Genomic DNA, 144,179 nt, shown 5'->3' on the forward strand with positions numbered 1-144,179 from the left:
TTGAAATCTATGCATGGGCTCTTTTATAATATGAATTTTTCTTGGGAGTTTTTGAAAAAAACACATGTGTAGATTTCAAAAATTGTTTCACAGCAAAATAAATATCACAGACCCAGCACCTACCACACAGGCTTGCTATGGACTCGGGCCAGGTGACCAGGGCACTGCCAGATCCTTGACCTCCAGGGCTCATGGACCAGGCACCCACCATACAGACAGGCCAAGAACCCAGGCCAGGCAACCTGGGCCCCACTAAGCCAACCACCCTGAGGCTCATGGACCCAGTACCCACCATGCAGATTGGCCATGGACCTGGGCCAAGTGACCCGGGTCCTACTGAACCTCCCACCCCTGGGGCTTACAGACCTGGAACCCATTTCATAGGTGGGCTAAGGACCTGGGCCAGGCAACCCCAGTCCCGCTGAACCCCGCACCCATAGAGTTCACAGGCCCAGCAGCCACCACCCCCTGTCACCTCACCTCAGCATCTACAAGTGGGTGCTACAGTCTGGCTTGGTCCTGCCTGCCCCGAGTTCCAGCTCATGCTGGTGGGTTCTGCAACCCAGCCCAGCCCGGGCAGCCCCCATCCCAGCCCTGATGTGAACTGGCTAGTGTTGTGGCCTGACTCAGCCCCTCCTGCATCTCGTCTTATTTTCAGATCTACCAGTGGGCATTATGAATTAGCCCAGCCTGGCCTGATCCCAGACCTGACCCACAAGTATGCCAGTGGGTATTGTAACCTGGCCTGGTCTGGGCTGCTTCTTGTCTTGGTTCTTTCACTCATCTGCAATGACTGAGTTCTGACAAAGAATTTTTCCAAGTTCCTCTATCAGGTCTCCTCCCAATGGTAGATGTTGCACACACCAGTGGGTCTTGGGCCCAGATAGACTTTGTCTGCCTCTTGTCTTGATGGGAACAATGGCCTTGCCCAACCAGCCCACAACCGTTCCATTTCTCACTGTTGGGTGCTACAGCCCAACCATACCTGGTCCATATCCAGGCACAACTTTCACATAGTTCAGTGGGAGCCAAGACCTAGCCCAGCCTGTTCTGGTTCTCATGCATACCAGTGGGTGCTGGAGTCTAGCCCAGTCTGGCACTCCCCAGATACAGTCCATATCTGTGCCGAGGGAGATTACAGCCATGTCCAGCCTAGACCATTACCCCCCATTCTGGCTCTTGTGCTCACCAGAGCTCTGGGAGCTCCAACCCAGCTAGGGCATTCCCTTAGCACTCCAACCAGGCCTGTTCCCAGGCACAGCTCTTTCGCACGCCAATGTTGTTCCACAGGAGTGAGCACCTATACACCCCCACAAATTCTGCCTCCGGTCCTGATTCACTCACATGCTATTCAGTGTCATGGGCCAGCCACGCATTACACATTCCCTGTTCTGACTCACTGGTGGGTACCTTGATTCAGCCCTACCAGGAGGGCCCCCATCCCAGCCTCAGTGTGTGTTTGTGATTGGTATTTGGTGATGGTCTATGTTAAGTGCTCCAGCTCAGGCCCCCTAGGTGAACTGGTACTTCAGTCTGACCCTTAAAGGTCCTCCTGTTTCCCACTCCAAAGAACTCAGTCCCAGCACCCTTGCTTACCTGCTAGAACAGTGGCAATGTCCATGGAAGTCCCTCAGAAGTCATTCATCACCTGGGCATGAACTCTGAGGTTCCTACACACTCCCACCTGTGCCAACAATAAGGCCCCCTTAGCCACACCCCCAAGTCCCCAGAGCTTGTTACCAGAGGAGTTTGGGCGGTGCCCCTGGAACCCTGCACAATTTGACCCAAGATGGTGCCAGCTGCATTTAAGCACCAGGTGGGATGAATTTCTGAAACTACGTGCAGCTGGTGGGGTGGAAGCTCTTGTTCGTGCGTCCAACCCAACCCACAATGGCACCAGCCACATTTAAGCAGCTGCCAGTGTGAAATTCCTGGGTCAGGAGCCTAGGCTGTGTTCCCTCCCATCAAATGAAACTGTGCTGCTGATGGGGTGGAAGCTTTCATTTGCACGCCCCCAGCCTAACCCCTATTGTTTTAAATTAAGTAATATTATTAAAGTACTTTTTTCTTTTAGATATCTCCCCAAATTTCCTGCCTGTTTATGATTTAGTAAACAAATTCTAGAGAAATGATGACTCTGCCAAAACCAGCATAAAAGTGATTGTTGCAAGCTTTCTCTTGCAAGCCCCACTCCTGCTATAGCAGAAGTTTTGCATCTTTAATATCTTTAATAAATTTTACTTTGCGTGACTGGCACAATGGCTCAATTGGCTAGTCCTCCACTTGCAAATGCTGACATCCCAAATGGGTGCTAACTCATGTCCCAGCTGCTCTGCTTCCCATCCAGCTCTCTGCTTGTGGCCTGGGAAAGCAATGGAGCCCAAAGCCTTGGGATGCTACACCTACTTGGGAGACGTGGAAGAGGGTTTCTGGCTCCTGGCTTTGGATTAACTTAGCTCCAGCCTTGTGACCATTTGGGGAATGAACCAGTGAAATGAAGATCTTCCTCTTTGTTTCTATTTTTCTCTGAAAATCTGTCTTTCCAATAAAAATAAATCTTAAAAAAAAAAAGTCCTTTTGCACACCGGAAAAAAAAAAAATGGTTGTCTCTGAGTCACACTATTCATCTGTGTTTTTTACTTGCTAACCATTATCTATCCCTGAACTCACTTTTTAAAATTGATGAATATGTTATAGCAAATGGAAGGTTATGATTTTAATGTTTATTTTAGAGAATCAACGAACATGCCTTTGTTTCATCATATATCATATATTTAACAGAAGCTGAATTAGAAACCAAACATATTCCAATTGTGACAATCCAAAGTACATATACTATTTTCCTTTCTTATTTTCAGCTGCTTACTTTGAGATAGGTGTTAATACCAACCATAGGAATTACACATTAATATACAATTTTGTACATTTTAAGTTGTGAATCCAGCTTGGGTTTCCTCTTTGTTCTTCAGACATCAGGAGAAAAAGGTTCCACCTCAATGGAAAATTGTATTCATCTTATCCTAGGGTGAAAACCAAATGTAAACAGATAAGTGAGAGTTCCACTTTGGGAAAATGATCTTTAATCCCGACTCTGTTTCCACTACATTGGACTTTGCGTTCCCAACAACACTTCATTTGGAAAATCAAAATGTAAAAGCCATTCCCATTTGATCCCATTAACTGGAAAAACCCCAGCTCTGTCTTAGACATTCCCGAAAACGGGCATGAGCATTACCTGGGAGCTGGTTAGTTGCGTGGAGTCTCGGGCTCTAGCCCTGTGGGATCAGAATCTGAATTTTACCAAGATACTTATGTGATTTGGAATCACAGGGAAGCTCAGCACTGGGCTGGAAGTGTTTAGGGGTGGAGTGGCGGTGGGGCTTTGTAAAGCATAGGACAGACATGTGAGCGCAGAGGAATAAACCTTGTTAGTATGTTGAAAACAGATGCAGCATCATGTCTAAATGAAACATAGTTTTGAAAATCATAGCTCTACATTTGAAACTCTAAATGATGTGCAGAGCTACCACTACCACGGTCATGTTTCTCATTAGCAAGGAATCAAACCACAAGGCAACAGGAAAAAAGATAGCTATGAAGTTTGACTGAATTGGGCCCAGCACAGTAGCCTGGTGGCTGAAATCCTCACCCTGCATGCTCCAGGATCCCATAAGAGCACGAATTCGTATCCTGGCTGCTCCACTTTCCCTCCAGCTCCCTGCTTATGGCCTATGAAGGTAGTCGAGGATGACCCAAAGCCTTGGGACCCTGCACCTGCATGGGAAACCTGGAAGAGGCTCCTGGCTTCGGATTGACTCAGTTCTGGCTGTTGCGGCCAACTGGGGAGTGAACCAGTGAATGGAAAATCTTTCTCTCTGTCTCTCCTTCTCTCTGTAAATCTGACTTTCCAATTATGAAACAAATTAATAAGTAAATCTTTTTCCTTTTAAAAAAGTTTGGATTGTCTAACTAAAACAGATTTTATTGGATAATTTCCTGGAAATATTGTAATCCACAGAAAACTTTGAAAACAAAAGTTTAAAAAAGGGAAGAAAGAAAAAAGTTGTAGCTTCAAGTTGTGTATAGAACATATACAACTTTTCGTGATCTACTCCTGTAAACAACCGTTTCCTTTGTGTTTCCCTCTGTTCTCCATGTCCTGTTTAGCCTCACACGCTCAATTAAGAAAAACCATACACTTTTGTCTGGGGTGAGGGAATAAATACCTGAGGGTAGTTCCAAAAGTTTGTGACAGAGTGGAATTAAAAGTTTTTTTTTTCTGGTAGAAAAAAAAATTAAATCCATGCATAATTTTCCTGCACTATACATTTTCCATGAACTTTTGGAAACCCCATTGTATGGTGTTAGCAGGAAGAAATTCTGAACATAAAATAAGAAATTAATATATCCTCTCTGGTTCATTTTTTCACTGATGATTTTCGTGACAGATGCTAAGTGCCAGATACACAATGGTGAGTGAGACAGATACGGCTTCTGCCTCCAACGAGCTTTAGACAGTGAGTGCGTCACTATTGCCAAATTTTAAAAATGATCATAGACTTCGTTCTGTGTCTAGCACTTTCCTTTTTTCAATGACAACGTGAAATACTAATTCTTTATCATCAGCCCTATGCACGGATTAGTTGACGTGATCTAGAAGGTGGCAAAGTTCATAGCAGCTGGCAAAAATGCAGCTGTAACCAACAGAGATGAAACAGAGATAGCACTTGGTTGGGCCTGGGTTGAGGATAGAGGATGAGGGCAAGCTACGAAGGCAGTGTGTGTAAATCACAATGAGGAGGAAAAGTCTTTTCTCACCAGTATACATGAAAGATATATAATTATGGGCAAAAATAAAACACATTTGTTATCAAGACTCTAAGTGATGGGCGATTTATCGGTCTTGGATGACTTCCAGCAAACCTTCTCCTTCAATCAGTCCTAGTGATTTTCATTTAGAAAACCATTTGTCTTTAACATAAATTGCTTTTTGAGTTTTCTTGAAATGATAGATTGATCCATGCTAAATGAGATCTAAGAAGCTGAGTGGAAATTTGAGGTAAACAATCCCAAATAGGCAAGTGGCCCAGTTTTGGGTTGAGTCAGCTATTACTCCCAGACACGGATACCTTTGTGAAGTACGCGTGTAGGAGCCTCCTAAATTCCTAACCCTGTGGTCCCATTGCCCTGGCCTTTGGTCCTCCTTAGCCACACCCTGCAGCAGCTGTGTCCTTGTTGCCCAGAAGTTACATTCTCTGCCACAATGATCCATAGTATTCCTAGACATAATCTCAGAAGCCTAATGGACACAAGTTAGCCATTCTGGCTTCATTATTTCCTCAACATGGAATTTCAAGTAATGTCATGTCTCTATGCCTCTATTTTATTTTTTTACCTGTAACATGGCAATTAAAATCCTTATTTCATGGTCATGTGAGTTACATGACTACATAAGATAATGCCAGACCTGGCATCGATTGATGGTGGCTACTACTTTATAATTAAATCTAGGTTTCCGTAAAGGTTCCTGTTTCCTACATGAATCTCAGAATACAGTTCTTGTTTTTGTTTTGAATGTTGTGTATCAGTTTCTTTTCGTGGCTGTATTTCCTCCTTCTGAATGTCTCTCCCAGGGGCTGCATCTCTAGCCTGGGGTCCCTTCTCCTTTGTGATGTCTTTATTCTCAACTGTGTTCAGCAAATGCCCTTGCTTGCAGCACTGTTTTGACTTTTCGAACTGGTGTCTTATCCTTTGTAGTGTTTCAAACTGGATCTTCCGAAGACATGTTGCAGTAAGTTAGTATGAGTGTATTTTGGTGCAAAAAATTCTCCAAAGCATAGTTTTTTTCATAATATGGATTTTTCCGTAAACATTTTTGAAGATCTCTTGTGTTACTAAACATTTAAAAAGCTTTGAAGAAACACTACTATATAGCATTTGATATATATGTTATATATATGTATATATATATATTTGCTCGCTCTATCTAACTATCTTTATATCTATCTATCTATCTATCTATCTATCTATCTATCTATCTATCTATCTATCTATCTATCGGTTTGAAGTACCCAAGCTTGGGCCCAGTGCAATAGCCTACTGGCTAAAGTCCTCACTATGCATCTGGCTAGATCCCATGTGAGCACTGGATCTAATCCTGGTGGCCCTGTTTTCCATCCAGCTCCCTGCTTGTGGCCTGGGAAAGCAGTTGAGTATGGCCCAAAGCCTTGGGACCCTGAGCCCATGTAGGAGACATGAGACAAGCTCCTGGCTCCTGGCTTCAGATCGACTTGGCTCCAACTGTTGCAGCCACTTGGGGAGTGAATCAAAGGACAGAAAATTTTGTCTCTCCTTCTTTCTGTATGTATGTTTGCCTTTCTAATAAAAATAAATAAATCTTTTTAAAAGCAAAATACCCAAGCTTGGCTTTCAGCTCAACCCATCCCCAGTTGCAGATGGCTTTCAGTCATGTGCCCCCAACTTGCATATCCCTAGATTATGTGAAGGCTGTTTCCATGTGGAGACTTCTGGCTTTGCACACACATTGGTGTCATGTTCCTAGCAGGCACTGGCTGTGGCAGTGAAGAAAGTTCTCAAGTTGACATCTGCTGAGGAGCAGTATACTGTGCCCATCTTAATGGCCTCTTGAAAAGGAGCCAAGAACAAGAATTGCTTTCTTCCTTTCTCAATTCTTTCATCTCCTCACTTTCCTCATTTTTCACTGGGCAACAGTTACACAGAAGCAAACATGGATTCCTGTCCCTACGCACTGACAATGTGCTGGTACATCCTACATGGATAAAGTCAAGAAGAAAAAATCGAGAGTGCAGCTCTGGGCTATGCAGTCGGTTGGTTATTGAGCTGTGACTGATTCCATAATGATGTAATAAGGCTAAAATCAAAGTAACTGGAGGGAAACAAGCTAGAGGAAGGTTGAATGCTATGACAATGTGTGTACCACTGTGCAAGTACCCTGATGGGCTCTGGTGGGAGTGGGCAGTATGGCCAGCTTACTTCTCAGCCCTCCGTGCCTGGAATAGTACTTGGTCTGTGGCAGTAAATTGTTCCTGCTGGGCAGTCCTGGCTTCGTGCCTCCCATGGGGAGGTTCCTTTGAATGCTCCAAATCCTCTCCAGAGCCGCTGTCAATGTTTTCAAAAGAAAGAGTATGATCAAGAAATATTCTTACTTAGTAAACTGTGTTTTTTAAATTTTACTTATTTTTATTATTATTATCATTTTATGATATAGTTCCATTGGCCCTGGGATTTCTCTTATCCCCTCCCCAAACCCTTTCTCTCTCACTGAGTTCCCCTATATCATTACTATAGTATAGTTCTTTGTAAACAGTCATATGTCCATCATTGTGGGCATGGACAATGGCAGAGAGTCCAGCATTCTATTGTCAAGATATAGTAAACAGTTTCATTGGGAGTCCATCTTTGGTCTGGAAGTAGAGATGCATACTGCATTGTATCCCCATATCTGGATATGATGGTCTTCATTACACAATTACTATACATCCCCTTAAGTGAAAAGCCACAATATAAAATCAACAACAGGAAGAATAATAGAAATTTACAATTCCATGAAGTTAAAGAACGTGCTACTAGCTATGATGGTCATTATTCAGTTACTATACATCCCCTTAAATGAAAAGCCACGAAACAAAATCAGCAACAGAAAGAAAAAGGGAAAATTTCAGTGCCATGAAGTGAAATAATATGCCACTGAATGACTGATTTGTCGTTGAAAGAATTAAAATCAAGAACCTTCTTAAAGAAAATGATACTGCTGTGTGATGTATGAGTCATTGAAGAATTTAGTGAGAAAGTGTTTTGAAGAGATGAAACTAAAAAAAATTAAAATCCATGCGATATATTTTCTGCTGATCTTTGTTGGTGAGATGTGTTTTTAACGTATCTATTTGATACTTATCTGTCTCATGGTGTGAGTGGAAGTTTATTGGGTTTAATTGAACAAATCATCCTTGGTCTTTATCATTCATTGAAGCTTTTATTCCATTTCATTCACCCAATGATTTCCTACGAAGTTAAACTTCTACAGTGTTCTTTGCTAGTTTAACTTAAACAATTAGATGAAAAGTGAGTGTAGAAACATACATGCAAAGCACAGAAGGATTAGAAACAAATGCTTTTAAAACTTTTTCAATTAATCTTATCTGATTCTTATTTAACTCATGTAGTTTGTGGAAATAAACCCAGAGGCGGGGAACACAACTCAGAGTAGGTATCTAAGAATCTTCTAAAGTTCACACACTAATGTTTAATCTCTCCTTGCAACACAACACCTACTGGATCCTACATTAAAACAACATAGCAAAATATTTGGAAAGTGATATCTACATATGGGTATGTGGGAAAGTATAGGTCCTCAGACCTGAAACCATTTAATAGAGTTCATTCATGATTTGCATTGGGCTATCCTCCATATCTGAACACCATTAATTTGGGTGATGCGAGCTGGTCAATAAACCTTTGATGAGCACGTACTGTGTAGAAGATCATACCCCTACTTAAGTGGTGAAATTTGGTTAGTTTCCGTAAGTTATTTTTCTCATTTTTGAGATTGCAAATTTAATGGTTAGTATTCTCCCTAAATCCAAGACTACTCATTGATATCACTGACATTTGTTTCCTGGCCCCCATAGGGGCTCCATACAAAGTAAGGAAAGGGGGCACAGTCTTATGGTTCAGAGGAAAGCTGGATTCCAGTCTTACTTCCCCCACCTAGCAGGTGCATGTCTCTGGATAACTTGTTTAACCATGTATATCTGTTATCTTGTTATCTAATATCTATTTTGCAGATTATGATAGGATTTATTATGAAGTGCACATGAGGTGCTTGCTACTCAATAAATAGTAGCTGCTGTTTTCACAGAGACAGCGACTTTGCTGTCCAAGCAAAGGTTCTGATTCCATTTCTTGAGGTACAGTCATTGCTCTGACTCACCAAGCTGCATGCTAGTGCTCACCTCACCCTTTCTGCTCATGAGCAGAGTAACTGAAACTATCCGTCAAGATTCCTTCCTTCCTCAAAGAACTTGAGGCAAGACTCCACACTCTCCTCCTGTCAAGAAACTTACAGAGTTTAAGCTATTCCTTCTATTTAATCTAAATCTGCTTCTGCTATTCTAGTGATTTCCTCTTCTACCCTATCTAGAGATAAAGCATTTTTCTCCAACTCCTGAATAGTAGACTCAAATTCAGGAGAGCTCGTAAGCACTTGGGAAACACCTCCTAGGTGCCACACCTTGTAAGAGACAAGGAAATAGATTCAGCTTTGCGTCACGTACAGGGACAAGCTGGCAAATATAAAGCACTTTGAAATGAGGAACTGTGAGAACAGGTGTATGGCTTGGCAGTTAAGGCAGCTGGCACCAGAGGGCCTGGGGTTGATACCAACCTTGCTCCAAACTCCAGCCTTCTGCTAGTGCACAGTGCAGCAGGCGGCTGTTTAGATCAAGGATTTAAGTCCTGCCGCTATGTGGAAGACTTGGATACGCTTCCAAGGCTCTAGGCCATTAATGACACTCGGGGAGTTAACAAGTGGATGGGAATGGGGACTTTCTTTCCCCCATCTCCACCTCCTCTCAAATAAACTAAAAATGAAGAAAAAACCAATGTTGTACTACCTAAATTTAGAAGTTTACAGCTTAATAGGGAAATTACCTGAAATATAAATACAGATCATCAGAAAGGCTTTTTAGAAAAGTCAATGCAAAATAGAACATAGGTACCTGTTTAGTGTATTCAGAGGTAGAGTTTGCTGGGAGGTGGGAAGCAGAAACAGAGGTTTCTGGGGAGAAAAACACCTCCATTTGATGTAATGCTTCAGTAAAGACGTTGTAGAGGTGAAATAGTCAACTGGAGGAAAAGAGGTCTTGAAAAAAAGAGCAAAGGCCTTACGAGCACTCTGTGCGTGACTGTTCCAGGAGGAGGAAGTGCAACCACAATGACCTGTTTGGTGGCAGTCTAGACCAGCAAGGAAAAGGGCAGCAGGTGCAGCAGACAAGCAATGAGGAAGGAATCAGATCTTTTCTCAGTTTCTTCTTCTCTCTTCCCTTCTTAAGCCCCGGAGACTTTCTTTCTATCCTGAATGTTAAAGTCACTATGCCTTGTTCAAGTCACTATGCCTTGACACCAAACACTGCAACCAGAATTCATAGCTGGCCGCATCGCACAGGGAGCATAACCTCCCCCTTTTAAAACACACTTGTTTCTTTCTGCTGTGTCTGCACTGTTCAAGAATGAACCTTAAAGTTTGAAAAGCCAGTTTAGAGCCACATTATCAAATATCTTCCTGTGTAAACATGGTTAAGGATGTAACTAGAGAAAAAGTTCACTAACTTTAATGACCATCTGGTGACTCCTAGCCCATGCGATGATCTTGGCTTGCCTTTGATGCCTAGTAAATTCCCGTGCATTGTGAACAGGCAAAAACATTTTTTGGTAAATGACCAACATGTTCATACTTCCTTCACAACATTTTATACTTTCTAAAATCGCACTAAACATAACCAAGATAGCAGACTCTGAATTAAATTCATCTAGTAAGGTGTATACAGGCACAGATTAATGAATTTGGCAAGAAACTTTTTAGTTCATTGGAAAAGGAAATGTTGAGAATGAGATAAACTAGTAAGCTTCATTAACTAAATTTTCACAACTACTTTGACCTCTGCAGATATAAGCCAGAAAAACACAAAGCATGAAAGCAGTAAACAAACATGTTACTTTTGTCATTAAAGAAAATATTATATTACTTGCCGCTAAATCTATTCCAAATGTTCTCATATGATTATGTTATAAAAGGAGACAGAATTGGGCCCAGTGCCGTAGCCTAGTGGCTAAAGTCCTCGCCTTGTGTGCACCAGGATCCCATATGGATGTCAGTTCTTGTCCCAGCTGTTCCACTTTCCTTCCAGTTCTCTGATTGTGGCTTGGGAAAGCAGTTGAATACAGCCCAGAGCCTTGGGACCCAGAAGAGGCTCCAGGCTCCTGCTTCAGATCAGCTCAGCTCTGCCTGTTGTGACCACTTGAGGAGTTAACCACTGGATGGAAGATCTATCTCTCTTTCTTTTGTATATCTGACTTTCCAATTTATTCAAATAATCTAATGGCCAAGGTTATTGCCTTCTGCCAAGCCTGTGTTCATGCATCAGCTGTCCATTTGCTAGTTGCATGCCGCCTGGACAAGCCATTGTACTTCCTAAGCCTCGATTTCTACACTGATGAAATGTAAGCAAAAAGAACATGTATCCCATAGGGCTGGTGCAATAACCAAAAGAAGTCATGTTGAAAGAACACCTGCTATATGCAGGAGAACGTCTGTAAATGGTAGCTGTTTATTATCATTCCCATCATCACCACAACCATCACTGTCACCAACATAATTGTATAGAGCAACGCCCCTCCCTTTCGCAATAGCGTCCAGTGCTTCTCACTGAACCACATATCTCTGCAGCAGAAACTTGCAAGGAATAGAAAGCTTGGAGAAGGGAGGACTTAGAGGGTGAGCAGCCTGCTATTGCCACTGGTGCCATTCCCTAGACCCAAGCATATAACAACCATCCGAGAACCCTTGGCCACTGGGCAGCTCTTAGGAGCTGCTGTATAATGTGCCCACAGGAACATGGAGCAGCTCATTCAGCTAGGAGCCCCAGGCCCAACAGCTGATTATCCTAAGTTCCCTGTGGCTACAGCATATGACAGCATCCCGAAAGAAGTAAAATCTTTCACCAGTCTGGTTCAACCAAAGGAGGAGAAAAACAAAATCACGGAAATAACTTGATAGCTTCCAAAGTGTCATATTAGCTAAGTCACTAGTAAAACATGGTATAATTCAAGTAGCTTAACTTCAGGACAAATGCCCCAATAATGGAAGCTATCAGCGGCTGGGTAGGTTCTCCGGTGGCATGTTATTCTGGCCCAGCGTTACAGTGCTTCTCTCCGGTGGTGGGGAAATCAGTCTGAACGCTCATCTTCACCAGTGAACTCACTGGATGGTTGCATGAGTATGGGCAGTTGATTAAAATTTCAGACAGAGACCAGCACTGTGGCACAGTGGCTTAAACCACCACTCGATATGCCCACATCCCAGTTGTTGCATGCATTTGAGGAATACGCCAGCAAATGGAAGATCAGACAATCTGTTTTTTTTTTTCATTATGCCTTTCAAATACATAACAGTAGTTAAAAATTCAAACTAACTCAACCATTGCATATAGATTTGTGCATGGTCTTTGAGATCCCTAGAATTTACATAGACTTGGGTATATCAGTGAAATGTGATATGGGGTTTATCTAAAGTCATGAATTCAAATATATGTAGAGAGAAAACAAATAAGATAAATAGCTAAAGTAGGCCAGAGGTTAGAAACAATTGACTCTCCCTGCAGATTTCTTTATTTTCTCACTTTAACAAAATATTTTTACTTTTTTGAGGGGCAAATGAACACGCGAAATAGGGAGCACTTTCTCACCTACCAGTTCACTACTCGAGTGCACTTAACAGCTGGCTCTGGGCCAGCCCAGACACAGAGGCTGGCAACCCAGGGTGGGCCTGCCTGGTGGCAGCAACACAAATGCCGCCCCCCCACAGTACTCTCCAGTGGTATGCAGGCATGCCCAGCAGCTTAACCTCTAAGCCAAACAATTATTCAGCGACACAAATGCTGCCTCCCAGAGTACACATTAGCAGAAATTTAGGATTAGGAATGCAGTCAGGAGTTGCACGCAGGTACTCTGTATGCAGGCATACCCAGCAGCCTAACCTCTAAGCTAAATAATTATCACTCTCTTTCCCCCACTTGTGATAGGACTATGGGTACCGGAGAAATACCTTTTTCCTATTTCTAAATAACAGGAGGAAACCTGCAGTGCATATGTGAACATAAATAACCTGTGATACCTCCCATTTGACTAGGGGTTTGGTGTGTAATTTTGAAGAGTGATATGGGAGAATTAGCAAGATCGTAACCCATGACCAGCCACTACTGCCTGCTGGGTGGAATGTCAACTCAATGTTGTCACATCTTCTCTTATGCTCCTCCTCCTCTCCACATCCAAGATCATTCAGAAACCTCATTTTATATATAAAAGTTTCTGCTTTAAAAAAAATGTTCACAACTGGTTCAGATATTTAAATAAATAACAAATGGCAAAGGAAATCACTACAGATGGGTCAACAGTTTGGGATGTTGGGTCAAGCCAAACCTGATTAAGAGGGAGACACAGTGGCCTGCAGTGGGAATAACGAGAGCTCTCTGATCTTGGACTTGGACCTTGGCCATGTCTTTCATTTGGATGGATGAAATAAAGGAAGGAACAAGCAGAGGACAGCTAAGAGCTTCAGTTTGGACATGATGATCCTGAGAATTTATGTGATATCCAGATAGAAAGCTTGGCCTAAGAACACAGATTTCAGAGTCGTCCCAAGGGGTCACAGTGAAAACTAGGGAATAGCTGAGACAATCCAGGGAGAGCTAATGGAACAGTATTAGAAGGGTAGATAACACCTTGGAAAGGCTCAGTGTTTAGAGTGAGGGCTGAGTAAACAGAGTTCCTTAAGGAGGATGAGAAGGGCTGTGTGAGGAGGCAAGGGGAGAATCAGGACAGTTTGGCATTCCAAGAAATTTCAGGAAAGAACCTGTTACAACAACTGAACCATCAATTATGTCAAAGGTCTTAGAAATCACAAGCCATCTAAAGGCATGGTTTTAACCATGAGCTATCACCAGAGGCACCACTGTGAGTAGAAAGTTGATGAGATATCCAGTCAGACCTGAATTGCAAATCTGGTTCTACCACTTAAGGCAAAACTTGAACAAGTTAAAGACTTCTCCAAATCTCAGCTTACTCATCCTAAAATGGCATTCATCTTAACACCCGCATCACATAGTTTCGGTAAGGATTTGTGGCTAAGCAAATTAAATCGATGTTCTCAGGTAGTATATGTTCTAGTGGGAGATATAGCTAACAAGAAAGTATACAAATATGTATGTGTATGTGTATTTATATGTGTGCACATTATATGTTTATATTTAATATATATAAATTATATACAAGTTTATATATATAAATTTGTTTTAATATAAATGCACATATATATGTATATAAATTTTCAGGTAGTGATTTTTTGCAAATGGGAGGCAAGTCCTTGGTGCTTAATTAAGATGGCCACATGCCATATATAGGAATGCCTAGGTTCAAAGTCTCAATCTATTTCCAAGTTTTGCTTCCTGTTACTCTATACCCTCAGAGGCGGCAGGGGATAATTAAAGTACTTGGGTCCCTGCGACCTACGACCTATGACCTACTGGGAGACCTGGATTAAGCTAGCAGCTCCTGACTGCAACCTGACCCAGCATTTGGAGAACGACCCAATAAATGGAAAATCCGAGGGGAGAGGAAGATGGCCGACGTAGGAGGAAGACTGTGAGGGAGCAGCTAGTGAGAGAGGGATAGAACGCTACAAAAGCAGCAAAGAGGAACAGCAGGGAACCGCAGGGAGAGGTCCGTGAAGCTCCCTGGGACAGTGTGGAGCCAAAAAGATCCACACAACTCGGAAGAACAACGAGAACGGAGCAGGGCAAAGGCAGAGAAACCGACATCCCACTCCAGACCTGCTGAGTCACTCTTGAAAACGGCCTGACGGGAGACGCGGCCAGCTCGGAGGCGGGGAGATCAGGGGGATCGTCACCGGCGGGAGGCCTTCGGCAGCGGTGGAGGCAGACTGCAGCGGCCGGACGTTTGGTGAGCTGGGGGTTGACGTGGCAGCCTCCGCATTTCTTGCCCCCTGCTGAGGCTACAGCCTCAGAACGCGGAGCAGACGGCCGAAACTGTTGGGTCTGTGTGGAACTACGTACAGTGGTGTTGTGTTGGTGGCTGAGGGGGCCCCGGGAAGGCGCATCGGATGTTCTTGCGCTGAGGGGACCAGTGCGGCTCGGTGCGCAGAGGTAGCTGGCGAGGGTCTGGAGTCCCCCACATCCTGCCTGGTGAGTGCTTGAAACCACCAGGACTCTGAACGCCGCACCGAGCGGGCTGGGCGCCCCGCCTACAGCAGCAGCACCTCCGTAGCGCAGGTGTCAGGTGACAGAACTCCTGCACCAAACTGACACGGTGCGAACCTGCCGCCGTGAAGTCATTATAACAGGGCGCCTGGGCCACTCCTCCGCTAAGGGCCTGTGTGGGGGAGCCACACGGGAGCAGGGGCTCTGAACACCCACACACCACGAGTGGTGGATTCACTGCATAAGAGCCACGCCTGGAAAGTGCCTCACCCACAGTCCCGTGTGTGGGAGACGCACCAGGTGGGCTCTGAAAAACCCTGCAGTCCCTGACACGGAGAACGCAGGGAGAAAGCACATAAAACCTTCTACGCCCTGCGGATTCCCGTGAAGGGAGCACACCCAGAGAGCGCCTCCATCCCGCCACGCCCTGGGGTGTCACACCTGTAGAAGAGGTGCCCAGAGTGTGCCTGGAATCCACTGGGCCCCCAAGGTGGTGCTCTACAGCCCCGGGCCCTGAGAACGCACCAACGGTGCCTTGAAAATTACCACGCCCGGCAACACCACGCCTACAGGCTCCAATCTCTACAGGAAAGCACCTGACAGCCCCTCAACACACGGGCCCATTTGCCTCACCAGAATACACCAACGCAATGGGAAAAACCACCAGAAAGAGTTGTGCTCCAGATGAAAGAGCCAGCACCCCACCAAACAAGGGCCAAAAGCCATTATCAATATCGACGATACGAGATGAAGACATGGAAGTGTTACCAACAAAGGAATTGATGAAAATAATGCTAAAATCTCTCAGAGACGTGGACATAAAGCTGGAAGACCTCCAGAACCGCATAATCACCGAAATACAACAAATCAAAACCAAACTGGATGCCCAAGATAATAAGATTGAAAGCCTCATCAACAGAATAAATGCGGCAGAGGAAAGGATCTCTGAAACAGAAGACACACAAAATGAAAGTGCCCAGCGAATTAAACAGCTGGAGACAAACCTCAGCAAAACTAATAAAATGATGCAAGAGATGAAGGATTACCTTAGAAAATTGAATATTCGGATCATCGGCCTCCCCGAGGGAGTAGAAAGAGAATCTGGGATGCAAGCAGTGCTCGATGAAATTATACAGGAAAACTTCCAAAACACTTGGAACGCGAACCCACCCCGCATACAGGATGGACAGAGAACTCCCAACAGACATGATCCAAAGAGATCTTCACCCAGACACACGGTGCTCAAGTTCTACTCCAATGAAGACAAAGAAGGAATCCTGAGACAAGTACGAAGTAGAGAAAAGATCACATACAGGGGAAAACCCATCAGAATCACTGCTGACTTCTCCGAAGAGACCCTACAAGCAAGGAGAGAATGGACAAAGATCTTCCAAGTCCTGAAACAAAACAACTGTCAACCAAAAATAATCTACCCAGCAAAGATCTCATTTGTATATGAGAACGAAATCAGATACTTCAATAGCAAAGAAAAACTAGAAGAATATGTCTACACAAAACCAGCTCTGCAAAGTCTCCTTAGAAATGCGCTAGTCCCGGACAAAAAGGAGGCAAATCACAAACAAAGTTGGCAAATAAGAAGGTCTCCAAACTAAAGGCCGCACCAACAAGACAATTACATAGGCAACAACACACACACAACACAATCACATGGCAGGGCAAAATTGCAACCTCTCAATTTTAACTCTCAACACAAATGGTCTAAATTCACCAATCAAAAGACAGAGATTAATAGAATGGATCATCAAACAAGACCCAACCATCTGTTGCCTACAAGAAACGCATCTAACCAGAAAGGATGCAAAGAAACTGAAAGTGAAGGGATGGAAAAAGATATTTCACGCCAATAGACGAGAAAAAAAAGCTGGGGTAGCTATCCTAATTTCAGACGAGATAGATTTCATTCTAACTAACATCAAAAGAGACAGGGAAGGCCATTTTATACTGGTGAAAGGAATGATCCATCAAGAAGCAATCACCATCATTAATGTTTATGCACCGAATCTTAATGCACCTACTTACGTAAAGCAATTACTTACAGACTTAAGGGAAGACATAGACACCCGCACAATTCTTGTAGGCGATCTCAACACACCTCTAACAACAATGGACCGGTCTACGAAACAAAAACTCAACAAAGAAACAACAGAGCTCACACAAACAATAGAACAACTGGACTTAGTAGACATATATAGAACTTTTTATCCTAAGGCCACAGACTATACCTTCTTCTCAGCGGTGCATGGCACCTTCTCCAGAATCGACCACATGATAGGACATAAAGCGAATCTAAACAACTTCCAAAACATTAGTATCATACCATGTACCCTCTCAGACCACCATGGGATGAAACTGGAAATCAACAACTCAAAACTCCCCAGGAAGTATAGGCACTCTTGGAAATTGAACAATATGCTATTAAACGAACAATGGGTCAGAGAAGAAATTAAAGATGAGATCAAAAAATTTATGGAAACCAATGAAAACTCTGATACAACATTCCAAAACTTGTGGGACACCGCCAAAGCAGTGCTACGAGGTAGATTCATCGCAATCGGAGCCCATGTCAAGGCCCAAGAAAGACGCCAAATACAGGAACTAACCTCACACCTCCAGGATCTGGAAAAACAGCAGCAGAAGAGTCCCACACACAATAAGAAACAAGAAATCATCAAAACAAGGGAGGAGATAAACCAAATAGAAATCAAAAAAACTATACATAAAATCAACAAATCAAAAAGTTGGTTTTTTGAGAAAATAAACAAAATAGACACTCCACTGGCCCGATTGACCAAAAAAAAACAAGAGAAAGTGAGAATCAATAGCATTAAAGATGAAAAAGGCAACATAACAACAGACACTGCAATCATTAAGAAAATAATTAGAAATTACTACAAAGAACTGTACTCCCACAAATTTGAGGACCACCAAGAAATAGAAAAGTTCTTGGACTCCCACCACTTACCAAAACTCAGTCCGGAGGCAACTGCAGAATTAAATAAACCCATAACCGAGGTAGAGATTGAAACAGTCATCAAAGATCTCCCAACGAAAAAAAGCCCAGGCCCAGACGGCTTCACTACAGAATTCTACAAAACATTCCGAACAGAACTAACCCCAATCCTCTACAAGCTCTTCAAAACAATAGAGGAGGAAGCAACCCTCCCAAACTCATTCTATGAAGCTAACATCACCTTAATCCCAAAACCGGACAGAGAACCATCAGAGAAGGAAAACTACAGACCTATTTCTCTGATGAACATTGATGCTAAAATTCTCAACAAAATCCTAGCCAATAGAATTCAAAAAATCATCAGACAGATCATTCATCCGGATCAAGTAGGATTCATCCCTGGAATGCAGGGATGGTTCAACATTCGGAAATCCATAAATGTTATAAACCACATCCAAAAACTGCAAAACAAGAACCACATAATAGTTTCAATAGATGCAGAAAAAGCTTTCGACAAAATCCAACACCTCTTCATGCTAAAAACTCTAGCCAAAGTAGGCATAGATGGGAAAATCCACAACATAATCAAAGCAATTTATGAAAAACCCAATGCCAGTATCATACTGAATGGAGAAAAGCTAGAACCCTTCCCACTGCGATCTGGAACAAGACAAGGGTGCCCGCTATCACCACTGCTATTCAACATAGTCCTAGAGGTACTTGCAGAGGCCATAAGACAAGAAAAAGAAATCAAAGGCATACGTATAGGAAACGAAGAAGTCAAGCTTTCACTATATGCAGATGACATAATCCTGTACATAGAAAAACCAGGAGACTCAATACAGAAACTGCTAGAACTTATACGAGAGTTTGGCAGAGTGGCGGGGTACAAAATTAATGAACGAAAATCAACAGCCATAGTGTACGCAAATAACACCAAGATGGAAGAAGATCTAACCAACAGGATACCATTCAAAATAGCAGAGAGAAGTATGAAGTATTTGGGAATAAATTTAACCAAAAGCGTAGGAGACCTATTCGAAGAAAACTACAAACTATTTAAAAAGGAAATTGAACAAAACCTCAAAAGATGGAATAACATCCCGTGCTCCTGGATAGGCAAAATCAATATCATTAAAATGTCTATACTACCACAAGCAATATACATTTTCAACGCAATTCCAATCAAATTGCCCAAAACATTCTTCACGGAACTGGATACAATGATTCAAGAGTTCATCTGGAAACACAAAAAACCACGAATAGCTAGAACCATCCTGAAAAATAAGAAGTTAGCAGGGGGAATCACAATCCCGGACCTCTGGACATACTATAGAGCAGTGGTTATCAAAACAGCCTGGTACTGGCACAAAGACAGAAAGGAAGATCAATGGAATAGAATAGAAGCACCAAAAGGGAACCCACACAAATACAGCCAATTAATCTTTGACAAAAAGACCAATGACAACTCAAGCAAGTGGGAAGGACTCTTTAGTAAATGTTGTTGGGACAACTGGCTGATAGCCTGTAGAAACAAAAAGATAGACCCACATCTATCACCATACACTAAGATCCAATCTACATGGATAAAAGACTTAAACCTACATCCAGAAACCTTCAAACTCTTGCAGGAAAATGTAGGAAATACCCTGCAAGACCTAGGAGTAGGTTCCGACTTTCTAAGAAGGACACCAAAAGCAATAGCAGTTGAGAACAGAATAAACAAATGGGACCTCATCAAACTAAGAAGCTTCTGTACAGCAAGGGAAACAATCAACAAAGTAAAAAAGCAACCCACAGAGTGGGAGAAGATCTTTGCACACGATATAGGCGATAGGGGGCTAATTTCCAGGATATACAAAGAACTTCAAAACAACCAAAAAACCAAAACAAACAAACCACTCAAGAAATGGGCACGGGAAATGGGCAAACATTTCACAAAGGAACAAGTCCAAATGGCAAACAAACATATGAAAAAATGTTCCAGCTCCCTAGCAATAAGGGAAATACAAATTAAAACATCGATGAGGTACCACCTAACACCAGTAAGATTGGCCCACATAAACAAGAACACCAACGACGCTTGCTGGCGAGGATGCGGGGAAAAGGGAACCTTACTCCACTGCTGGTGGAGCTGCAAATTGGTACAGCCTTTATGGAAATCAGTCTGGAGAACACTCAAACAACTCAAAATCTGCATACCATATGACCCAGCAATAGCACTCCTAGGAATATATCCAAAACACCTGTTTTACGACAAACCAACATGCATCCCTATGTTCATTGCAGCACAATCAGTAATTGCAAAAACATGGAAGCAACCGAAATGCCCATCAGCAGAAGATTGGATAAGAAAGCTTTGGTTCATCTACTCCATGGAATACTACTCAGCTATTAAAAAAAACAAAATGCAGTTCTTTGTGGCTAAATGGGCACAACTGGAAACTATAATGCTAAGGGAAATGAGTGAATCCCAAAAGATTAGATACCACATGTTTGCCTTGATTTAACCTGTAATTTTTTGTTTGATTGTTGGTTATTTTTTGAACCTGTCATTGATACTGTCTCAACCCAGATGTTTCGAAGAATGGAACTTGCATTATTTTTAACATATTGTCTACCCATTACTATGTCAATTAATTCCATAATGTTGTATATTGATACTGAGGCCTTGTTGGGGCTTTTAACTGACCGGATCTTTACTCTGTTAGACCTATCTTCAGACCATAGAAGGTCTCCCCAAGAGGCCACTGAACTTATCTGGACAATAAGACGCTGAACTTTATGCTAGGCATGTGTTTGCAAGCAATGAATCTCAACTGAACTTGAACTATGGTTATGCAACAAGGTGGAGGAATCCACCATGGGGGGAGGGGTATGGGAGGGGTGGGGGGGATCCCCAGCGCCTATAAAACTGTACTACATAATACAATGTAAGGAACAATAAAAAAAAAAAAAAAAAAAAAAAAAATAAATGGAAAATCCTCTCTCTCTCTCTCTCTCTCTCTCCCTCCCTCCCTCCCTCCCTCTCCCTCTCTTTTCCTCCCTCCCTCCCTCTCTCTCTTTCTCTCTCTGTGTATGTGTGTGTGTGTGGTATGCTTTTGAAGTTCATATACAATAAAAATAACTTCTTTCACAAATAGTAGAAGAGAGAATGACTGGTGGAGGTGGGGGTGAAGCAGTTTCTGTTCTAGCCTGATGGAAAGTAAGGGCCTCTTTGAGAAGGTGGCCTTTGAGTTCTAACCTGAATGAAGATAAAAGAAGACATTGTAATGGTCTGAAGTGGAAATGGGTTTGACATATTCTAGAACATCCAGGGAGTTTGTGTGGCCAACATGGACTGAGAAAGTATAGGAAATAAATTCAGAAAGTAAAAAGGCCTGGTAAGAAAAAATAAAATTGACTTTTAAAAGAGTTTTCATTTACTTATTTTCATTTTTATTTGCAAGACAGGCAGACATAAGGAATGAAATAATTCTGCTAATTTACTCCCCACATGTCTGCAACAGCCAGGACTAGGTCAAGATGAAACTCAAAATGAAATTCAGGTTTCACACATGAGTGGCAGAAACTCAAGTTGTTATTGCATCACCTGCTACCTCCTCAGGTGCACATCAGTGGAAAGCTGAATTAGCAGTGTAGGAACCTGGACTCAAAGCAAACATTCTGATATGGGATGTAGGTGTCCCAAGCAGTGGTTAAAACATGATGCCCAATGCTGTTATAGGAGAAAAAATTTAGTATAAGAAGGCTTGGAGAGTTTACAGCATGGCAATGCTTTAAGGGTTTCTGTGTAAAACATAGACTGTTGGGATAATAGTAAAAGTCATTCTAGGAGGTTATTACTGCAAGAGATAGTAGGGACTTTGGAAGGAAGGCATGTCTGGTAATATTACAGATGTGCTTGGGCGGTAAACTCAACAGGAGTCGCTGATAGCCTTGATAAAGAGTTTAAAGATTTGACTTCCAGGGGCTTAGCCCATTCTAGTGAGTGAATGGTAGAACTGTTTCTTCATGTGAGGAAGACCTACTAAACAGTGGATTTTTACGTTTGCTGTATGGAGAGAGAGTTCTGTTCTAATCAGGATATCCAAGAGTCAAGTAGACATTTCAGAGTTGAGGGGGAAATGGACACATTTTGGTATCATTGCTACAATACGGCTAGAAGTGTCCACCCAAGGACCTGTAACCAAGTTCTGCAAATTCTAGAGGCAGAAGGAAGGAGTGGATTAGAATAAAACCAGAAGACAAAAGATGGTGACCCACAGGCCAGGTTAAGACTGTTTCCATTGGGATGAAAAAAGAGCTCCTGTCAGTTTGCAGCATAGACACTGCATACGAATGAGCGACCATTGGGTCTGACCTTTGAGGAAGGGCTTTTCCATGACCTGAAAAGGAACAGTTAATCTCGGACGTTGTGGACAGAAAAAGCACCGGAGCAAAGGACCAGTAACGAGAGGAAAACAAATCAGCATGCGTATCCTTTGGACATCTTGGATGATGTGCTGTAGGAACCGCACAAGCCCTTAAACGTTTCATGTGGGATTCTGATTCTATGCGACAGTTTGTCAGCTAGGAAGGGAAGCCACTGCTCACATCAGCTATTGAAAGGAACATGTAAATGTAAACTGGGAATTAGAAGATCACAGTTGACCTACAATTGTCAACACTCTGGCTGCTAACCCCCTGTTTTGGCTAAATGGGGCTTCTAGTTACTAAAAAAAAAAAAAAGAAAAAATCAAGTAGCTTTTCCACAAGTAGAGCCCTTAAATAGCTAACCTATAGAAACTTACAGCTTTGAAAGATTTTCTAGGTTAAAATAATATCTTTGTACAACTTCTAGTAAATGTTACTAAAATACAACTCAGATGATCTCCATTTTGTGTGATGGATATCTGAAAAGATTGTGTAGAATGAATTATCACAAACCAAATATCCCTGGATAATATGACTTATGTAAGTGACTAAGAATGACTGGCATATGCCCAGTGGGTAAGATGCTGGCATCCATATTGGAGTGCCTACATGTGAGTTCCACCTGTGCTTGGATTTCACCTTCCTGCTAAGGTACACTCTAGAAGGAAGCAGATGATGACCTAAGTACGTGTGTCCCTGGCATCCACATGGGAGACCCAGACTGAGTTTCAGATTCCTAGCTTCAGGCTGGCCAAGAAATAGCAGGCATTTGAAGAATAAACCAGCAAATGGAAGAGCCACTCTGTGTTTCTTTCTCTCTGCCCCTTCTGTCTCTGAGCACTCTCTCCCTCCTTACCTTCTAAGTAAAATAAAAATGAAACTTAAAAAACACATTCCACCCCTAAAAAACTGAAGATAAGTGACAAAAATTCTGGCTCAATGCTTTGGGGGGGGGGGTCCATGGACCAGCAGCCTCACCACCACCTGGGAGTCCAGTAGAAATGCAAATTCTTGGGCTCAATTCCATACCTTCTGATATTCTGATATTCTAGATTTAGGCGCGTAGCAGTCTGCTTCCAAGTAATTCTGATGCAATTTGAAGTCTGGGAACTACTGTTACAATCATACCTACAAAATTTACTTGTCATTACACAGAAATGACCATCAAAAAAAGTAGCCACAACAAAGCAATTTTTTATATCTAGCCAAGTTTTTCCTAAATATAAAGGTTCACTTGGACATATGCAAAAACCAACTCAAAAATCTCCCAAGAATCCATTTCTCTTTTGATAGTTATGGTGTTATAATGAATAAAATAATCACTCTGCCATCAATTGGCCATTTCATAAATATACTTCATTTGTATATTACCTGCAGGTGAATTATTAATGTGGCATTCATCTCTCTTAATATAAAGTTCTTCTTCCAGTACTTCCTTAATTCTCTTATGTGGCTCACAATATAAAAACTTCTTCCCTACAAAGGCATTAAGGAAATCAGTTATTTATCATAAAATCTGTCCCATCTTCCATCCATTATACCTACATGAATAACTGTTTTTGTTTAAAAAGTATACCATCCACACAAAACAAGATAGTTTGCTCTGCAAATTCTTTATCTTGCATTGTAACTTTTGGTCCTTTTGAACATGTTAGTTTCAGTTACCTTCTTTAGGTATTAGGAAGAATATAGGACGCGTTTTTTTTCTTACCTTCAAGAATACATTCATCATTTATTCAAGAAATTCTTTGCCAGGCATTTGACTAGGGACAGAGAATAGAGCAATGGAAAGATAGTGGTATGAATGGCGCATGCAGTCCCAGTACAGAACATAGAACAACCTCAGCATTTTAACCAATTTTTTAAGGATTAAACCTGAATTGTGGTATTGAACTGTGTATGGACATGACTTTTTCCTGTCTTCTAAATCTAGCCCCATATGACATTACTACAGTTATTAATGACTCCATTGTTAGTTCTAAGTATCTTAGCTACATCTCTCTCTCTCTCTCTCTCTCTCTCTCTCTCTCTCTCTCTCTAAGATTTATTTGTTTACTTGAAAGGCAGAGTTACAGAGAGGAATAGACAGAGAGCTCCTCTGTCCACTGATTCACTTCCCAAATTGCTGCAACAACAAGGATTGGGCATGGCTGAATAAAGCCAGCAGTCAGGAGCTTCATCTGGATGTCTTACATGAGTGGTAGGGGCCTAAGCACTTGGACCATCTTCCTCTGTCTTTTCAAGCCATTAGCAGGAAGCTGGGTTGGATGTGAATCGACCAGAACTTGAAATGGCACTCAGATGGGATGTTGGCACCACAGGCAGTAGCTATAATTCTTTTGCTCATGTGGCCCCACCTATCTCTCTATTCTCTCCTGTTGGCCTTTCTTGCACGTAGAGCTCCAGCCACACACCACTCTGTCCCCTCACACCTCTGCACATGTTGTTTTTTTCTGCTTGAACTTCCTTCTAGATTATTCCCTGCATGATTTCTGCTCAATTTTAGTTCTCAACTTAAATAGCAGGTCTTTGGGGAAATGTTCCCTGATCCAACAATCCACAGATAACTTGTTCTCATAGCTCCCTTCTTTCTTTCCTTTCACCCTATTTGCTGCAGTCTACATGAAGCTACATCTCATTTCTATACAATTATTTGTGTAGCTGTTAGCTTGCTATCTGTCCTTTCTACCAAACCATTGACACCATAGGGTAGGAACACAATTCAACAGAATTCTAGAACAGAGCTTGGCATAACAATATATGCTCACAAATGACTGCGAAGTAGAGGTCTAAATGAAACCTGTTTTGTGTATATATCTGTCCATGCAGCCTTGTGACAGTCAGGGAACCAATGGTTGAGGCTTGGAATCCAAAAGCTTAATTTGAGAAGCTTTGAGATTCCTAAACAAACAAATGTCTTAGTGATTTGAATGCAGATTGGCCCAAATGGGACCAGAGACCAGCTGCTTCTGGCAGGGCCCTGAATTATTCCTGGTCATGAAGATCCCAACCCTACCCTCAGGCACAGGCAAGGTGGGATTAGATGTTCTTGGGGTCCCATTCATGTATTTAGAAGTAAGGAGTCGTATGAGTGAGAAATAGGGCCAGCATTACTCAAGCCCAATTTTAGTTTGATTCCTTTCCATTAAAGCCTGATTTTGAGGCAGATGGGAAGTCTCCAAACTTGGCCAGGTGGGAAGCAAAAACTGACAGAGGATATCAGACAGGAAGAGCTCATCTGCTTTAAGTTTAGGTCTCCTGACAAATTTCAGGCATGCTGCTAAGAAAATTTAGCGGATACCATTAAAGTGCTTTGAGGAGCTGTAAAATGAACTAGTGTGGGCAGAAATTCTCTGGAGAGATGAAGAGAATTTACTCTATAACATAGCAGTTCAATGTTGATTTTCACCAAAATTTTTAGAAAATTGATCAGCACATGGTGTGTATATGTGTGTGAAATAGTTACAAGCAAAGATAAATAAGTGTTTAGAAGAACCACTAAGAATATTATTCCAGGAACTGGAATAGTGGGTAAAGCCTTTACCTTCAATGTTGCTTGGCATCCTATATGGGCACTGATTGAGTCCTAGCTGCTCCGCTTCGGATTCAGCTCCCTGGATGCTGGGCCCCTATTTTGCCAAGGGGCTGGGCTTCTGCTACCCATATTGAAGACTCAGAAGAAATTCCTGGCTCCCAGCTTCAGAGCAGTCCAGCTCTAGCTGTTGTAATCATTTTAGTACGTGTGCTCTCTCTGTCTCTCTCTGTTTATCTTTCCCCCTCCTCTATAAACTCTGCCTTTCAAATAAGTAAATAAATCTTTTCTTTAAAAAAAAAAAGGATAGTCAATCTTTCTTTGCAGACAATTCTATTTCAGACATTCTTTTAATGAGAGCTAACAATTACTACAATTTATTAAAATGTTATTATGCGCCAGACAGCTCACATATTATCACTTGTCTTTCTCACAGTTATTTATAGGTAAATATAGTTATTACTATTTTTATTTAGGAAATTTCTGGACCGGTATGACAGCCTGGTGGCTAAAACCTCACTTTGCATGCACCAGGATTCCATAGGGGGTGCTGGTCATGTCTGGCTGCTCCACTTCCCTTCCAGCTCCCCGAATGTGGCCTGAGAAAGCAGTGGAGCATGGCTCAAAACCATGCGACCCTGCACCTGCATGGGAGACCCGTAGGAGGCCGCAGGCTCTTGGTTTCTAGCTTTGAATTGCCTCAGCTTCGGCCATTGTGGCCACTTGGGAAATGAACCTGTGGAGGGAGGACCTTTCTGTTTGTATCTCCACTCTGTAACTCTGGCTCTGCAATAAAAATAAAAAAAAAAATATTTCTTAAAAAAAAAACTTCTTCATAACATCATAAAAACAAAGCCATAAAAACTGGATGCCACACCTCTCTGACATTTCCAAGCCTGCAAGATTACTAAATCTAGATTAAGGAGGTCATAGTATGTCTAAACTTCAACAAGACATTTGATAAAATGGATATGTAGGAGATAGAATACCCATCTTAAAGTTGCTGATCAATGGATCAAGGGCTGTTGGAGACCTTACTTGGTTCTGTCTCCATCTACTCGGCTAATTTTGATCAAGGAACTTCCAGCAAACTCACCAGATGTGAGAATGGCATAAACGTGGGTGAATGGTTAACTTGCAGAGTGATATAATCAGGGCTCAAAAGGCTGCTATTACACCTTGAAGGAAGTGTTGAAATCCACAGGATAGCATTGATGTAGATACATGTGTCTTACTTAGAAAGAAACAAATCAGATGTGTAAGTATACGTCTAAAAAGGTCTGGATAAAGCCCTTCTATTAGAGAATGGGGGAAAGAAATTAAAGATGTTACAGACAGCTTTGTTGTAAGTGTTAATGCATTTGTAAAAATATATCATGGGTCAATTTAATAGAAATAAAGTATTTGGCTAAATGAAGTTCTAACCTGGTACCACTTGGAGTTCTGGGTTGGATGAATTAATTAACTAGAGACTCATAAACAGGTCATCCAGCAGAGGGAATAGCATAACAAATGAGTTTAAAGGTGACGTTGAAAAGTGAGTCTATGAAGATCTGTTGAGAGCTCCAATAGCCACCTTTATATAAGTCAAGGATGTTTATATAGATAGGAACCACACTTCATTTCTGTATATTTGAGAACACAACTGTAAATAGTGAATAGAAGCTATAGAAGGATTCATGATCTTTCCAATACTACAAGCTATTTGGAAATTGAATTGGTTCTTTGTTCCATTGTGAACTGCCTGTCTCAATTTGAACTGTAACCCTAACAGCAAATTCTCAGGGAGGCTGAGTCAGAAACCCTTTTGTGTAGCTCCACTTTGCTTTTTGAGTTCATGAAAGTTTGGACATGGGATTGGCACTGCAGTATGGCAGATTAAGCCATCACCTGTGATGCTGGCATCCCAGCAGGGTGCCAGTTTGAGTCCTGGTTGCTTCACCTTCAATCCAGCTCCTGGCTAAGGAGTCTGAGAAAGTGGTGGAAGATGGCCCAGGTGTTTGGATCTCTGCTACCTGTGTATGAGACTCAGAAGACTCTCTTGGCTTCAGCCTGGATGTTGTGGCTTTTTAGGGAGTGAATCAGCAGGTAAAAGACTGACTCTCTGTCTGACCTTTCCCTCCCTTTAACTCTCCCTTTCAAATAAATAAAAACAAATTTAAAAAAATTTTAGACATCTGTGTTAATTTGTTCCTCCTCTCCCTGCAACTTGCATGGTACATGACATTCAATAAAGACTTAATATATGTTGAACTGATGAGTAAACAATTAATTCTACAGCCACAAGACTACAGAACATTTAGATACAAATGTCATTAACGGGAATGTTTCCAGACAGAATTCTAGGAAGGAGCAAATGTACACAAAGTTGCTGCACTAAATAAGGTTTCAACATCACAGTTACCATGGGTTGCTGGCGAGGGAAAAGGCTCCTTTCCCTGGGAGGCTCAGCAGCTGATTCTTTGAAGAGGTCGCTGGGGAGGAGAGTATGGCAGCTGGAGGATAAGGACTGAGCTGCCGCAGCCCAGCCTCCCTCCTGGGGCCCAGCAGGGCAAGAGGAGCTGCAAGAACCCCAGGCTACTACTCTCCAGAGGCCATCAGGCAGATGTGGCAGGTGTGGCATGAGTGCTGGAAACTGCCAGCATTGCCCTTGGCCCATTACCTTCACCTTTCCTTAGCACCTACTGAAACCCCTGTGGTACAAGAGGCTGTGAAACATGTGTCAAGTTCATGAAACAACCGAGGTGAGTGTGTAGGCTGGCTAGGACTCAAGTCCTCGCCCCATCAGCTGTGGCTGTTGAGTGAGTTGTAACTGTGGTTGTGGACCATCTGTGCTTACATAAATATTGTTTATGTGTTTGGCAGGGCAGGGAAGAGACCGCAGTGTGCTTCAGTGTGGCTGAACGAACAGATCGGGCAATAATTTACTGAGCGTCTAAGAGATGGGAGTTGAAATGCCCTAAATATTTTTCCAGCACTGATTGGCTCTGATAAACCATTTCCTTCCCTCTGATTTAGACCTCAATCTCCTGATCCTTAACATGAAGGAATTACCAAAATGACTTACATGTTTCCAACTGTATGTGCATATACATACTACAAACATACATCTACAAATGTCCGTTGTGTACGTACTGTTACTAAAAAACTTCACAGAAATGGAATTAAAACTTCATTTTGGTGTCAGAAAATCTGAAATCTGTGTACGATGTTTCATAACGCAGTTTCCATGTAGTTTTGTAAGATCTCTTGAATGCATGGAGTTTGAATTTGGGGTGGTGGGGTATCAAAGAAGACTTTTTAAAAAAATGTTTAAAAGTCAGAGCTACAGGGGAGTCTGGGACAGAGACAGAGATGGGGCAGACAGCAGAGGTTTCCCATCTGCTGGCTAACTTCCCAGATGGTCAGCGCTGAGCCAGGCAAGCCAGGAACTTTATCCTGTTCTCTCATGTGGGTGACAGGGGCCCAAGCACTTGGCAAACTAAACTTTTAATTCCATTTCCACGAACTAGCATACTCTACTAGGGTCTATCCGACTCTAGCCACTTTGTAGTGAGTGAGGATCAAGATATCAAGAGACAGCTCCACCTGCAGAGTAACATCAGGACCCAGGAAGTTGGAAGGGATGCCCAGGTCATGGGCCAGAAACCTCTGTGAAGCATGGCTCAGGAGAAGCTTTCGGGGACCCTGCTTGGCCAAAGCAACTGCCCTCCCCAGACTCTGTCTCTCCTGACGTCCCTCTGCCCAGCTTTCGGTTCTCCCCGCCCATCCTCCCCACACTATCCGCGGCCTGAGCCGGACTCACATTGCTTGCCTTGCTCATGGATGCTGCCGCGGCTGGCCTCCTCACAGGCTCCGCACTTCACCCCTGCAGGCTGCCAAGGCTGTGCAGCGTCGCCTTCCGCTTCGGGTGCCGCCGTGGCGGCCAGCATCACCGCCTCCTTCGCCTCACGCACCACCACACACCTTTCTCAGCAAAACCTCAGCTCAGCCACCTACAGCCAGGAACTAGAGGCGGCGTCTCCGGTTACTATAGTAACCCTGGAACCTCCTCGCCCCAGCTGCTCTTAGGAGCCCTAAAGAGAAGGCACTGAGGAGTTGCAATTGGTGACCCAAACAAAAGACAGTTCAGTAGCTTCTGTGCTTCACCACACCAGCTCTTCAACACAGAACCTTTACAGTTTTCACAGAAGGGACACGTAGATCTGCAAAAGCTAAGGAAATAGTGGGACAATTGCAATATGAACTCAAAACTGTCTGGCCCTAAAGCAGGTGGATCCCGGCTTGGATTACATACGGTCAGGGTCGGGTAAGTTTCTGGGTAGGTGAATCCAAGGGAGCTATTCCGTGGGGGCATTATGCCAGGGGCGGCCTGCTTCCTGCTAGGCACAAGCAGTAGCCAACTAAATCATCCTGGGAGTTGCATCTTTTGGATTGTAAATAATTGGGATTAGGAGCACAATTATTGTTAAGCAGTGGTTGTAATTTCCGGTTTTGTATCCACAGTGTATTTCAGTCTATACAATAACCAGTTTTATAGATGGTGACAACAAAGTCAGCGAGGACTGATTTAATTAGCAAATGGGGAAAATCAGTCTCCTGTATCTGGAAACTGTGGTTGCCTTATTTTGTATCATTTTGCAGTCATTAAAAACTGAAGCATGCTTATGCTGTTGATTTCATCAAAGCCAAATAAATGTGTGTTGTTTTGTGAGGTGAAATAGCTTTTAAGGCTTGTACGTACAGCAGACTTCATCTCTCTCCACTACACCACCCGGAGGAACCACTTTCACTCCTATAGCTGAGAATTTAATATTTGCAATTTGCGACCCTAGAAGCAAAAATGCTTGTGTTGTTGCTATCTATATTTATTTCAAGTGTCATGATGACTTCCCACCATAAAAGCAAGCCTTTGCTTTCATCTATGTTCTCTACTTCTCATGTTTTTCCACTTCCGCCATAATCTCACTATAGGTAAATTGAAATCTTAGCTATGGCAATACTTACTGTTTACATGGCAGTTTATATCACAGATGAGCTGCGTCACATCCTATGCTCACTTTTTCTTTATGCACAACCTTTTTATTGCCTGGAACAAAGGCTTGTATTCATTTAAAAAAAAACATTTATTTTTATTGGAAAAGAATTTACAGAGAGAAGGACAGGCAGAGAGAAAGATTTTCCACCCACTGATTCACTCCTCAACGGCTGGAGCTAATCCAAAGCCAAAAGGCAGGAGCTTCTTCAAGTCTCCCACGCAGGTGCAGGGTCCCAAGGCTTTGGGCCATTCTCTGTTGCCATCCCAGGTACAAGCAGGGAACTGGATAGAAAGTGGAGCAGCCAGGACATGAACTGGCACCCCGATGGATATCAGCGCTTGCAAGGTGGGGATTTAGCCACTGAACTGAGGAAGGATTTTTTTTTTCTCTTTCTCTTCAAAATGGCCAAAAGCTAAGGAAGGCTTGATTCATGTTGAATTTGCTTTGTTTTTAGTGTTCTTACTGCTAATCAATTCACAAATTCTTTGTCCTCTTATAAAACTCACTCCTGGTGGGACTTCTGACCCAGCTGATGTACTAACTGCTCTGCAAACCTGGAGAGTCTTTCTCTGTCTCCCATATGTTGTCATAGTGTAGGATTCCTTGTTTTATGAATCCTCTCTCATTTTTTTCCTCCCTTGGCTCAAAAATTTATTTGGGGAGAAATGGCATAAGAGAACTAGAATGCTACCATTGCACAATTGTCTCCTGGCATTCAATGTTACCATAGGGAGCTCTGCTGCCATTCTAGTCCAGAACTTGGTTTTTGTTTCTAGAAACGTAGTGGATCTTCCCTTGGTCCTTATTACTCTGAAATTTAATGATGGTTTGTGCTGATGAGGGTTAATTTTCATCCACTGTTCACTCAGGAAATTACTTCAATCTAGAAGCCTACATTTCCATAGAGAAATTTTCTTGAATTATCTTATTACAATTTTCTTGTTTTCTCCCTGGAATGCCTGTTATTTATATGTTACATGTACTTTTCTTCTTTCTCTAATTCCTAACTTATTTTTTCTTTTCCATATCTCTGTATTTTTTAATCCATTTTTTGGTGATTGCCTCAACATAGTTTTTCACACATTTTGCTTTTTACTTCAGCTACCATGTTTTAATTTTCAGAGTCCTGTGAGTATTTCTTATTACATAACATGTTGACCTTATATCATGGAAACAATGTCTTATTCTCTGGTAAGATTATTTATTGGAGAGTAAGAGAAAGCAGACCGAGAGATGGGACTCCAATGCACTTATTCACCTCCACCCACCCCAACCAAAATGCCCCAAGCAGCACCCAACCAGAATGGAAGCTGTGTACCAGAAACTTAGTACAGGTCTGCCACATGGGTCAGAGAAGCCCAGTCACTTCAACCATCACCGCTTCCCTCCCAGGATCTGCATTGACTGAAAGCTGGAGTAAGGAGCAGAGCTAAGTATCCAGCGCTGGCGCTCTGATATGGGATGCAAGCATCTTAACCACTAAGCAAACAGCCTGTCTCCTCTCTGAGGATATTAATGCTATAGTTCCTTCAAACATTGTTTTCCTTTTTAAAGATATTTATTTTCATTTATTTGAAAGGCAGAGTTACAAGGAGAGAGGAGGATGCTTTTCTGGTCTCTGTGCTGAAGAGTGTAGCTCTGGCTGCCCACACTCTAGAAAGTGAGTGGGAGAAGGAAACTGAGGGATCAGTGTGGAATAAGTAACTATGCATGACATTTTCCTGTTTCATTGCCTCAATTGTGCTTTGTGTTTTATACTCCCTCAGGGCCCGTGTTTTACTTCTTCCAAAAAGCTGCCTTCAATTTTCTGCTGGATTGGAGGTCAGAACCAATCTAGCAGCTCAGAACCAAGAACCGGAGAGTATTGTTCTGTTTATGTGCTGAAATAGATACCACATGAAATTACTCTCTTAGGTGTTTTCACTGCTACAGTTTAGTAGCATTAAGTATATATACTTATACACAACGTCATATAACTGTACTGTCAGTTTCCAGAACATTTCCTCCTTCATGTACTGGAAACTCACTCCCCAGTGCAACAGCGTTAAGCAGTGGGTCCTTTTGGGAGGTTTCTAGGCCATGAGGACTCTGCTCTTATGAATGGGATTACTGTTGTTATGAAAGGAGCTGTGAGTCTGGGTTTTCTCTCTCTTGTCCTTACTCCACCTTGAATCGTGTGAGGATGCAACGGAAAAGCCCTTGTCAGATGCTAGTGCCTTGCTGTTGGGCTCCGACCTCTTGAACTGAGGAAGAAATTTACCCTTTTTAAAAATAAATTATCTAGTCAATGTTATTCTGTTATAGCAACATCTTGTTTGTAGTCAAGAGTTGGAATTTCTTCTTTTTGAGATGTATTTTTTAACTTTAAAAGTCAGAGAGAGAGGGAAAGAAAGAGAGAGAGAGAGAGAGAGAAAGGAAAGACACAGAGAGATCTTCCATCCACTGATATCTGATTGGAGCTAGATCAGGCTAAAGTCAGGAGCCAGGAACTGGAAGCAAGGCACCACTTCCAGGTCTCCCATGTGGATAACAGTAGCCCAAACACTGATTGTTTTCCACAGATTTTCCCGTGCCATTAGCAAGAAGCTGCATTGGAAGTACAGAAGCTAGGACACAAGCAGGCACCCATTAGGGCTCCCGATATTGCAAGCAGCAGGTTTATCTGCCATACCAATATACTGGCCCCAAGAGATTTAATTTCTACACATTCTCATTAATACTTGCTGTTATATATATGTATATATATACACATGCATATATACATGTATATATGTGTGTGTTGTGTGTGTCATACCACACTGTTTTGATTACTATGGTTGTATAGTAAGTTTTGAAATCAAGGTATGGAGTTTTGTTCTTCTTTTCAAGATTGTTTAATTCCTTTGGTGTCCCTTGAGATAGGAATTTTTGGAAAAAATGAGCTTTTTAATCATGATTACATTGAGTCTTTAATTCACTTTGGGTAGTATTCATTATTTAACAGTATTAGGTCTCCAATAGGTGAAGTTTTTTGTTTGTTTCTTTGTTTTGTTTTTGTTTTTGTTTGTTTAATATATAAAGCTTTTAAAAAGTTTTTAAAGAGTTAATTTAAAGATGTTTTGTTTTTAAGTTTATTTTCTTTGGAAAGGTAGATTTTAGAGAGAAGGAGAGACAGAGACAAAGATCTTCCTTCCACTGGTTCACTTCCTAAATGGAAGCAATGGCCAGAGCTGAACTAGTCCAAAGACGGAACCCTGTAGTCCCCTCCACGTGCCCCAAGTGGATTCAGGGTCCCTAGACTTTCAGCCATCCTCCACTGCTTTCCCAGACCACAAGCAGGGAGCTGGATGGAAAGTGGAGCAGCCAGGATATGAACTGGCGTCCATATGGAATCCCTGCACTTGCAGGAAGAGGATTAGCTAATTGAGCCATCACACTGGGGCCTCGGATGTGTTCCTATTTGCATATATTTTTCTTAATATTTTTCCTACAATGTTTTGTAGTTTGCACTGTGTAAGTCACTTTTTTCCTCAGTTAATCCTTAGGCACTTGGACCTTTTTAATGCTGCTATAAATGGAATTACTTCAGGGATTCTCTTCAGCATATCCATTTTGTTACTGTTGCACAGAACATTGTTCTTGCTATCTTTCACTTTCATTCTGTTTGTATCTCTGGGTCTGAAATGAATCTCTTGGGGACAAATGTTATGGTGCAGTATAGTTAAAATGTGCCAAAAATACTGGCATCTCATAAAGGTGATGTTTCAGGTCTAGGCTGTTCCGCTTCTGATTCAGTTAATGGATCATGTGTTAATGGGTCTTCAGTGAATGACGCTGTGTCTGGGAAAGCAGAGGAACATGGCTCTAGTGCTTGGGTCCCTGCTGCCATCTATGTGAAAAACCTGAGTAAGGTTTCAGGCTTCTGGCTTTTGCTAGGCTCAGTCCTAGCTGTTGCAACCATTTTGGGAGTGAGCCATCAGATTGAAGTTCTCTCTCTGTCACATGCTCCCTTTCTGTAACTCTGCCTTTAAATACGTGAAATTAAATCTTTGAAAAATTGAATCTATTGTACTGAGCATATATTTGGATCATATGACCTGTTCCATAGTGCTAATCTCTTTTGATTGTTTTACTCCATTTATATTTATTTAAACTAATAACTGACACTGTTTTGTCATTTTGCTATTTTTCCATCTGTCATAACTTTTTTGTAATTCATCTTTTGCATTACTCTCTTCTTTTATGCATAGTTGTTTTTGTTGTAGTAAAATGTTTAAATTTCTTTCTCATTTCCTTTTAGATACATTTTATTGCCATTATCTTTGTACTGACCCTGGGATTACCTTTGATATTTTAAGTCATAGTGGTTTATTTTAATTTATACTAGCTCAACTTCACTAACATATACAAAGTCTGCTCCTTTAGAACTTCACCACAAACTTTCAATTGCTCTTATCATGCAAATTTCATCTTTATTCATTATGTGTCCAAAACTTTAATAACTCTTTATAAAAATTTTAATTAATTAGTTAATTTTATTATTCCATGATACAGTTCCAAAGGCTCTGGGATTTTACTTTCTCCCTCCCCAAATGCCCCCTCCTCCCACACTGATATCCTCCCTGTCATTACAGTAGTGCAGTCCTTCACAGTCACAGGCTCATCGTTCTGCTCTCTAAGTGTATCCTGACATCGTAGGCATTGACAATGGCAGAGTCCAGTATCTCATCGTCAAGACACATTCAGCAGTTTCATTGGAAGTCCATCTTTGATGTGAAGTTGGAAATGCACACTGCGTTGTGCCCATCAATGAAAATCCATAAAACAAAATCAACAACAGAGAGAAAACACGAAGCTAAATAACATGCTGCTGAATGACCAGGGTTTCATTGCCTGATGTCAGAGAGAACATACGATATTTGTCCTTTTGGGATTGACTCGTTTCACTGAGCATAATGGTCTGTAGTTGGAATCATTTGGTTTTAAATTATAGAATTTCATTCTTTTTAATGGCTGAGTAGTATTCCAAGGAGTAGATGTACCACAGTTTTTTGTGGGGTTTTTTTTTTTAATATTAATTACATTGTATTATGTGACACAGTTTCATAGGCTCTGGGATTCCCCCAACTCCTCCCCGTACCTTCCCCCCATGTGAATTCCTCCACCTTGTTGCACCTTGTTTAAATTCAGCCAAGATTCTTTCATTGCAAGCATATACCAAGCATAGAGTCCAGCATCTTATTGTCCAGATAAATTCAACGGTTTCTTGGTGAGACCATCTCTGGTCTGAAGGCAGACCTGGCAGAATATCATCCCGATCAATTAAAAGCCACAACATAATATCAACAACAATTTACAACATTATGGAATTATTTGACATGGTATTGAGTAACAAATATATTTTAAAATGCAAGTTCTTAACCACATCCTGTGACAACTTCATTGAAATTTCAACTTTAGTTTATATACAACGGGCTTCTATACACCTTAAAATGGCTATAGGGTACTATTCAGCTGTCTCGTGTCTATTTTCATTTTAGTATTTAGCAGTTTATAGTGTTGAAGCATAATTTTGATGAACTTGGCAGATTTTAGGATGGTCTAAACTAGCTTATAACTCTAACAAGACATATATCAACAGTTGAGATGTAGAGCAGTTTTAGGAGGGCTGTGCAAAGAAATCTTCAATACCTTAGTGAGGAGTAACTAATCTTTGTGTCCTGCCTAGTAAGGTATGTGTGAGTCCATGCTGACTGTTTCCTCCTGGTTCTAAGCTTTCCTTGTTGTTCTCTGTCTATCTATTCTAATTTTGTTGTTGTTGTTGTTTTTTTGGGGGGGGGTGGCCTTCTGAATCGACCCTGATGGTCAATGCAAGAGAAGGTGGGGATCCAAAGTTGGAACTAAGTAAGGACCAGAGAAAGCTCCTCTGCCTAGTCCTGAAGGAAGTTTACTTTTCTGTTTCTGCGGACCACTCAGGGCTCCTGGCTGTTGTTCTGATGACCTTGGATCCTGCAAGGAAGGATTTGGGCTTCTTCCATCCCATGTGGTAGATCCAAACGGGGGTGGATGACCTCAGAGTTCTTGGCATACAAAGGCACTCCAATTCCCCGTGGTCTCCTTGGCAGTTGGGATGTAGTCCTTGGTGCCCGTACTGATAGTCCTTGGTGAGGATCTGGGAGTCTCCAGGGTTGGGATACAAGCCTCCTCCTGTCCACACGCTTCACTCTGGGCCCCCCCTGCTCACCACAGTTTCTTTATCCAATCCTCTTTCAGTCGGCATCTGGGTTGTTTCCATGGCTTCACTGCTGCAGATTGTGCTGCGGTAACTACAGGAATGCAGATCCCTTTCTCATATGCAGATTTCATCTCCTTTTGAATATATTCATAGAAATGGGCTAGCTGGGTCATTCGGCAGGTCAATTTTCAGTTCTCTTTGAGCTCTCCATACTGACTTCCACAAACTATGTAGAAAGCAGAAGTCTATAGTTACAAACCAGAGTTTAATAAAGTAGCTGTTGCAAGAGTTCATCTATTTACCTCACTGAAATCTTTACTGTCCCCATGACTTTCTGTTACTGTCTATTGTTCTTTCATCTAACTTTGCAAAAACTCTCAAGCAATTCTTATGAGGCAAGTCCAATGATAGTAAGCTCTTTTGGCTTTTGTTCTTAGGAGATTGTCATAATTTCTTCCTCACTTTTGAAGAACCATTTTGCCAGATATAGGATTGTTGAGGTTTTGTTCTTTCAGTACTTTGAACATGTCAACCCTTGGCCCTCTGAGCTCCAAGCCTGCTGCTGAGGAATGTGCCGATAATCTTGTTCAACAGCCTTTGTCTGTAACAAATTATTTCTCTTTTCCTATGAGAATTTCCCTTTGTCTTTGGATTTCAAGTTCTAACACATCTCAAGATGGGTCTCTTTGGGTTTGTTTTGCTTGGAATCTGTTGGACGTTTGGATGCTTCTGTATCAGCAGATTTCATCACATTTGAAGCAGTTCATCAAATAGTTTCTCTGTTCTTTTCTCATTTGCTCATCTCCTTCCAGGAGTCCCACAGTGCACATGTTGGTCTGCATCCTTTTCAGGGACATTTTCTGTCTGTCTGTCTGTTTGTTCTCTTTTAAAACTTTATAAGTTTTGTTATTTTTTTTTTTACTGCTGTGTTGAAACAGCATTTTAAAATCATAACCTGGTACTCTGGACATGAAATTTCTGCTTCTTGGCCAGGACCTGGTGGGTTTTGTTACAACTTTAGTTTTTGTTATTGTTGGTGTTTCATTTCCTTTTTAAAGTTATTATTATACATTGTTTCTGTGCCGTTGATCAGCCTGAGGTATACCAGGAGGACATATTAAGCTGTCTACAGTGTGTCTGGAGGTGGAGGATGGATGAGCCTTGGTGTTCTGTGCAGCCACGGGTTCTTGCCCAGCCCCCATCCTACGGTGAAAAGTCAGCCAAGCCAAAACAATTTGCTGTTGACACCAGCTCATTTCAGCACACATTTTTCAGAAGTATTTTCAAAGTATTCTTTGTTGCTCTGCTTTTCACTTTTGCCCCAGGAGGTTTTTGTTTTTCAAAGAACTTTGCCCATAACAGTTTAGGTTCGTAAATGTCGACTCTTCAGATTCTACACCCATAGGTCTTACTTGCTTCTGAAGGAATCTGTGATGACCCTTCCATCTCTCTGTGCTTTTTCTCTTCCACTTTAAAGTTCTCTGGCAGTCTGTTATCTATCATCAGGACTTGGATTTTTTTTCTTCTCTTATTCTTCTACTGATTGTTTCTTTTCTGTTCAGAAACACACAGATTTCTTTCCTTGACCATGTAAAAAAAAACTCAAACTAATATCATTCTACTTCTTCTCCTTTCTGGCAAGTGTCCTTGATGATAATTCACAGTTTGAATCTCTAGTTTTTCATATCTTGCTCACCCAAACTTCTCCAGATATTGTTTCTATATTTACTTATTGAATCTGGTCCCTTGCAAGTCACCAATAACTGCAGCTCTAAGACAAGTTGCACTTTCCAGGTCTCTTGACCTCTCTGACAGCGTTTGTCAATTAAGTATAACCTATGGCCAGCTTCAACGGAAGCTGAATACCAGCATACCCTATTAGTGCCAATACTAGCTGTGTGCCGAAATACACAGCATCGACATCAACATCATTTTCTAGAATGTTCATGGATGCACCATTCATAAAAATCCCCCAAACAGATACAATACAATGGCTCATCACAAACAAAAGTCTATGCATAACTGTGTGTTCGTATTACAGAAGTAATGAATAAACGAACTCTTTCTCTGTGTGGAGACACAGAAATCTCACAAACACTGAATGAAGGTAATCAAACCCAAAATGCGTGCCAGAAATGGTCCCTTACATAGACAACATTCAGTGAGGCTGCTGGAAGGCAGGACAGATGGCGGTTAGCTCTGAAGGCGCACCACAGCTTTACAATGATGCTGGCGGCTTTCTGTGTCTCAGTGTGGGTGATGGTCATGTCAATGGTTTTATTCACTTTGTAGGATTCATCAAAATTTCTGGTTTTGAATGTCTATATGCTACCTCTTCACAAAATGATTCAGTAGTAAGCCTGTGTAGTTAGCAAAAATTAAACAGGATGTCTTTTTGTGTGTCAAAGTGTGACAATTTATTTGGCCAAATAATCACAAATTGTGTGACAATTGTTTTCCCCCATTATCTCCAATGATTAAAAAAAGTTGGATATCATTTGTTAACTGGAATCACAATATCAATTTAGTTGCCTTACTTACTTTATCTTTGATTTTTGGTCAACAATTATGTGTGTGTGTTCAGTTGCACACATCCATAAATTCTTTTAGGAATAAATTCTTAATTAGGAAGCACTCTTTCAGCTATGAATTCTAGTCTTTTTTATTTGACAAACTAAGAATGAACAAAAATAGGTGTATAGTTTTGCTTCAATTAAAGGCAAAACACCCATATGTCCACTAGATGGAGCCAAAACCCAATATAAAATTTTCTTGTTACCATGCTTACAGAAGTATATATAAAAAAAAAATAGGTTAACAGTATCAGATTTCACATATAACTTCATATTTAATCGTATAGTGGTAAAAATATATGTGGATAAAGGTTTAAATTATGCTTAATGTTATAGATTAGAACATGTGTCAAGAAATTCTCTGGCTAGTAATAGGTCAATTAAGTAAACCATGAGATGTTTTATGCTACCCTACAATTTTTCAGAGAAGTACATGCTGCATACAGTTTTGTTTCCTATTCTAAGTTCTAACAATCCTGATATGAATTATTTGAAAAGTTGACAAATTCATATATAGACACTGTCTTCTCAAATTACTGACTGCTATGAAATGGATTAATTACTTTAGACAATCTTTTTTATCTTCTATTGATTAATGCAGAAATTGCTCCTTTTAGTTACATAAGGCTTGTTGTTGGGATTGTAGCACTCTGGTGAGCTGGTGGCACGCATTTGGGGGCTAAGTTACAGAACTTTGCAGGTCCCGCTAGGACACACCTCTTGAATGTGGGGCAGAAGTCCCACCGTATCCCTGCTTGCTCTGGGAAAGAGTGAGAGGACAAAAACAGGCAACTCTGAAGACTTACTTACCACCCCACTGCAGTATGACTTCTACACAAAGAAGCTAAATTCCACTTTACTATAGAATTCAGTGATATCTGTTCATTATGTTTACCTGTACAGCCACCACTACACACACACACACACACACACACACACTTAGGAGAATCAAAGAATGTTTCCATCACCTCCGAAGCCTCTCCACGCCCTCCTGCTGTCTAACCTCTATTCTTCTCACCAACCACTGATCTGCTTCCTGTTCATGAATGAATTGATTTTTACCCCAAATGGATATTCAGTCATTCTAGTACCACTTGTTTTAAAGACTCTCCATGCATGCCTTAGCACCTTTGACAAAATCAATGGATCACCTCTATCTAGATTTCTAAATGCTGTTCTATTCTGTTGATCTACAGGTTCGCAGCTAATTAGAAACTAGGTTCTATAAAGTTCTATCATTTTTCATTTAAAAAATTGCTCTGGATTTTATGATTTGCCACTAGTGGTACCCTTACTAATTTGGGTTTTCATGCCATAAGGTGTAATTTTTTCTCCTGCATGGTTCCAGCCACAGGGGTTATCTGAAACAGGGAGGGTCATAGCAGCAGAGAGAGGTGCAGTGGTTGCCCGGCCCGGGTCCTAATTTTTTTTTTTTTGGTGGAACTACGTTTGCCCTGAAGCACCTGATTCTTATGATCATGTTTTCAAATAGGATTCTTTTCCTTTTTAAAAATGTATTTTCTGGCCCGTCGCGGTGGCGCAGTGGTTAAGGTCCTCGCCTTGCACGCCCGGGATCCCATATGGGCGCCGGTTCTAATCCCAGCAGCCCCGCTTCCCATCCAGCTCCCTGCCTGTGGCCCGGGAAAGCAGTCCAGGACAGCCCAAAGCTTTGGGACCCTGCACCCGCGTGGGAGACCCGGAAGAGGCTCCTGGCTTCGGATCGGCATAGCATCGGCCGTTGTGCTCACTTGTGGAGTGAATCATCGGATGGAAGATCTTCCTCTCTGTCTCTCCTCTCTGTATATCCGCCTTTCCAATTAAAAAAAATAATAATAATAAATAAATCTTTAAAAATGTATTTTCATTGTATTTGAAAGGCAGGAAAGGAAGAGAACCAGAGACACAGATGAGGCCTTCCATTCACTGGTTCACTCCCCCAAATGCTTATAGCAGCCAGGGCTGGGCCAGGCTGAATCCAGGGCCTCGCACGCGGGCTGCAGGGACCCTGAGCCTGCCTTGCAGGCTGTGCATTAGCAGGTCACTGCAGCAGAAGCAGAGTGGCTGGGAAAGAACCAGGCACTTTGACAGTCATGGGATGCCAACATCTGAGGCCACTTCTTGCTGAGGAGAGAGGCTGTGGAGAGGGAGATGAAGAGGGACGTGGCATGCAACTAGAAAAGGAAATAGAGACACGAAATACAGATCTATGAAAGTGGTGGGTGAGTCAGAGGTTTCCCCTGCAATAAGGGAGAGGAAACCCCTTGAGCTCTTTCCAGCACTTTTTATTTTCTTAGAGTATAAATTTCTTTATTGACCAGGCAATATTTTAAGGTCACATCCCCATTCCCACTGCTGACTAGCCCTTGAGACTGATGGGAACTCCTCATCCCTGTGCCAGAGAGAAGAGAGCCAGGGGTCCTCGCTGAGCTCCCAAGCTCCATGAGCTCGGTGTCCTGGAACGGCACCTGCAGCTGGCCCCCGGCCTCACGCGGACTGCACGTTTGTATCCGTAGCGCTAACCTGAGCACAGCGCCTGGGCTGCTCAATTCAGACCTGTCTCCTTCTCAGACTGCTGAGGCCTACCTTCCCTGAGCTGTCACTGACCTCTTCCCCTTTTTTCTAGAGGACTAAGGGAGAAGGGTTCTAGCTGATAAGCCACCTGAGTCATAGACGAGCAAGAAAAGAAAAATAAGTCCCCCGAAGAAGGTAACGCAAGTCATAGGAAAGTGACTATTAAACCATCTATAAAGGATCATCCAGTGAAAAGGTTTATGCTATTCCATCTTTCTGCAGCTGAAAGCTCTACATGAGTATTTTGAGGATATAACATTTCTTTTTGTGAGTATCTGTGGCAGCAGTATGAGCATGCCACACTGCTTCCAGGAGAACCCTAATTTGTTCCCAGGAATGAGCTGAATTATTCTGTAAAACATTGATAAACAGTAGAAAAAGGATAAAGACAGCAAAGCTGTATTTTTTAAACCTAAAGCATGAACTTGAACTAACCACATACCAGTATCTTTTAAAGCTTCTCATTCAATAATAAAACTTTTATCCATTGTTTGCTGACCTTTTAATGCTTCGATGATATCATATTGAAGAGGATTTACAAAACCAGAAGTCTGAATAGTTTGAGTTGTAGAGAATGTGGCGGTGAACCTGGATGCTGCCACGCTGAGCAGGGTCACCAAGCCTGCTTTCAGTAAGGCCTGAACTGTTTGTGGTGGGGTCAAAAAAACCTCAGCAAATTCCTTTTTTTATTTCATAAACTTCTTGAGATTTCCAGGGCTCTGTAAGAGTAGCAGGCAGCTAAACATGCCTTGGAGTTCAAAGCATCATAATCTGAGCTTAAGGGTTAGAATCTTTAGAAATATATTATGTAAATTTACATTTTAAGCAGGAGATTGTGAATGTTTGGAGATTTGAATTAAAGGTTATACTTACATTGTGCACTAGGTGTCATTTCCGTGGCCTGTGTGGGTAGCTGCAGTGCTGGTTTTAGAACAGTCCGTAGAGGAGCTGCAGGCCCACTGATGAAGGTCAGATGGGACTGGCAGATGGATCTGTGAAGTTTATATGCTTCGAGTCACTCATTCTTGGTCCTGTTATTTCTAGTGGGGATCCACCGAGGCTTCTGGGCATATTCTTGGACAAACGTGCAAAACCTTGGCCCAACATTAATATTGGATCAGGGCTATGCCATCGTCAGGGGCCTCCCAAAGCATCTGTCCATGATTTGTTACCCCAGGGTCTTTCCAAGGAGCCACCATAGGTGTAACACCCTTACCGCTACAAGTGAAAACAATTTAGGGTGCAGCCACAGCCAGCTGCTGTGCAGGAAATGGGTATCTCCCCCTGTTTGTTTTTCTCGTAGTTGCTTTCAGTGTTGGTGTGGCATCCTATAATGACTGTCCTTGAGTTATAAGGAAAGCCTGTAATGTGTTGTGTATTTCACTGAGTATAAAAAGAACTAAACAAGTGACTGGGACAATTAGGGCCAATGTCTGTTTTAAATTATTCAGGAATGCCCAGAACTGCAAAAGCAGCAAGGCAATGTTGAATGGCATTAGATCCATTTTCTCCTGTTGTCATAGTAGCCGGTACAGCATGTAAGCATCTACAGTAACATGAATAGCTCCTGATGACCCAAAAGGAGCAGAAGCAGCAACATTCATTTGCCAAACTGGATTGTGTGCGAGTCCCCTGACATTGGCATGTGTTTGTGGACCAGAGGGTTGTAGTAAAACACACTGAGAGTGTAAAGAAACAACATGTCTAGTTTGTGCATGGGAAAGATTAAAGTGCCACTTGAACATGGAAGAGGGTGAATATCACAACTGATGAGGCGGGATGGCCTCAGTTACAAATGTTACTGAACTGTCACAGCGACAGTGCTGTCTATGGCTGAGGGCCCAGCCTGATTTGTATGTGCTTTAATGAAGGACCAGGAAAAGGCTGACTCCAGTTAACATAACACACTCCCAAATAGCTTTCTGTTCAGTTTTGAAAAGAAGAGATAATTCTTGATCAGCAAGGTATTGTATTATCTTATTTTAGCAGCTTTTGATTGACATGCAGTACCAGGGAACTACTGGGAGTTGAGCATTTTATTAAGAGGACCAGGAAAGTTAGCATCAACAGTTCTGCTTTTTGAACAGAGCAACAAGAGGTTTTAACTTTTAGGAAGATGTGGGCTTGGACATAGCCTGCCAGTTCAGATAGAATTATCAGTAAAAGCTAAGAATTTGGGGCTTCCACCTTTGGAGCTGGCACAACAAATAGGTACTGATTTGTGTCCTTAGTGCTTTAGTTCCAATCCAGCTCCCTACCTGTGGTCTGGGAAGGCAATGGAGGATGGATTAAGTCCTTGGGCCCCTGCACCCATGTAGAGACCCTAAAGAAGTTCCTGATGTTTGGCTTCAGCTCAGCTCAGCTCTGACCATTATGGCCATTTAGGGAGTGAACCAGTGGATGCAAGGGTTCTATCTCCCCTTTTCTCTATAACCCCGCCTCTCAAAAAAAGAAAGAAAAGAAAGAAAAAGAAAAAAAAGAAAAGAAATCTGAATCTTGAAAAAAAGTAAGAATTTGTTTTGTAGGCTGATGTTTAGTAATCTTAGGCAATTATTTGGAACTGATTTGGCAAATTGTAGTAGTTTATTAAATAGTAGAGCTGAAGAGAACTGGCCTGAAACACCTTAAAGAGCGTCATGAAAGAGGCATAATGAGTGGGAAGCTGTTTCTGTGGAAGATGAACATAGATATTTTGGGTTCAATTGTACGTGATTGTAAACATCTCTTTTTCATAAGGGTAATGAGATAGCTCATTTGTTCTTTGTCCTTAGCCAGAGTTTCAAGGCTCCAATGACTCATAGGAATCCACTCGATAATTTTAACTTGCTTTGGGTCCTGAACTATTATCCCAGTAAGAGTGCCTGGCAGAGGGTTAACTTGTGCAAGAAATGGTGGATGTGACTGAGCTGGGCCAACCACAGTGCTCTTCCTACCTGTTGTGAATCTGCAAGAACCTGAGGAGCACACCCAGTGCAAGTTGGAGTCTCTCTTCAGTGAGATCAAGCTATCAGGTTAATTTTAAGAAAGGCTGAATCCAGTTAACATACCTAACAATTTTTTTGCCAGCCATCTAACCTTTTAAAATTATTTTGCTTAATTTGAATTTTTGTGGTCTAATTGCATGTTCATCCATCAATGTTCCTAGATATTGGAAAGGTGGACAGAGTTGAATTTTTTCTGAGGCAATTTTTAAAAAAGTTTCATTCATTTTTATAGCAAAGTCAGATATACAGAGAGGAGGGGAGACAGGAAGATCTTCCGTCCGATGTTTCACTCCCCAAGTGGCTGCAAGAGCTGGAGCCAGGAACCAATCCGAAGCCAGGAGCCAGGAGCCAGGAGCTTCCTCCGGGTCTCCCATGCAGGTGCAGTGTCCCAAGGCTTTTGGCCATCCTCAACTGCTTTCCCAGGCCACAAGCATGGAGCTGGATGGGAAGCAGGGCCACCAGGATTAGAACCGGTGCACATATGGGATCCCAGCGTGTTCACGGTGAGGACTTCAGCTGCTAGGCTACTGTGCCCAGGCCCTCTGAGGCAATTTTTAACCCTGCAGCTCAAGTAAGCCAAGGAGAGAATTATAACCTGTTTAACCTCTCTGGCTGAGGAGTGTAATATAAAGATATCATCCATGCAATGGATAAGATAAGCCTTAGGAAAACAATATCTCACTTTGGTGGTCACACTTTGCATTGGTAGTGTTGCGTGGGTACAATGTAATCATTCAGTATGGATAATCTCCTTGGAAAGAGGCCACAGATCCATGCAAATAGGATCATTGGATTTCTTTTTTGAAAAGATTTTAAAAAATGTATTTGGAAGATAGGTTTACAGAGAGAGAGAAAGAGAGAGAAAGAGAGATCTGTTGGTTCACTTCCCAAAAGGCTGCAATGGTAGGAAGAGCTGAGCTGGTCTGAAGCAGCAGCTCCCTCTTGGTCTCCCATGTGGACACAGGGCCCTAAGGACTTGGCTCTTCCTTCATTGCTTTCTCATATCACTAGCAGGGTGAAGGATTGGAAGCAGAGCAGTCAGGACACAAATTGGTGCCCATATGAAATGCTGGCACTGCAGGTGGAGTATTCACCTGCAATGTCCCGGTGTTGGTCCCCAGGATTATGGAATTCCGAAATAATAGAATCTACAAATGGGTGGGGGGAGTAATCATCCTTTCTGAGTTGAATCATAATCTTTTTACAGCCTGTGTTGGTATTTTCATATGCAAGCTGTTTTAATAGTATCTCCTTTACTGAAGAGCCTGGATGATCTTTGCCGGGCAAGGACGTTACGTGTGGCAGGTGCGCTCTTGGATCTGATCATCAGCAGTGGCAGCATCAACACGTTGCGAGTCACAGCAGCTGTATGATCCCATCCTGTAAGCATGCCGTGCGTTATGTTCATCTGATCACTCCAGTTTTGCCTGTCCTGCTTCTGCACTTGCCCTTGAGACTCTTCCACAGTAAATAGTCTTCCCATGTGAACAAGCTGCATGCAGTCAGCTGGAATCAGCCAAGCCGGAACCAGTGCTTCCATTCAGGAGATACTCAAAGGAGAGCTAGCCACGCTTGAGCATGATTTGTCCGAGGGATTTTACAGTCTTTGAATCCAACACGGTCTCTGCTGAGTTGATTAGGATCGGTAGCGTGGGATCTCTGAGTTAAGGGAAATGCCAGTCCATCTTCCAGATACAGATTCCTCACCGTCCCACAGAGGGCTCAGGAGAGTGGAGTTTCACACAGTGCAGGAGAGGCTGATAGGGGACCAGTGGGAGAGGAGAAAGTGGCCCCTTCTCTGTCAGTTCCTCTCTCCTCCAGCTGTGATGGCTTCCGGACCTGCTTTATCAGAGTGCACAGAGAGAATGCACTTGAAGGCGAGCTCTCTCCCTGATGCTGAACCTTTAACATTCTGTGTGCTTTATGCAATCAGCTAAATTGAAGGTCCTATGTTTGGGAAACCAAGGGTTACATTCAACAATGATAGACAAAAATTCTACCAAGTCTTTCTGGGATATCAACCCAACTTCTGTTAAGTAACTGTTTAAGTGCCCTACGTTAGTGTCTACTGTCTATACTAGAAGTCTGACAGAATTAATCATTGACAAAACTGACCATCGCGACCCTGGGGATGTTTTGTGCTGATCATGCTTATTTATATATTCCGCTCAGAGTGAATCTCCCCCTGATGGTCCCTGTTCAGGTGCCACTTAGTGCAACCTACACAGCATGAACCATGGTGAAGAGGAAAGTGATGCACAACTAGAAAAAGGAGACACAAAGTACTGATTTATAAAGCAGGGGGGGGCAGTAGCTTCCCCTCCACAGGGGGAGAGGAACCTCACTGGGCTCTTCCCCACAGTTTTTATTTTCTGAATATCAGATGTCTCTGCTGACCTGGCAATAGTCTAAGGTCACATCCCCATTGGCAGCTAGCCACGGAGACTGCCAGAGAGAGAACAAGTCCTCAGTGAGCCAAGCTCTGGGAGCTGCTGTGTGCAGGCCAAACACCCTTCAGAGCTTCTTCTAGACTGGTTCAGGCCTTCCTCACTCTGTTGATGTCTGCCCTGACTGGTCTCCAGCACTTCTTAACCACTTCATCCAACTCCTTCCCTAGATTTTATTTCCCTTGTAGAGTTGGTCTGTATAATCAAGACACTCTTCTTCATGAGTCTTTAAGTTGGGATTTGGAAAATGATAGGCACCTCTGTGTGTGATGAAAAGCTCACTTCATTATTTGATTTTTTTTTCTATTGCTAAAATTGCTGCTGTATCTAATAATGGAACTCCAATGGTACCTAAGAAAATAGCGTCCTTTCTGAATTCAAAGTAATTTTCTGCTGATGTTGCTCTAATTTTGAATTATTCTACATGCAGTAGAGACCAAATGCTGAACATATTGTAATAGCAAGGGAAGAAAGAAAACAAATTAGAGAGGTTTGCTTTTAGATTGTATGAGCTGTTTCTTCCATTAGGCTGAATTTCTGGCCTTCAGACTCTGCTGCAGTGAGATTCACTGGATGATGCAGACACGACATTAAATTTAGAGGAAGGACTATTAGATGTACCTGCACTTTCAATGGCAATTAAAGTGATGATGAAAACATGAGTGTTTGGGTATTTTGTTCCTTAAGCCCCCTTCTTGAGAAGGAAAAAAAAAAGGACATGAATTTGAAGAGTTACTCAGTTGATAGGCATTGAGAAGCAGCATAGAAATGGAACAACAATCCCTTCTGAGTGTCAAGGCTCTGGATTCACTCAGGAAATACATTTTCTCTCCAAATCTCATTTCCTTGCAGTGTTTGTAATTATTTGCTGAAATTCTTTATTTGTCATGTTCCCTGAGTTTTTCTTCTTTTGGAGTGACAGCTTTAACAGGATTGCTAGTGGCTTTGAAGTTGTTTTTTTTTTTTTTTCCTGAAAATGGAGTTGTGTGGATTTTTGAAGCTCAGCACTGCAAATTACTGAAAGGTCATGAGAGAGAAATACAGGGAGGTCAAAGGAAACCTATGTGGGATTTTCAAGGGTCAAAATACTTAAAGCAGGAAGAGTACATCTACTTGACGTTCTGGGGCAAGAAAGCACTCTATGTCATTTAAAGAAACCTACCCTACAATAGCACATCAACCATCTATTTCACTGTTCCTTTCAGCATAGCAGCTAGATATACCTTCCCATTTTATGTGGACAAAAATGGAGATGATTTGCCCAAAGTCACACAAAAGAGGCTGGCAGGACTTGAAACCAGTTTTGGCTGGCTCCGTGTCAGCATCCTGCTGTGGATGTCTCTAGTCACTCTCAGACACACCAGACCTGCACTGTTCAAATAAAGTAGCTACTTAGCAAATGTGACTATTGAAAACTTAAAATGTGGCTAATCTGCCTTAAATAGTGTTGCAAACTAATGTATGTTGAAGATGTTCTACAAAAAAGGTAAAAATCTTAATATCTATTTCATATTGAATTAACCAACTGGCTTAAATACATATTCTTAAAATTAATTTTGCCCCTTGGGTAAACTGATGCCACTGTGAGATCCATGAGCCAGTGATGAATCTGACAAGAGAAAAAACATTTAGAAGAAATGAAAATAAAATCAAAAACATCAGAGCACATGGGATGCAGCATTATCATATGCAAAGGGTTATTGAACACAGTTTGCATGACGGCTTCCTTACATAAGATCTCTCACCTATGGTATTTCTCCTTTTGGAATTGATTTATTTCACTGAGCATAATGGTCTCTAGTTGGGACCATCTAGTTGCAATTTCATTCTTTTTAATGGCTGAGCATTATTCCATGGAATACATGTACTATGGTTTGTTTAATCACTGCTCTTTGGACAGGCATCTAGATTGTTTCCATGTCTGCTATTGTAGATTGTGCTGCTGTAAATACAGGATTACAAATTCCCTTCTCATATGTAGGGCTGACACAGGCCAAAGCCAGGAGCATCCTCCGGGTTTCCCACGCGGGAGGCAGGGACCTAGCAGCCAGGCCATCTCCTCTGCTTCTTCCATGCCATTGGCAGGGAGCTGAATTGAGATGAACAGCTGGGACACAAACCAGTGCCATGTCAGATACTGGCATTGCAGGTGGCAGACTTACTTGCTGTACAAACCAGCCCCGACAGTTAAAAAAAAAAATCTTGAACCACATTGTGATGATTCTAGTCTCAATAAAATAATCATCCTTATTCTTGGGATTCCTTTTCCCTTGTCAGTTTGCCTTTGTATAGCTTGTACAATACCTTGAAAAAGCAGCATTTCTTGTCAATTCAAGAGACTGTGACCAGGGCCCAAGCCAGCATGATTAGGCAGGTAAATCCAGTTGGGAAGCAGATACACTGTAATGCCCTGGGCTGAGCTACAGTGATGTGCACATCCGACAGCTCATACTGACTCACCGTCAGTGTAAGGATCTTTAGGTTGACGAGGGTGGGTAGGACCACATGCAGGAATGGGTGAATCGTGATAGAAGAGACAATATAAAACATTCATGGACGAAACACCTGCCTAGCTGCTTTTCTGAAAATGGTTTAAAATCTAAAAAAATAAAGATCTATATTTTTTATTCATTGTGTAACATAAAAAATTCAAGTCACTAAAATGTTAGTTTTCTGGTTTAAAATAAAAACTATTGGGGATTAGTGTAGAAGACAGCTGAACTGCAACAGTATATTAAAAATTCGTATTCTGAGTTAATACCTTACAAAAAGCACATGTAAATACACTAAATACTCAAAAAAGATCAAGGACATGAGATACATAAAAAATATATTTCTTAGATCAGCACCAAAATAGCTTTTGTTTCTGTACAACCTGTGTCAAATTCATAAGTATAGTTACATTGAAACTGTGAGAAAAATTATAAATGCCACAGAAATCCAACCCGCCAATATGTTTTGACATCAAGATCAGGCAATTCACTTTGACGAACACAAAAGTGTCTTTCAGTAAGACATTTGATGCCAAGTTTGCATTAGGGGAACACTTTACATTTCACACAAAGGAGGCACTACCACTTAGACACTTAGGAACATTACTAGACCCTTAAGACCGAGGTGAAGAATTTGTGCAGCCTTCCACGACTTCAAAGAGGTAGTGGTAGATACTTGACCTCTTGGCGATATCAAATGCGGTTTCCTCCAGGTTGTTTTTCAGGCCTGGCTCGATGTAACGGTTCATCAGGAGGAGTTCAAGTGTGTCTCTGCTGTCTTTGTTTCCAGCAGCAAGATGCAAGGGGGTTAAGAGGCCTTTTGTTTGGGCATTGATATCCGCGTCGTGCTGAAGTAAGAAAGAAGCCACGCTGGCATTATTCCACTTACAAGCGCTGTGCAAGGGTGTCCAGCCATCCACAGTGACCGCGTGCACATCTGCTCCGTGTGCAATCAGCTCACGAGCAATGTCCAGGTGCCCGCCGTAGGCTGCTCGATGGAGCGGCGTGTACTGATCTTCATCCCTGCTGTTCACAAGACTGGCCTTCTCAGACAGTATTCTCTGCACTGTAGAAAGCTAAGAAGAAGGGAAAAAAAAATACACACCTTTGAAAATCTACTCAAAATAAAGAAAACAAAAACTGTCTAGTGATGTTTGATTTCATGGAGTTAAACAAAAATTTACTTGCTGGCAGAGGATTTGAAAAAGATTTCTGTTTTGGAAAGTAAGGGTGACTAATTTGTAGTTTTAGTCCTGGGTGATTGACAGAGGCTACAATTATACTTTGCTTTTTATTTGTAAAAACAAAACAAAAAACCTTTTTCTTGTAAAAGGAGTATCATACAAATATGTATAGTATCTGGACCTTAAAAAGAAAATGAAACAGAAAAATAAAACAGTGACAGGAAATCTAGGGATTGAAGAATTCAATTCTCTCTAAAAACCTCAGAAGTGTGTTTTCAGGTAGTACTACTCATTTTGGTCTATGGACCTCTGATGAGTAAAATCTTGGGTTAAATGATCTTGGGTTAAAAAGATAGCCAAAAAGGCAAGACTCTTAGTTATCTGTTTACTTCCAGAGATGCGGAGCAGGGTGGAACCTGGCAAAAGGAAGTATTACAAGCCAGGGGAAAAGAAGAAACAGTTGATACTATTCCTACCTGCATGACCTGGGCCTATTACTAGTACCAAATCTCAATTCCTAAGTTTATTAAAGGTAATAATTCTACCTATCTTAGAGGGTATGTGAAGATTAAACAAAATAATTCAGCAAGGCATCTAATATTTAGTGAATGTCAACTCTCTTTCATAGATGATATTTATCTTGAAGGTAACCCATTTGACTTCATGTAAATGCCTTACAAATGCAGATATCACTTGCTGCTTTTCTGGATAACTGTCCTAAAACTCTCACATAATACCTAACATGACATGTTTTAGCTTAGTATGTGTTTTAATGAACATGGCCTCATTGGATCCTCACAATCTTATAGCAAAGAGGCAAGCATTATGATGACCAATTTTTTTTTTTTTTAACAGATAAGAAAGCAGAGACTCCGAAGAAGAATTTGCCCAGAGGTAGCCTAAGTTCAGGGGCAGGTTTTCTTGCTTCAAAGCCACCAATTTTCCAATTATGTTATGATTCTCTTTCAAGTCTGTTTTTTTTTTTTTTCTTACCCGATTTTTTTCAGCAGCCCAAAGAAGCAATTTGCCTGGATCATTTTCCATTGATTTTTCTTGTTGTTGATACCACTCTTCGCTTTCCTCTTGCTCTTCTTCGTCGTCAGAATTGCCCACCCAGAGACTGTGAGCGCCAGTAGGAATGAGGTGTCTATGTGTTTCCAATAATTCAAGTTGGTTAAAGTGTTCGGGAAAATCAAAGGGATGCTCTGGGTCTGGAGTCTCATCACCTTCTACATCAGCCTTTTCCATGTTTACTGGTACTCAAAAGCCATTTCAAACGCCAAGATCTGAAAACACAGGCACAAGCCACAATATTTAGCAAAACACTCATTGAGGTGTTATCAACAGCATAGTTATGCCTTCTAAAGATATACAAATAAACCTTATCCAAATTATTGTTTTTCTCATATTTGTTACATATACTAAATCCTGGAACTGATGGATTTCAGTTATTAATGATTTTTAAAGAATCAAAAATGCCTTGCTTTCTTTCACTTAAGTGGATGGTTCCCAATGTTGGCTTAGGTATTATGGCATGCTAGGAGTGATGAATGCTTTTTTAAAGTATAAGGCAACTGCGCCAAGCACATGTGAAACTTTTATAACCAAGACACAAAGACAATTCAAGGGAAAAACTAAAATTTCTAGTTTTGAAGAAGGAATCAAGCATTCTTTAAGATGGAATAGACCCTAAAGGGGCATCTGTCCAAGTTGCTCATCAAAGCAGACGTATTTATTACAACATATGGTTTATTTAATGTCTATTTTCATAATTTCAAGCCTGGAAAACACTGCTTTAAAAAGCAGAACTTTCACTGATAGATAACTATAGTTCTTAGTTTGTTTCTTCTGGTGTGCTAAATTTTGGCTGTTACTCATGTCTTCATTCAATAAATATGGTATATGTCGGTCTGTGGGCACTGGGATTACACAATGAACAATTCTACATCTTTACCTCAAGTTTACCGTCTAATGGAGCTGACTAGCAAAGACAACATAATAAATACTAAGACAGGAACAAGTACATACCATGAGTAGGTAGAACAGTAATAACATATTCAGTTCTAAGGCATAAATATTACTATTAACATTACTTTTCAGAATAAAATATTTATTCTGCTAAGCTGCCATTTTAAAAAGATTTTATTTATTTTTATTGGAAAGTCAGATATACAGAGAGGAGGAGAGACAGAGAAGATCTTCCATCCACTGTTTCTCTTCCCAAGTGACTGCAATGGTTGGTGCTGAGCCTATCCAAAGCCAGGATCCAGGAGCCTCTTCCAGGTCTCCCATGCAGGTATAGGGTCCCAAGGTTTTGGGCCATCTTTGAATGCTTTCTTTCCCAGGCCACAAGCAAGGAGCTGGATGGGAAGTGGAGCTGCCAGGATTAGAACCAGCATCAATATGGGATCCCTGTGCATGCCAGACAAAGACTTTAGCCACTAGGCTACTGCATTGGGCTGAAACTGCCACGTTTTTTATAAACCATTATCGGCTTCAAGAGTTACACAGTATATTTAACTTCATTGGTTAGAAAAAAAATGATGTTTTGGTATAATTTCTAGGATCCCAATTATCCTTGAAATCATCTTCCTCTTCTTTTTTTTAAAGTTTATTTGAAAAGCAGAGTTACAGGGAAAAGAGGAGAGACATACAAAGAGAGAGAATCTTCTGCCCCACTGGCCCACTCCCCAAATGCCAGCAGTGAGGCCTGGAGAATAGAATGGCCTCCAGGCCTCTCATTCAGGTGCCCGTGCACCGGGACCGTCTTCCACTGCTTTCCTAGGCACAACAGCAGGAAATTAGATCAGAAGTGAAGCAGCCAGGACTCAAACTGGCATCCACATGGGATGCTGGGGTCCTAAGTGGAGGTTTAGCATGCAAAGCCAAAAAATCTTCTTAGTCCTTTAAGGATCTTCTCCGAGGCTAGTGATCAGACTTGACTTCTATTTATGTGCCACTGACATAACAGCAAAAATATGCTGCATTAATTAGGATGTTATGGTTTGATTTTGCATGGAATAAATTTTGAAAAGTACGACTGACTTGAAGTTAATCATATGACTCTAATCTTGATTCCTACCTAATCTCACAAGTTTAATAGTAGACAATCTTAATGTGAGATTAAGTTTTACTACTAAGAGCACCAAACTTGGGTTGTTAAGTCTGTCACTGAAAAATAACAATTTCTTAGGTCTATTAGTTCCTAAGGATTGCTAAAGCTTGTCCAGCTTTTCAGAGCCTATTGAGACTGCACTGGGAATTGCTTTGTGTTTTATTAGTTCTCTTGGTGTTTCCATGAGACAGGGTTTTCTCTTATCCTCAAAACTATTTCTAAAACCCTGAAACGCAAAAGTGATCATAGATGAATTCACTAAACTTGTGATAATTGCCAACAAATTCACCTTAATTAGAGCAAAGGCAGTAGCATTAAAGATCTTAACTCCTCCCTTTCCTTTTTATAAAACTCTCCTTTACATATACTGTTTCAGCTAGATATAATAAATTACATATAAAAAGGTCTTGGTAAATTTAATTCATAAAAAGTCAAACCCAGGTGTGTCTCTTTGCGTGGAAGAGCTGATCAAGACTTTTATTTGAAGTGAGAGGTATTCAAGGGACGTTTGTATCCTGGTTGTCCCATTTCCCTTCTAAGTCCTGGGAAAGCAACAGTGGATGTCCCCAGTGCCTGGCCCAGCCCTGGCCATTGTGGCCATCTTACAATGAGCCAGCGGATGAGAGATGTGCCCGTCTCACCATCCCTCTCTCAGACTAACAAACATTTATTCTATTAAAGAAAATCAAAAAGCTTCTTTTACAGTATTCCACCTGGAAGTGGTAAGCACGTTTCCTGGCAACAGTCTAGGTTCATTTTTACGGCGATCTGAACCACTCAGTTACAGGTGCAGCTATAAACCCATTTCACAGGTAAAGGCATACCCTGGGACGACTCTCCCTGGCCCTAGAACCCTCCAGTGGAACCGAAAGGCCTTACTCTTCCGTTGAGTTACTGTTGTCAGCACATCGCAGGTGCGCTGAGCTCGGGGACGACGTCGTGGGGAAACTGGTATTACAGTCTGCACGCGAGTGGGACGGAGGGACACCAGCCCCCGAGTGCTCACCGGACGGCCGCCCACCGCGCCCGAGGCCTCGGCAATGGCCAACAGCACAGTGGCCGCTCGGGCCCTCCCCGCCGCGGTCGGCCCTCCAGGCCCGGACCCTGGAGACCCCGAGGCTCCCAGGGAGCGGGAGGCGCCCGCACGCCGGGCCACCGCGCGCCGGGACCGGGAAGTCACCCACCTGACGCAGCCCCGAGCCGCCGGTGTTCCCCTCGCTTCCGGGTTCGCTCCCTCGGCCGCTCGGGATTGGCTCCGGCGCGGGGTCCGTGTCACCTCTCTGCTGTCCCCGCCCCGTCAACGGCCTCCCTCAGCCAATGAGAGCCGAGCGGGGCGCGCGCCGCCGACGTGGTCCGCGAGCTCTCGCGAGGCGAGCGCAGCCGCGCGCTTGAGGCGAATTTGGGTTTGTTGCAGTGTGGCTTCTGAGGCGCTCGGACACTTGGTACCGTTCGCTTTATTGTCTCCAGCCCCTCTTCCCAGGTAGAAGACAGCCACAGGTCCAGAACGGGGGGCTGGCAAGAGTCCAGCTGTGGGTAATTTAGAAACCGTCTCCGCCTTGCGTTTCTTTGGCTTTGTGGATGAAGCCCGGAATGAGGCAGTTTGGGAGAACGGGGCCGAGTCGCTGGGGAGGGGTCCTGCTGACCTCAGGGGGTGCTGGGTCCCCTGGGCGCCTAGCCGTCTTCGCTTCCGTGGCTGGGGGTGAGGGTCACGGGTTTGTTGATTGCCAGCAGGTTTTTATGGGGTGCCTCTCGCTTCCAAACACTCTTTTCCAAAGTTGTGTGTTTGAGCAGGAAAGACTAAGTTGTTTTTTGCACATCCAAGTTTGTGTGTATGACTTTCCTGCATTTATTTTGTGAACATGAATTGCTCATAAAAATAAGGAAGACGTTAAGTTTGATCATAATGGCGGAGCTAGAAAAGCATTGAAATTGGGTTGTTTTTGATTAACTGTGTTAAAAAAATGTAAATAGTCAGGATTCAGATGAAAAAGTTGCAAAATTTACAGTCCGCTTATTTAAGAAGTCTGTTCTGAGCAGTTGGTTAAATGCGTGCTACTTAAAGTATTTTATGTCATTCTGGTTTTAGATTTTCTGGTGGATTTCCTGACGCACTTGAACTGAGGGGTGCTGGGAGAAGCCCCTTTTCTTGGTGGACATGAGTCCTGCCGATGCACTGTGAGTGAGCGTGTGGCCTCTAGACTTCCTTGTTGCCTTGGGTTTCTGAAGCCTGTCAAGTTGCCATCACCACAAGGGAAAGCTTACTGCATGCATTAGCAGAAAATAAAGAGAATTTGTCTCCAAATAGAACTGCTAGTCATACAAAGTATTTGGAATATTAAGAAGAAAACCCGTACTGCAGGTTTATTAGCTTGAAGATGTGCCGTTTGAGCTCAGAGTCTGTGCACACAAGGTTATATTCCTAGGCCTGGGTCTTTGAAGTACTGACTTTACCTGTTGAAATCTTACCAGAATTTTAGTTTTTGTGGTGGAGCATAATAGGGAAACCGCTTTCAGGGCCACATGAGTTTTATTTTTATAAGTTTTTGAAGCAATTTGACAAGCTTTTAAGATGTTATGTACATTTGTGTTGTATTGAGTTAGTCGTTGGGAAAATATGCGATATTAAAGATCTGAATATTTCCACTTTTCAGAGGAGAACAGTTGTTTTGCTGTCATTCTGTCTTCCACATTTAGATCTCAATTGATCTGACATCTAATGTTTTATTTTGGATTTTTTTTACAGTGATGATGAAAATACATTTAAAATCTTAGTTGCAACTGATATTCACCTTGGATTTATGGAGAAAGATGCAGTCAGAGGAAATGATACGTTTGTAACACTTGATGAAATTTTAAGACTTGCCCAAGAAAGTGAGGTCAGTTTGCTTTAATATTTGTGCAGTTTCTACTAATTGCCGTAGTGGGGAGGGTATTCTTTTCCTTTCAGAAGCTAGGGATTGTTGTAGGCTCATGACCTCTTACCATCTTTTTAAGTAACACTAAAACGTAAAAGCTGTAAGTAGCTTTTGTGTGCCTCGTGTCTTAACAAGTAGAAGCTATTTTTGTAAATATGTCTGCTAAAACCTGTAAGCATTTATGGGTTGTTTATTGAGTGCGGCTTCCTATGGAAATGTGCAGATGACTACTGTCTTAGTTTACAGCTTTCCAAGAACTAGAATGTCAACTAAGGCGAGTGTCCAGCATTCCGTGCAAGGTTGTAAGCAAGTCATGAACAGCATTTCCTGGGAGTTTTGAGGTAGACTGGATCACATTTAGATGAGGGTTTAGATGAGGTAACGTAAGCTTCATGAAGGAGGTGGCATTTCACTTGGGCTTTGGAGGATGAACAGACAGAAGGTGCACAGAGAACTAACTTCCAGGGGAAGCATCAGTGAGGGACCTGAGGCAGTGAGAGGTATCATGGCACCAGCAGGTGAATTTGGCTGGTGATGTAGAGAACACTGAGGACCAGGAATGAGGCTGTGAGCTGCATTCAAGAGGGTAAGTGCCAGATCGAGGAAGAATTGGTGGGAAAGAAGGAGTAAGAGGTTACAAAGGCCGGGTTTGTGTGCGTAGGTTAGTTGGTCTGGGGATGGGGATGCAGGAGTGACTGTGACTGAAGAGTCGGAGTGAGTGGTGCCACCAGTAATAGAAATAGGTACATAAGCAGGAGGTACTTCTCCGGTGGGAAAGTGCTGAATGCTGAGACCTGTGTAGAGGGACATTTCAGGTGGTTGAAATGTGAGTCTAGACCCCAGGACGGGAGGGTAAACATAACTGCTGGTGACTTAAGTATTCCTACCTCCAGCCTTTCCCACGTAAACCTGTTTGGTAACTCTCCTGAATGTACATGGAATGCCTCAACTACTCTTAATCTTCAGCTCTGTAAACTAAGGCTTAAATTGTTGACATATTTTGCCAAGGTGTAGTATCCATTTTGATCCAGTATAGCAGCCAAAGTGAACTCTAGAAATGGAAGATTCTTTCATTCTGCAACTTTAAAAATCTCCCAGATGGCCTTCACTTAGATCCAGAATGAGATGCAGACCTCAAGACTCAACGTGATCTGGCCCTTGCCAGGAGACAGTGCCTGTGGTTCTTTGCCTGGTGTACCGTGCTGTGTCTACACTAGCACGTTCTAATCAAGGACTTTGCTCATCTTGTTCTCTGCGTGACAACATGATCCTGATTTTGGCTGGATTCATTTTTCAGTTCTCAATTCAAATTTTAGTTTTTGAAGAGATTACTTCCAAGTATTTTTTTATCATATCACTTTTTATCTTCTATTTAAAGTGTTTTCTTTTTTTGTAACACTGTCTAAAACGAGTTATGAGTTTACTTGTTAGTTGTCTTCTGTCAGACAGTGTTTCTTCATGCTATATCCTGTTACCTAAAAAGAATTTAGAAAGTAATAGCAGAGGGACCAGTGTTGTGTAGTGGGTAATGCTGGCATTCCCAGATGTCTGCCAGTATGTGTGTGTGTGTGGCTGCTCCACTTGGAATTCAGCTCCCTGTTAGTGGTCTAGGAACAACAGTGGAAGATGTTTTAGCCCCTGTCACCCATGTGGGAGATTTGGATGAAGTTCCTGGCTCCTGTCTTCACCTTGGCCCAGCCCTGTCCGTTGTGGCCATCTGGGGAGTAAACCAGAGGACATAAGATGGATTCTCTCTCTCTTTCTCTGTGTGCGTATGTCTCTCCTCTCTCTGTAATTCTTTGAAAGTAAATAAATATTTGAAATAATAATAATAGCACAGTGGAATGTGCTCATGCATTTGTCAGCAGAGTGACTGCTGCTCTCTCCTTTTAAGATGAGTTTCTTGTTACCAAGGGCGAAGAACTTGTGGACACAGGAGCTCTGTTCCCTGCCAGATTCTTGCCAGTGCCTTCTTGCTTTGAGTGTCTAGAACACTTCTGTCTTTGCATGTTGGTTTGTTTCACTTTGGCCTGGCCCTCCCTGTGCTTGCTGCTTCCCTTCCCAATGTCCCTTCATGCTGACTGCTCTACTTGCTGTGGCCCTGTGACTATCATGTTCATGGTTTCCTTGAAATTCATACTTAGATTTCTTGTTGAAGTCTGAATTTTTCCTGACTTTATTTCTGGTTCCTGTTTGGAGTCTTTATTATATTCCCTTATTTCCAGAATCTTAATTTTTAATTTTGGAATAATATCAATCTTCTAGAAAAGCTGCAAGAACAGTACAAAGAATTCTTTGAGTCAGATTTGTCAGTGTTTTAACACATTTGCTGTAGCATCTCTCTACACACACATTTAACTGAACTGCTGGAGAGTAAGCCGCATGTGTAATCACAGGTTACTTTTCAAAATCTAAATTAATATTGGATATAAAGCTACTGTATAGTTTTACGATGTTGACAGTTATCCCAAAGATGTCTGTTACAGCTAGTTTTGAGCTAATCTGTGTGATTGACAATCCAGTCTAGGATTATGTCTCGGTTTTGTTTGTCATCGCTGTCCTTTTTTAATCCTGGTACATTTCCTCACTGTGGCTTGATCTTTTGTAACCCTGTTATTTTTGAAGATTAGCTGCTGATCATTTTGAATATGTCAGCTGTTTCCTCGTGATTAGACACAGATTCTATACAGTTGACATCAGTTTCACGAAAGGAAGTTGCCTAGAGTCGTCAATAGATTAAAAATAATTATAAAAATTCTGTCAGAACAGACAATGTAAAGTTTACCGTCTTTACCAGGGAACAGTCCATTAGTGTTAGTTGTGTTTACATTGCTCTGCAGCCAATGTTCAGAGCTCTTCAGTCTACAGAAGTAACACCTAATTAAACGCTCCTTATTTTTCCCAGTGTTTTTTTCATATGCTTGTTTTGTTCTTTTCCTTTGACTATGATCATTCTTAATATTGTTCTTTCTTGAAGGTCTAGATTAAATTCAGCATTTTACTGAAAATTCCCCTACTGCCATAGCCACAGGCATTTATGTAATTAAGAATGAAAGTGTCTTAGATAGTGTACTTGAAAGCCTGGGTATTTTAGACTATTTTTTCTTTTTTTTTTTTTTTTTATTTATTGTTGCTTACATTATATTATGTAGTACAGTTTTATAGGCGCTGGGGATCCCCCCCACCCCTCCCATACCCCTCCCCCCATGGTGGATTCCTCCACCTTGTTGCATAACCATAGTTCAAGTTCAGTTGAGATTCATTGCTTGCAAACACATGCCTAGCATAAAGTTCAGCGTCTTATTGTCCAGATAAGTTCAGTGGCCTCTTGGGGAGACCTTCTATGGTCTGAAGATAGGTCTAACAGAGTAAAGATCCAGTCAGTTAAAAGCCCCAACAAGGCCTCAGTATCATTATACAACATTATGGAATTAATTGACATAGTATTGGGTAAACAATATGTTAAAAATAATGCAAGTTCCATTCTTCGAAACATCTGGGTTGAGACAGTATCAATGACAGGTTCAAAAAATAACAAACCACCAAACAAAAAATTACAGGTTAAATCAAGGCAAACATGTGGTATCTAATCTTTTGGGATTCGCTCATTTCCCTTAGCATTATAGTTTCCAGTTGTGCCCATTTAGCCACAAAGAACTGCATTTTGTTTTTTTTAATAGCTGAGTAGTATTCCATGGAGTAGATGAACCAAAGCTTTCTTATCCAATCTTCTGCTGATGGGCATTTCGGTTGCTTCCATGTTTTCGCAATTACTGATTGTGCTGCAATGAACATAGGGATGCATGTTGGTTTGTCGTAAAACAGGTGTTTTGGATATATTCCTAGGAGTGCTATTGCTGGGTCATATGGTATGCAGATTTTGAGTTGTTTGAGTGTTCTCCAGACTGATTTCCATAAAGGCTGTACCAATTTGCAGCTCCACCAGCAGTGGAGTAGGGTTCCCTTTTCCCCGCATCCTCGCCAGCAAGCGTCGTTGGTGTTCTTGTTTATGTGGGCCAATCTTACTGGTGTTAGGTGGTACCTCATCGATGTTTTAATTTGGATTTCCCTTATTGCTAGGGAGCTGGAACATTTTTTCATATGTTTGTTTGCCATTTGGACTTGTTCCTTTGTGAAATGTTTGCCCATTTCCCGTGCCCATTTCTTGAGTGGCTTGTTTGTTTTGGTTTTTTGGTTGTTTTGAAGTTCTTTGTATATCCTGGAAATTAGCCCCCTATCGCCTATATCGTGTGCAAAGATCTTCTCCCACTCTGTGGGTTGCTTTTTTACTTTGTTGATTGTTTCCCTTGCTGTACAGAAGCTTCTTAGTTTGATGAGGTCCCATTTGTTTATTCTGTTCTCAACTGCTATTGCTTTTGGTGTCCTTCTTAGAAAGTCGGTACCTACTCCTAGGTCTTGCAGGGTATTTCCTATATTTTCTTGCAAGAGTTTGAAGGTTTCTGGATGTAGGTTTAGGTCTTTTATCCATGTAGATTGGATCTTAGTGTATGGTGATAGATGTGGGTCTATCTTTTTGTTTCTACAGGCTATCAGCCAGTTGTCCCAACAACATTTACTAAAGAGGCCTTCCCACTTGCTTAAGCTGTCATTGGTCTTTTTGTCAAAGATTAATTGGCTGTATCTGTGTGGATTCCCTTTTGGTGCTTCTATTCTATTCCATTGATCTTCCTTTCTGTCTTTGTGCCAGTACCAGGCTGTTTTGATAACCACTGCTCTATAGTATGTCCAGAGGTCCGGGATTGTGATTCCCCCTGCTAAATTCTTATTTTTCAGGATGGTTCTAGCTATTCGTGGTTTTTTGTGTTTCCAGATGAACTTTTGAATCATTGTATCCAGTTCCGTGAAGAATGTTTTGGGCAATTTGATTGGAATTGCGTTGAAAATGTATATTGCTTGTGGTAGTATAGACATTTTAATGATATTGATTTTGCCTATCCAGGAGCATGGGATGTTATTCCATCTTTTGAGGTTTTGTTCAATTTCCTTTTTAAATAGTTTGTAGTTTTCTTCGAATAGGTCTCCTACACTTTTGGTTAGATTTATTCCCAAATACTTCATACTTCTCTCTGCTATTTTGAATGGTATCCTGTTGGTTAGATCTTCTTCCATCTTGGTGTTATTTGCGTACACTATGGCTGTTGATTTTCGTTCGTTAATTTTGTACCCCGCCACTCTGCCAAACTCTCGTATAAGTTCTAGCAGTTTCTGTATCGAGTCTCCTGGTTTTTCTATGTATAGGATTATGTCATCTGCATATAGTGAAAGCTTGACTTCTTCGTTTCCTATACGTATGCCTTTGATTTCTTTTTCTTGTCTTATGGCCTCTGCAAGTACCTCTAGGACTATGTTGAATAGCAGTGGTGATAGTGGGCACCCTTGTCTTGTTCCAGATCTCAGTGGGAAGGGTTCTAGCTTTTCTCCATTCAGTATGATACTGGCGTTGGGTTTTTCATAAATTGCTTTAATTATGTTGTGGATTTTCCCATCTATGCCTACTTTGGCTAGAGTTTTTAGCATGAAGAGGTGTTGGATTTTGTCGAAAGCTTTTTCTGCATCTATTGAAACTATTATGTGGTTCTTGTTTTGCAGTTTTTGGATATGGTTTATAACATTTATGGATTTCCGAATGTTGAACCATCCCTGCATCCCAGGGATGAATCCTACTTGATCCGGATGAATGATCTGTCTGATGATTTTTTGAATTCTATTGGCTAGGATTTTGTTGAGAATTTTAGCATCAATGTTCATCAGAGAAATAGGTCTGTAGTTTTCCTTCTCTGATGGTTCTCTATCCGGTTTTGGGATTAAGGTGATGTTGGCTTCATAGAATGAGTTTGGGAGGGTTGCTTCCTCCTCTATTGTTTTGAAGAGCTTGTAGAGGATTGGGGTTAGTTCTGTTCGGAATGTTTTGTAGAATTCTGTAGTGAAGCCGTCTGGGCCTGGGCTTTTTTTCGTTGGGAGATCCTTGATGACTGTTTCAATCTCTACCTCGGTTATGGGTTTATTTAATTCTGCAGTTGCCTCCGGACTGAGTTTTGGTAAATGGTGGGAGTCCAAGAACTTTTCTATTTCTTGGTGGTCCTCAAATTTGTGGGAGTACAGTTCTTTGTAGTAATTTCTAATTATTTTCTTAATGATTGCAGTGTCTGTTGTTATGTTGCCTTTTTCATCTTTAATGCTGTTGATTCTCACTTTCTCTTGTTTTTTTTTGGTCAATCGGGCCAGTGGAGTGTCTATTTTGTTTATTTTCTCAAAAAACCAACTTTTTGATTTGTTGATTTTATGTATAGTTTTTTTGATTTCTATTTGGTTTATCTCCTCCCTTGTTTTGATGATTTCTTGTTTCCTATTGTGCGTGGGGCTCTTCTGCTGCTGTTTTTCCAGATCCTGGAGGTGTGTGGTTAGTTCCTGTATTTGGCGTCTTTCTTGGGCCTTGACATGCGCTCCGATTGCGATGAATCTACCTCGTAGCACTGCTTTGGCGGTGTCCCACAAGTTTTGGAATGTAGTATCAGAGTTTTCATTGGTTTCCATGAATTTTTTGATCTCATCTTTAATTTCTTCTCTGACCCATTGTTCGTTTAATAGCATATTGTTCAATTTCCAAGAGTGCCTATACTTCCTGGGGAGTTTTGAGTTGTTGATTTCCAGTTTCATCCCATGGTGGTCTGAGAGGGTACATGGTATGATACTAATGTTTTGGAAGTTGTTTAGATTTGCTTTATGTCCTATCATGTGGTCGATTCTGGAGAAGGTGCCATGCACCGCTGAGAAGAATGTATAGTCTGTGGCCTTAGGATAAAAAGTTCTATATATGTCTACTAAGTCCAGTTGTTCTATTGTTTGTGTGAGCTCTGTTGTTTCTTTGTTGAGTTTTTGTTTCGTAGACCGGTCCATTGTTGTTAGAGGTGTGTTGAGATCGCCTACAAGAATTGTGCGGGTGTCTATGTCTTCCCTTAAGTCTGTAAGTAATTGCTTTACGTAACTAGGTGCATTAAGATTCGGTGCATAAACATTAATGATGGTGATTGCTTCTTGATGGATCATTCCTTTCACCAGTATAAAATGGCCTTCCCTGTCTCTTTTGATGTTAGTTAGAATGAAATCTATTTCGTCTGAAATTAGGATAGCTACCCCAGCTTTTTTTTCTCGTCTATTGGCGTGAAATATCTTTTTCCATCCCTTCACTTTCAGTTTCTTTGCATCCTTTCTGGTTAGATGCGTTTCTTGTAGGCAGCAGATGGTTGGGTCTTGTTTGATGATCCATTCTATTAATCTCTGTCTTTTGATTGGTGAGTTTAGACCATTTGTGTTGAGAGTTAAAATTGAGAGGTTGCAATTTTGCCCTGCCATGTGATTGTGTTGTGTGTGTGTTGTTGCCTATGTAATTGTCTTGTTTGTGTGGCCTTTAGTTTGGAGACCTTCTTATTTGCCAACTTTGTTTGTGATTTGCCTCCTTTTTGTCCGGGACTAGCGCATTTCTAAGGAGACTTTGCAGAGCTGGTTTTGTGTAGACATATTCTTCTAGTTTTTCTTTGCTATTGAAGTATCTGATTTCGTTCTCATATACAAATGAGATCTTTGCTGGGTAGATTATTTTTGGTTGACAGTTGTTTTGTTTCAGGACTTGGAAGATCTTTGTCCATTCTCTCCTTGCTTGTAGGGTCTCTTCGGAGAAGTCAGCAGTGATTCTGATGGGTTTTCCCCTGTATGTGATCTTTTCTCTACTTCGTACTTGTCTCAGGATTCCTTCTTTGTCTTCATTGGAGTAGAACTTGAGCACCGTGTGTCTGGGTGAAGATCTCTTTGGATCATGTCTGTTGGGAGTTCTCTGTCCGTCCTGTATGCGGGGTGGATTTGTGTTCCAAGTGTTTTGGAAGTTTTCCTGTATAATTTCATCAAGCACTGCTTGCATCCCAGATTCTCTTTCTACTCCCTCGGGGAGGCCGATGATCCGAATATTCAGTTTTCTAAGGTAATCTTTCATCTCTTGCATCATTTTATTAGTTTTGCTGAGGTTTGTCTCCAGCTGTTTAATTCGCTGGACACCTTCATTTTGTGTGTCTTCTGTTTCAGAGATCCTTTCCTCTGCCGCATTTATTCTGTTGATGAGGCTTTCAATTTTATTCTCTTGGGCATCCAGTTTGGTTTTGATTTGTTGTATTTCGGTGATTATGCGGTTCTGGAGGTCTTCCAGCTTTGTGTCCACGTCTCTGAGAGATTTTAGCATTATTTTCATCAATTCCTTTGTTGGTAACACTTCCATGTCTTCATCTCGCATCGCCGATACTGATAATGGCTTTTGGCTCTTGTTTGGTGGGGTGCTGGCTCTTTCATCTGGAGCACAACTCTTTCTGGTGGTTTTTCCCATTGCGTTGGTGTATTCTGGTGGGGCAAATGGACCCGTGTGTTGAGGGGCTGTCAGGTGCTTTCCTGTAGAGATTGGAGCCTGCAGGCGTGGTGTTGCCGGGCGTGGTAATTTTCAAGGCACCGTTGGTGCGTTCTCAGGGCCCGGGGCTGTAGAGCACCACCTTGGGGGCCCAGTGGATTCCAGGCACACTCTGGGCACCTCTTCTACAGGTGTGACACCCCAGGGCGTGGAGGGATGGAGGCGCTCTCTGGGTGTGCCCCCTGTGCGGGAATCCCCCGGGCTTAGAAGGTTTTATGTGCTTTCTCCCTGCGTTCTCCGTGTCAGGGACTGCAGGGTTTTTCAGGGCCCACCTGTTGCGTCTCCCACACACGGGACTGTGGGTGAGGCACTTTCCAGGCGTGGCTCTTGTGCAGTGAATCCACCACTCGTGGTTTGTGGGTGTTCAGAGCCCCTGCTCCCGTGTGGCTCCCCCACACAGGCCCTTAGCGGAGGAGTGACCCAGGCGCCCTGTTATAATGACTTCACGGCAGGTTCTCACAGTGTCAGTGTGATGCAGGAGTTTTCAGAGCTCTCCTGGTGGGTCGCCCACGCTCAGAACTGCGGGGTGGGAGGCTAGGAGTGAGCAGTTCACCCTATGGGAGTGGTACCTGCGTGCCAGGGACACACAGCGCTACACTTCCCAAAACTGGGAGCTCTCCTGACACCTGACACCTGACACCTGTGCTGCGGAGGCGGCTGCTGCAGGCAGCGATCAGAATCCTCCTGGTGTTCTCGCGCATCCACCAGGCAGGATGTGGGGGACTCCAGATCCTCGCCAGCAGCCTCTGCGCACCGAGACGCACTGGCCCCCCTCAGCGCAGGAACATCCGAGGCGCCTTCCCTCACCACCAACACCACTGCGCGTAGTTCCCAAGGCACAGACCCAACCGTTTCAGGCTGCCTGCCCTGCCTTCTCAGAGGCTGGAACCTCAGTAGGGGGCGAGGAATGCGGAGGCTGCCACGTCAACCCCCCCCCCCCCCCCACCAAACGTCCGGCTGCTGCAGTCTGCCTCCGCCGCTGTCAAAGGCTTCCCGCCGGCGACGATCCACCCGATCTCCCTGCCTCCGAGCTGGCCGCGTCTCCCGTCAGGCCGTTTTCAAAAGTGACTCTGCAGGTCTGGAGTGGGATGTCGGTTTCTCTACCTTTGTCCTGCTCCGTTCTCGTTGTTCTTCCGAGTTGTGTGGATCTTTTTGGCTCCACACTGTCCCAGGGAGCTTCACAGACCTCTCCCTGCGGTTCCCTGCTGTTCCTCTTTGCTGCTTCTGTAGTGTTTTATCCCTATCTCGCTGAACGCTCCCTCACAGCCTTCCTCCTACGTCGGCCATCTTAAAAACTCTAGACTATTTTTTCAAAAGATCATCCTCCATCACTGAGGTTGTTCCCAGAAAGCTGCCCTACTAAATCATGTTTGTCCTTCCTAGCACAGCTGAAATGCCAGTGTTAGAGCTGGCATATGGCTCCTGATTCTTTGAGTGAAGTCCTCAGCTGAGTGAGAATTCATTGCCGAGCTATTTGTGCCTCATTTACATGTCTATTCTATTGGACACAAGAATCTGGCTTATGTTAGCCAGTTTAGATTATCCCAAAATCTGCCAAGTTCAACAAAATTAAGCTTCAACACTATAAACTGCTGCATGCTAAAATGAAAATAGTCATGAGACAGCTGAATAGTACCCTATAGCCATTTTAAGGTGTATAGCAGCCGATTCTGTGTATAAACCAAAATTGAAATGTCAGTGAAGTAGTCAGAGGATGCAGTTAAGAACTTGCATTTTTTAAGATTTTATTTTTTTTTATTATTTTTTAATTGGAAAGGCGGATATACACAGAGGAGAGACAGAGAGGAAGATCTTCTGTCCAATGATTCACTCCCCAAGTGAGCCCAACGGGCCGATACTATGCCGATCCGAAGCCAGGAGCCTCTTCCGGGTCTCCCATGCGGGTGCAGGGTCCCAAAGCTTTGGGCCGTCCTCGACTGCCTTCCCGGGCCACAGGCAGGGAGCTGGAAGGGAAGCGGGGCTGCCGGGATTAGAACCGGTGCCCATATGGGATCCCGGGGGTACAAGGCGAGGACCTTTAACCACTTGCGCCACTGCGCCGGGCCCAGAACTTGCATTTTTTAACGTATTTATTACTCAATACCATGTCAGTTAATTCCGTGATGTTGTAAACTGAAAAAAAAAAAAGAATCTGGCTTATGTTGAGATGTGAGTGTGAACAGATTTAGTGTATGGATCTTATTTTGTCCAACATTATGTCCTCAGGACCCAGTACACGGATTTGCATGGGGTCACTATTGAATGAAAACAGGAACAGCGTATTCTTTTGTCTGTAGGAGCCAGTTGTCTATAAGAGTGCTATTGAGTGAACACTTCTTATTATATTTGGAATCTCTTCCATAATAATACTAAAGTACTACATTTAAATTTGATTTGAAAATGAATATAATCTACCTTTCAGTAGCTTGAGACAGAAAATTGGTATGAAGATTTTAACATTACTTTTTTTAAAGGTGAATTAGGAACCCAAGTTGGAGTCAGATTACTTACTGGGATGGGAGGCTCTTTGAATAAGTAGTATGTAAAATTGTTCACTGTTGTAATAGCGTTTTGGAGTATTTTTCTTCTTCAACAGTGTTAAAAAATGCTGCTTGTAAGATATACTAATTTTAACATCATTTTCTGTTGATTAGGTGGATTTTATTTTGTTAGGTGGTGATCTTTTTCATGAAAATAAACCCTCAAGGAAAACATTACATACATGCCTCGAGTTACTAAGAAAATACTGTATGGGTGATCGTCCTGTACAGTTTGAAATTATCAGTGACCAGTCAGTCAACTTTGGTTTTAGTAAGTAAGTATATTTTTTGTGCTTGCGTGAATGTTTTCTTGCATATGTTTTCTGAGTAAGACAGATACACATTAATAATTAGCCATTTCTCCTTCACTATCATCTGTTTGACAGTCAATGTAGTTCTTTGAATTTTCTGTACACTGTTAATTTAGATTTCCCTGATACTGGGACGCAGTGTCTTCTCTAAATTTTTTTTTGTTGTTGTTAACTGAGAGGCAGTGACACAGAGAAAGTCATTTAGTCCTTAAGACAGCGAGCTCTCCTACCCTGGTTCACTGCCCAGAGGCCTCTAGTAGTCAGGGTTGGGTCTGGCGGAAGTTGGGAGCCAGGAAGTCAATCCAGCTCTCTCCTGTGGGTATTAGGTACTCAGTTACCTGAGCCGTTACCTGCTGCTTCCCAAGGTGTGCTTTGGAAAGCTGGAATCAGCAGCTGCAGTGTGGTATTGCACCCACACATTCTGAAGTGAAATGTGAGTACCTCAACCAGTGTCTGAAGCACTAAGCTGAATACCCGGCCCTCTTCTCAAATTCTTGCTGTATGTTTTCAGGTCCTCTTCAGTTCATATTTTTTACCAGTTGTAAAACTTGGGTTTTTTTTAGTTTCTTGGTCTTTTCCTACCTGATTGGCAGAAATTATTATTGTATGCTAGATGCTAAGCCTTTGTTAGGCATATCAAGTCAGTGGCTCATATTATTACTTTGTTTTTGAGGTCTTTGTTCACAAAAGTTTAATTTGGTGATGGAGGTGTACACTGGCATTGGGGTAGAGCAGGTTAAGCTACTATAAATGCCTACATCCCATGTTGGGGTGTCTGGAGATAGAGTCCTGGTTACACTACCACCCGGCCTCCTGTCAGTGCATGCCTTAGGAGGCAGAGATGGATGCTGGCGCAAGGTCCCTACGTGGGAGATCTCTGTGGGGTTCCTAGTTCTTGGCTTCAGCCTGGTCAAGCGCCAGCTGTGAGGGCCATTTGGGGACTGAACCAGCAGATAGAAGATCCATCTGTCTTTCTCCCCCTCACCGCCTCTCTCTTCCTCTCTTTTAAATGAATGAAAAAAGGAACTTGGAAAAAAACCATTAAAAATAATAATTGAATATTGATACAGTCAAGTACATCATTTTTTCCCCTAATATTCATGCTTGGACTTTGGGAATGCCTACTGAGTTGAAGCTCCTGGCTCCTGGCTTCAGCCTGAGCCACCAGTTGTCACTGTGGCCATTGTGGGAGTGAATCAGGTGTAAGAGCACTCTTGTCCTTCCCTCTCTCTGTACCTTTGCCTTTCACAGTAAATAATGTTTTAAAAAGGTCTTGCACTTTTAGGGATTATTATATTTATTTTGAATCCCATTTCCTAAAGATACATGCCATACATTTTTTTAAACACTGTACAGGTTACCACATTGCGTTTTATGTGTTAAAAATGTATTTGTTTATTTGGAAGGCAGAGTGGTAGAGAAAGAAAGACAGAAAAAGATTTTCACCCACAGGTTCATCTCACAAATGGCCGTAATAGCCAGGTCTGGTACAGGGCGAAGTCAGGAACCCTGAGTTCCATGTGTGTTGCAGGAACCCAAACACTTAATATTGTGCTGCTTTCCCAGGCACATTATCAGGGAGCTAGATTGGGGGCTGAGCAGGCAGAGCTTGAACTGGTACTTAGATTTAAGAAGCTGGCATCACAAGCAGCCACTTAACCTACTGTAGCACAATTCTGGCCCTGCCACGTTGCGTATATGTAGGGTGTTTTCCTTTGCTGTTCGAACTTATGTCAAGTTTTGTTCTTTCCTTTGATGACTGATACTTTATATTATAGAGTATCATCAGATATGAGAGCTAGAAGCATGGATTCTGGCATAAGATGATCTAAGTTCAGATCTGTCACTTAGTAAGATTGGATTAGTCACCAACTGCACTATGTTAGTTCCATCATTTATAAAATGGTAGAGTATCATCCCCATCTTGGAGAGTTAGTATGAAAGGATGAAGTTACTAAGAATATGTCTATGGCAGGAAATCGGCAGCAGCCGTCAGAAGTACAAATGAACAGCATACCATTTGATCCGGTAAATTCCTTCTGGATGCTTTTTTACATAGCTCTTCTCACAAGGGCAGACTGAACTAGCGTAATCACTGTAGAGTTATTTGTAAAATAAAAGAAGAATCTAATTGTCTGTAGATAAGGAATTGGTTCAGGGTGATTGCAAGTTATACAGAGGGGTACTGAGTGACAAGAAGCAGAGAAAAGTTCTTCATGCACCAAACTGATAATGGGCTAATTTAATAATGTGCTAAATTTAAATTTAAAGCACCATGCAGAAATTTATATTATACTTCTGATTGTGTAGGAAGGATGATAATGTAGTTATGTGTTAGTATAGATAGTTTACTTATCTGAGAGGAGAGAATAGGAGAACCAGGGAGAGAGAAAATCAGTCTGCCATTTGTTGGTCCATTCCCCAAAAGCCCAGATGCCTACAACAGCTGAAAATGGGCCAGGCCAAGACCAGGAGCCAGAAACTCCACCTGGGTCTCTTAGTGCAGGAACCCAAACCCATGAGCCTTCTGCTGGCTACCATACGCCTTAGCAGGATGCTGGGCTGGACATGGAGGTGAGTCTCAGTGCCAGACTCTCCACTGGGATACAGGCATCCCAATTGGCAGTTAGTCCATTGCACCAAATAAAAATCTTATACAAAAGTTTAAAAAAATTTGTAATCTTAAAGATTAATTTACCGTTAATCAAAGGTGCTGCTCTTTTATGCATTTAGTCATCATTATTGTCAGGTTTTTTTTTTAATGTAGTACTTGAAGATATTTTCAGCTTCAGTTACAATGAATTGTTCTCTATGATTTGACTTTTTGAAACTCCAGGCTCATGGCCATTTGCGATTTTAGGTCATACAGTTTGTGGTAGCGTTAATATTTTGGAACGGACTCTTGAGTGATGATAGCTTTTCTCTCTCCTAGAAACTGACATTAACTTCTTGTTTTTTAAGATTTCCATGGGTAAATTATCAAGATTGCAATCTCAACATTTCAATTCCAGTGTTCAGCATTCACGGCAATCATGATGATCCCACTGGGGTAATTGTGCTTTCATCATTTACTGGAATGTTAGAGATGTTTCGGGTTATTTGTGGAAAACATTCTTCTCCCCTCTCTCAGCAGTTGGTTGCTGAGACTGAGTCTGAGTCTGGAAGGCCCCTAATGCATTGTTTGGAATGTTGTAAAATTTAGACTAAAAATTGCTGTATATGATCTGTGTTTATTTTCTTCCTGCTGAGGTTAATAATAGTAACTGGAGTAAGAATAAGCACCTAATAATTGTATAGTGCTTAACAGTTTCAGAGTTCTTTTCTCTTATGAGATTTCACATGCAGGAAATAATTATTCCATAAACATCAGTAAGTTTGAGATTGTCTTATACCTGTTTGATTTTGGACTCAAAGACTAAATGGTCTAAATTCAGAGTGTATTTTTGTCTTATCTGGTCACTGGTATCTATAACATTGCCCAGGTTTTTAGTTGTCTGCTTAATATTACAAAGTATTCGTATTATGGATGATTTTCATTTTTTTAGTATCCAAACATCAAAACTTTTGATAAAATATTAACTGTATTTAATATGTGATTTCAGCTGTTCTGAGTGATTTGTAATGGGAAAAAAAATGACAAATATTTTTATTTTTATACTTTTGAGAAGACACTATTCTAATTTACTTTTGTAATTAGTATATAAAATATGCTTTTAACAGGTAATACAACATATAGGTCATTTTTATATATATATGTTAATATGTTAATATTTAACACAGGCAGATGCTCTGTGTGCGCTGGATATTTTAAGTTGTGCTGGATTGGTTAATCACTTTGGACGTTCGATGTCTGTGGATAAGGTAGATATTAGTCCAATTTTGCTTCAAAAAGGAACTACAAAAATTGCTCTATATGGCTTGGGTAAGTTCCGTTTAGTTTACTACCATGTCAATAATTGTTTAAACATTTGAAATTGATATTGTGGAGATGACTTTATAATCATGTGGAATGAAGTTGGAGCATAACTGATTATTCCTTACTGGAAAAAATGAAGTAAGGTTTTGGTAAAAACATTCCAGTGTTTAGTGAAGACTGATAACTGTTACTGCTTCTTTTTAATAGTAGTTTGATTTTAAAAATTCCTTTAGTACCTGTTGTTGTTTTCTATTACACTCAGTTTTAGAATCCTGGAAATTAGAATTATAGGATAAGCAAAATTGCGTTTTGATATAGATTGTGCATCCATGAACTGAAAATCTGAAATGCTCCAAAATCCAAAACTTTGTAAGTACTGATGTGACATTGTAAGCACAAAATAGAATCTCATGAAACCAAGCCATGCATAAAATTATAAAAATGTCATACAGAATTTTCTGAGACTCTGTGTGTGAGATATTTGTGAAATATGAATGAATGTTGTGTTTAGACTTATCTCTCATTCATAAAATTTCTCACTGGGTATACACAAATATTCCAAAATTGGAAAACATCCAAAATCTGAAATACCTCTGATTTTAGAGGTTTTGAATAAGGAATGCTCAGTTGGTACATAGAAGTTATTAAAAAATTGGGCCTGGCACAGTGGCGCAAGTGGTTAAGGTCCTCACCTTGCACGCCCAGGATCCCATATGGGCGCTGGTTCTAATCCCGGCAGCCCCGCTTCCCTTCCAGCTCCCTGCCTGTGGCCTGGGAAAGCAGCCGAGGACGGCCCAAAGCTTTGGGACCCTGTACCCGCGTGGGAGACCCAGAAGAGGCTCCTGGCTTCGGATCGGCATAGTATCGGCCCGTTGCGCTCACTTGGGGAGTGAATCATCGGACGGAAGATCTTCCTCTCTGTCTCTCCTCTGTGTATATCCGCCTTTCCAATGAAAAAATAATAAAAATAAATCTTTAAAAAAAAAAAAGAAGTTACTAAAAAATCAATAGTGAAAAATTATACCTACTAGGATTTTTAGTAAGAATTTGAGCATAGTTTCCTATTTTGTTTTAAAGGTCTATACATGCCTAAAATGAATTAGCAACTAACTGGCATTGTGCAAGAAACTAAATTCGTACCCACTTAATAAATGGTTCTTGAATTCAGTTATACTTCTGAACAATAAAACAAAAAACTGAAAAGTACATAATTTCTAAGTTAAATATATTCATTTTTATATTATGATGTCCCTTCCCTTTCAGGGTCTATTCCAGATGAAAGGCTCTATCGAATGTTTGTCAATAAACAAGTGACAATGTTGAGACCAAAAGAAGATGAAAACTCCTGGTTTAACTTATTTGTGATTCATCAGAACAGGTAAAAGTAGTTTTCTGGATGAGTTTGAGCCAAATACGGAGGCTCCTTCCATTTGTGTCTGAGCTCACCTGTTTCTGGAGAAGTGCTCTTTTTCCAAGGTGTTCATACGGGACCGGGCAGGTTGCTTTATGTGACTGCATTTTGAAGATTTTTTTTTAATATACATTAGTACTTGTATAAGAATGCTTATAGTATATGGATAAGATATAAAGTGAGTACCCCCAAATTTAGCAAAGAATCAGACCTTTACAGTATGTTATCCCATTCCCTTCTGTGATCCCAGTTGGTTCCCCAAGTTTCAGAGGAAGCATTATCTTCAATTTGAGTTGATTGTTCCATTGCTTTTCTTTATTGTTCTTTATTGTTTAATCATGTACATATCGATTCTTCAGTTTTGGTTTAGCTGTAGTCCCGCTGTGTTTTACAGCAGCTTTATGTTCATCATGATGTTGCTAAGTTTCGTCTACTGCGCTACCTGGGAGGCTGCTTCATATTTACTGATGTGTGCAATTATACTTCTATCAGCATAGTTGTTTTTTCTTTCCTTTGAATTTATGAACCTTGCTGATTTATACTTGGCTCCTGGTGCATATAAGTTTCCAAAATATTTTAAATATAACTTGATTGGCTTTTTCTGTTAGTAGTTTTAGGAAATTTGATCAGTTGGTTGGAGAGAGAATTGATTGAAAGGAAGAGGTCTGAAGAAGCAAGATTTCTTCTATGATCACTGCAATAAAATGTGCGGTGGCAGCAGAGAAATAGTGAAAGTGATACAAAGGGACAGACCTGGGTAGTTGGGAAGTAGGACTCCTGGGGAGATGCAGCCTGGTGACATGATTTATTACTGAACACTTTTGATGAATGTAAAAGGAACAGATGATCTTCAAAACGATGGAATCTATTTAGATTGGTGTTTCATTTTCTGTCTTCTTTTTGGTGTATAACCAGACAACTTTATAGATTTTTAGTGTTTATAGAGGTTCGGCTTTTCTGACTTGATCAGCAGAATCTCCTAACTGTAGAATTGGCTGCTTGTTTCTTTTAGAACTTCTTGTCTGTCCTGCACTTTTGTGAAGCTGTTTAGATCATTCATAGATGCTAATTACCTTTGCATTTCTGACTCCTTGCACAGTTTCTGATACATAGAAGAATGCAATAAATCTTCAGTGAATGGACAAAAATCTGTATAGACTTAACGCGTATGAAATTTTTCTGGATTGCTTTGCACTTACATTATTATTATTATTTTCTTTAATCTTGATATAGAAGTAAACATGGAAATACTAACTTCATTCCAGAACAGTTTTTGGATGACTTCATTGATCTTGTTATTTGGGGCCATGAACATGAGTGTAAAATAGCTCCAACTAAAAATGAACAGCAGCTCTTCTATGTGTCGCAGCCTGGAAGCTCGGTGGTTACTTCTCTTTCCCCAGGTGAAGCTGTAAAAAAGTGAGTAATTGTAACATTCTAAATTAATTTCTCAAAAGTTCTTGCTGTAATAATTTACTAATCATTCTATATGTTCATAGTACTGGTAGTAGTTTTATTCATATGATAGATTTGTTGGTGAAGGCTGATCATTCACTTCAGCCACTGTATTTTAAAGTTTTAAGCCATGTGCAAGAGATTATCTAATAGCAGTAATGATTTTCTGTTCATTTGGCAAATTCATGATTGACATTTTTGTTTAATAAGTCGTAAGTTATGTGCCATAAATCAATCATGGGGAATGTCTGGCTATGGGCTCTATAAGGCCTATAAAATCATCTGGACTGGCCCTGTAGAGGCATCTGCAGGTGGAACTTGAAATTCAGTAAATTTGTATCAGCCTAATTGCTAACTTTTCAGTTAGTTTTGTCTGGCCAAATGGTCCTTAGAAAAAAAATGGTTCCCCACACCTGTTAAATGGTAATTATTAATTTCTCAACATCCATTTATAAACAACCCTCCCCAAAACCATGTAATTGAAATTTTTCTGATGAGAAATGTAGAATTACATATGTTATTTTTTTAAAAGTTTTCAGCAGCATGATGTGACTTAATCCTTAAAGGTGATTAAATTTGATTATTGTGGTTTTACCCTTTGGATTTAATCCAGCTTGAATTGCTGTGATGATAATAAATATAAAAAGTATGATGGGAGATGTATAGATATTGCGTTTTTCCTCTGTGGTTCTTTCCTGGCTCATCTTAATGTTTGTGTGTGCATGCACATACACGTAATGAATATGTATGTAATGATACATTCCATATTCAGTGTCCTCATAATTGTGATAGTATTTTATTACACTCTTTGATATCTGTCTTTTATTAGAGTGTATATTCAGACAAAAAAAAGGGATGGATGAATGATGGAGTTTCTTCTGGGGAAGAACACTGTTGACTCTTTTTACCTGTGATAATATCATCAATTTGAATCTCCGCATAGTTTTAGGGATATGACTGTATGACTAAATACTTTGTAGAAACCAAGTTAGAAATCTGGTTACTTAGATATGTATGTTTTCCTAAGGAGGTTTCCTTTACATTGAAGCTGGCTCTTCTCCGTTTCAGACATGTTGGTCTGCTGCGTGTTAAAGGGAGGAAGATGAACATGCAGAAAATCCCCCTTCGCACAGTGCGGCAGTTCTTTATGGAAGATGTTGTGCTGGCTAATCATCCCAACATTTTTAACCCAGATAACCCTAAAGTAACTCAAGCCATACAAAGCTTCTGTTTTGAGAAGGTAATTTTAGACAAAGTCTGTGAACCCTACTTTAGTTGAGAAATCATTTACTTTCCATTCACATAATTCAATAGAGAGGAGGGACACATTTTTTTATTTATAATAGTTGCTGAAGCCAATAAGAAGCCACTGTTATTTCATGAATGAGTTCATTAAATGAGTGTTTGGCATGTCAAGCCTTTCCTTTTTAAGTGATTTGGGATGAAATAATGCTAGATAGAGCATAAATCTTTCATTGAGCCTTTTCCACAGTTCCTTTCCTTTTTTTTTTTTTTAATTTTTAAAGGATTTATTTATTTTTATTTGAGAGGCAGATTTGCAGAGAGATAGAGAGAAATCTTCATCTGTTGGTTCACTTCCCTAATGGCTGCTATGGCCACTGCTGAGCTGATCTGAAACCAGGAGCCAGCGGTTTCCTCTGGGTTGCCCAGAGGAATCTGAGTGTAGTTGCCCACAAATCTGAGCCATATTCTGCTGCTCTCCTAGGCCAAAGGTAGGAAGTAGGATTAGAAATGGAACAGCCAGGACTCATACTGGTGCCCGTGTGGGATCCTGGTGCCTCAGGAATTAGCCTGCTAATTCCTTTTCAAAAGCCATGCAAAATCTCAGCTCGTTTATTATCTTTATTTGATGACTTGTTCAATTTATTTGAACCTAGTATATCAGTGTGAGTCCCATTTTTCCTTTGCTTGCACATTGCCACCCTTAAATCTTTAGAAATTCTACAGCCACAGCTGTAGTTGGTGAATTGCATTACTAACATTAGTAATTCAAAGCCATTCGTAGCTAAAACATACTTAGTTCTTACTCTGCTATTTTCCTTTACTTTTTTCTCAAAAATCACGTAACATAATAATAATAAGTATCACTAGTATTCACTGAGTGCTTATAGGTGCTGTGCACCATTAACAACATTTTAATTTATATTTAGTCTATTCCACAATACCCTAGGTCGGTTCCACATTTTATATATAAGGAACTGAACTTTTGATAAAATAACTTGTGCAGTGTCACAGATTTATGAATAATGTATAGCTCCCTTAACTAAAAATTTAACAGTATGGCTAGTTTCAGAACAACTAGTTCTAGAACATTAAATAAAGATGGAGAGCTTCTTTCTGGTTTTTGTGTCTAGCCCTCTGTTAGTAACTGATGGTTTCTGTGTGTTAAGCTTTGCAGTAAACAAGATATTTTCACATGGTGTCCCACAGACTACATTATAGCTGAAAGATTATTTGTCCTGATAGCTCCAGTTTGAAGCCAGAGAGATGGAAAATGTGTTCACTGATTTTTCCTTTGATTGCATCCGTACTTGAATCATGTGCCATTGTTTGGCTTAGATCTCTGGGTCTTTACCATTGGTCAGTTGACATTTTAGGTCAGGTCATTCTTTGCTGCAAGAGGCTATTATTGTGTTGTTGGATGTACTTCAGTATTCTCCTGGCCTCTACCCACTAAATGACAGTAGCATACTTTCCCCAAACATACGACAATCAAAAATATTTTGACTTTCCCAAAATATTCCACTGTGGACAAAATCACCTACTGGATCTTTTGTACCTAATCCCTGTGGACTTTGAATGGTGCTGTAGAATTAGTGAGGAGTGCTTTGGGGGTCTGGTGCAAAAACATCCATGCCCATTTTGATGTCCTGTAGGTTCTGTCTATGTTTGTTTTCTTCCAGTAGTTTCAGACTTTCAGGTCTTAACATTTAAGACTTACATTTCATCTTCAGTTGCTTGCATGTATGGTGAGAGGGCCCTGGTTTTATTTTTCGGGGAGGATGTGAAGATCCAGTTTTCCTAGCGTTATTTATTGAAAAGACTTTTCTAGTGTGTCTTTTTAGCAACTTTGTCAAAGATCAGTTGGCGTGTATTCTGTTCCATTGATGCATGTGTCTGTTTTTATTAATACAAGGTCTGGTGGATTCTGGCCTGGTTACAAAACTGTTAGCATCTGCCTAATTTTTAGTTTTATCAGCCCAGCACTGAGCCCCAATACACTGTTTCTGTCATTCCTTGCTGATGACCCATGGATGGGAAAAGGATAAAAAAGGTAGCTCCCTGTCTGCCCAAGCTGACATTATGAAGCCTAACACCTGAGTCTCACAGTTGGCTAAGGCTGCAAACACTGGTCTGGGGTTGAGCCTTTGGCCTTTATCAAGCTCTGGTTCTCACAGCAGTATCCTACTTTGCACTCCAAGTCAAGGTCTTCAGTTTCTTTTTTTGCCCTACTCTACACTGTCTGGTGTTTTGTCCAACTGTCGTCCTGAAGTTGAGGGATGGGTGGTGAAGTCTATTCTTTCCACTTGGCTAAGTAGGATCTAAAATATTCATTAATTCTTCCGCGAGATTGGGAAAGACAGAAAAAGATTTATTTATTTTTATTGCAAAGTCAGATATACAGAGAGGAGGAGAGACAGAGAGGAAGATCTTCTGTCAAATGATTCACTCCCCAAGTGACCACAACGGCTAGAATTGAGCTGATCCAAAGCCGGGAGCCAGGACATTCCTCTGGGTCTCCCAGACAGGTGCAGGGTCCCAAGGCTTTGGGCCGTCCTCGACTACTTTCCCAGGCCACAAGCAGAGAGCTGGGTGGGAAGTGAGGCTGCCAGGATTAGAACCGGCACCCATATGGAATCCCGGCACATTCAAGGCGAGGACTTTAGCCACTAGGCCACCACGCCTGGCCTAGAAACCTTTCATCTTCTGCTTCCCTCTAAAAACATCTGTGGTGATTGATGCTGGGCAAAGCTGAAGGCAGTAACATGGAACTCTGTCCAAGTCTCCCAAGTGGGTGTCGGGGTCCAAGTACTTGGGTGATCTCCCACTACTTTCTCAGGCACTTTAGCAATGGGACTCAAACCAGTACCCATTTGAGATACTGGCATTGCAGAATTCGGCTTAACCTTCTGCACTGCAACACTGGCCCAAATGGGGCCCAAAATCTTAGTCTTCTAGTACAAGTCCAGGGGACTGTGGGACTGTGTCATACTGTGATTTTAACGTGGTGGGACTAGTATTGGACTAGTATTGCATTTCATGTCTGAGGTCTGGATTGTCCTCCCAAGCAGTAGGCATCTGTCCCATTGAGCTTCTTGCTGGGAGATGGGTGACATAGCAACTTGTACCTTTTTGCTTTCTTCACTGTATGTTTTCTAATGTTGTATGAAGCCAGACACTGTGGTCTCTCACTTGGCTTCTGAAGCCTTTGTGAAAACGGTTTGACACAAGAATGGCTGTTCAATTAGCTTTTTGTGGGAAATGATCATGGGATTGACTTAACCCAGGGATGCAACAGATGATGGCTCAAGTTTTGTTCTGCCCTCTGCCAAGCTGTCAAGAAGAGATCTCCTCTGTGACTATTCTGTCAGCATTTGACCAAGTACCAGGCAAAGACTTGTGTTATCGTTAAAAATATACATATGTTGGTGTGTGTATTTATTTTAAAGGCAGATTTACAGAGAGAAGGAGAGACATACAGAAAGATTTTCCATTCGCTGGCTCACTCCCCAAGTGGCCGCAATGGCTGAAGCTGAGTCGATCCAGAGCCAGGAGCCAGGACCTTCTTTCAGGTCTCCCACGCAAATGCAGAGTCCCAAGGACTTAGGCCATTCACCATTGCTTTCCTAAGGTAGAAGCAAGGAGGTAGAATGGGAAGTGGAGCATCTAGGAACATGAACTGGTGCCCATAAAAGGTTCTGGCTCTGGGATTTCCCTTACCCCCTCCCCAAATTCCCTTAACCCACTGATTTCCTCTGTATTATTATAGTAGCATAGGTCTTCATAAGCAGTCGTAGGTCCATCATTCTGCTACTTAAGTGTATCCTGACATTGCTTGTATGGACAGTGGCAAAGAATCTAGCATCCTATTGTCAAGATATATTTGACAGTTTCATTGGGAGTTGACAGTTCATCTTTGATTTGGAAGTTGAATTGCATACTGCATTGTATCTTCATATCTGGATATGATAGTCTCTATTCCATAGTTACTATACATTCCCTTAAATGAAAAGCCATAAAACAAAATAAACAACAGGAATAAAGTTTAAAAATTTGCAATACCCGTCAAAAGAGTAGTGGTTAAAGAAACTATGGTGTATCTACTCCATGGAATACTAATCAGTCACTAAAAAGAGTGAAATTCTACCATTTGCAACCAAATGGTCTCAGGTAGAGACCATTATGCCCGGTAAAATAAGTCAGTCCCAACAGGACAAATATATGTTCTTTTAAATAAGGCAACCTTCATGCAAAATATAAGATCAGTAGCTCTTTCAATAATGTTTTTGTTGCAATTCACGGATTTTGATGCTTTTGTTTTTGTTTTTATTTTTTCAAAACACTTTCTCATTAAATTCTTCACTGACTCATAGATCATACAGTAGCATGTTTCCTTCAAGAAGATTTTTTATTTTTCATTTCTTCAGTGTCACGGTCTTTCAGTAGTGTGCTATTTAACTGCATGGTATTGAAAAAATTCACTTTCTAAGCAGGCATTTGACACAGTGGTTGAAGTAATGCTTTTATGACTTGCCTTGAAGTAAGTACCTGGGTTCTAGTATGGGCTGTACTAACCGCTGAAGCATCCTGATAATGTGCATTCTGGAAGGCAGCAGACTGTCACTCAGAGTCCCCAGTCCCTGCCGTACATATCAGACATCCTGATGGAGTTCCGGACTCCTGCCTTCTGCCTGAGCCAGCCTCAGCTAATGCAGGCATTTGGGGAGTGAACCGGTGGATGGCAGATTTAGGTATTCTTCTTGCCTTTCAAAGAAATGAATAAAACAATTTATTTTTTCATCATGATTCAAGTTATGTACTCCTTTTGGTAGCCATACTGATTTTTAATTATATAAAACATTCCTGCAGCAAGCTCTGTTGATTGCGTTGTTGGACAAGATTATAGAGGGTGGGCAGTCGGGTGTAGCAGGTCAGTTGTTGATTGGAATGCCTGTAGCTCATATGGAAATGTGTGGCTTGAGTGCTGACTCTTTCATTTCTGATCCAGTTTCCTAATATACACACCTTGGGAAGCAACAGGTGATGGCTCAAGTGTTTGAATGTGTGCAACCCTTATGGGGACCTGGACTGAGTCCTAGGGTCGTGACGTTAGCTGGCCCAGACTCTGCTATTGTGGGCATTTGGGGAATGAACCAACAGATGGAAGATCTCTGTCACTGTCATCTACACCTCTTTGCCTTTTAAATAAGTAGAAATAAAAAAAACTCAAAGATTTTAGTGTTAAAGCAGTATATAAAATTCAGACTTGCTGGAGATCTGAGTATTTGTTTTGTATTGTTCTTGTGCTCATAAACAACGGATAAAGTGGCAGATTTTTAATTTCAACAAAGCGCTGACAGCTAGTCTCACTCAAATGTGGAACTGCATACAAGCGTTTGTGAAGAGGATTCTAGTCCTGCCGCCTTATAACTTGATTCTCACCCCAGGAAAAATAAAGAGCAGGTGTTTTTGTCCTCAAATTTTTTAAACAGTTTTTTAAAATTTTAAACCTAGATTTTATAATATTGTTCTCCTCTACCATAAGGCAGACTCAGTTGTTTCAGAACGTGGCTCAAATTTTCCTTTAGCTGAATTGCTTCAAGGGAAATCATCCAAAACCCTTCATTTATAGATCCTAAGTATTTTTTCCAGCCTCTTGTGGAGGGGGCAGGGAACCAAACCCAAAAAACCTAGAATTCCTTGGTTTTAAATTGGCAAGTTGAAGTAAACCATATTAAATCATGAATAGAAAATTGAACAGGAGTAATATTTTAAAATTCTTGTAAAAGAATTACCTACAAGGCTGAAGTTATTTTATTAAGCACTTTCATGAAGGGAAAACATTGAAGAAGAGTTTTTAGTTGGAGCAAAATAAAGTCATATTTTTCGAAAGACATTAAACATCTCCTAACAAATAAAGATGGTCATGTAGTTCAGAGACATTCATATGATATTTAGGTGATTTAAAATCAACTTTATACTTTGTTTTTTAATCCTTATTTTCATTTTGAGATTGAAGAAATGCTTGAAAATGCTGAACGAGAGCGTCTAGGAAATTCTCGACAGCCAGCGAAGCCTCTTATACGACTGAGAGTAAGTTAAGTCCTGCTTATATAAACTAGACTTTATCATAAGCTTTGTTATTATCTTCATAGTGCAGTAATGCACCGTTTGCATGGATTTGTTGAAAAGTAGTAAGGAGAGTGTTTATATAGTAATAGCAGTAGTAACCATTGAAGACCAAACAATAGAGCTGCAAATATTTGATTTTATTATACTTTGTTAGGTTTGACATTTTATTTTTATGCTTTTATAAATAATTGGTTATTTTATTTAATAGATTGGCTCATATTTTGTGACTTGACCTTGACTCACTGTTCTCTTTCCATTCTGGGCGTCTAGGCCTTCTTGTGGCTTCTAAAACATGTCTGACATACTCTTTCCTCCCTCTGGTTGCTGAAAAGTCACATTGCTGAGGCCCCAATCCAGTATAGATGGCAACTTCCCCAACTTCTCTCCATTACTTCCAATTTCACTTACTTTGTACTTATTTGTATCTTTTTCTCAGTTCACTATAATCAAGGTTAAATCGTAACCTTTAGTCTTCAAATCCAATAGATTGTTTTCTCTTGTTACTGAATTGATGCTTTGGTATTCTCTAAATTATCTTTATCTCCTTCTCTTACTTATCAGTCAAGGCATATGGCCTCTGTGACTTCATAAAGAATGTTTACTCCCAGGTATTTACAAAACCCTCCTTGTCTATCTGTGCTTCTAGGGTCCTTACCCCAGCAACATAGTGTCAGCTGGGACATTGTACAGAGTACAGTCCAGAGCCACAATGCTTTGGTCTGATTCTGGCCCTGTGATTAGTTGTGCCACCTTGAACAACTGGATGTCTTGTGCCTTGATTTGTATTTTATATACTTAGGCGATCCCATTTAAATTCAATAGTGTGTGGTAGTAAGCAATTTGATGCCTTTTCTTTATCCCACTGTCATTTTTGTCTCTTACTAAGCTCTAACCACAGCATCCTAACTGAACCCTGCCTACGCTTTTCCATCCCCCTCCCACTAGACCTTCCTCCACACTGTTCTAAAATGCTCTTCCTCCACACTGTTCTAAAATGCTCTTCCTACAACAATCTTGCACATCTGTCCTGCTTACAGGGACTTGTTTCTTGCACTAATACAAACAAGTCTGGATTTTTTAGGAGAGTAGCCAGGCTCTGCAGGAGCTGGTTGAAACAAAGCTCTGTGACTTGTTGGTCCCTTTCCTGCCTATGCATCCTAATCTTCAATTGCACGGACTAGCAGTCACAGTGCTCTGGGCCCTGTGGAGTTGTTCTTTGTAGATGTGGGTCCTACTGTATAGAATATACTCAATTCCTTTCTTTATATCTCCTTCAGTGCTTGCAGCTTCCCTCGGCAAATACCCTGTTTGGTAACCCCCTTGGACTTGACAGTTCCTCTTTTGTCTCCTCATTCTATATTGCACAACTTCTTTTAGTACCATTTACATTCTTCTCACAATTCTTTATTTATGTTTGTTTTCTTGATCAGCATGTGAATTTCTTGACTACCAAGATGTCTTTTATTTATGGTTGTATCCCTAGCCCTTAATGGAGTGCTTAGAACATTGAGGATACTGTCAAGTTGGTTTAATGGGTGAGTTTTGTACTTCTTAGAAGCAGAAAACTACAAATGAAGCTGCTCTGGAGTATAATTATTTATATGTATGAGGAATTTTTTTGGAAACCAATATCTGTAGATTTGAATATTTTATCTGGTGACATGGCAGATGGAGTTGATCTGGATAGTACAAAGATGGGTACCTTAAGGAACAACAGCTTCATTAGGCAGAGACCCCTTATTTATCATCTCTTCCTGCCTGGTACCATTAGAACTTAATATAAAATTACTGATTTGGTCACAGAACAGATACTTCATTATATAATATTGCAAAAGTATATTGTATCACCTGTCAGACCCTCATTACTTCATTGAACAAATCATACTGAGCAGCTGCAGTTACAAATGCTGGGGGCAGAGTGATGATGAAGCAGGTGAGGCTTTGAAGTGCTGAGCTGTAGGAGGTGGAGGTGTGAGGCGAGATATGACAGTGAATGTGAAATAAAAGAACAAGATGACCAAAAACTTTGCAGCTAGTGCCAAGTATGATAGAAAATGTAACTGAGCATTCTGGAGAGACCGGTGATGGGGGGCAGTGCTGTGCCCGGAACATACGTTGAGAACAGCTAGTTTAGGAAAATAATTCATAACTCTTTGAAAGAAAGGGAGTATTACTCTTTGTAAAGGTCTGTTTACCATGGTAGACTTCTTTGGAAAGAGCCTTTATTGAGAGAGACTGGTTTCAACAAGATCCCATGTTTTAAAGATAACAATTTGTTTCTCCAAACTCATCAATTTGATTCTTTTCTCCCTGGATTTGCCCCAACATTTATCCTTGTCTAGTGCGGGACACATCCCTAAGATAACTAGTTAACATTTACATCTAGGGCTGCCATTTTATTTTAGTTTTCTGTTTTATAAACCTAAATCTTTAAGAACCCTGCCTCTTTTTCAGATGACACTTCTGGGAGGTACTGAGCCTCTTAGTAGTGTAGGGAGTTGTAATTTTTTTCAGTATTATGGAGATTCTTGCTGTGTCTTTGAGTCCGTGGAAGTGGTTTACTTAAGTTTATAAACTTTCCAGCCATTCTTTTTCTGGTAGTATAAGTAATATAGCACTGTTATGATCTTTAAAACGTGTTTTTGGGAGTGGGCATTTAGCACAGTGGTTAGGGTGCTCACCTTTCACTTTGGAGAGGCTGGGTCTGATCCCTCCTCTGACTCCTGACTGCAGCTTCCTGCTAACGCAGACCTTGGGAGACAGTGGTTACGGCTGAAGGAATTAGGAAAACACCTGGGTTGGATTCCTGGCTGCTGGCTCCGTCCCGAGCCCAGCCCTGGATGTTGCAGGCATTTTGATAGTGTCAGCAGATGGAAATTGTCTCAGATACATAAACTTTAAAATGTGTTGTAGGAAACTAATTCACACATTTAAAAAATATTGAGAATTAACACTGTAAATACTGAAAAATGGGTGTGTTTATAAAAAATGACCAAATTGTTCTTTCCCAGCCTTCATTAATTATTCTGTGTTTCCAGGTGGACTATAGTGGAGGTTTTGAGCCATTCAATGTACTTCGCTTTAGCCAGAAATTTGTGGATCGGGTAGCTAATCCAAAAGATGTTATCCATTTTTTCAGGCATAGAGAACAAAAGGAAAAAACAGGTAAGATAGTTATTTTTATAACCAAAACAAATTCTTTTAAAATTTATATAAATAAAGCTTTATTTAAAACCAGTGTGAAATAGTAATTGGAAATGTTTTAGTATGATTGCAATATGTTAGAAAAAGATACTGATAGTTGGAATAATTCTCTTTTACAATACTAGTTATTTTTGCTCTCATGAGTATTAATGAAGAAATGAAAAAACTTCTCTGGAAACATAGTTTCTTAAATCAGTGCTGATGAGTGATAACACAAATATTGGAGGTCATTCAAAATAAATATTGATTTCTTATTCTGCTTTTTTACTACTCAGATAGTTTTTGTTCTGACATTTTGCATAAAATTTTTTTGACCTTAGTGGATGCTGTTTGGGCAAACTTCAGGTATTGAAAAGATATCCCTATACATTGATGTTTCTAGTGACAGAAGTAATTAATTTTAATTAAATTTCATCAAAACAAATTGCCTTTTTATAGCCCTTAAGAAACAAGTTCAGCTGACTGCAGTAGAGTCTTTTCATAAGAAATGTTAATTTTCTCAAATGTAGTCAGAGAATCTGTTAAAGCATACGGTCCTTCTTCCAAGCCAGCTGCCTAGGTTATTAGCCCAGATTCAGTGAACTTTTAATTTCATGTCAAATTGTGATCAACTATCAAGTATGCCTTGAATTCAATCTGAAACTATCATTCAGGTATTTAAATGGGCTTAATTTGATTTAGGAAAAGTGCTCGCCCCTTGATATTATATGTGTTTTCTCTGTGAGTTTTAGTTATTTGCTTTTTGATAATGGTTTCCTAATTTCACATCCAGTTCTGTAGAAGTTTTAGGGAAAGAGATGATCTGTAATTGTTCTAGTAATTCCTGTTTTTGTTCAAACATAAATTGCTCAATGAGAACTACAGCACTTTAATCTTATTGGAAGCATTCAGTAAAGTGTGACATTTGACAAATTAGTTAACCTCTCTGCTTTGTAGTTTTCCCATCTGTAAATCAGGATAACAGTTTGCCAGCCTGGTAGGATTATTGTGAGGATCAGAGGATCTGTTGGGTGTAAATGGTCATTAGACAGTGAGTGCAGCATCGTAATATGTAGTGCTTGTGCTTGTGAAGTAATGTTCATTGCTTTCTCTCCCCTCTTTTCTTTTATGTTTCATTAATCTTGTATATTCTGTAATCCTTGATTAAATAATAAAAGCATTGCATACCTGAACATGATGTTCAGCCTTTTTTGAAAAGAAAATTAATTGCTTTCTTGACTTTGCTTCATATTTTCCTGCAACACCCTTAATACCATATTGTTTTCATTTTTATGCATAGGGATCCTATCTTTTTCATCATTGTGTTTTAGCAGCTGCACCTACTAGATATTCAGCATTGCTTTACCTTAACAAAGGTTAATGGTAGGGTAGATACTGACCTCCTGGGTCCCGACTTCTTGGCCAGCACTCTTTGTTCTGTGCCTACTGTTTCTTGAGACAGTGGTCCAGGACGTAGGGATGCAGCAGATAGACTTGAAGCATGGAGTGTTAAAAAGATACCTGCTCAAACCATTAGGTTAGATTAATGTAATTCTTACTGTTTTGACATGGACATTCTTAGGTAAAGCTGACTTGGTTTGAACTGTGGATGTGTAGTTTTGTCACCACTGGCAGATTTATCCATGATTGCTTTTGTAACACCAATGAAAACGTTCACACAGCAATGAAGGCAGATAACATTGTGTTGCTAGCCTGGTGATAGGAACAGTCTGACTATAAGTATTTCACATTTACATTGCTCCAGCAAAACATGACCATAAATAAAAATGGAGCTTTGGGAAATATGGGTTGGAGTACTATTAATAATCTTAATTGTATCCTCAATATTGTTATAGTTTTATCAGAAATTGATGATCCAGAAATAGCTGCAATAATAGACCTCCTTTGCAAGTTATGCTGTGACTTAATAATGGATATAGTGTGTATGTTAGAGTCTTTTAACAAAGGTGACTCCATCTCCTAAACTACTGGTGAAATGGGGCCTCCTCTCCTATCGCTCCTGTCAAGAGACTCCTGGGCGCACAAGCCCTCCCCTTATCACCTTTGTCAAGAAACCACAAAGTATGTAAGCATGTCATGGTAGAAATGATAAAGAAGAAATAATTGTATATTAATGAATATGTATGTTTTGAGAATGAATATGCATGTTTTCTTAGAATTGAGAGAAAGCAAGTGTTACTGATAGATAACATGTAATAACCAATCAAAACATTGTAAACAACTGCCTGCCTTGCCCCTGGATTTGTATATAAACCCATGCATTTGTCCCAGTCACTGAAGCCAGCAGGCTCCCACTAGACCAGAGCCAAAAGCCCCTGGGCTTCCACTCGAACTTGCAGGCTCCCACGAGGCCGGAGCCAGAGAAGCCAGTAGGCTCCCACGAGACCGGAGCCAAGGTTTTGGGCTTCCCCTCGAACTTGCAGGCTCCCACGAGGCCGGAGCCAAAGGCCCAGCAGACTTCCATGAGACTGAAGTCAAGAGGCACTCTCGGTGGCTTCCCCCATCCTGTTTGGTGTGTGCTTGCCTGAATAAATGCTTGAATGCTTGATTGCAAAGCATCCACTCTCGACTCTTGGCATTTGTTCTGGTGACTGGGCTCGGTGTTCGCGACACCTGCAAATTGCCTGAGAGGGTCTTAAACCCCTGCTCCACACCCCAGATCTCTGGACCGTCCTTGACAGCTGTCAAAGACCAATTACATAGGGAAATGGAAATGTGAATACTGACTATGGGGAGAAGACCAGCTGTTAGCAAAAATGACTCCTGTTATGCCTCAAAACTTATCAGGTCAGGCAAGCTGGCTCTTGATACGGTTTGACCACACCTGAGCAACTTGCCTTGAATTTGACGACTAGAATTATAATAGAAACTATGATGTATTTTTGATGGACTTTTTTCTAGGAGAAGATATCAATTTTGGGAAGTTCATCACAAAACCTTCGGAAGGAACAACTCTGAGGGTAGAAGACCTGGTCAAACAATATTTTCAAACTGCTGAAAAGGTAGTTTTCTTAATTCATAAAATACATGTTTCTTAAGTCCCCGCTGTATACCAAGCTCAGTGTTAAATAAGAAGTTCCCAGAAGAGGCTATTGAGGAAGAGGCTTCAGTGCCTCTCAAATCGGGTTCATTTAGAGCATGGCAGCCATGTCGATGGCCCACAGCATGCTTTTGGCTGTCTGGTTGAAAAGCTTCCAAAATTCTAGAGCAGTACATGACAGGTTGACAGAAATACCTGGACATCACCCAGTTCATGTTTGAATGATGGCTAGCTCGTTAAGACAGACTTTAGTTTAGGATGTGTAATGGATAGTTTAAACAAAACAAAAGCTAAGAATGTTTCTAAATAAATAATAATGTTTCTAAATAAATAAATATTGTTTCTAAGTAAATAGTGCGACAGGTAATTAGTCATTAGCAGTTATTGCATACTAAAGAAAATTACTGCTTAAGTTATTAACATTGCTAATGTAGCTATCATTTAATGGTTCTCCTCTTTTTATCTAGATAAAGGTCTTAATCCAGAATTTGATTTGCTTTTCTCACACTTGGGTGTAATTTCAAAATTACTTCATAAACACAGTGGTAGATAAATCACTCCGACTTATTAGAGGTTAAGTATCCCTATTCTAAAATGCTTTCATCAGCTGTTTCAGATTTTGGATTTTATTCCTTTCAAATTTTAGAACATTTATGTAATAAATATTCTGAAATATGTATATGTGTGATGAAATATTTTGGGAATGGTACCTAAGCCTAAAAATGAAATTCATTTGTTTTATGTACATCTTATTCACATAGCCTGAAAATAATCTTGCACACTATTTTTACAGTATCTGTGCTTTGACTAAGACTCATCACGTGAAGTCAAGTATAGAATTTTCCATTTGTGGTGTCAAGTTGATGCCGAAGAAGTTTTGGGTTTTGGAGCAATTTGGATTTCAGATTTTTAAATTAGATACACATAGCCTATATGCTACACTAGGATTAAGCAGCTAGTATTTTTCCATTGCTGTTGAAGCAAATTACCGTGAACTTAGTGGTTTAAAACATGGGGGGAGGGGTATGGGAGGAGTGGGGGGAATCCCCAGCGCCTATAAAACTGTACTACATAATACAATGTAAGCAACAATTAAAAAAAAAAAAAGAAATTTCAAAAAAAACAAACAAACAAAAAAAAAAACAATGCAAACTTACTATCTTACATCTTTTGGGCCAGAAATCTGGTAGAGATCTCACTGGACTGTAGTCAGGGTGTCGGTAGGGCTGTGTTCCCTTCTGGAAACTCTAAGGGAGAATCCATTTCTCAGCCTTTCTAATTTTCTAGAGTTACCTGTGTTTCTTGGGTGTTGATCTCCTTTCCCGCTATAAAACCAGCTGTGTTGTTATCTCTGTTTTCCCACAATCACATATTCTTTTGTCTCCCTCTTCCACATTTAAGAGCCCATGTGATTCACATTGAACCCACATGGGTAATTCCTGCCAGATGTTTACAGCTTGATATTTAGCAACTGTAATTTCCCTCTGTAGGTCCCAGAGATTAAGATGTGGGCATCTTTATCCTGCCTACCACACTGGTTAACCTGCTCAGTGAACCATCAGTTGCCGTTGCCGGATACTTATCCTCCAGCCCCCTAGGCTTCTGCATTTTCACCTGAACTGGTTCCTCTTGTTTGACTTTTTTTCTGGCACTTAATGTTTATCACTAGCTTAATTACTATTCACTAGTTTTGGATTTTTCCTTCAGTGGCTACATACCTTCTTTAGCTTTTTACCCAACAATATTATTCCATAAATTTCTTTACTTATATACAGTAATTTGTGAGGAATAGATAATTTTTTTTTCATCCAGTGATTTGTTCTCTCACAGAATGTACAGCTGTCGTTGCTGACAGAAAGGGGGATGGGTGAAGCAGTCCAAGAATTTGTGGACAAAGAAGAAAAAGATGCCATTGAGGAATTAGTGAAATACCAGTTGGAAAAAACACAGCGATTTCTTAAAGAACGTCATATTGATGCCCTAGAGGATAAAATTGATGAAGAGGTAAGTAGCTAATTTGGCTGTCCAGGCCTATATAGGCAGTGTCTCTTTTAAGAGTAACTCTGAGGGGTGCAGCAGTTGCCACTTGAGGTGTCTGCATCCCATGTGGGATTATCTGATTTGAGTCCAGCTTCTCCACTTCTGAGCCAACTTCCTTCTGAGGCATACCCTGGCAGCAGCTAACGGTGGATGCTGTAGCTGCATGTGGATTTCTGAAATGTGGTGGGCGTTTGGAATCAACAGATGGAAGATCTCCCTGTATCTGTCTCTAACCATTTAAATAAAACAAAACAAAAAGGAAAAGAAAAAGAAATAGGATAGCTCTGAGGTTTTTCCCCCCTGATAAACCATTCTTTAACCTCTCCGTGCAGTTTGCTGACTCTAAACTTGAGATAAGAAAATGAAGATTAAGTTAGAGAAAGTCTGCAAAGAGCCAAGAACAGAATCTTGCATATATTTGGTATTAAATAGATGTTAGTTTTGTTTTCCACAGTTAGCATCTTTTGATGATCCTGAAAGTGCTTGAAAACAAACCTTGTTGGATGAAAATTCTGTGCATTTTAGGTTTTTTCATGAATTTTTATCAATGATTTGAATTTTATGCTTAGCATGCATTTTCTGGAAGCCTAAAAACAGGAGACAGATTTGATTACATGAAAGTGTTTGTTGTTATGTCAGACTGTCAGAAAGCAAATGTAAAAAATATTGATGTGGAGAAAATAGTTTTATCTAGACAGAAAAAATTAACTTTGTTAATTAAAGATTTCATAAATCTTGAAAACACAATTGAGTATCTCACTAGGATAATGATTGGAGGCTATGGATAGGTGATTTACAAAAGAAATGAAAATTGATAATGACATAGGGACAAAGAGACTGAAATATATTTTGTCAAATTGATATGGATTTTGCAAAAGTGTGTTTGGCACACTGCTGGTAGGGATGTTAAAATATTTCAGAAGGAATAACAGTTTGGCAGTATATATCAAATAGCTTAAGGCAATTTGTCGCTTAATTCAGCTGTGGCAGATTTTCCTAAGAAAATAGTAAGATTTTTATATGGTTAGCATCCACAGTGGGGAATAAGTAAAAATTTTCTATAATAAATCTTGGAGCATATGGAATGTAAAATGTTGTGCAACCATTTAAATTTACATGTTTGAAGAGCATGAAACAGTATTTCCAATGTAATGTTATTGTAGGAAAATAATGGGGTGCAAAACTGTACACAGTATGATCTGTTTTTACTTCTTAATGAGTACATGTGTACACAGAAGTAAAGGTTGAAAGAAAAGATTCCAAACATGTTATCAACAGTTTACGTAGTTGAATTATAGAGATCACTTAGTATGTCTTTAGAATCTCCCTTAAAGCAGAAGAACGAAGCATTGATTTAAAAGAACATGTTCTATTTAACTTTCCTCTTGATGGTTCTAGTTAACATCGTTCTCCTTAAGCTTTGTGATGTAAATGTATAACTAGTATTCAATACTAAGTACTTTGAAAGTTAGGGCAGGTAACCTACACTCTTCTGGTGTGTTGGGTTTACCAGCTTTTAGTGTGTGTGGTTACATAAGCAATGCCTCCCATAATGACGACTCCTGAGTCTCAAAGTGTGAGAGTGTGAGTGTAGGTGTGTGGCATGGTCACCCAGAGCATGAACTCTGGGTCTCTGCCAGAATGAAAATCAAAACTGTGCTCTACTGTTTGCCTGTCAGTGAGTTGGCTAAGCTTCTCCACACCTCAGTTTTCTTGCCTATGTATAAATGGGGGAAAATAGCAGAATCTCCTTCCAGGTTATTGTGAGGATTGAGCTAATGACCATCTAGACAGTCCCTAGACCTTAGGTGGTGTCAGCCCAGAGTTTTCTCTCTGCATCTTGTTTTTCTGCTATGAACGACTTAGCACTTTGGGTATACTCCATGCCATCTAGAGTGCTGTTATGTGTTTTGTCAGCTTTTAGAAGACGAAAATTCCTGTATTTCCCTTCTGCTAAATCATAGCGCACATGCTATTATTTTTTTCAGCTTAAAAGCCAGTATAGTCTAAATCCCATTTCCCTTTAGCTACTACCCTATTTCTTTTGTTCCTCTCATAGCAGAATCACTTCAAAGAATTTTCTGTATTTTCCTGCACTAGCTCTTCTCGCTCTGCTTTCACTTAAACCCAGCTGCTTGGGCATTTGCTCTATCCTTCTAGGAAATCTGCTCTTGTCGAGGTCACCAGTGACTTCTCTGAATAAATCTACTCTCAGTTTTTTTGTCTTATGTCTTGCTTACTCTATTGAAACTTGAAACTTTTTTTCCTTGGCTTCCAGGACTACGCATTCTTGTGGTTTTCTTTCTGCCTGGCTGGTTGTGTGTTCTCTGTCTACTGATTCTTGTGTCCCTATCCACAGTCCTTGGGTGATTTTGTTCATCCACACATCCCCTTGGTGAGCTCACCTGGCTCTCTGGGTGTGGTAATGGCCAAAAGGAAGCCTGACCCAGGACACTATTCTTGTAGCTCAAGACTTTCCAGTCAGTCTGCTAAGCTCTAATACTTGTATGTTTAGATGTCTCAGCCTTGTAGTGTGTGTCAGTCTGAATTGTGATTGTCTCTGTCCCTGTAGAGTTCTCATGGAAGCACCATTCAGAACTTTGGAGTCATGCTTGATTCTTTTTGTTGTCATCTGTATGCTTATGGTATAGGAAACCTTTTGACATTGACTGTATCTAATTCTTACCACCTTCATCAGTACGGTTGGTCTGACGCAGCTTATTTCTTACCTGGATTATTCTGGTAGCCTTGAAACTTACGCTACTTTTCTTCCACTCTTAATTCCCCGCATATCCCTGTTCAATATTCAATTCAGTTGTCCAGTAGATCCTACCATATTCCAGATCTGTTCACTCCTACCTTAAATAGTCCTTATGGTTTTTAAGGCCTCATATGTTTATCTAGCTTACCTTCATATCTGCTCCAGCCACAGCTGGCTAGCTTCCTTGCTTGCTTGATTCCTTTTTATTTTTTCCCCTTTTAAAGATTTATTTTGTTGGGAGGGCAGAGTTAAATCTGCAGACAGCAGTCTTCTGTCCACTGGTTTGCTTCTCAAATGATTGCAGCAGTCACGGCCCATGCCGGGAGCAAGGAGCTTCATCCGTGTCTCATGTGGGTGACATGCACTTGAACCATCTTCTGCCATTTCCCAGGCACATTAGCAGGAGGCTGTATGGGAAGTAGAGCAGTGGAGATTTAATCCCAGGTCCATATGGAATGCTTTTGTTACAGATGGCAGCCCATCCCACTGTGTCACAATTCCAGACCCCTTCCTTGTAAACACTAAGCAGGCATGCTCTGCTCTTTGTCTTTAACATGTTTTTTTTCCTTTAAGTGATTCCTGCCCTCACCCCGCCCCCTTGCAATTTCCATGACTCATTCCCTACCTCTTAAATATTTTACTTCATTTTTTGTCATCTTCTCAGTGGATCCTTGTGATCAGCCTGTCAAGATGTAACATCTCAGTACTTTTTCCCTCATCCTGCTTTCATTTTTTTCTGTGCAGTGGTTCCCACTTCATTAGGATTTCACAGATATTTGAAAAGACTCTTCGCTCCCCTGAGCATACTCACTTGAAGGTTTTTATTTAAAGATAAAGGATATAGTGCAGTAAGCAGAAAGTATAGGCAGACCTTTGGGAGCTGAGAGATTCCAGGGATCAGCGTCCCAGGCCGTTACTTCACACTGTGTTCCTTGGTTTCTACCCGAGTGTCCCACTCGTGGCTTAATCAGGGTTTTGCAGGTTGAACAGCATGTGCAGATAAATAAACCCTGGAGTTGATAAAACTCCTCAGTGATAAGTGCTCTCGGTCCAGCCATAAATTAACTTTGTCTAAAGTATGGATTAACTTTTTTTTAAAAAAACCATAAGTTTTGTTTGGGGCTGACACCATGGCTCAATAGACTAATCCTCCGCCCTGTGGGCCAGTATCTGATATGGGTGCTAGTTCGCATCCCAGTGCCCTACTTCCCATCCAGCTTTCTGCTGTGACCTGGGAAAGCAGTGGGAGTCTTGAGACCCTGCACCCACGTGGGAGATCCAGAAGAAGCCTCTGACTGCTGGTTTGTAATTTGCTGAGCTCCAGCTGCTGGAGGCCATGGGGAGTGAACCAGCAGATGGAAGACCTTTTCTATCTCTCCTATCTATAAATCTGCCTTTCAAATGATGACTAAATCTTTTTTTTTTTTTTTAATTCTATGTATTTGAAAGAGTTAGAGAGAGGAGAGATGCAAAAATCTTTCTGTCGGCTGGTTCATTCTCCAAATGGCTGCAATAGCCAGGGCTGGGCCAGGCTGAAGCCAGGAGCCAGAAAGCAGAAACTGAGACCTTCTTCTGAGTCTCCGACATGGGTGCAGCATCTCAAAGGCCTATGCCTTCTTCCTCTGCTTTTGCAGGCACTTGGTCAGTGGGTGGATCAGAAGTGAACCAGCTGGGTTTGGAACAGGTTGTCCCTATGGGGTGCTGGCATTGCGAGTCGCAACTCAACCAACTATACCACAGTGTCCACCCTGAGTGTAGTTTTTCATTGTGTTACACTATCCCCATCCCTGTATACACTAGCTTGTGAACCTCCTAAAAGCAGCAATTTTGGTGATTCTCTTTATTGTTGTGTATCAGTTTCTGCAGTTCTGCCTGGTGCATAGTATATGCTCAATAAATTATATGTTTACACATAATATATATGATAATTAATACAAAATGTATGTAGGAATTTTTCCAGTTATACGAACATTTCATTAGAGTCCTGTGCACAGAAATTATTAAAAAAGGAATCTTATTTCCATCTTGGTATAAGACCAGGGTCAGAAAACATTCCCTAGTTGACTGTTGATATTAATGGAAGTTTAGGGACCGGCCCACTAACTTAAGACACCATGTAGAGAACCTTCTGTGTGTCATTACTGTGTGCTGAAGAGTAATTTCTCAAGCCTTATGAAGGAGAAATTTTTAAAAATTTTACTAAAGTATAATACCCGTAAAATATAAGAAAGTTTTTCTCCTGCAGTCTGACAGTTTTTCAGTAACAAAGCATTTTGACAGCAAATAATAATATCATTTCATTTCAAATTTTAATTTTTCTTAGGGTCCATTTTTTAAAGAATATGTTTCTGAAACTAACTGGGAAAATTGTCGCTCTGTGAGATAAACTGCTTAAATTTACAATTTTTTTTAAATCATTTAAAAAAAAATAATTTGAAAGGCATAGCAGCATAGAGAAATCTTCTGCTTGTGAATTTGCTCTCTAAATGGCCCCATCAGTTGGGGCTTGGCCAGGTCAAAGCCAGGATCCTGGAATGCCAGTGATCCACCTGGTTGGCAGGAGCTCTAGTCTTTGGTCATCTTCTGTGGCTTTCACAGTTGGATCATCAGGAAGCTGGATCAGAAGTAGAGCAGCTGGAACTTGAACCCACTTACCATTATGGGTTGCTGGCATTTCCGCTGGTGGATTAACTTGCTCCCATGCTGGTCTAAAGTTTCTAAGTTTTATGTTGTCATGAAAAAAGATTTTTAATTGTAGTCCATTTTATATTTGTGTAACAGGAATAAGCAACATGTGTGTGATTTATTCTTACGATCTAGGTACGTCGTTTCAGAGAAAGCAGGCAGAAAAATACTAACGAAGAAGATGATGAAGTTCGAGAGGTAATGTTTGTGCTCTTAATTTCTGTGCTTGTGTATCAGTTTGTTAAATAAGCTGGTGGAATTTTGCCTTGATTATTTTAATTCAGCAAATGTTTTAAAGATTATTTATTTTAATGGAAAGAGTTACAGAGAGAAGGGGAAAAAGAGCTCCCCATCTGTATCTTTACTCCCCAGATGGCTTCAACAGCCAGGGCTTTGCCACACCAAAGCCAGAACCTGGAACTGCATCCTGATCTTCCAAGTGGGTGACAGGGACCCATAAACTTGGGCTGCCTTCCACTACTCTGCCAGGTGTTTTAGCAGGGAACTGAGTCAGAAGTGAAGCAGCTGGTACTGGAATTGCTTCTCATGTGGGATGCTGGTGTTGCAGGTGGTGGCTTGACCCACTACGCAGTGCTGGACCCAGCAGCCATTTTACATAGTCCCCAGGATAGGCTGTATCTTCTGCTTGATTATGGAATGGAAATTTGAAGGATGTGTAGTCAGTATCCATAAGATTTTCTCTATTAGGAGGTGAGAGACATGTAAAAAATCTTCTACTGAATTGTTTTTGCTAGATGTCTTACTTATAGTATCTCAGGACCCTTTATGCAGGATGAGAAGACAGTCCAGACTCCAGGTGACATAAGACTGGCATTTGAACCTACTTTTTCACCACATCTAGACTTTCTCTTCATCCTAAAACTGTCATGTAGCACATCAGAATCAGTTGGTAACTGCAGTGATTTGGCTGTGTCCCTTGAGGATTTCTATACTTAGGGAGGTGAGATCAAGAGACGCTAAAACTTGAAGAGGTGGAGTTTTAGGAGGTGCTGAGGTCGTTGGAGGAACCACCTTTGGAGGGGACGGGCTTTTCAGGGGCCCCTGAACTTTCCTGAGAGCAAGTTCTTGTGAAAGAGAGCTTGACACCAAATTGCTCCCTGGCTCCCTATTTCCAGATATGATCTCTTCTTCTCATGTGTGGTGCCACTCTTGCGATGCCATATGTCATTTGGCTCTCACCAGAAGCCAAATCAACAAGGCTGCCTGCTATTGGGCTCCCAGAACAGACAGCTAAATAAAGCACCTTTTTTTTTTTTTTATAAAGTTAGCTAACTTGAGATATCTTAATATAGTAATGAAAAGCTAGTGCGTTAACATTCTTTGCTTCAACTGTGTTGGTTTTGTACCTTTTTTTTTTTAAGAAAATATTTATTTATTTTATTGGAAAGGCAGATTTATAGAGAGGAGAACCAGAAAGATCTTCTGTCTGGGTTCACTCCCCCAAGAGCCACAATAGCCAGAGCTGAGCTGATCTGAACCCAGGAGCCAGGAGAGGGAAACTTCTTGTGATTCTTCCACATGGGTGCAGGGTCCCAAGGCTTGATGTCATCCCCGGCTGCTTTCCCAGACCACAAGCAGGGAGCTGGAAAGGAAGTGAAGCAGCCAGGATACATACTGGCTCTCATGTGGGATCCAGCAGACAGAAGGCAATTTAGTTGTGCCTGGCCCAGTTTTTGGTTTTGTTTTGTCTTGCTTTTTTTTTTTTTTTTTAAGATAATGGAAGCAGTTATAGGTTAGAGATTTTTTTTTAAGGTTAACACACTTGAAATATTTGTGTTCATTATCCAAGATAACCTTTGAGAGTTCTGAATGGCAAAAATGAATTCTAAAAGGAAATACTACTCAGTTCTTGGGTTATCTGGCCTATATTTGATTAAGCCATTTTACTACAGAAACATTTCTTGATAGCCAGTCGTTTGTGTTTGATGCCCCTTAACCTCAGTTTTTTATTTGTCTTCTAAAAGAGTAAAAAAAAAATTTTATATAAAAAAGGCAGGAGAGGATGTGACAGTTTCCAATGAAGGGTATTGGAGAGTAAAAGTATGTTTTAATACTTTCACAGGTAATTAGAGTTTTGTGGGTGTGTTAGTTCATTTTCTGTTGCCATACAAAACACCTGAAACTGGGTGATTTTTAAGGATTTATTTAGCTCATAGCTCTGGAAGCAGGGAGGTCCAAAACCTGGCACCAGCATCTGGTGAGCACTTTCCTGCTAGATCTTGACCTGGCAGAAGGATTCATCCAGTGGATAGAGTGAGGGTGCTAAAGACCTCACCACTCTTGTTGTTTCTGTTGTTGTTGTTAAGATTTATCCATTTATTTGAAAGAAGAGTGTCAGCCATAGAGGAAGAGGAAGAGATCTTCCATCTACTGAATTAGTTCCCAAATGGCTGAAATGGACTGGGTTGGACCAGACCAAACCCACGAGCCAAGAACTCTGTACAGGTCACTAATATGGGTGCAAGAGCTCATGTGCTTGGGCCATCTTCCACCTGTTTCCCAGGTTCATTCGCAGGAAGCTGGATCAGAAGTGGAGCAGCTGGGATTTGAACCGGATTCCATAGGGGATGTTGGTGTGCTATCACCAGTGGAAGCTTAAGCTATTGTGCCACAAAGCTTCCCACAGTGCCTCAATTTTATAACAGAGCCATTCCCTTGATAATTCATTGATCTGCCAATCCGTGAATGATTTGTTCCATTTAAGATTATAGCACCTTTGGGATGCTATCACTTCTGGAAAGTTCCATCACTCATATGCTGTTAACATATGACAGTTCCCAGCATGTGAAATTTAGGCTGAACATTCAAACCAAAGTACTGGTAGTTTTTCACCATGTCATCGGGTGTTACAGATTTCCTTATTCTCAGTATAGTATTTGGAAATTGGGAAATAGAATTTGTTATTTCTCCAAGCTGTAATTCACAAGTTTATAAGATCATTTAGCTCAGAATATGATTCTCACTACTATGCTTATTTACATAGTTAAAGGGGTTAGAGAAAAAACATTTGTGATTTTATTTATTTATTTAAAGATTGATTTATTTTTATTGGAAAGGCAGATTTTTATAGCAAGAAGGAGAGACAAAGATCTTTCATTCATTGCTTCACTCCCCAAGTGGCCACAGCAGCTGGAGCTGAGCTTATCTGAAGCCATGAACTAGAACCCTAGAGCTTCTTGTGGGTCTCATGCAGGTGCAGGGTCCTAAGGCTTTGGGCCAAGGCATAAGCAGGGAGCTGGATGGGAAATGGAGCAGCCGGAACAAGAACCTATGTTCATTTGTTGCCAGGAGTGCAAGGCAAGGACTTAGTCACTTGGCTCTTACGCCAGGCCTATATTTGTAATTTTAAAATCTCTTATTCAGGGCTCGGCGCGGTGGCGCAAGTGGTTAAAGGTCCTCGCCTTGCACGCCCGGGATCCCATATGGGTGCTGGTTCTAATCCCGGCAGCCCCGCTTCCCTTCCAGCTCCCTGCCTGTGGCCTGGGAAAGCAGTCGAGGACGGCCCAAAGCTTTGGGAACCTGCACCTGCGTGGGAGACCCGGAAGAGGCTCCTGGCTTCGGATCGGCATAGTATCGGCCCGTTGCGCTCACTTGGGGAGTGAATCATCGGACGGAAGATCTTCCTCTCTGTCTCTCCTCTCTGTATATCCGCCTTTCCAATGAAAAAATTAAAAAAAAAAAATCTCTTATTCATATGGAGAAATTTGATTTTTTTTTGTTGTGAGTCCACATTTAAATTAAAGTTCAAACAATAAATACTGAGCTTTACATTTCATGTGCTCATTCTGACACGAATGAGAAAAAAGTAGAACCTTCTGTCATTCTCGTAAGAATGAAAAATCATATGACTATTGTGCAAAACAGTGGTGTTTTTTTTTTTCTCCTTAGTACTATCAACATAGCGAATTTAATTAATATCCTGTTTCTGATGCATCCTTGAGTCACTGTGCGAGCTTCCTGGTGACAGGACACCGTCTTTCCAAGGCCTCTGGATTTTCCTTGCTTTCCTGTTCATAAGATACTATATTTTTCTCTTTATGTCCTAGCACAGTGAGAATATCAATGGGGTTATCGTTGAAAATGTGTTGCGGGCCCGGCAGTGTGGCCTAGTGGCTAAAGTCCTTGCCTTGAACGCACCAGGATCCCATATGGGCGCTGGTTCTAATCCCAGCAGCTCCACTTCCCATCCAGCTCCCTGCTTGTGGCCTGGGAAAGCAGTCAAGGACGGCCCAAAGCTTTGGGACCCTGCACCCGCGTGGGAGACCCGGAAGAGGCTCCTGGCTTCAGATTGGCATAGCATCGGCCGTTGCGCTCATTTGGGGAGTAAATCATTGGACGGAAGATCTTCCTCTCTGTCTCTCCTCCTCTCTGTATATCTGACTTTCCAATAAATAAATAAATCTTTTTTTAAAAAAGAAAATGTGTTGCATTTACCTGAGACATTTTAGTTGCAATCCTATGGGGGAGCAGTTTTCTTCACAACATTCTCACAAATTTTTTTTATATATAATTGAGCCTTTGAAACCATGTGTTTTCTTGGATCCATTCAGGTTATTTCCCCCAATTTCTTAAAATTGAGCAGAGTGTTCTAAATCTTTCAGCTTCTTTTGATAACCACTCCATTCTTATTCCTAATAATAATACATATTTGTGTATTCTTGCATTTTGCCTAGTGTCTTAACTGCTGTCCCAAGTACTTGCCCCTCGTTTATAATTTTAAAGGATGATTAGTGAAAAAACAAGGCAGACAGTCTAAAAATGCCCAGTGTTCTTCCAAATGACTGGAATAATGGTTATCGGTATACTGTACTTCGTGTTAATGCGTTTTTTCTTCTTGTTCTCCCTCGTAGGCTATGAACAGGGCCAGAGCGCTGAGGTCTCAGTCAGAGGACTTGACTTCTGCTTTTAGTTCTGATGACCTGACAAGTATGGATTTAGCAGAAGAGATGGCTAATGACTCTGATGACAGCATCTCAGTAAGAGCCAGCAGGGAAAGAGGCCGGGGAAGAGGTCGAAGAGGAGGAAGAGGGCAGACCTCGGCATCCAGAGGGTCGCAGAGAGGAAGAGGTTAGCACTGGCTGTAACTGCCCGCTTCAGATAGGGCAGTTCAAAATTTATTTTAATTATTCATAAAGGTGGTCAGCCTTTCATGTAGTTCAGACTTGTAGTTTTTGCATGTATTTTGAATGGGTGTATATACAAAGGTGAAATTATTCTTAACACCTTCTTTTAAGCTTTGTTGTATTTCATACAGTACCTCTTAGGTACATGTCATACTTATTCTCAGTGAGGCAGGTTAGAGTGTTGAAAGCAAATAGCTAGCCAGTAGTGGCCATTCACATTGGGAAGAAAATTCCATCACATAAAGATGTTTTTGTCATTGTCGTAAGGTACAAATATACACATGCTTATAAAGTGGTTTTCATGAAGTTTGTTTAAAATAAAAAACTACTCCCAAATGATTTGATTGCTAAAGGCTTTCATTCATTTTAATTACCATCGTGTTATTAAATGTGAGCATTGTAGTCATTGGATAGTTTTAACAGTAGAAAATGGTCATCCAGTGACTTTCTGATGTATTTACATAAATTCATCTCTAGGAATGTATAATTGTTTTCTTTGAATATTTATTCATAAAAGGTTTAAATGTATAGACAGTAAATTAGTTTAAAATATCCAGAAAGAGCAAATCTTATGTTTAACATTTTTTTATTCTTACTGTTACAAAATGTTTTTGTGAATTTTAGTGAGAACAGAATGAACCATGTTTTGCTAAAAATAGTCTCTGAGTATTGATCAGTCAGACTGTACAAATGCTTCCTGTCATTCATGTCTTTGGCCTTTTACAAATAACTACTTGATGTAACATATCTTTTCTTTTGGTGATGGTTAAAAACCCTTCCCTACTGATGAGATTGTAATCACTCTGTATTCAAACTGCAGGCTCTGGTCTGGAGACTTCGCAAGGCAGGAGTTCAAAGGCTGCTGTGTCAACATCTAGAAATATGTCTATTATAGACGGTGAGTGATTGTCTGGCACTTATTTATAAATTTCTTTCCTCCAAGGAAGACCTAGGAAATTCCCAGTGTAACCTGCATTTGTTTGTGTTGAAATCAGTGGGGACCTTACAGGGCTATTAGGCTATTTAGGGTAAATTATTCTTTGAAAGCTCTTCACTGTGCATCAGAGCTTTTGAAGAGGTGTGCTTTAAAAGTTATTTTTACAATTCCTAGAGTTTAGACAAATGTGATCCATCATTTCCTTTTGACAGAGCGATCAGAGCAGCTTAGAAAAGTGAGGCAGTTGGTCTGCATGCCAGCAATAGGGAAGGTGAAGGAAATTTCTTCTAAGGTAATGCTTAATCCTTTGTTTCTGTCCATCTCATCTGTCAGTGTAGACACTGTGTGAGCCATTTAGGGAAATTATAGTTAACATTCTTAGAATTAGTTTTGTGTTCAGAAAATTAACTTTAACCTAAGGAGATCTGTCAAACTATACTAATATTACGGTATGTGAGATCAACTTAAGCTGTCATATTTATAAAGTATGTGTTAAGACAGGTGGTGGCAGTATTTTTTTAACTAGCTTCTAGAATACATTCACGTATATTTTGTTTACATTTTCTGTTGTTTGATATTGTAATCTCGTTTTGATAACCAGGATTAATTTTTGACATACTGAAGAGTTAGACTAAATTTCTTTTTTATTTTTTTTTAAAGATTTATTTATTTATTGGAAAGTCAGATATACAGAGAGGAGGAGAGACAGAGAGGAAGATCCTTCGTCCAATGATTTACTCCCCAAGTGACCGCAACGGCCGATGCTATGCCAATCTGAAGCCAGGATCCAGGAACTTCTTCTGGGTGTCCTACACGGGTGCAGGGTCCCAAAGCTTTGGGCCGTCCTCGACTGCTTTCCCAGGCCACAAGCAGGGAGCTGGATGGGAAGTGGAGCTGCTGGGATTAGAACCAGCGCCCATATGGGATCCTGGTGCGTTCAAGGCGAGGACTTTAGCCACTAGGCCACACTGCCGGGCCCGACTAAATTTCAAAAAGTGAAATTTTCAAGGGTAGCTATAAACTATGTTTATGTCAAAAAGGACAATTTGCACAAATAGAATTATCAGAGGTTAAAAAAGTACAGATGAATAAGAGTTGTACAAGTTAGCACAACTGTTTACACCTAGTGAAGTATTAAGCATTATTACACAAGCAGTGTGTTCTCCCTTTGTACCGCGTTGAATTCCATCATACTGAGACTTCTGGGTTTATCTTTGAAACTGTGTTCAAGAAGGGTTTCACCATGTCGGATAATTCTGAGGAAGAACCATGAGATATAAAAAGATTGAAGGAGCTTGGATATCTAACCTGGGAAAGACTCATGTTTTTAACAGGCTAAGTTCTGTAACGCAAAGGGTAGGGTAGATTTGATTTTGTTAGTTAGAGATGCAATGATATTAATCTGTATTGGCTTATGAATTCTGTAAGAATCTGATGAAAGATTGTTTCCCTAATTAATTGTGTGAAATTCCATTCAATTTCAGATAGTTTAAGTGCTGCCATGAAGTTCTTCCTTGTTTTCCAGATTTTAAACTTTATGGCTCAAAGAGAGTGGCTGGGGAAAGCTTGTGGACTAGGGAGACAGAACAGCTTTGCTACTGTCATTGTATAAATTTGGAAACTGAGCTAAGCAATTTGCTTTTGGTTGATAAAACCACAGGTAGTGCCAGTAGTAGTAATATTCACTGCATACCTCTTAACAGCCTTATGGTCTTGGTGCTGATATTATTCTTGTTTTTACAGAAAAGGGAAGTCAAGTTTTGGAAAGATGTGTAACTTATCCGCAGTCTTATAACTAATCAGTGCTGGGACTTGGATTGAGCTTAAATTTGGCTTCAACAACTATAGAGTTGACCACTATACTAATTTACAGAGTGGTTATGTTTAGAAGTCTAGCTGCTGGTTCTTTCTAGAGAAGTCTTTGCAGTATACAGATTGGCCTGTCTAATTAATCAAAAGGTGAAGTAAACTGCCTTGTGACAAAGTAAGTTATCACTCCATTAAATAATAGAAGGTTCAAAACTCACTAGATGACAGCTGATACTAGAGAAAGGATAGAAGCAGCAGATTGATGATAGCTTGTAAAGGAACCTTCCTACCCCGAACTCCATTCTGTGTTTTTACTCGAGTATTATTGATTGTTTCCGGAGAGAGCTTCTTAAGACCCTTAGCCTTTGACTGTGGGAGCATGCTGTTTTTATTATGATTTCAGAAGTGGCATTCTGAAAAAGGCTCTTCTCTCCCAGGCACATCGGACCTAAAAACATTCAAACGGAGTGAAAGAAAAGGCAGCATGATGTATTGCCCTGGAGCTAGGCTGAGTTCAGCATGTCACAGCTGAGTGATATGAGATAAGCCACTCACCCTCCTAGGTTGTTTGGGTGTACATTGAGAGTAATAATTATTTTGGGATACTCTGAAGGTTACTTGAACAAAAAGCCTGGCACATACTTAGCATTTATGGAATATTATTATTTTTGAGAGAAATTGAACATAGAAGAATAAAATGAGTGTAATATGGGACATTTCAGGTTAAACCACCAAGAGTTGATTAATATATACAGTGTTACAATTGTATACTTTTTTTTTTTTCAAATCATTTATTTTATTTTTTTTTTACTGTGGACCAAATTTTTTTTTCCTGTTTATTTACTCTTGGCTTGTTTTATGTGAAACTTTGAATAATGGTGGATAAGATTAATCACTTAACATGAGATTTCAGGTTTCTATTTTTGTTCGGCAAGAGACTTAACATTAAGCTACTTGCTTTTAAAAATTATTTTGATTAATTTATTTCCCCCAGCTTCCTGTGTTAGATGTTGTACTTTTCTGCTATAATGACTCTAGATATGGTGTTCTTTTTATCCTGCTTAGGAATTCTTGGTCTTAACAGTCTAAATTGGTGTCTTTCATCATTGCTGAAAAAATTCTTCAGCTATTAGCTCAGTGCTATAAGGATATTTGTTTTGTATTTTATGTCCAATAACCCAGTGTCTGGATGTCTTTGGATTCTTTCTGTTGGTTCTCATTAATGGAAGCTTATTTCATTACATGCTTTATTATCTGTTGCCTAGAAAATGATCAATGGGAATAATTTGAAACCCTGAATGAAGCTATCTTCTGATAGAGAAGATTCATTTTTTTTTCTCCAGGTTTCTGGTATAAGTCTAAGAATACTTTGCATGAAATTTGTAGCTTGAGGGTTATTCAGACCAGTCAAGTAATGGATTCTTATGAAATCCTGTGTGACTCTGATTCTCTGGTTAGCCAGTTGGTCCCAGTTTAAGATGAGGGGGAAATACCCAGGCCACCCTCCTGGGACGGCATTGGATTGTGGTGATTCTCTCCCCTTCCCTGTGATTCTCAAAGCCATTGTTAGTATTTTCCCACATCCACTAGGATCCTCTGGGGAAACAGCCTGCCTCGCTAGATTCTAGCTTTTCTTCTGTTTCCTTACTCCCTTCCTAGATGATTAACCCTTCAATGGCATTAAGAATTTAATTTTATTGTTTTAAATTTTTGAAATACCAGTCTGAGTTGTTATCTTAAATAACCTACCCTACAGTGAATGCATCTAGAGGTTTTGTTCTGTTTTTCTTCACTTACTTATTTACTTCTAGTACTATGTCTCATGTGTATTTTGTAAACATGTTCCACTTTCCAGTGTCAGCTCTGTTTAGAGCCATTAGTGTGAGGAGACTTTCAAAGGCCACTCTTCTCTTACCTGTTCATTATGTGGAATAAAATTATTTGTGTTGCAAGACAGAAGACCAGTTATTGTACTTAAGTTTTATAAGTTTGCCTATTAAAAACAAGTAATGTTAATCTATGAGAAGAGGCTATGTAAGTAAAACAAATTAATAAGAAACTTCAGACTTCTGGGTGAAATTCTTACAGTGATGCCTTCTGCAGCTTAGCATGTGATTGAAAACCTGTGCTTTAGATTCAGGCAATCAGAGCCTGGTGCGATGGGCCAGTGACTAAATCCTCATCTTGCAAGCTCCAGGATCCCCTATGGGCACCAGTTCGTGTCCCAGCTACTCCACTTCTCATCCATTTTTCCTGCGTATGGCCTGGGAAAGCAGTAAAGGATGGCCCAAAGCCTTGGGACCCTGCCCCTGTGTGGGAGTCATCCCCACAGGAAGCTCCTGGCTTGCCTCAGCTCAGCTCTGTGTGTTGCAGCCATTTGAGAAGTGACCCAAAGGAAGGAGGATCTTTCTCTGTGTCCCTCCTTATCTCTGAACCTGATCTGCCTTTCCAGTAAAAATAAATAAATCTTTAAGTAAATGAAACCACAAATGTTTTTTTCCTCTAACCCCTTTAGCTATGTAAATAAGCATAGTCATGAGATTCATATTTTGAGCTAAAGGGTCTTACAAACTTGTAAATTACAGCTTGGAAAAATGAAAAATTCTACTTCCCAAGTTCCAGATAAAAACAAATCTTTAGAATCAGGCGATGGGGCTTGGTTTGTCAATCAGCTGTGCACTTGATCTTTGTTCAAATGATGACTCCTTGATTTATAGCTGTTTGTCTACCAACAAATGAGTTACGCTTTTTCCGTGTTTAGTTTTCAGTTCCCTGGTTTGTAAAATAAGTTGATAACACCCTCTTCCTCATGGGGTTGTTCTGAGGATTACTTAAAAAAAAGAAAACCTGGGACGTGCCTGGCACAGTGTGGGTGCTTACGGAGCTCTCAGTAGGTGAAAACTGTTGCCATCCCATAAGCCTCAGATCCCTTAGCTCTGTAGTCTGCCAGTTGCCCTGAGTGAGCTCAGCTGCAGACAGGACTGAGCATAGTGCCAGATGACGTAAAGATCGCTGCTCTTGGTGTGAGTGGCACGATTTTATAATGAGGGAAATGGGTGTTCCGTAAACCATCGGAGTCATTTATCTTTTGTGTGATGACTTGATCTGATCTAGTGATTTAGGGGATTTAACTGATTACCTCCACTGTTGGGCCTGTTTTTTTGAAACATGATTTATTAATAGGTGTCTGTGAAGCATTTTCTATGAAATTAGATTCAGAGTTTTTGTAAATCTGACAAAATAATCATGGAGCACTAACTATACTTGTCAGCACATTGGGACAAGAAGCAAAATTAAAACCATAATTTCATGGTCCTTACACTTAAAAGTGGAGGAATGAAGAAATAAATGAAGGTTAAATGTTATTATAACAAGCTCCATTGAATATAGAGTTTTATTGTTGTACTGAAATTGCACTGGGAAAGGTAGAAATTACACTCATAGCTAGTAGCATTTATAAGAAAAACTTCACAGCCAGATCTTTCCCATTGAAATGAGTTGGTAGAGGTGGGTGACTAAGTGGATAAAAGAATTTTGAAGCCACCGTCTGTACAATTAACTCACCACTGTGAGGACCTCTGCTGTGGTACATTTACTAATAATTAGCACGTGTGTTGGAGTGCTTCCTACCCGTGAGGCATTTACCAAAGCCGTTTACATTACCTCTTCATCCTGTCAGCAGTTTTCTGCATGAACTATTAACACTGTTTTACAGGTATTTGATCGTAGTCTCCAAGCTGTGGAGTCAAAATGAGTAACTGTAAAGCCAGAACTTTTAACCACCGTACTTAATTGTTTTCCTACTTAAACACAGTGTTTTATCTTTTTCCTGTTTAATTGCACAGATATGCATTCGTGTCAATGTTTATGGTGTGCACTAGGAATTTTTTTTAATGTTTCTTATTTTCAGGAATCTCAGAATTTGATAAGTCAGTTAATGTGTAAATATTGAGCATGAACTTTTTTTAAAAGATCTATTTTTAATTAGAAAAATATACAGAGAGGAAGAGAGAGAGGAAGATCTTCCGTCTGTTAATTCACTCCCCAAGTGGCTGCAATAGCTGGAGCTGTGCCGATCCGAAGCCAGGAACCTAGGGCCTCTTCTGGGTCTCCTACATGGGTATAGGGTTCAAGGTTCGGGCTGTGCTCAGCTGTTTTCCCAGGCCACAAACAGGGAACTGGATGGGAAGTGGGACTGCTGAGATTAGAACAGGCGCCCATATGGTACTGCGGTGCATGCAAAGCAGGACTTTAGCCTTTGGGCTACTGTGCTGGGCCTGAGCATAAATGTTCTTTGGAAATGTCAGGATCGCTGGCCTTCCTATTCAGTAGTATTGACTATTTAAAAAAAAAAATAGATCAAACTTTGTTTATTTATCTGTGAGGCAGAGAGAGAAAACAAGCAGAGGCAGTGCGCTCTCAGGAGCAGACTCATTCTCCAAGAGACTGTGGCAGCCAGGACTGGATCTGGCTAAAGCCAAGAGCCAGAACTCAATCCAGTTCTCCCCAGTGAGCGGCAGAAACCCAGCTTCTCAAGCCTGCACTGCAGACTCCTGGGCTCTGTACTAGCATGAAGATGGAGGGACTGACACTGGGTATAAACCCCACTGTTCCAAAGGGGGACAGACAGGAACCCTACTGGTGCCTTTCATAGCTCTTTGGACATCACAAGATTGGATTCAGAACCTGAAATAGGGAGTATTACCAAACAATAATGTAAGCTGGTTAGATTCTTCAGTTTTTTTCTGAATAGGAGAGTTTTAGGCATTACAAGAAGTTTTGAGTAATTGGACTTAAATCATGTTTTTTTTTTCTTGCCCTGCTTAGTTTGAAGATTATCATAATATTTTTTTATTTTTAGAAACAAGATAGAAAATAAACTGAAATTTATTGTAGATTTTGATCTTAAGGGAAAGGAATGGAACAGGCAAAGGATTAGCTGAACTTCAGATTTCTAACGTAGATCATCAAGCAACATAAATGAAGATTCAGAAAAGTTGTATCATGAAATAAACAATAGTTTATGTTCTAGAATTTACTCTGACATATTTTCTGGATAATGAAAATGGCCATGAAGGTACATGAATGAGAAGGCTTCCTTCTGTGTTCTGGAATCATACGGCTCCTAATGCAGTTACAGGGAAGATATTATTGACCACAAAAGAGACCTCTTAGGAGTTCTGCCTTCATTGTATTTGTAGTGCAGCTGGTAAGGTGATTAGATTTAACCCTTCAGGTCTGTTTTTATAAAACATTTTTAGTGTGGATATATTTATAGATGCTGCTTGTTATCATATATGAGTAAGTCTAAAAATGCTAAGACTGACAACCAAGCATTGAGTTATTTGGACATATAATCTACCTCTCTTCAAGTTTAAAAAAATATAATTGTTTTATGATTAATTGTTATGGATTTTTACAGATAGGACTTTGAAAACCTTTAGCTAAAATAATGTGCAAATTTTTCTAAGTTATTTTGACAAAAACATGATGAATATTTTATGTCTTTCATCAGCCTTTAAAAATACAAGACAGCAGCCCTCCCGAAACGTTGCCACTAAGAATTATTCAGAGGTAAGATGCTATAGTTGTGTCTTAATAACATGTGGTTCCTGGATTATGAATGATCAGCTCTTTGATTTATAAGTTAAATAATAGAGGAAAAGATACAGAATGAAAAGCTGGAGAGAACTTTGCAAGTTATCTAGACTAAGGACTTCCATGATTTGTTGTTGTCTCTTTGTTTTGAAAAGCAGTGATTCATGTTGTTAGAAATCCCTACATGCAGTGTCTTCAGTGATATCTTTATGGATGATGATTTTGAGGCCATAGGGCTCAGATCTGGGATATCAGTACGCAAAGTGAGCTCAGTGCATGCAGAGGTGTTACTACTCCTGGGTTCCTTTTGGTACTTCCACTTTGGTAATGCTGTGGTTGTGCCTTTGTGGAGCTGCTCGGCTCAGCACAGAACGGAAGGTAGGAATCCCTTGCTCTGCAGGTTAACCTGGGCCTTCCTCCTGATTTTGAATCTAGTATGGACTTAGTCCTACTAATACCTCATTTTCAAAACCCGTGAAAAAACTCCCAAGTCATTGTTCTTCCTCCTATGTGTTTTTTTTCTTTTTTTAGTAGTAACATTGTTGACATTTTGAATAAGGAATTTTTTTGTTGCAGAGAACTGTCCTGTGCATTGTAAGAGGGCTAGCAGTATCCTTGACTTCAGATGCTATTCCTTGAGTGTTCTGTCTTTACCTTTATCCTCGCTTACCCTTCATTTAGGTGAAGATGTAGTGAATGTTGTCTCAAATGTCAAGATAACACAGAAAGAAGTATGAATAGTTAGTAGTTTTGGATGACAGAATCAATAAAAACATCTCTTGGATCTGAACATTAAAGAAATGATATTTAATGGGGATAAATGTAACAGACAGATACCGAGTCCTTTCCATTTAAAATTAGAGGTGGAAAACCAATGTTCTAACTTCTCATCAGAACTCAAGAACAAATCACGTTAGCCTGTGCAGACTTCCCAGGTTCTCGGGGCCCAGGAAGGAAGGCAGCTGAGAAATGTAGTGAAGAACACCATTTGTGAGTGAAGAGGGACTTACGGGTGAGGGCAGGCTAAACGTTCCTTTAAAGGTTGTTACAGAGACGGTTTCTGCCTAGTTTGGTGCTGTTTAGAGGTTGGGGTGTGTACATGTTTTTATAAAAAAAGTATTTTTGAGATAGTTACTTAATTCATTTGTAACTACATGTTCCACAAAAACATTTGTTGCTCTGTTTCCTGTGCTTCCGTAGGTGATTGAGGTGGATGAATCAGATGTGGAAGATGATCTGTTTCCTGCCACCGCAAAGACAGAGCAAAGGTCAGTCAGTGACTTCCTGCAAAAAATCACCATCATTATTATCCAGAATTACAGTTGTATGTTTTCCTACACCTTAGAAATTCAACACACTTAATTGCATTTATTAACGAATATAGAAAATGAAAGGAAAAGTCCTGGTTCATTGGCTCAAGACAGCATTATTACAAGTATTTTTATTGGAAATATAATAACCTAAACTACTTTTCTTTTTATTCAGTGATTTTCTTAATGGAAGTCAGTGTTCTTCCCAGTTAACAAATAATTTTATATTATGTTAGCAAGCATCTGACTTCAGCTTTTCACCATCCTGTTTTTGTGTAGTTAGTCACACATCTACTGAGCCTCAGATTCACATGGACTTGCTGTGCCTTCGGAGCATGTATGAGTTCTTCTGAACCTATTCGTCTTTTACCTGTTGCTGTTAAGCTAGACTTGACTTCCTGGTACCGTTTTCATGTAGAAGTTAAAGTTTTTGGTGAACATTGCTTAACTGCAGCTTGATTAGTGAAAATCTTTACCTGAGAAAATAATAGCCCTTTTAAATAGTTATTTTCCGTTTGAGTATTGAACTAAATCTGATGGGGAATATAACAAATGTTAGGAAGGTTATTGCCTTAAAGCAGGCTAAATTGTAGCCGAAAAGAAAGATTAGCACATTTGGATCCATTAAGTTTGATTCAATCAGTGTAGAATTATGTGTGTGGTTTTCTGGTGTAGGCCCTTAATTATGAGTGCTTATGGGCCTTGAGGGAAAAAAAAAATGAGCAAGGAATACCACTGATAGTTCTTTCATGTCATGAAGATTCATTGTTTCTCAGGCTCATTTACATGTATTAACCAGCGTTCCATTGGTTCCAGCTAACAGGAAACGCAGCTGGAGGGGATTTTTTTGGAAGAAATGTCAGGATATCTTGGGTCACAGAAGAAGAGTGGGTCCCTTGCTAAGTCTTGGTTGGTTCTTTTTTTGTAGATCAAAGTTTGTGTAAACAAGTAAGGTGTATCCTGTGGGTTTTCAGGAGTGTATCACTTAGGTGAGCACAATTTGGAAGCTTAGCATGTATGTACTCTTTCTTTTTTCAACATGAAACTAATGGTAGCACTGTTTTGGTTTAACGTGTTGGTAGGTATTGAAGAGCAATGCCTTGATTTGTGTTACCGTTTGGGATTATCTGCTTTTCCGTAGAATGAATGGAAACCTCTTATTTAGTCATTATCTGGTAACCTGTAGTAACTGACAGATTCTTCCCATAGGCTGAGCATTTTACATATGTATTAGATTTTGAGTTGTCTCTGACCAAGAAAGAGATGGTTAGAGCTTAGTCATCCCATTAGTAAATGAAAATAATGTGGCACAGTGGGCAAAGTAATTTAGTGTTTATCTGACTAGTCATACAGGCCAAGTATTCTGCTTCCAATTAATGTCTGTTGTAACTTCTTACTTTGGTAGTACAATCAACAAAAGTTGTTTAAATGGTAAGAAACTTTTTAGAAATAGACAGGAAACACCTAAAGTCAGACTTTGCAGATTTATTTTTGATGACAACAGCTGACTGATGACTTAGGTTGATTTTGCAGAATTTTGGTGGCAGGGTATGTATAGTTAAGTCACTTAAAATTTAAGCTTTTTAAGCTCTACCACTTGTGAGGTGTGAACCTTGGGGAAATTACTTGATTCCATGTGCCTCAGTATTGGAGGTTCCACAAAAATAAATAAAAATAAATACTCGTATTTGTGATGTGATGAGGATACTGCTCAACAAATATTCACAGCTATGTAAGTATGTATGAAAACGAACAACAGCTTAAGGAAACAGGACAGTGTAGTAAGAAAAATGTTGACTAAAAGAAGTGCTGACATTTCTGACAGTTAACTTTTAAAAAGAAGTAACTTTTTAAAAGTTACTGTAAAACTCCTTTACGGGGTATGAAAAGCCTACCTCTCCTTGGCAAAATTGTTCCATATTCTGCCTTTATTGTATTGGGAACAAGAAGAACCTTCTAGAACTTGAAGATTGTAACCACTCTTCACAGTGGCAAGAAAGACCTGGCAGGAGAGGTCTTGGCTGGACTAAGCAGGCCAAGGAGAGGGAGGAGACAGGGGAGGGTCTGTGAAACCTTGCAGTGAAGGAACTCACATCCTTTGACCGCATTTCATGTGCCAGGCAGGGCCTCTAGCTAATTTAACATGTTCACATGTCTTGTTGGCTAAGCCTTTCTAGATAGGAGCTTTCATTTCTGGCCACACATTACATCCCAAAAGTCCTCAGAACTTGATGTGTTTCTATCCCCTCCTTTATTTTTGATTCATCTATGTGAGGCTGATCGAATTAAATGATTCTAGACATTCAGAACAAAGCCCATTTATTGAATCAAGCAGTCAGAGTAGTTTAGCCATTTATTTATTTCAAAACAAAGTGATTTTTAAATGTTTCTTACGGAGGTGAGGGGATGGGATTGCAGACACATGTGAACCTCTGGTAGGGATGAAGAGGATCAGGGACAGGAGGAGGAGTGAGAGAGAAGTGTCCCCAGTGGAGTCGGGGAGGGAGGGAGGCAAGGTTAAGAGAGGGAACACTGCTTCTTGTTGTCAGACTATGTCAGTGGTGAGGAGCAGAGACGGTCTGTTGAAAGCAACTGCCTCAGAGGCCTGGGAAGTGGGGAGAATGTCCTGGTCATTTTTTTTTCCTCACAAGAGGTCTCCCTGTTCTCTGTCAAGTTCTAAGTCATGTTGGTTGTGCATGTGTCCCTCAGAGTGTCTGCAGGCCTAGGTGTTTCCCGTAGCATTGTCCTGGAGTGTTGTGCCACTTGCCCTTTCTCCATCCCCTGAAGAGGTATTGGTGCAGAGGTTGGCTTGTCTTTCATGTGCCTCTGTGTATGCTCTTCATTGCTTCTCTGGGTGAACAGCCAGGGGTACCAGTCCTGCCACATGGGCTTCATGGTTAGGCCACATGTCCGTGGGAAGTTCTGTTTCAGATTGGGGATCTCCATCTGCAGGCTGCTGTAAACAGAGGGCTTTTCATGAATGACAACTCTCGGTCTATGGGACTGTCTGCTGTGGTGTTGTTGGCGCTGACCTGTGAGCCAGTGCCGGCCTGGCTGCAGGTGTGTCCCAGGAGCTGTCTGCAGATGCAGTAGAAAGCGGTGTCAGGTCTCAGGGAGTGTTTCCTTCTGTAATCTTCCGCTTACTTCTTTTATCAGCCTTAACACTGGATTTGGGGTTTTAATAACCTGTTTTGTTGTTGTTGTTCTCAAATGGAAGTAAATCAGCAATTGACCAGTTCTTGCTTGGGTTGGAACCACCCACCCACCCCTGCCCTGAGAAAAGGATGGATTAATAAATTTTTTTCTTTTTTTATTGGAAAGTTATATATACAGAGGGGAAGATCTTCTATCCGTTGATTCATTTCTCAAGTGGCTACAACAGCAGGAACTGAGCTGATCCAAAGCCAGGAGCTCAAGTTTGGTTGACTAATCCCTGTCCGTTCTTCTATGCATAAGGACATATAGATTTTTTTTTTCCTTCTGACAAAGGATCTCTGGATTCACAACTTGTTTATCCAGATAAGACTTTGAAACACTTTTTTCTACTGTAATAATATCCTGTTATATTTATGAACAAGATTAAAATCACTTGCTTGAAATTCACAAACACTAGTTTAAGACAGGAATTGGCAAACTTTTTTTAGGATAGGAACTGAATATTTACACTTTGTAAGCCAAGAGGTAAAATCATGGATATTATGTAGGTACTTGTATAATCACTGAAAATGTAACCATTTAAAATATAAAAATCTATTAGCACACAACGTTAAAACACAGGCCAAAGAAAAGTGGCCCCTGGCCATGGTTTGCTGGCCTCTAACCTAGCTCCTGGTTTGTGTTAGTATAAAAGCATAAAAGTTTCCTTAGGGCAGGAATCATGGTTTTTCTGAGGTGCTGGTGTCCCCCAGGGATCTCCTAGCACTGGCAAGGAGCAGAGACTTGGGGAAGATTGCTGCTTGGTCCGGACTTGGCCTGAGTAACACTGGGGGGACGCAGCTCCAGAGAGGGCTGAGCCCTTCCCAAGAGCCTTTCATCCTGTGATGGACACACTCCTGAGAGGCTGCCACGCGTTCTGCAAGTGCAGCCTGGTGACACATGGTGAGGACATCTGTCTTGTGCTGTGTTGTGTGTCAAGCACTTGCTGAACTGAAGCGAATTAATGCATTGTGTCATTAAAAATGTTATCCTCATTTTACAGATGAGGAAATTGAGGCACAGAGAGATTTAGTAATTTACCTATGCTGTGTTGTACATGGAGAAACTAGAATCCAAATCATGACTCCAGGGTTCTTTTTCTTACCATCATATTTTTACTGCCTGTTATGTTGACGATGGGATTGTACTATTTCTTTCCATAGCTACTGAGAGATTGAAAAACTTAATAGAATTTTGAAGTTTTGTTTGTTTTGTTGTTGGAATGAAGGGAAGGATGAAAAATAAAACAAACTTTGTTTGCAGATAACATGATTTTCGATTCAGAGGATCAAAAATAATTGATGCTTCTACCTGCCAGAAATGAAGCAAACGAGACAGTAACCTTAAATCACTAAAGCCTTGGCTGGAATACAATATCAAGAAAAAGATAGTTGGTTTTTTGGATACCAACAGTGAACAAAATGAGCCAAGAATACATTTAATAAAATATGCACATGTAAGAAAGCTATGAAAGTGATTAATGAAACAGAAGAAATGTGGCTTTGGTGAATTTTGTAGCTCATTGTTGTCTTTGTTTTGTCTCAGGTTGTCAACCACATCCTCCAGCAAACGCATGTCCCAGAACCAAATAGCTAGAGGGGTTGATTTTGAATCAGATGAGGTAATAAAATTACTGCATTTTAATGAACTTTTAATAATTTATAAGTGATTGTAATACCCTGGTCAGGTCCAGAATGAAACAAGGAGCCACTTCCGATCCAGCTGCCTGCTCATGTACCTGGGAAGCAATAATGACCTCAGTACTTGGGTGCATTCCACCCATGTGGGAGACCTGGATGGAATTCCTGACTCCTAGGTTTGGGTTGGCCATTTTAACCAGGGATTTGAAGATCTGTCACCCTGCCTTTCAAATAAATTAATTATTCTTTTTTAAAAAAAAGCCTGTGTATCCATGTTTAACTGAAAGGAAGAACTGTTATAAAATTCTGTAGTGAGTTTGTTAATTTGGATTGATCTCTGGCTTCGTAAGTTCTGTCCTTGATAATAGCAAGAAAGAAATAAGTATATAGAGATTTTCTCTTTTTTAAAAATTTCTTATTTATTTTTTTTGGAAAGGCTGATATACAAAGAGGAGGAGAGACAGGAAGATCTTCTGTCTTATAATTCACTTCCCAAGTGGCTGCAACAGCTGGAGTTAGGCCAATCCGAAGCCAGGAGACTGGAATCTCTTCTGGGTCTCACAAGCAGGTGCAGGGTCCCAAGGCTTTGGGCTCTTTTTGACTGCTTTCCCAGGCCACAAACAAGGAGCTGGATGGGGAGCAGAGCTGTTGGGATTAGAACCTGTGCTCGTATGGGATCCAAGTGCATTGCAGGGCAAGGACTTAAGCTGCTAGGGTACCGTGCCGGGCTCAAGTTTTTCATTCTTTTAAATTAAAATCTTTGTTCATCTGATATTTTAGTTTATACTTACCATGGATATAATCTATAGCCCAGAACTATGGAAACTTTCGATATTTCTATCTATTTTGTGCCAAAGACAATGAAAGATTGCTTTGCTAAACTCTTTCAGGCAGTCACTAACCCAGCATCTGCTTGTCTTTGCAGGATGATGATGATGATGATCCTTTTATGAACATTAGTTCTTTAAGAAGAAACAGAAGATAATATAGTAAATACAACTTAGAAATTTTCAAGACACATTAATAATCAAAATATTATAGACCAAGAGTGTACAGTTGGAGATGTTCAAATATTACTGTTAACAAAAAAGACTTCACAGAGAAACAAATGTGTAAGAATTTATACTTTTCAGTGTCATTTCCTGAGTATGATTCCATTATTTACAAAATTTCCAAGTTCAAGGATGTAACTAATAGTGTTGATTCTCCTGATTTTTTTTTAAATATACCTGTTACACAACATGACAACAAAGAAAATCTAGAATAGTGTTTTCTTGGCATAAGTTAGTGTTTTAGAGGAATAGTTTGGTTTAAATAAGATTTTTGGTTAAGGCTGAAAATCATGTGCTGTTCTTTTCAGTTTTATCGGCAAAGACTGCGTCAGTATTTTAATTTTATATTTGATTAATGTTGAGAAAAAAAGCCTACAAAACCTAACCTCATCATACAATTTCTTGAGGTTCTAGACTTTCTGCAAGTAGAACAGTGCATGGGGAACTGTGCCTAAATTCATTGTGTTACTAAGTATGTGGTTTTTCTCCCTGCTGCTCAATATCCAGGGACACTAAATGGTTAGAAGTACCTTGTAACTAGATGTAAGTTTTCATTTAAAAAAAATCAGTCTGTTGAAATATTGAGTTTTTCATATTAGTCACAGCACAGATTTCAAAAAATTATGTTCCCATTGAGTATTAGTAATTTTCATTGGATCTGCCTCCTCCACTCCACTCAACTCTATTCCTAGGAGAAAATTTTTTTAAGATTTTAAGTTGTATCTTTTGTAAAATGTCAGAGAATGTTTTTTAGATAGTTGGTAAAATGGCCAATTGAAGCTTGTAGTTATATTTCAAGTGCAGAATATAACTAGTGGAATATTGTTGGTAACATTTCTCACTGATAATATTTTATCTTAACTGATTCGTAGAAAACATTTATGAATGGACAACTCCAACAATATTAGTAACTTCTATTTATGTTTTCTTACCTATTTTAAGGGGACAATAAAAAATATTCCTCATCATATTAAAACTTTTAAACCCTACTTTCCTTCTTACCATTCTGTAAAAAGATTCCTGAATATATTCCTTCTTTTAATCTTAGGAGGCAGTTATCTCTAGGGACTGTACAGCTGTGTTACAGATCTTGGCAGAACAGCAGCCTGCCATTGCCTCATCACTAGTAGAACAGTCTTAACTGGAATATGTCAAATTGTAAGCAATAGAACATTTGGATAGTGGCTGCTGCCTCTGTGCTACTGTTCTTTGGTCTCAGTAGAAATTACAATTTAACATTGTAATAAGTTTCTTTAAAAATGTTTTCTTACCTAACCTGAGTATAAGGATTATTTTAGCAGGTTACATTCACTTAGTTGAGGACATTGTCCTGTAAGATCTTTGCAGACATGTCTGCCTACATCTTTTTTGCACCTTAAATCTGAGATTCCCAGTATTCAGATGGAGCAGAGGTACAATCAAAGGTGAGGGCTGCTGTGGAAGTGAAGCTAGCAGGAGCAGGCAGGCCTGGGCAATATAGTGCCACCCTTAGAAGTCACACGCTGGCCCTGACCAAGCTACACCCTCCCCAGTCACATGTGCCTTAGTGAGAGTCACTGTGAGGGGCTGGTCACTAAAGATCTTGATGTTTCCTGGGCTACAGGAGAGAATGATGTTTTCCCTTCAGAAAGAAACATTTGCTCTTGGTTTTGAAGAGAGATTCCCAACGGAATGCACTTAACTGCCAAGGAGAGTGAGTTACCAAGGATGAGGGTGTTTTGAGTAGTGTGCATCAGTCTCTGGAAATACGATAAAAGGAAAACCTTTTTGATTGAGTATTGTGACATAGCTAAAAGTACCATGTATCCTGATTTTCTGTATTGACACAGCAGAATCTATTATATTGATTTTTTGACAGTTCTCAGACCTCAAATGTAGCTGTGTAGAGGCCTTTGAGGTGATTACAGAGCCCCTGTGGTTGTTCTTGGAGGCTGAGAGAGCAACCATGAGAGAACACTGTGAGGGAACGTTCGAGTGTGCAATCCTCCCCTGCTTACCAAAGACAATAAAACAGTGCATGCAAGTGATTGTGTTTCTAGGCAGAAACAGAATTGATGCTTAAACTCAGGCTTTAGGCATGTGACCTCTAGTTTAGATACATGTAAAATAGTTTTTCCTACACCTTTAAGATTGTGATAAAGACAGAAAAGTCATACAGAGTAACAGATAAGTAAGCCCTAGTGGGATCACTATACAGGTGAAGACATAATGGAGCATGGTGACCTCAAAGCCCCTGCAGGGTCCTCTCTGCTACCGAATTGTGTATTTAAGAAGTTCTTTCTTTTGCCACAAGGTGGTGCTTCAACCACAGAAGCAGTTAAGATGTTGCAAATGCAAATCAAATATTAAGAAGTCCGTGTAGTTTTGCAGTAAATGAGAACCTGTACAGGTTGGTATTCTAAACTTATGCAGTAATATCACAGTTAGCCTTTAATTGTATATTCAAGTTGCTTTATATATCTCACAAGATTCTGCCAATTATCGTGGAAATTATCAGTTTGATAACTTTTATATACTAATGGTTCAAGAAGACAAGAAATGTTTAATATTTTAACAAAGGTAAACATTCTTTTTTTTTAAAAGTTGAGGGAACAAAGGTCTCCAAGTATAAATTTTTTCTTTTGGATTTATATGCATTTAAAGGCAATTTTGCCTTAAAGTATTTTTCATTTTTTAAAATTTGTCTTGCATTTGATTGTACTCCGTGGCTAATAACCACTGAGATGATTATAAATGTTTTATATAATAAAGACTTGGCTGGTTAAGTCACAGTTTCCATATTCATTAATTGAAAATATCCACATTTCTTTTTTTTTAGGAAGCTTTTTTTTTCTTTCTTCTTTTGAATTTTATGGTACAATTTTGTAGAGTGTGGAAATCCGCCCCCCCCACCAAATCCCAGCCCCGACTGATTTTCCTCATATTGTTACAATAATGTAGTCCATAAGGAGTTACAGTTATATCAGTCTGTAATTTCATTGTGCCCTGACATTGTTGGTACAGATAATGAAAGACAGTCCAGCATCCCATTGTCTGGATACATCCAACAGTTTCATCGCAAGTCATTTTTTATTTGGAAGAAGGGATGCATAGCGCGTTGTGTGTTCACATCTGGATATGTTAGTCTCTACAGTGCCATTGCTACACATTCCCTTAAATGAGAAGCCACGAAACAAAGTCAACAACAGGTATGAAGTTAAAACAACCTGAACAACAACAAATAAAAGGTACAGCACCATGGAGTTGAAAAAGTGTGCCACTGAATAACCAATGAAGGGGTGACAAAAAGAAAGCTCAAATGCATCTTGGATAAAATGATGCTACAATGCAATCCATGAGCCAGCGATGAATTTGATGAGAGAAAATAAACCATCTGGAAGAAATGAAATCAAAAGCATCAAAACACATCGGGTGTATCAACAACAGTATGGAAAGGGTTATTAAACTTGTAATTTGCATGATGGCTTCCTTATATTAGAACATGTGGTATTTGTCCTTTTGAAATTGACTTATTTCACTGAGCATAATGGTCTCTAGTTGGGACCATTTAGTTGCAAATGGTATCATGTCATTCTTTTTAATGGCTGAGTAATATTCCATGGAGTTGATGTACTAGTTTCTTTAACCATTCCTCTTGGAATGGACATCTAGATTGTTTCCATGTCTTTGCTATTGTAGATTGAGCTGCTGCAAATATAGGATTACAGACCCCCTTCTCATATGCAGCTTTCATTTCCTTTGGGTGTATTCCAAGGAGCAGGATAGCTGGGTCATATAGCAGGTTTATTTGCAATTCTCTAAGCACTCTCCATACTGATTTCCATAATGGTTGTACTAGCCTACACTCCCACCAGCAGTGAAGGAGGGTACCTTTCTCCCCACATCCATGCCAGCAGGTGTTGTTAGTAGAGTTCTGAGTGTAGGCGAACCTCACTGGAGTTAGGTGGTACCTCAATGTGGTTTTCTTCCTGACAATTAGGGAGCTTGAGCATTTTTTATATGTCTGTTAGCCGTTCGAATCTGTTCATTTGAAAAATGTCCGTTCGTTCCCTTTGCCCACTTTTTACAGATTTTTTTTATACTGAGCTTGGGTTTCTGAAACTCTGTAAATCCTGGGTATTAGTCCCCTGTCAGTTGCATAGTGTGCAGATTTTCTCCCATTCTCTTGGTTGCTTCTTCACTTTGTTTCCTTTACTGTAAAGAAGTTTTTTTAGCTTGATATAGTCCCATGTGCTCATTTTGTCTTCGACTGCCTGTGCTTTTGGTGTCTTTTCTAAGAAGGCTTTCCTCAGTCCTATTTCTTGCAGAATGCTTCCTACGTTTTCCTTTAATAGTTTGATGTTTTCTGGGTGTAGACTTGGTATAATGTGGCAGGTGCTGGTCTTGTTTCTTAATTCTGCAAACTGCTATCCAGTTGTCCCAACAGCATTTGTTGAATAGATCAGGCTTTTGCCTTGGATTGTTTTCAGTTTTCTTGGCAAAAGATTAGTTAGCTATACATGTGTGGGCTCCATTCTGGTGTTTCTGTTTTGTTCCATTAATCTACCAAAGCCAGATAGAGAAATAACAGGAAATGAGAACTGCAGACCTATATACTTGATGAACATAGATGCAAAGATCCTCAAAATAATACCCAACCAGATCCAGCAGCACATCAGGCACATCATTCATATAGACCAGGTGGGATTCATCCGAGGCTTGCAGGGATGGTTCAACATTTGCAAATCAATAAATGTGATACATCACATCAAAAAACTGAAAAATTAAAACCATATCCTCATCTCAATAGATGCAGAGAAGGCATTTGATAAAATCCAACCACACTTCAAGCTGAAAATCCTAAACAAGATGCATAGAAGGAACATTTTAGAACACAATGAAAGCAATTTACGAAAAACCCAATGCCAACATCCCACTAAATGGGGAAAGATTGGAAGCTTTTCCACTAAAATCTGGAACTAGACAGGGATATCCACTGTCACTGCTACTCTTCAATACAGTATTGAAAGTCCTTGCCAGAGCTATTAGGCAGGAAAAAAGAATTAAAGGAATTCAAATTGGAAACAAGGAACTAAAATTTTCTCTATATATGCAGATGACATGATTCTCCACATAGGAGAACCAAAAGACTCAGTCAAGAGACTATTGAAACTCGTAAGAGACTTTGGCAGGGTAGCAGGGTACAAAATTAGTGAACAAATCAATGGCAAGAGTGTACACAATTTCATGGCTTAGAAATTCTAAGTACAGTCCCCTTTAAAATAATGGATAGGGATCTTAAATACCTAAGAATTAAGGTAACTAAATATGTGGAAGACCTCTATGATGAAAATTATAAAACATAAAAGCAAATAGAAGAAGACATTGGAGAAATGTCTAGGAGAAACATACCATGTTCCTGGATTGGCGGGATCCACATCATCAAAATGTCCATATTATCAAAAGTAATACACAGATTCATTATAATCCCAACAGTATTCTCAGAAATAGAAAAGATGATACAAAAATTCCTCTGGAAACAGAAGAGCCCAGGATTAGCCAAAGCTATCCTGAAGAATAAAAGTCAAGTTGGAGGAATCACAACTCCAGACCTCAAGATGTACTACAGAGCAGTAGTCATCAAAACAGTCTGGTACTGGCATGAAGCAGAAGATTGACGGAACAGAATAGAAACACCAGAATGGAGCCCACACGTGGATAGCCAGCTAATCTTTGACAAGAAATGTCCACATTTTCTTCCCTTTTAAATAACTCTTTTCCCCTCATTCTAGGTTACAGTTTTTATTTTATTTGGAAGCCAGACAGAGACAGAGAGACAGAGGAGATCTTCCATCTGTGAGTTCATTCTTCAGATACAACAGCCAGGGCCAGTTCTGGCTGAAGCCAGAAGCCAAGAGCTTAATATCTAGGTGTCTTGGGTGGCAGGAAGCCAAGTACTTGAGCCATCATCTGCTGCCTTTCCAGAGTCTGTTTTAGTAGGAATTTGGAAGTGGAGTACCTGGGACGCCAACTAGGCACCCTGTACAAAATGTAGGTGTCCAAACTTACAAATTAACCACTGTGCCATTTGCCTGTCCCCTTTGATTTTAATAATTTTGAAATTAATGTTGGACTTGTGAATACTGCAGGGTTTTTTTTTTAAAGGCTTATTTATTTTAAAGGCAGTTATACAGAAAAAGAAAATAGTGCAGTTTTAGTTTAATTTCTGTGAGGCCAGTTTCCTCATCTTTGCTGTAGCCATGTTCATGTTCATTTGTCTTTATGACAGATCACCGGATCTGATGTTAGTCCTTTTTAATAACAAAAGCAGTGCATATTCTTTAAAATTCAAACAGCAAAATGTGTATCAAAGCATGTTTCCCTACAATCCCGTTTCCAGATACAGCCCGTCAACAGTTAGGTGCGTTTCTCTGATTGCTTTCGGCGTGGCTGTAGTGTTGTGACTAGAACTCCAGATTACGTGCTCACATATTTCAGTCCCCATGTCAAGGTCTGTGTTCAACTTAGTGCTTACCTCGACAGCCTGCTTTTTCCACTTCTACATTGTCAGCTTCCTAGCTAAGCCATTATAACCTATTTTAGGAGATAATTGTGCTGCTTATGAATGGGTGATTTAAATGTTACTGCTCAGTTTGGATCAAATAGAAGATACTTATTCTGTGGAGCCTTGATGTCAGAAGTGGCAGTGATTTTAGCTGGTGATTGCACATTATGACTGATTAGCCTGAGAGATGCAGTGGCTGTTAGGCCGGCAGTTCCAAGTCACACTTCGTTTGCCTTGCAGAGCCACAGTGCAGTCTTGATGGCTCATGAATACATAGTGCATAACTGCCCTTGGGCACAATGTCTGATACCAAGGTTTTCAGTTTGTTGTATTTTGTTTAAAAAGCAGAATTTTCTGCATTATAAACTTGTACATACAATTCCAATCTACTGTTAGCGCATTTGAGCTGATTGCAGGGTGTGTCTGACTTTAAACAAACTTTTCTAAAGGGAGTAAGAAGTACAACTGCACTCTTCAGTAGTTTAGAAATTAGGCTAGTGAAAGGAAGGCATGCATTCTGCTTTCATTAAAATGTTTTCTGTAAGGATGGATATTTGGCTGAGAAGTGAAGACATTGGTTAAGATGTTGGAGCCTATGTTGGAGGAGTACCTCGGTGCAGTGTCTCAACTCCAGCTCTCTGCTAATGTAGACCCTGAGAGGTAGCTGTTGCTAGGTCTGTTAAATGGGCTCCTGCCGTGGAGCCTTGCTCAGTCTGTTGTGAGCATCTGGGGAGGGAGCCAGCATATGGGGGGACTCTGACTACCTCTCAAATAATAATAAAAATGTAAAGTGGTTGTGGTGGGTATTTGGCATAGCAAAGGACAGTTGCATCCCTCCTGAGTTCAAGTCCCAGTTCTCCCTTTAATGCACTTCCTGGGAGGGAACAGTTGATTACTCTGTGTGTTGGGTCACTCCTCCCTGTGTCAGAAAGCCAGATTGAGTTCCAAGCCCCTGGCTTTGGTCTGGCCCAGAGCTGGCCGCTGTGAACATCTGAACAGTGAATTGGCCGATGGCAGTTCTCTGTGGGTGTCTCTGCCTTTCAAAGGAAAATTTTCAGTCTTAGCTAAAATGTTTTTCATAACAGTGAAATAAATGTACCACAAATCTCTTTTTGTCATCCTTGGATCGATAGCTGAGATTTTCAGAAATTCCTTAAATCCAGATCATTTTTACAGCTTAATTTTGAATAGCTATTTTACGGAAAATGTGCAAGAAAAGCTTTTTTTTTTTAATCCTTTGAATAGTCTCACCATTATTTTAAACTTTCCCGTCTCTACAACATTCTATTCATTTGAAAGATGCTGAGAGAAACAGATCTTGCATCCATTGCTTCATTCCCTAAATGCTCCAATAGTCTGGGTTGGACCAGACAAGCCAGGAACCAGAAAGTTATTCCAGAACTCTCATCTGGATAAAAGCAACCCAAGTGCTCGAAGCATCATCTCTGCCCCACAGGGTACACATGAATGGGGAATAGGATGCTTCACTAGGTTTTAACGTGTCCTTTTTGTTTTTTAAGATCTACAGGGAGACTCCGCCTGCCAATTCACTCCCCAAGTAGCCACAATGGCCACAGCTGAGCTGATCTAAAGCCAGGTGCCAGGAGCTTTTTCCAGGTCTCCCATGCTGGTTCCAAGCTATGGGCCATCCTTGACTGCTTTCCCAGGACACAAGTAGGGAGCTGGATGGGAAACGGGCCGCTGGGATACAAACCTGTGCCCACATGGGATCCTGGCACATGCAGGGCGGGTACTTTAGCCACTAGGCTATCGCACCAGGCCCACACATGTGTTATTTTAAAAGTTCTATAGGGTCAAATGCTATGGAACAATAGGTTTAACAGCTTGGGATGCCCTCACTGTCTGAGTCCTAGCCTCCAGTGCAGCTAATACAGGACCTGGGAAGCAGCAGATAATGGCTCCCGTATTTTAGTCCCTGTCACTTGGCGAGTTCTTGTCTCGGCTGTTGGCAGACAGTTAGGGAGTGAACCAGTAGATGGAAGATCTCTTCCTTTCTGTCTCTCTCTGCCTTTCAGTTCGAAAAGAAAGAGATGACGTAAATGGGTTTCTGTTAGTTTACATAAAATCTACAATAGATGATAGACTGAGAATGGTTTATACTGGGATTTACAGGAATGATTTGACCAGTTTGACATTTCCATAAGCTAAACACATATTTAATAGGAGTTTTACCCAGGAAATTCTACTTTTTGTTTTTTTTTTCTACCTAAGGCATATTTATTATTTTTTTTCTAATTATAATAAAACATCCCAGAAAATCTGAAAATAATAAATAGCATCGAATATATATGTGTGTGATTTTTTTTTCTTTCTGTTAAAGATCTGTTTCAAAAGCAGAGTTACAAGCCTGACGCGATAGCATAGTGGTTAAAGTCCTCTCCTTGCACATGCCAGGATCCCATATGATTGCCAGTTCTATTCCTGGCAGCTCCACTTCTCATCCAGCTCCCTGCTTGTGGTCTGAGACAGCAGTTAAGGACGACCCAAAGCCTTGGGACCCTGCACCCATGTGGGAGACTCAGAAGAGCTCGTGGCTCCTGGCTTCAGATTGGTTCAGCTCCAGCTGTTGCGCTCACTTGGGGAGTGAACCATTGGACAGAAGATCTTCCTCTCTGTCTCTCCTCTCTGTGTATCTGCCTTTCCAATAAAAATAAATCAATCTTTTTAAAAAAATTGAAAAATTAAAAGATTAAAAAATTGAAGTCAGGAGTGTGGAGCTTCCTGCACGTCTCCCACAGGCTGCAGAGGCCCAAGGACTTGAGCCGTCCTCTGTTGCTTTCCCGGGCCATGAGCAGGGAGCTGGATGGGATACAGTGCAACTAGGGCTCCAAAGAGCCTCCATCAGAGTGTCAGCGCTGCAGGCTGCATCTTTCCTTGCTGTTCCACAAAGCTCTACCCTGTGCTTTGTTTCTTTAGAGTAAATTCTTGTTTGGAAGTTTTAGATAGTGTAAATCTTTTTAAAATATTTAATAAAAAATGTTGACAAGATGAAAAGAATTTTAAAAGGAGAGACTAGAAATGCAATTAGATACTAAGCCTGGGATGTTGTTAGTAATTAATTCATAAACAATACATCACTTCTACTTACTAAAATCGATTTTTTTTTCATTCACTCAGTAGTGAGTGCCAGCCATGCACTGGGGTCTAAAAGAGATACATCATTTATGGAGCTCTTTTCCTGTGGCAGAAGTGTACTGAGCGTTTTGTAAACATCACTGTGTCTCATCATTACAGAACCCACTAAGGTAGGTGTTTTTTGTACTGAAGTGGGACACGGCTGTCCACAGACTGACTTATGAATCACACGGCTCCGAGGACTGGAATATTGAGCCAAGGACTCACTGACCAGATATCCGATAGTCAAAGTCTAAAATCTGTGAAGGAATCTTTGCAATGCATTTCACAAAATCAAATAGATGACTCAGTTAATTAGGGTGCAGTGAAAAATGTGCTCCCATGTTGCGGGTGGGAGTATAAATGGATATATCCTTGCTACAAAGCAATTTAGCAGAATTACCGCTGGCCTCAAAACATTTCATCTTCTTTACCTGGAATTCTAGTTTTTGGAATCTCCTAGCCAGTAATCTAGACCAGGAGAAGGGAAATGGATTGGGACTAGGTGATGGATACAGGCAAATTATTATGCCACATCTCATTGTAGAAAGTCTAAAAATATGAATGTAAGTGGATGATTCTGGGCCCAGCACTGTGACGTAGTAGTTAAGAGCTGGTGTAAGTCCCAGCTGCTCCACTTCCAATTCAGCTGCACCTGGGAGAGCAGTGGAAGATGGCTCAAGGGCTTGGTCCTAGCACCCACATGGGAGAATAAGTAAGCCTTAAAAAATGTTTTAAGTGTTAATAGATTATAATTTATAATTTAAATTTTTTAGGTGTTTTTTTTTTTTTCCACAAATGCCATTTATCCTCAGAAAACAAATCCAGTAGTTTACGGAATAGCATGGCCAGGTTTTACTCAGAGCAGTTCCCTTTTTTATTGTTACCATTAGAGATAAGTCACAGATCTGATCACCCAGCTGAGCTCATCTGATCTGGGTGGCAATATTTGGAGGAGGATTTCAGCAGAGAGGAAATCACATCATTGACTTTGTCATTTATATCCTGCTCTCGCTGTAGAACTGTCAGTTATGTTTGTGACAGCTATTTCCGTTGTCAGAGAGTAATGGTGAAGTTAACAGCTCTGCTTGCTCCCTATGTTTTGGAATTTTAACAGAATCTATGTTTTCCTATGTCACTGCATTAAAAGCTTATTAAGGGGCTTTATGTATCACCACCATACAGTGCTTGTTTTTAAAAAAAATTAGTGGGGGCCCGGCGCAGTGGCCTAGCAACTAAAGTCCTCGCCTTGAACGCACTGGGATCCCTATGGTCTCCGGTTCTAATCCCGGCAGCCCCACTTCCCATCCAGCTCCCTGCTTGTGGCCTGGGAAAGCAGTCAAGGACGGCCCAAAGCCTTGGGACCCTGCACCCATGTAGGAGTGTCAGAAGAGCTCCTGGCACCTGGCTTCGGATCAGCTCAGCTGTGGCCGTTGCGGTCACTTAGGGAGTGGACCATTGGACAAAGGGTCTTCCTGTCTGTCTGTCCTCCTCTCTGTACATCTGCTTTTGCAGTGAAAATAAATAAATCTTTAAAAAAATTAAAAAAGAATAGTGGAGCCAAAAGTGCAACACAGCTGGTTAAGCCACCACCTGTAACTCCAGTATCTCACGTAGGTACTGGTTTGAGTTCCAGCTGCTCTGCTTCCCATCCAGCTCCCTGCTAGTATGTACAAGCAGTAGAACCTGGACCAGCTGTTTGGACTGCTGCCAGCCACATAGGAGACCAGGATGTTGTTCCAGGCTCCTGGACCAACCCAACCATGTGACCATTTAGGAGGTCAATCAGTAGGTGGAAGACTCTGTAATTCTGCCTTTCAAATAAATCTTTAAAAACAAATAACCAAAAGACCTGGCACTATAGCCTAATGGCTGAAGTCCTTGCCTTGCATGTACCATATGGGTGCTGGTTTGTATCCTGGCTGTTCCACTTTCCTTCCAGCTCCCTGTTTGTGGCCTGGGAAAGCAGTTGAGAATGGTCCAAAGTTTTAGGACCCTGCACATATGTGGGAGACCCAGAAGAAGCTTCTGGTGCTTGGCTTCAGGTCAGCTCAGCTCTGGTCTTTGTGGCCACTTGGGGATTGAACCAGCAGATGGAGGATCTTCCTCTTTATCTCTTCTCTCTCAGCAAAAATCTGACTTTCAATAAAAATAGCTAAGTCTTAAATGATTAAATAAATAACCAAACAGAAATAGCTGGGGCTTGCCTTAACTGACTGACAGGGGCAGGTGTCAAGAGTTACTCCTTGAGCCAAAAAAGACTGATAGGGATCCACAGGCTTTCCAGAAGGCACCTGCTGCTGAATACTTTTAGTATTAGCACAATCGATGTCCTCTTCCTTACAAAATTCAGTGAGAGTTGATCTCCCGCCTTTAATTTGAGGCTTTTATAATTTCCGTGGTTGTTTTCCTGATGGGTCAAGCTCTGACTTTTATGTGCAGTCCCTACATGTTTACCTCATTGTGTAGCTTTTTTCTTTAAGAGGTATGATCTCCGTCTTTCAAATACCACCGCCTTCCTTGCTTCTAGCTAAATTCCAGACTGTAATTGCTAAAATTCATCTTTATCATAGCATGAACTTCATGAAGAAGTTAATACAAAATTAATATAAAGCATGACAACTTTTTCTGGCATTCAAAATTAATGGCCGCAAGGAGTAATTCAATCAAAATCTTATTAAAGTATTTTTCAGATGAGAGTAAGATCAGTGACAGCTGCTGCTTCTGTCCTGTGAAGCATCATCCTGGAGAACATCCAAGGATGCTTTCTAGAAATATCTTTGAACTAAAGTTCCATTTGCTATTATAAGAAAGGTACAGCCTATTTTAATCATCACTCCCACCACCCATAAGATGTAGTATTAACCCAATGACAAAAATTATGGTAATTATCCTGTCTCATGTTCTAAGGATCTGATTTGAAACAAAGCACACAGCAGAAATAACGCTGAAGAAGAAAAAAAGTAGCTTAATAACAATTAAGAGCCTCAAATAAGGACTGATGCTAAGAAATATGACTCAGAGAACCATAGAAAACCACCTTGAAACATGAATTCCATGTATCTACCAATTAGAAGAAATGTATCATTTTATCCTTTCTGAGATCTAATGGAATTCTCATTTTAAGTGATTAACCAGCAATGAAACCAGAAAATGGTTATTTTCACAGAAGGTAGGCCTTCCATTGCATAGAGAAGATGTTTGTGAGATTCAAAATGACTAGCTATTGAGAGGGTGTTGTTCTGGGGCGGAGGCCATCAAGGAATCTGGGAGCCTTCAGAGCAGAATCTTGAGCCCTTGAACTGGTTTTGAGGAATAGAGTTTTGCTGGCCCTTGGTGGAATGAAAGAATTTAGGCTGAGAAAAAAACCATCTTCAAATATATAGCATCATGAAATTGATTAAATTACCCCAAGATGAAGAAACAAAGAAAAAAGAAGAGTATAAACAGGTGAGAGGAGAGAGGACATAGGAATTTAGTTTGGAGCTTTTTGAATTTTCATTGCATGGTGTGTTACAGGGAAGAATCTTCGTGACAGTGAAAATACAACATAGGTCTGGGGATTTCAGGAAGTGGCAAGTAGAGATACAGAGTTAGCAGTCCTTGGTGAGTGCCCGAGTGCTTGATAGTTGCACTGGGCAAGATAGCTGAGATTCAGGTGGCCTTAATTGTAGATAAGCAGATGATAAAGAATGGGGAAACAGAACAAGAAAGGGACCCTCTCTTCTCCTTAACAGCAAGCTGTTTGTGGCTACCTAATAGACTAATGGCTCATAATAGTCTTTGCCTACCTGTTGCATAGTAACTTGCAATTCTATCATAATTGCTTTTGCAAAAAAATATCTGCTGAACTGTCTTTATAGGGTCCCTGATAAAACTGGACAGAACTGGTTGCAGCCAGTTCTTGTGACTGCAGACTAAGGCAGACCCAGAGCTACCCCATCAGTGTTTCATTAAAATGTTGAATGATATACCTCAACACGTTTCACAGGATGTACACAGACACTACTTGTCAAGGCACATTCCTTATCCCGTGTTTCTGCACCTGTCACAATCTGTCACGTTGTTTTATGCAGTTCTACCCCATTTGCCCTAAAACCATAAATTCCCCAACCCCTCAGGCTTCAAAATGACCTGTTCTTTCTATAGTGAATGTTACAGTAACTGTTCTCCTTCTCAGAAGGTATACCAGAGTACATGGGAGCAAGGGAACATGTCCAATAATAATGACATCCTATAGCCCCAAACTTTACCTAATAAGGCCATAGTATAACTAACTTTAAATTTTATACATACTTTATGATGCATAGGATGTTATGAATAGGATGTTAAATTTGAGCCATTTACCATCTAATATGGTATATATTTGTACCCCAAGGTTCCAGCAGACTAGGAAAGTCCTGGCTTAGCCTGCCCACACATTTGTGTTTCTATTGCATTCGAGCATATCTTGAGCCATACTTGATAGTTTATGCCTGCTTGCTTCTGTTATCATTCAGGTAAATTATGTCCAACTTGGGCAACTGCAACAAATTTTGAGCAACTACCATGTACCTGACCTTGTACTAGTGGCTCTTTCTTCCTTTCTGTCGCTATGATTGGAGCAGATGGAGTGAATGTGGTGAGCTGTTAACCCGAGTAGGGTCTTCTCTGGGGAACTGTTTGGGGTGTCTGGAATAATGATATGATGAGGTCTCCAAAGCCTCTGTGTGATATTATCATCTGTCTATAATGATTTTTTAAAAAATACTTGTGAAATGATGTAATGTGTTTCTCTTATTTGTTTTGAGTCTTATTTGGAGAGTTAAATGTTAATCTGTCTCTGGTATGTTTAATTTGTGCACAGTTTTTTTCATAATAGATGTTTTTCATGAACTTGATGACTCCTCGTCTGAGATGTAGAAAATAATTAATATTTGGCACGTACTGACTATACACATTGTCCTTGATTTTATTCAGAATATACAAAAAGGATTTGTTTCATTCTGTCAGAGCAGCTTATGTCTTTGCAGAACTCCTGCATGAGGGCAATGGTAATTGACAGGACTTGTGAAGCCTTTCCAGAAAGAACTTTCTACAACCCAGCCTTTGTGTGATGTAAAGTGGGGAGACATTCTTGTTTAAGACTATGTTGTTTTAGAAATTCAGGGTAAGTTTGGTTAATGTGACTGGGCTGAGAATTCAGGAGGCTCAGGAGGCCCAAGACTGACTGGATAGAGAGCTGAATATCTGGGAAAGAGAGAGGTAGGCTTCCTACCCACCCGCAGATACTGTCAGCACTCATCACTTCTTTGGGGTGTTCCAGTCCGCTTCTACCTGCTAGCTCCAGAGGGCCGGTGTATGCCTCTGGAGTCTACTTAGGCTGCCTTGTTGCATATCAGAAGTTTTTGTGTTTTTTTTTAAGATTTACTTTTATTGAAAAGTTAGATATACAGAGAGAAGGAGAGACAGAGAGGAAAATCTTCCATCTGATGATTCATTCCCTAACTGACCACAACAGCCAGTGCTGCGCCAATCTGAAGCCAGGAGACTGAGAGCTTCTTCTGGGTCTCCCAGATGGAGTACAGGGTCCCAAGGCTTTGGGCCATCCTTGACTATTTTCCCAGGTCACAAGCAAGGAAGCTGGATGGGAAGCAGGGGCCGCCAGGATTAGAACCAGCACCCATATGGGATCCTGGTGCTTGCCAGCTGAGGACTTTAGCTGCTAGGCTACCACGCCAGGCCCGCAGACCAAAAGTTTAAGGTAACACATTCCTGGAATTCACCTTCAACCAATAATTGTTAGCACCTTTGATTTGGATAGCTCATACTAGCTTTAGAAGCAAGGTTAAGTTCTGGTCACCCACAAGAGTAACTGGTTTGACAACACATTCTTTACTGGCCCCCTTCCCTTCCTAACATAATGGAGAAGGATAGGCTAAAAACTCTAGGACAGGTTGAGTTTGAAGGAAGTTGTTTTGTGATTTGTGTATTTTACTACAATCAAACTGAAGGCAGTTCATGAGTCCTCTCTGCAGTCTCTTCCTCATGCCAGAACCTTAACTCAGATCTCACCCCCATGTCTGGGTCACTTGAACAACCTTCAAACCCACCTGCCTCAAGCCCCAGCTCTGTCTAGTCTCCACGTAGATGCTAGAATGTTCTTTCTGAAATGCAACCCTGATGGTGTCAGTCTCTTCGCAGAGCCCTTCCAAACATTCCCCTTGCCCCCCAGGAAACCATCAAGTCCTTAGCTTAGCTTATGAGGCCCTCTTGTTCAGGCTTCTTGCTCCAACCCCTCCACTAAATTTGCACAACCCAGTCCAGCTACTTGGCACCCTTTCCTCAGGTCCATCTCCTCTGCTTTATCCATGTCCTGCTCCGGCTGCCCTCTTGGGAGTGAGCTGAAGTGTCACCTACTCTGGGAAGACCTTTCTGCCTCCCACCTAGAGAAACACATCCTCTATTGGACTGTCACCCTGTTTTTCCACTTATCAATGGACTTTCTAATTCCTTATTAATAAGAGTACCTGGGGCCCGGCGCGGTGGCGCAAGTGGTTAAGGTCCTCACCTTGCACGCCCGGGATCCCATATGGGCGCTGGTTCTAATCCCGGCAGTCCGCTTCCCATCCAGCTCCCTGCCTGTGGCCTGGGAAAGCAGTCGAGGACGGCCCAAAGCTTTGGGAACCTGCACCCGCGTGGGAGACCCAGAAGAGGCTCCTGGCTTCGGATCGGCATAGTATCGACCCGTTGTGCTCACTTGGGGAGTGAATCATTGGACGGAAGATCTTTCTCTCTGTCTCCTCTCTGTATATCCACCTTTCCAATGAAAAAATAATAAATAAGAGTACCTGATCTGCCTGCCTGGAGTGGAGTGTAGAAGTTGCTGGCTGATGTTCTGGGAAAAGGTCCAAAGTGGCAAGTGACAGGAATCTCTCCTTGTGGTCCAGTGTTATAGGAAGATTTTTTTTTTTTTTTAATGAGAAGGACCTGTTCCCCAGGATCAGCTTTCCCCTGGGCCAAGCGGGAGAGCTTGGAAGATATCTGGGCTTGTCGGGTTAGTCTGTGCGTCAGGGCATAGGTCAGCAGGGTCAGATGATACAGCAGAAAGAGAGCTGACTGAGTCAGAGGCACAGTTACAAGTCATAGACTGCTTCCTGCAGCTCTTGTGCCGGCCCAATGTGATGGGGGCATTCCTACAGAGGGTCTCTGGAAAACCCACAAATAAGAAAACGATTGCCCTTAACCAAGGCCTGGATTGTTAAATAACTTGCCCATGATTTCACAGTTAGGACGTGACGAAGTTACAAATAGATCCTGGTTCTAAAACCACAGGGTCAGTCTGCAGTGTGTGCCAGGGGAGGGGTGCCAGGCACAGGCTTCACGGTGGGAGTGTGAGCAAAGGATCTGGAGAAGTAGGTAAAGAATGAAAACCAGCCTGGCCCATGATACCCTTGACAGAGACAGACGGCTTCCAAAACTACCCTACTGAGTGGACACACAGCGAGCTTGCTTATTGCCTTTGACTCTTTGAGCCTTCCAGAGAACGGCTGGGCAGAGGTTCCAAGAAAAGCAATGTTTCCCCTTGTTGCATTCCCGGGGCTGTCAGAGACTCTCCCTGTCAGAAACTCTCCCTGGCATGTCTGAAATCCAAGTGCTCCGGGAGTTTGCAGAAACTCTAGGTCTCCACTTCATTGTTTGCCTTGCTTCGGAACCACCAGGTTGTGGTGAGCCATGTCAGTACTAGGCTAAAGCTCAGCTACAAGCACAGGCAATTCATCCCCCTCCTAGAACAAGGAGACATTCTGGCTCTGCCGCGCGACTTGAGCTCGCCTGGTTGGCGGCTTGCACCTGCTCTCCTGCCTCCTTTGACTGTGCGTTAAGGGTGGAGCCCGCGCCGCACTGTGGGGCTGTCTTCCGCGCCAAGGGGAAGAGGGCTGGGCGCGGGGGCAGCTAACGCGCTGCCCACCACGTTACGGGAGCGAAGCTTGTCAGAACCCCAGCGTCACGGTCACTGCTGTGCGGCCCAATAGGCGGAGGCGCCCGTTGGCAGCCTGGTGGCTGCAGCCTGGAGAGACAGAAAAGTGCCGAAACCGCCCCACGCTCCAGCTGGGGCTGCTACACGCAGTGCCGGGCGGTGCAGGGCTCCCTGGCCACCAGAGACAGCCCCACGCGCTCTGCTCTGCGCAGACGCCCCGGAACGCCAGCAGCACCGCTGCTCACTGGAGGGCCAGCAGAGGAGCCTGCAGGATGCTCCCTTACTTCTTGCTGCTTTTCCTCCTCCCTTCTGTGTGCGCCACCGAGCCCCCTGCGGGCCGGCCGGAGGAACAGAGCCTGGAGGCGGCCCTTGCCAACACCTCACATTTCTTTTGGAACAACTATTCGTTCTCCGACTGGCAGAACTTTGTGGGCCGGAGGCGCTATGGAGCAGAGTCCCAGAACCCCACCGTGAAAGCCCTGCTCATCGTGGCTTACTCCTTCATCATCGTTTTCTCGCTCTTTGGCAACGTGCTGGTGTGCCATGTCATCTTCAAGAACCAGCGGATGCACTCAGCCACCAGCCTCTTCATCGTCAACCTGGCCGTCGCTGACATCCTCATCACACTGCTCAACACCCCCTTCACTCTGGTGAGGGTCCCGGGGCCAGCTGGTCCCTGCGTGGCTCACGGGCAGCCCCTCCTCGGGCAGGATCCTCTGTGTTTCTCGTAGAGTGCCTCAACAACCGCTATTTCTCTTCCTTCTCATTTCCCTGACTCCTCTGCCTGTCTTCACATTTCATAGTCCCTTTTCTTTCGTTCTCATGGCTAGGTTCTCACCTCTCTCTCTCTCTCTTTATCTTTAAATCTTTCTGTTTCTCCTTCCCATCTCCCTGCCTCAGTCCTCTTCATCTTGGTAAACTTAATCTGGGTCTATTTGATTGTTTTCTGTTGCCCCTTATCTCCTTTTATCTTCTTAGTGTCATGGCTTAGATTTCCATCTTTCTCTTTTCTGTCCACTCTCTCATCCCCTCCCTCCCTCCTCTGTCCATCAGTTTCTGCAGCTGGTGGCACTGGGTCAGTGATGTCCAATGTCAGCAGCCTGCTCTGGAGGATTTCCTGTGTAAGCTCACAGAAGGTGGGCTCGCTCCATAGTTGAGCAGTAACTCAAGCTGCATCAGCAGCTATTATTAAGCCACCTCTCCTCCCTCCTGGAAATGCCTGTCCCCACCGTAGGATGCTGCTTTGTGTGACAACTGAAGGGTCAAGCAGCTGTGACTTATGAGTGGAATTGTAAGTGCATTTGCCTGTTTCCCTTCTGAGATTTGACAGTGAGCCTGTGTATGGCTGTGCTGGGGCAAGCCCAAGGCATTGCACATGGCTGGCTGCTCAGCACGGATGGTGCCATTACTGTCCCTCAGGCCAGACAGTGTGAATCTGGTGGATGATCTGGGACTGTGAGGGCTAGAACCAGTGATCATTATGACAGTTGCACTGCATGTGTTGGTAGCATGAGTCATATTATTTTCAGTTTGTGAGGTAACTTGTTACTTGAGTTATTGCCCAAGCAGTACCTGTTCCCTCTCTCTCATGCACACACACACACACACACACACACACACACACACACACACACACCCCAGAAATGACAGACAAGTAAGTGGAAAAGAATGAGCCTGGTATTCCATCTGTCTGTGTGAATGTCCTTCCACATTGAACACTGCACACCATATAATTACTTACGTTCTCCTGTCATCACTTTTGCTAACAATACTTGCATTTTACAGAAGAGGAAACTAAAACACAAAGAGGCCCAGTCCCTTGTCCAAGGTCACCTTGGCAGAGCCAGAGTAAGAATTCCATGCCCTGGCTCACATCCGGAGGTCTGTCCCGTGAGCTCCCAGGGTACAGAGGTGTCTCCTGCACACCTGGGAGCAGGATACACTTTGGGCCGTGTTTGGCTTCCATCACTTTGGTTTGTGGGCTTGTCTTCCTTTCCTGCCAGTGTGCATTTAGTCTATGGATGGCCTCCTGGGATGCTCTGGACACTAACCCGGGCCAAAAGGGTCTCCCACTACTGCCTTTCTCCTATCCCCCATTGCCTTGGAGCACAAGAAAGCAACTTCTCTACTGCCTCTTGCCTCCTCCCTTAGTTTTTGACATAAGAATCTGGAAGGCTGAGGCTGAGCTGGACCACCTTTCTGGGAACCAGAAGGCCCCAGGGCAGGGTCTTTATACTGTCACCCAGAATCAGGATGCAGTGTTTGGGACCTCAACCAACCCCTCGAGGGCATGTTGGCCGTGAGCCTGAAGCCAGTCTGTAGCTGAGAGCTGGCAGCCTTTCCCCCAGAGAATCTCCTGCAAGAGACAGAATGTCTAGTCCTAGGAATCCAGCACTGCTCTGGCATGAACCAAAACAGCCTGGCCTTGAACCTGACCCATGGAACTCCCCCAATCCCAACATCTGTTAGAATGTACAAGGTGCTGGCAACTAGAAGAGGGAGAGGGTTGTGGGGAGGGTCTTTGTCTGCTCAGCACAGGCTCCTAGCTGGACAAGGCATCCTGCCTTCGGCCGCTTGGTGACAGGATCCTTCCTTCTCAGTCTCCCTTTCCATCCACATAATACATTACAGTCAGCATGAGGATCAGCTCTGACCATGGAGAGAAAGAATGATGCTGTATAATTGCCTGGTAGAGAATGTAGTGGGTCCTGGAAAAGGGAATCTGATGATGACCCACAACATTCCCATGAGAAGATCAAAGGAGACTTCACAAGGAATGTGACATTGCAATGGCACCTAGATGAGTGGGAATTTCTCAAGATCAATGCAGACACCCAGTGCAGACAGAAGGGCTGAGACACCAACATTAACAGGGGCTGGAGGGAGCTGGACGTGGCTGTGTGTTGCTGGGGGAACAGAGACAAGAAACAGGCAGAGGAAAGTGAAGCAAGGAAGGCTGCAAGTGTATTGCCAAGGGGTCTGGCCCAGTTCTAAGAGTAACCACAGTCCAAATTTTGGTTAATGAAACATAACAAGGGGACGAGCTAGGAGGGCAGGGACGCTGGCAGGAGGCTGTGGTAGGACAGTGGCCTCAGGATGAAGAAGAGGGATTAGATTTCAAAACCATCTAGAGGCAGACCTGTGGTAGATGAGCAGTTGAAGTGTAGCTGTTACGTTCCAGGATTACCCTAAAGCCTACCCTGGCTCCTCCCTGCCCACCAAAAGACAGCAGAGCCCGTGGCCTCCTGGCCTCATCTCATGATGTGACCAGACCTGTCCCAAACCCTTATGCACACATTGCAGCCGCATCGACTCATGCCTTGAGCTCCACACAGGTCCCAGAGCTTAAGGGCCAGGCCCAGGGCCTTTGTTTTCATCTCCACATGTGCAACAGAGAGCTTGGGTCATCACATAGCAAATCACTTAATAAATCACTAATCTGCATTTTACAGATGTGGAAAGCCAAGTTCAGGGGCACACGTGCCTTGCTCAAGGTGACAGCTATTGGATGGCAAGAATTACTAGAAATAACTGACCTACAGTTTTCCTCTTGTGCTGATTTGCTCCATTTCTCGCTGTCTCTTCTCTCTCTCTCTGCCTCCGTCCCCCCTCCCACCCCTTCCTAGTGGTCTCCTAGCCCTTTGTCTGGCCCTCTGAAGGGCTCTGATGACTTTCTGCCTTGCGCAGCCCTCCTCTGCCCAGACTGGAAGCTCAGTGCTTGTTCTCTCTTGAGCAGAGACACCACTCAGAGGAGTTGCTCAAGTGCTGATTGAGTAGAAGATGTGAAAGGAGGATCAGGCCTACTCCTAGAGCCTCATATGCCCCCACCGCTGCCCCCACCTCTCCAGCCTCCTGCGCCTCCTTCCCAGATAGTGAATTGCAAGGCTGGCTTGGCCAAAAGATGTTAGTCCCCCCCACCCGCAACACAGTCACCTTATAGACTTGAACTTGAATGAGCCAGAGTGAATGTTATTACTATTTATAAAAATGAGTTACTATTTATGTCTAATAACTGCTTTCCAACAATATGCCAAGTATGGTATCCCTCCTTTAACAGGCTTAAAAAAAAAAAAAAACCCATTCCTTACTCTAAACCTATAGTGTAGCTGATTTGAAGCTTTTCTTTGGAAATTGAGGAGAAAGGCTCAGAAAGGTTATCAAAATTGCCTGAGGTTGCACAGCAAGAAACTCTCGGGAGTGGAAGTTTGGAAGTCCTTACCAAGGTATATTGGCTACAATTGGCCCAGAGGCAGGCTCTGAGCTTTTTGAATTAAATAAACAACCATCAGCTATGCTGGGAACATCACACGTGAGCTGTGATTCCCCACCACCATCAACAAGAGGGCTCCCAAGGGTGGCTGGGTGGCAGGTGTCACAGGTAGTGTCCATGTGCTGGGGCCATCGTGTGTGTGTGTGTGTGTGTGTGTGTGTGTGTGTGTGTGTCCCCACCACCGTCAACAAGAGGGCTCCCAAGGTGGCTGGGCAGCGGGTGTCACAGGTGGTTCCCATCCCCTGACCTCTGTGGGCTCCTCTCCAGGTACGCTTTGTGAACAGCACGTGGGTATTCGGGAAGGGCATGTGCCACGTCAGCCGCTTCGCCCAGTACTGCTCCCTGCACGTCTCCGCTCTCACGCTCACGGCCATCGCCGTGGACCGCCACCAGGTGAGGGCGCCTTCCCCCAGCGCACAGGCCTCTCTCCCCTTAGCTCCCGTTCCCTGGATCCATGGAGGATTTCCGGTTCAGAGTTTTACCTTGGTTTCCAGGAATGTGTTTATTTCCTTATTGATTAACGTGGGCGCTCGGCTTAGCGATACTAAACCCTTTGTGTTATTGCCAAAAGAGTTTTCCAATTTGGTGTTCCACTGAAGATTCACAGCTGGTATTCTGTATCTCAGAAATTAATGAACTTGTTTGGGGAGTTGGGAGGGAAAGGAAGGAAAACCTAGAAAGTCATACATGAAAGGGAAACCGAGCATGATTGCAGCTTGGGGAGGGACCCCCACATGGGAGAGTCACGGGGCCAGACTGTTGAAGAAGGGGATCCCTTAGAGTGTCCAGGTGGCAGACACTCCACCTGATTGCCCGCGGGGTCAGGAAGTCGCTGCACACTGATCAGCCTCGTCAGAAGCCTGTGGGTGAGTATGTCAGAGAGAACCCAAGGGGACCTGCAGGTTGTGTTTCTATGAGGCCTGGCCTGTGTTGCTCATAGAGACCAGTGCTGACTCAGCTTCCCGGGCTCAGAGAAGCTCAGACGTAGCTTTTCCAAGCTTGTGAGGTTGTGAATGATGCAGCCAGAAGTAGGACTGAGGACTGTCTGGCTCTGAACCCGTCCCCTGGCCACCAGCCCACCCTGGCCTAAGAAGACTCAAGGGACCCCACTAAGCTAGTGTCATGTTGCCCACCGGGCCACACATACAGGATTGGTTCTGAGATAGTGCCACGTGACCAAGAGTTAGGAGGCTTCAGAGATGCAGGTTCAAGTTGCCTTCCAGCAGGAGCAGGAATTTGCTAACAGGAGTGTTTGATGGTGTGCACACCTGCTTAGGGGCTCATGGCACCTGCCATTGTTAGGCAACATGTGGATGACACTGCGATGGGGATGCTTCCAAGGAGCTTCATGTACCTGATGAGAAGCTGGACCAGGGGATAGCTTAACCTCTGAAATGCTGCAACTGTGTAGAGTGTAACTCAGCGTGTATATTGCAGATGCTTTAGTATAAAGTGAGAAAAGTTTACAGGTGAATATTTCCCACCTTTTCATAACATTCTTTTAGAGATTTCTTTGAAAGTCAGAATTACAGAGAGAGTGAGAGATGAAGATCTTCTATGTGCTGGTACACTCCCCAAATGACCTCAGTAGCCAGAGCTGAACCAGTCTGTAATCTGAGAGCCAGGAACTTCTTTGGGATCTCCCATGTGGGAACAGGGGCCTAAGGACTTGAGCCATCTTCTGCTGCTTTCCCACACTGTAAGCATGGAGCTTGATCAAAAGTGGAGCAGCCAGGGCATGAACTAGTGCCCATATGAGATGCCAGCACCACACACAGAGGATTAGCTTGCTATACCACTGCACCATCCACCTCTTTTCTTAACTGTCTCACTTGGTAACAAGGAGGACTTTGTGCTACCTTCATTACCACGTGACCTATGCTTACCCCCTCACATCTGCCAACTTAGCATAGCTAACAGAGTTGATCCATGAGGCAAAGCGGGCAGGTGTCTGAGAAACAAGGATGTGGTGAAGTCTTATACATGTTGACCATGTGGCTGTGACATATGCCCAAAACAGAGTCCTGTCACAAAGCCAGGGCCCTGTTTGGAGCCTTGCCCCAGGCTGCCACCCATTTCAGCAACTTGAGAAGTTTAGGGGCAGAGATGGCCAGTTCCAGAAAGAAAAAGTGCTGAACAACTTCTGAGGCCTCATCACTTCCTCCCATAAAACGGAAGGGGGGCGGAGAGGGAACGCAGGACACAGCCTTGCAGGATGTCCAGTGTGTCTTCTGACAGCGTCTGGGCCCTTCTCGCCTTGACCCTGGCCTCAGCCATTCCCTGAAGAGATAATGATTCTTAGGTCAGTAAAGATGCCATTCAGGATTCAGGATCCCGTATTCGTGTCTCAGTTTCTCTGCTTCCTGCCCAGCTTCCTGCCAGTGCACACCCAAGGAGGCGGCCAGTGATAGTTGAGCAGCTCAGGCTCCCACCACCCGCCCGGGAGCCCTTGATTGAGTTCCAGCCTCCTTCCTGACTTCAGCCCCAGCTCTTGCAAGCATTTCGGGAGTGAATCCGTGGAAGATCTTTCTCACTCTCCCTGCCTTTCACTGAAAGTTAAAAAAAAATCTCAAGAATGCCTGTAAATTCTGAAGTCTTTATTTAGACCTTTTGGAAGAATTGATTGACATACATGTTAATTCCAAGAAGTATTTCCATCTGAAGCCTTTACTTAGCTCTGGCTTTGTGAGGAGAGGCGGGCCCCAGTGCATTTTAGTGACATTCTCACATGGGGTCCCAAGCAGGAACAATGCAACTCTTCCCTAAGTGACCAAACTCTCCTTTCCTTGTCCCTCAGCCTCACAGCCTCTCAGGGCCCTTGCTCACGGAAGGGTTCTAGAAGCCTGGGAAGCTGGGAGCAAGGCCCAGGAGCCGGGGGCTGCTCGTGGCTTGCTCCTGTGCAAGCTTTGCTGCAGGTGCTTTGCGGGCTGATCTCCCTGATCCCTCCTGGCCTCTCCATGCATCCTGGTGCTCCCTGGTGATGACTGGCCAGAGCTTTGAATCCAGATGACACCCTCTTCCCACACTGCGGATGCTGGAACTCCCAGTTTGCACCCCCAGCTATTTGGTGCAGTCAGGCTTGAAGTTAAGGGGTGCCTTGTTTTATAAGTAACACCTGCTTTACATGACAAGTGAATGGTGTCATCCAGGGTTCTTCACTTCAAAACTTCTTCAGCTATCCCTGTGTGCTTGCTTTCCAGGTCATTATGCATCCGTTAAAACCCCGGATCTCAATCACAAAGGGTGTCATCTACATCGCTGTCATCTGGACCATGGCAACATTCTTTTCACTCCCACACGCTATCTGCCAGAAATTATTTACCTTCAAATACAGGTGAGTGAATTAGTAGAAAGCAGCTAGGGGCTCCACAAACAGCACTTAGCGGGCCCCAATGCACACTTTAGAGTAACAAGCAGCCCCTTCCTTAGCAGATCTTGCCCCTCTCCCAGCCTCTGGTTTTAGGATCATGTCTATTCAGTTTTTTCTATTTTTTCTCACTCTGCAGTTGATGTGCAAGGGCGAGAGAATAATTCTCAGCTTTGGCCACCAGGGGGCGAGTTCCCCCACAAACAGGTGGGATTATCAAAGCCCTGTTCAAAAGGAGCAGGATCTAAATTCCTTGCAGAACTTAGATACCAATATGTGCTCCTGTGTATGTCAGAGGCAGCCTTTGCTACCAGCCCCACCTCCCGTTCAAGTTTCTTTGTGGTCTACAGAACAAGAATTTCCTTTTCAAACACTAAGGTTTCACAAGTTTGGACAAGTTCATGAAAGGGAATCTCCCTGCTAGGTCATCAGTGTGGGCGGAGCTGGCTGGTTCTGATTTTGCTGCCCCTGTCATCACAGGTGACTGTCGTCACATGACAAACTCTAACTGTATAATGAATAGATGCTGAATAATCTTAGAGCAATTTTTGCCGTTGTATAGTTTCAGATGAAGCTCCTTTACAAACAGGTTCTGACATGAAGTCAGGTACACCTGCAAGATGTTTATCAAGGCAGAACTACCTGGGGCAGTGGGGAAGGGAGTGATTTCAGCAGGAGCTGCACCTGCACGTTACCTGGCTGGGAGTGCCCCACTTGAAGCAAGGGGGCTAGACTTTGCTCTTTCCCCAAGTGTCAGTCATGGCTTCCTGGGGGCCAAGGGAGGGAATGAGCTCTTCTGGCTATTGATGCATATGTGCACAGGGTCTGCAGTGAGCCCAGAGGGTCACAGGTACCAGCTGTTTTCGGTGCACAGGAGGAGCTGGGTGCTGGGGAAAGGGGATTGGAGGGAATCCAGGCAGAGTACTGCCAGTGTCTGAGACAGAGCCATGTACTGACCACCTGAAACATACATGTGTGTCCACTCCAGACAAGAGCAGGCCAGGAAGACCAAGCTGAGGCGGGCTGTTGGGACAGTGGGTACCATGCTGCCTCTGGCAGCAGAAGCCTGGGCTCAGATTCCGGGCCCACTTCCTTTTTATTTTTTCGTTCCTCATAATAGATTTATTTCATTTTTGATGATGTTTATGTAGTTGAAAAGGAGGCATGTCCATGTGAGCCACTGATTAGGATGAAAAGTAATGGGGGAAAGTGGATGAGACAACTGCTTCCAACCTTCCCTTCTATTCTTCCTGTTTCTGGGGAAAGAGGAGAGACGGAGGAAGAGGACCACTCCCAGTGGCCTAACCACACCAGTACTGGGATGTGGGATGGCCGCTTGATGTCCTGCTAGGCTCTGGGCCCACTTCCAGTGCCAGCTTTCTGCTAGTAAGCACCCTGGTACATACCACATGAATAACTCAAGTGCTTGGGTCCTTGCACCCATGTAGGTCACCTAAATTGAGTCCCTGGCTCCTGGCTTTGGCCTGGCCCGGTCTTGGCTGTTGGTGCTGTTTGGGGAGTGAACCAGC

The 144,179-nt window shown here is 41.5% G+C and overlaps 4 protein-coding genes across 8 annotated transcripts in view; 2 read left to right on the forward strand and 2 right to left on the reverse strand.

Annotated features, from left to right (window-relative positions):
* Positions 1–2,748: 2,748 nt before the first annotated feature.
* CUNH11orf97 (chromosome unknown C11orf97 homolog) lies at positions 2,749–30,912 on the reverse strand. Its single transcript, XM_040976748.1, has 5 exons — positions 30,887–30,912; positions 29,757–29,917; positions 23,791–23,895; positions 7,015–7,140; positions 2,749–3,020 (listed from the first exon to the last, which is right to left on the reverse strand). The coding sequence occupies exons 1-5, from the start codon at positions 30,910–30,912 to the stop codon at positions 3,016–3,018; spliced, it is 423 nt and encodes a 140-aa protein (XP_040832682.1). The 3' UTR covers positions 2,749–3,015.
* A 19,680-nt stretch (positions 30,913–50,592) lies between these two features.
* On the reverse strand, positions 50,593–55,835 carry ANKRD49 (ankyrin repeat domain 49). Of its 3 annotated transcripts, none has more exons than XM_040977128.1 (3): positions 55,755–55,835; positions 52,449–52,741; positions 50,593–51,347 (listed from the first exon to the last, which is right to left on the reverse strand). In XM_040977128.1, exons 2-3 carry the CDS (start codon positions 52,701–52,703, stop codon positions 50,886–50,888), a joined length of 717 nt encoding a protein of 238 aa, XP_040833062.1. In that variant the 5' UTR covers positions 52,704–52,741; positions 55,755–55,835; the 3' UTR covers positions 50,593–50,885. The 3 variants fall into 3 exon arrangements, with proteins under 3 accessions (XP_040833062.1, XP_040833063.1, XP_040833061.1); XM_040977129.1 differs by lacking the exon at positions 55,755–55,835 and adding an exon at positions 55,577–55,649; XM_040977127.1 differs by lacking the exon at positions 55,755–55,835 and adding an exon at positions 55,450–55,564.
* A 122-nt stretch (positions 55,836–55,957) lies between these two features.
* MRE11 (MRE11 homolog, double strand break repair nuclease) lies at positions 55,958–118,598 on the forward strand. Of its 2 annotated transcripts, none has more exons than XM_040977132.1 (20): positions 55,958–56,103; positions 56,657–56,745; positions 57,314–57,446; positions 68,610–68,770; positions 71,768–71,855; positions 72,587–72,728; positions 73,986–74,100; positions 75,367–75,552; positions 76,657–76,828; positions 82,843–82,923; positions 86,001–86,127; positions 89,068–89,168; positions 91,037–91,210; positions 96,828–96,890; positions 101,564–101,780; positions 102,657–102,734; positions 110,098–110,156; positions 111,381–111,448; positions 116,231–116,306; positions 117,251–118,598. In XM_040977132.1, the coding sequence occupies exons 2-20, from the start codon at positions 56,726–56,728 to the stop codon at positions 117,308–117,310; spliced, it is 2,121 nt and encodes a 706-aa protein (XP_040833066.1). In that variant the 5' UTR covers positions 55,958–56,103; positions 56,657–56,725; the 3' UTR covers positions 117,311–118,598. The 2 variants fall into 2 exon arrangements, with proteins under 2 accessions (XP_040833066.1, XP_040833065.1); XM_040977131.1 differs by having other exon boundaries at positions 55,958–56,050.
* A 15,482-nt stretch (positions 118,599–134,080) lies between these two features.
* GPR83 (G protein-coupled receptor 83) overlaps positions 134,081–144,179 on the forward strand; it is a 13,833-nt gene continuing 3,734 nt past the window's right edge. Inside the window, exons 1-3 of one of the 2 annotated variants that reach the window (XM_040977133.1) lie at positions 134,081–135,663; positions 139,551–139,676; positions 142,484–142,617. In XM_040977133.1, coding sequence (XP_040833067.1) covers positions 135,286–135,663; positions 139,551–139,676; positions 142,484–142,617 — 638 coding nt within the window. In that variant the 5' untranslated portion in view covers positions 134,081–135,285. The remainder of the gene's footprint in view (positions 135,664–139,550; positions 139,677–142,483; positions 142,618–144,179) is intronic. The other variant, XM_040977134.1, reaches the window with a different exon arrangement.

The sequence above is a fragment of the Ochotona curzoniae genome, unplaced genomic scaffold (assembly GCF_017591425.1).
Source record: "Ochotona curzoniae isolate NIBS_2020 unplaced genomic scaffold, NIBS_Ocur_1.0 contig_2723, whole genome shotgun sequence".
NCBI classification, from domain to species: domain Eukaryota; kingdom Metazoa; phylum Chordata; class Mammalia; order Lagomorpha; family Ochotonidae; genus Ochotona; species Ochotona curzoniae.

Excerpts from the sequence above, each read along its gene's own strand:
- CUNH11orf97 (XM_040976748.1), bottom strand. The coding sequence starts at position 30,912 with ATGGCGGAAGTGGAAAAACATGAGAA. Across the intron at positions 29,918-30,886 it reads GAAGTGGAAAAACATGAGAA|GTGTGTGGTGGTGCGTGAGG; the intron begins GTAGAGAACATA and ends TTGCTGAGAAAG. Across the intron at positions 23,896-29,756 it reads CCATGAGCAAGGCAAGCAAT|GGAAGAAGTTTTTATATTGT; the intron begins GTGAGTCCGGCT and ends ATGCCTTTGTAG.
- MRE11 (XM_040977132.1), top strand. The coding sequence starts at position 56,726 with ATGAGTCCTGCCGATGCACT. Across the intron at positions 72,729-73,985 it reads AATTGCTCTATATGGCTTGG|GGTCTATTCCAGATGAAAGG; the intron begins GTAAGTTCCGTT and ends CTTCCCTTTCAG. Across the intron at positions 74,101-75,366 it reads TTTGTGATTCATCAGAACAG|AAGTAAACATGGAAATACTA; the intron begins GTAAAAGTAGTT and ends ATCTTGATATAG.
- ANKRD49 (XM_040977128.1), bottom strand. The coding sequence starts at position 52,703 with ATGGAAAAGGCTGATGTAGAAGGTGATGAGACTCCAGACCCAGAGCAT. Across the intron at positions 51,348-52,448 it reads GGGCTGCTGAAAAAAATCGG|CTTTCTACAGTGCAGAGAAT; the intron begins GTAAGAAAAAAA and ends CCTTCTTCTTAG.